The 137,149-nt window shown below is 34.9% G+C and overlaps 1 protein-coding gene across 1 annotated transcript; it reads right to left on the minus strand.

Moving 5' to 3' along the window:
• Positions 1-24,751: 24,751 nt before the first annotated feature.
• On the minus strand, positions 24,752-121,517 carry RGS9 (regulator of G protein signaling 9). Its single transcript, XM_074260586.1, is given in 18 exon segments — positions 24,752-30,935; positions 34,444-34,529; positions 40,605-40,699; positions 40,702-40,742; positions 44,776-44,863; positions 47,634-47,749; positions 50,993-51,106; positions 60,846-60,907; positions 61,823-61,852; positions 76,906-76,968; positions 79,683-79,764; positions 83,062-83,138; positions 84,019-84,077; positions 84,973-85,024; positions 85,275-85,384; positions 87,314-87,364; positions 106,233-106,329; positions 121,265-121,517. Coding segments are annotated over 18 exon segments (1,455 nt in total). The 5' UTR covers positions 121,322-121,517; the 3' UTR covers positions 24,752-30,760.
• Positions 121,518-137,149: the final 15,632 nt, after the last annotated feature.

Consider the following 137,149-nt stretch of genomic DNA (forward strand, 5'->3'; position numbering starts at 1 on the left):
ATTTCTTATAGAACAATAACATTCCATAACATTCATATACCATAACTTATTCAGCCATTCTCCAACTGATGGGCATCCACTCAGTTTCCAGTTCCTTGATACTGCAAAAAGGGCTGCACAAACATGTTTTGCATATATGGGTCCTTTTCTCATTCAGGTTTTAAAAAAAAAAAGCTATAAAAGTTGTACTTTCATATACAATCTTCTCTTTTTGCTCTTTTTTATATTTAGAAATTAATATGTTTGTCAAATTCACAATAATACAAATGAACATTTAAAAAAAATAACTATTGACCTTAAGGTCTGTGAAAAATAAAACACCTGAGCAGGTTCACACAAGCTAATACACCAAACAGGAAAATTCTGGTCAGAGCAATATTGCCCTAGAAAGAGACACAGCTGAGGAGAAAGAAAGAAAAAAAACCTGGAGGGTTGGAAGAAGAATTGGGGGCATAACAAGAACTGAAGATGGAGGTATATAGGGAGCCAAAGCTCACTGGTTTACTGTGAACAGGCTCAACTAATTCAATTCTATCTGTCCAACAAGTAACTCAGAGATAAGCATCCTGCCTGATAGTTTGTATAGTTGAAGGAGGAAAAAAAAAATGAAAAAGAAACAATCAAGTACCTGGTATCACCTTTGGGTTGATAAGCCAATATCTTTCATCTTTTTTTTTCCTTGGTGACTGAAGTCCCCACTCTGTGCCCTTGGGCTCAAGCCAGCCACACTGGTAATAGTGACAAGACTTTGATGTCCCCCTCATTCAACAGACTGTTGTTTAGTTCAAAGGGAAGAAGGGAGGCAATTCTTTGCTCTTAAATTATTAGCTGCCTAAGTCTTCTGTAATGGTATAGTTTGACTGAAGTGTGCAGTTTATTAACTACATAAAGACGATATTATTAGAGCAGGAGAAAAAGCAGTTGGAAGCTTTGCCTTTCAGCTCCCCAGCAGGGGTTTTCTGATACTTTGATCTCCATCAATACTAAATGTCTTTGTGAGATAGAGGGAGCAATAGAAATTACCTTTGGCATGGTGGCTCCATCAATTATGCAGGCTCTTTTCCTGCTAAATTAAAGTATTCTTCAACTTTTACCCCACCTGGGAGTTCTGGGTTTGGTTGTTTTTTTTTTTTCTTCCTGTCACGAGAAAGCGCTTGGAATAAATCTCTCTCCCTACTCTAATGGTAAGCCAGCTGACCTTTTGCAAATCTGTCCTCTACATCCCCTCTCTCACACATACACCCTCTACTACCCTCAAGCTCATGTCTTCTCCCAGCTGACAGAAAGGATTAACCAGAAGAAAGGGGGCATTGTTCCAATTTGTCTCCTAGCCAAAATGATCAACAGAGGCTGATGAAATGGTCCTTAAAAAGAAATTTTGCTTTTCAAATATGATAAATCAAGAGAGTATACAGATCATAGAAGAAATTGTTCATTCCATTTCTCAGGATATGGTTTGATTAGCAAGTTGACCTAACAAATGAGATATTTGTAAAGTGCTAAGTGTTTCCTTCCCTTCTTTCCTCTTTTTGCTCAAATCTTCATTCTTCTACTTATCCAAGCACCCCCCTTTTTTTTCCTCAACTCCTTATTTCTTTATTGTCTAATAAAGGGAGCAATACACGTTATCACTACCTTGACCTATTTTATAAATACTTGAAAGAAGTGTCTGTTTGAGAAATAAAGTATTGTAGGAGATAGTGCTGGACATGGAATCAAGAAGACCTGAGTTCAAATGTCTGACAATAGCTGTCTGATCTTGAGCAAGTCACTTAATTTTAACTATAAAATGAGGGGATTGACCCCTAGTAAATCACCTAATCTCAGTTTCCTCATTTATAAATTAAAGGGGTTGAACTAGATGACTGCTAATTTTTCCCCAGATCTAAATTTATGATACTATGATTCCAAAACCCTCTTCAAATCTCATTCTCATTGTTTTCTTCTGTTAAGTACTGTTTGGTAATCCCTAACTAGTAAAGTAAAAAAAAAAAAAAAATTGTCTTCATCTTCCTTGATCTCTTGGGTTTTTGACACTATTAATCATTCTCCCCCCCCCCCCCCCCAGACAATTGGAGTTAAGTGACTTGTCCAGGGTCACATAACAGGAAGTGTTAAGTGTCTGAGGTCAGATTTGAACTCAGGTTGGCCTGATTTCAGGGCTAGTGCTCTATCCACTACACCAACTAGATGCCCCATTCCTTCCTTCTACATACTGTTCCCCTTCTCTAGGTTTGCTTAACAGCACACTCCCCTGATTCTTGCAGTTCCTTCTCTCTGCTAATAATTTTCAATTTATGCCATCTATAACTTATTGTGTACATGTTATCTTTCCTATTGAACTATGAGTTCTTTAAGAGCTGGGACTGTCTTTTATTTTTCTTTGTGTCTCCATAGTTTAGCATAGTGCCTGACACATAGTAGGTATTTTGTAAATGCTTCTTTTAAAAAATTTTATTTATTTTATTCTGAACTTAAGAAATAAAACAAACATTCCCATAACATAATAGAAGAGAAAAACAGATAATTGTATACAAAACTGCAAAGCTATTATGTTCAACAGCAAAAAATTTTTAAAATATAAAATAAAATTATCATGTAAATTTTTTTTCCTTTTTTTTCTCTCTCTCCTCAATTCTGCCCTAAAGAGTATTACTATTAGACACAAATAAATGTATATGTATATATGCATATATAAGTGTTATAAGTGTGTATATATGTAAAAACCAGTCTATATATACTTCTGTTTATCAATTTTCTGGATTTAGATAGTGTCTTTCTTCATATGTCCTTTGTATTTAATTTGAATATTTATACTAATCATAATGACTTAGTTCCCCAAAGTTGTTCCTAAAACAATATTGTTACTACTGTATACAACATTCTCTTGATTCTATTCATTTCAACTTCATTATTTCATGTAAGTCTATCCATGTTTTTCTAAACTTTTTGTTTCTTAGCAACACAGTCCACTGTTTATCTGACTACTCTTGCTCACTCTCCTTTGCTGTGTAATGATCCCTTCCCCACTATCCAACCACTTTTCTACCAGCTTCTCACCAGCTCACTAGAAACTTAAATAAAAGATGAATCCATCAAGCAATATGTATTAGGTGCTTTCTCTGTGCCAGGAATTGTGCTAAATGCTAAAGGTAACAGAGGTAAAAGATGATTCCTGCCCTAAAGAGCCTACAGTCTAATGGAGATGACTACATGTAAGTAAATATATACAAACAAGCATATACAGGATAAATGGAAAATAATTCATAGAGGGGAGGCACTAGAATTAAGGAAAATTGGGGAAGGCTTCTTGTAAAAGATGGTATTTTAGTTGAGATTTAAAGGAAACCAGGGAAGTCAATATAGAGAGAAAGGCAGGAGGACAACCAGAAAATTCCTGGACCTGAGAAGAAAGAGTGATAATACTCTACAGGATTTAACTCTTTCAGCTCTACAATCCCCCTCTGTGGACTCTTGAGGTCCTGACTGTTGTCATGTGTAGAACACTATCAGCATGGCTTCTGTAGTCATGCTTTATTTTCTTTCTCTACCAACTCCTTCACCATCATTTTCTTTCTCCACTATTTTGTCACCAATTATCTTGGCATGTATCCTCCATGCCATTCTTTTCTGGTAGATTCTTAGTTTTCTCACAAAATCCTATACAGTCTTTCCCAGACTCATGGTACCTCCCTGTAATTGGAACTCCCCCAGAAGGCAAACTCACTTTGGACCTGCTAATAAATAAGTGGTTCCCTTCCCATAAGACATACATTATCTAATTCACTGACTTTGCTATCCTAGTTGTATGGGAACTTAGTGGGTAATCTTATTCTTTTTCTAACTGCACCAGGAAATCAATCTCTTTTTCTCTCTAGCAGGTTGAGAACTTCAAGAGTATGAACATGCTCCATTTAGAAAAGTGCTCTTTAAATCAGTCCTTCACAAGTTATACACATTCTATAATCTCAAACTGATTGGAGAATTCATCAAAGATTCTTCTGATCAACATTCTTTTTTTTTTAATGTCACACACACATATATATATACACACACACACACACCAAGGGCATAAAGCTTCTTGAGGGCAGGGATTATTTAATTTTGTTTTGTGAACCTAGCACCTAACTCAATATCTTGCAAAACAACACATACTTATTGTTATTTCCTGTGAACCACTGTGTGACCTTCACTCTGGTAGTAACTTTGGAAGAACCTATATACATACATATACATATATATGCACACATATATGATCTCAGTTCAGACACACTATACCACTTTTGCCATTAACTTCTAAAGGAGCTCTTTCAGTGTCTAAATGCTACCATTTCTTACATTAAGAAAGTTAGCTCTCATATCTTTCCACATTGGATACATATAAGCATATCCAAGCTACAAGTTTTAAGTCTCTGTCCTAAGGCAATCATTTCCATATCCTGGAAGGAAGGAAATTGCAAATAGACAGATTGCTCTGCAATTCCCTACCTAGAATACATGTTTTGTATTGGTCTATCTTCGGAATACTGGAAGACAAAATAAATACAAAAGAGATAGAGACCTAGTTTGTTAGCTTTTAAGTCATAGGGTAGATTCTCCCACAGAATCTATCCCTCTGAATTCTGGGCAGTCAATCATTTTGGAGGAAGCAACAATCTCTGACATTTAATCAGTAGTTCTGTATTCTCTTGTTAAAGCACCAAAAACAAGAATATGAACATGCTCCATTTAGAAAAGTGCTCTTTAAATCAGTCCTTCACAAGTTATACACATTCTATAATCTCAAAGTGATTGGAGAATTCATCAAAGATTCTTCTGATCAACATTCTTTTTTTTTAATGTCACACACACACATACACACACACACACACCAAGGGCATAAAGCTTCTTGAGGGCAGGGATTATTTAATTTTGTCTTGTGAACCTAGCACCTAACTCAATATCTTGCAAAACAACACATACTTATTGTTATTTCCTGTGAACCTACTGTGTGACCTTCACTCTGGTAGTAACTTTGGAAGAACCTATATACATACATACATATACATATGTATATACACATATATGATCTACCTCATTTATGTAGTATATATGGGTGTGTGGGTGTGTGGGTGTAATCCCAATCAAGTCTTTGAGTTTACAATCAGGTGGTTCAAGATTAACAAACATGGATCAAAACTGCAAAGCACTGATGTTATAATATATAGTTGGAATAAGATCACATTATATAGAGATAGAAGTGACTTTGTAAATAATTTGTCCAATCCTTTATTTTACAAGAGAGTTAGTTGTAAGGGATACAGTAGTCTTCTCTACAGAAGCCTCCAGGGAAGCTAAACAAGCAAGCAAATAACCAAAAACAAAAACACACAACAAAACAAAACACACAACAAAATAAAACAAACAAAAAAACTGAGTTATCTTGTCAGAATAAAACCAACTATAGTGACCCAAAGCCCCTTTTGATTTGCCTCAAAATCCCCAGGAATCTTCCTTCTGCACCAATAACATAAATCATCATCAGGACTCAGGTCTTTACTCCTTGGTCCCTTCCCCCAGTCCCTAAACTGACTAGATACAGATAAGACTCTTATAAAAACACATTAGACTCTACTGATCTAGAGTTAAAGGGTATCCCTTTCCCTTTGGGACATGTGTTGATTGATTGAGGTCCCAGCAGGATATACAGTTCCATTAAGAGGACCCAGTAGACCTGACCTGTTTCCATCATTCTTCTTTGACCACTCTTTATTTTGTATCTCCCCTCAATAAAGCTAGTTGAGTTGCTTTACTGTCTTTTTGAGTTCCATGTTTTCTCATAGGGACTTTGGTATTCCAAACTTTTAAAAGTCTATATTAAGGTAGGAGTAAGTAAGGTTAATAGGAAGGAAACAATTTGTAACCTACTCTTTCTCAAGGTATACTATATTGCACTTTTGGATAGCTCTAACTATAAGAAGTTTGTTTGTTTGTTTGTTTTTAAATAAAGGCAAAACTTACTTCTTTTCAACTTCTACCTAGTTTTGTCCTTTGAGGCCAAAGAGGACAAACAGAATCCCTCTTCCAGGGGACAACCTTTCAACTACTTGAAAGCAGTCATTATGTCCTCAGCCTCCCCCTACTCAAGTCTTCTCCAAGCTAAACATTCTCAGTTCCTTCAACTGATATTTGTCTAATAGGAGATAAAAACTGATGGGCAAAATGAAATGAAATAAAATAAAATAAAATAAAATAAATGAAAAGAATTTATCGGCATCCTGAGAATTGCAGTTCAGAAGAATAAATATTCCTTCTCAGTCCTGAGAGCAATTTGTGTATTGTCAGGATTATTGAAATCCTTGAGGCAAACAGCAGACTTCAGTCCCAGCTGGGAATTTTTAAAGGAACACATAGTCTACAAGAGACCATCTGAGAAGAAGGATTGGGGACTTGGAAAGGTGAGCATCAGCAGTGAAGACAAACACATCCCCAGCCCTGCAGTGTACTTATTGAACTGAGCCAGAAAGAAAGAGCAGCACAAAAGTAACAATTGAAAGAAACTGAAAGGAGAAAGTAAAAAGAAAAGACCTAAGCTTAAAAGAAAAAGATTTTTTAAAATTCGTTTTATTTAAAAAAAACAGAATAAGAAAAAAGAAAAACAGAAAGGGAATACAAAAACAAAATAAAACAAACAAAAAAGAACATTGTCATGTAACCAGAAGAACATCAAGAATTCAAAATATATAACAACAAACTACTAGGTCATGAAAAAAATATATACATATATATGTAGAAGAAATTGCATTCATGAATGTCCATCTTTTCTTTATTTCCTTGTAAATTGTTATTTTTTTCTCTGCTGTGTTACTTTTTTACTTTATTTTCTTCCCTTTCATCCCACCTATATTTATATATACTTATGTATATATATGTATATATGTATATATATGTACATACATATAAAGATATATTTACACACATACATATACACACACCCTTCCCATCCATCTACACATATCTTTCCTATCCCTGTTGACTCTTTGTTTTAATTCTGCTCCTTAATTTGCTTTGCTATTATTTAACCTCCCCCCACCCATGAGTCCTTCCCTTGTTTTCTTCCTTCACCTTTTGCTTCCCCATTCACCCATCCCTCCCCCTCCTTATTTCTTTATAGATTTAGGAAAGTGCTATACCCTGTTGCCTATTTAACCCATTCCCAATGTGAGTAGGTTTTCAAAACTATGAATCCTCCTCCCTCCTCTAATGCCTCAGTGTCTATTTTTCCTCTGCACCTTATTGTATAACATAATTACTATTTTTTACCTTAACTCTGCTCCAATCTTTCTTTTGAGCTGTCCTATTGTTGACGTTAATCTTAAACATGTGGTATTCTTTTCTCATATTAATAAAATTATAAACAATTTGTCCATGTTGAGTTCCTAAATATTTATCTTTGATATTGGCTCTTAAATATTAAATTTTCTATTAAGTTCAGTTTTGGTTGATAGAAAGCCCTGAAAATCTGCAAGTTCATTTAATGTCCATTTTTTCTTGTTCAATATTATATATAACTTTGCTGGATGTGTTATTTTTAGCTGCAGTCCTAATTTTTTAAGATTGTCCATAGATATGATTTCAGGACCTACAGTCTTTTATTGTGGCTGTTGATGAGTCCTTTACAATTCTAATTGTAGCTCCAGCATATTTGAATTTTTTTCTTGTTTCTTGCAAAATTTTCTCTTTGATCAGGGGATTTCAAAATTTGGCAATAATATTCCTATGGGTTTTCCACAAAAACCTCATTGAAGTCATGCTTAATGGTTTTTTTTTTCTGTTTCTACTTTCCCCTCATGTTCTATCACTCCAGTCTTAGAATCCAATTTCCTCGGATTATTTCTTGCATTATTGTGTCAAGGTTTGTTTTTGTTTGTTTATTTGTTTTGTTTTGGTTTGCTTTTTGGTCCCAACTTTAAGCTAGTGCAATTATTCTTAGATTTTTTCTTCTTGATCTGTTCTCCAGATCCATCATTTTTCTTATAAGATGTTTCACATTATGTACTTTTTTGTGTTCTTTATAATGTTTTGTTATTTCTTGGTCTCTTATAGCTTCACTGGCTTCCCCTTGCCCAGTTCTAATTTTCAAAGAATTATTTTCATCTTTAAGACTCTATATCTCTGTTTCTAGTTGGTTGACTTTTTTCACAATTTTCTTGGGTTTTTGGATGTTGTTTTTAATTTTTTCTCAATGTCTCTCATTTGATTTTTAATTTTTTGAGAGCTTCTTTAAATTCTCTCTGGGCAGGGAGCCATTTCACATTACTCTTTGGGGTAGAAGCTTTTTTTACTTCAATGTTCTCCTATGAAGATGAACTCCAGTCTTCCCTGTTCGCATAATAGGTTTCTACAGTTGGGTTCTTGTTAAGAACTATGCCTGGGTAAAAGGGCAGGTCAGTTCTCCAACAGCCTCCACAGCTGTGAATTGTGACACTTGAGGGAACTGTGGGGCAGCCTTTACTGACACAGGTATTGCTTGTGGACTGGGAATGAAATAAATTGGAGGCAGAGGGAAGAGGAGAGAGGTCAGACAATGTCACAGCCTCTCAGTGGAGAGATCAGAGAATAGCAACTGCCTCTTAGTCTCCTTGTATCACCATCATCTGCTCACAAGAAGAGATAACAATTCCAGGTACTGGTGTCTGGATTCTGGAAACTACAAATGCAAAAGGTTCTTTTTTCTTTGCTGGTTCAGTTTTTTTTTTTTTTTTTAATAAAAGGTATTAGTATAAGTACCTCTAATCATGGAGTGGGAGGATAGTGCCTCTAGCTTCACTTCAACTCTCCCCTGTGACCAGGAATCCCAAACCAAATCTCCCACCTCCAAGTTCCCACAGGCAGCAGAGCTGCTTCTGCACTCACTGGTATGCTGGTTCCTTCTTACCCATGACCAAAACCCTGCAGCAAAGCTGGGCCTGGGATTCCTAATTAGCTCCTCAATCTTCACAGTCTATATTCACCCTGAAGCCCAAATTTGTTCTATTTGTGGAGAAAATCTTGAGAGCTTGAAATATACCTAATCTTCTGCCATCTTCCCAGACTCCTTTTCTGAAGAGTAAGATTAAAGAGGGTCATCAGACCTTTAGGTAACATGAACCAGGACTTAAGACTGAAGATACTAGGTATGCCCCTCTCTTTGAGAACTCAGAAAAGTTCCTTTTAAAAAATCTGTTCTTTCCCTAATTTTCCTTTCTCATGCCTGTCCAGTAAGGATATATATATATATATATATATAATACTCTGCTTGCTCTTTTTAGCTAGTGTTTCCTATATCCTGATTTTTGATGCAAATCTACAGAGAGAATAGGAATAGGGGAAGAGATTTGAGAACGATTATACTAAGCCAGGCTTTCTTAAATTTTTTTCACTCACAACCTCTTTTCCACCAGAGAAATAATTACATGACTCTGAGTGTATAGATATATGAAATAGGCATACCAAGAAATAGGCATACCAAAAGTTTTCTGATAATAAATAATAATTATTCAATCTTACATTCAGTTATGAGATATCATATGGGGTCACAAACTACAGTTTAAAAAGCTTTGCTCTGAACTACTCCCAGGAAGGAGATGGGAAAAGCCTCTATCATGTAACAGAATGGATGATGGGATCAGAATAGATCAAGTATCTGACAATCAATTTAAAATTCTACAATAACATCCATGAACATTACAATTGTATGTCATAAACTTAGAACCTTTCACCATTTTGGCTTTCTTCCTAAAGACAACCAAATGAATGGCATTCCTGAAATATGATGCCAAAAACTGAACACAATATTCCAGATCAGAAAACACCCATAACTCTTCTAGTTGTTGAGAATATATATGGTGTCCTCATATATAAAATAAAAGGATTACATTGAATGACTTCCAAGATCCCTTCCTTCTCTAAATCCATTATTTTATAATAATCACCTTTCAGGTTATATCTTCAACCAGATATCCATTTTTCTAACGGTACAACAGTCTAGCTTACATTGCCACTTCCAGGTCCTCCTTCCTTCTTCTTTCAGTAACCTGTCTTTTTTTGAGGTTCATGTTAATCATATCTATCACCTAGTCAAAATCCTAGTAGCTATTGAATACAGATCTCCAGGACACTCCTGTTTTTTTCTTAATGAGTTCCATGCTTGGCTCAATTATTTTCTCTTTTTTTTAATTCCTGCCCTCATACGAGGGAACATCAACATTACATATCAACTCTCCAGAAAATACCTTATACATTCAGCTCCTCAACCTACTCACTTCGAATGAGCTACTCCACCCCAACTTAGCCACACACAAAGATGCTGATAGCCTTGATCTTGCCATCACCCACAAATGAACTACCTCTATGTGCCTTCCTTCACAAAGCCCTAGTCTTTTTCCACACCATGACCTTTAATTCCTTGACCATTCAATTTTCTCCTAGGCAACATCTCCTATACAGCAATCTCTCTTCTCCCCATCTAGATCCTCTGTGGAACCAACTCAACTCTGCACTGTTCTTTTCTCTTGATTCTCTAGTCACCTTATCATATTATTGATATTATTTAGCCACCTAGCATCATTCCTACCCTTTCACTCCTACAAAAATGCTTCTGAACAAAGATGGAGAAAATCACATAATCATTCTGACTGGGTCCACTACAAGCATATATTATACAACCTCAACTGGACTCTCTCTGCTCCTGGGAAATCCTACTATGCGTCCCTTATCAACTTACTAACCTACTCTCCACAGAGACTTTTCCAGACCTTTTCATTCCCCCTCAAACTTCCCACAATTTCTCCTCTCCTGACTCTCTTATTTTAAGCAGAACTTTATCCCATTTTGCAGAAAAAAAAAATACAGACCATTTGCTATGAGTTCCTTTGTTTTCTCTCTTCTTTATCTATCAAATCTTAACAGATACCTTCTGCCATTATGTCTTCCTATATCCCTGACTTACAAGATGAGGTGACCCTATTCTTTATAAAGATGAACCTCCTAAACACTTACCTCTTACTCTAGAGGGCAACCTATAACCAATTTGTTGCTGAGGTTTTTCAATTTCACATTTTGCTACTCCTTTCAAATATACCTCCTCTTTATCACTCTGGGGCTGTTTGGCTGTCTCCCATGTCTGGAATATTTTTCCTTTCTCATCTCTACTTACTTAACCTCCCTGACTTCCCTTAAGTCCCAACTAAAAGCCCATATTCTATAGGAAACTTTCTCCAACCTCTCTTAATTCTACTGCTTCCCCTCTGTTGATTATTTTCTATTTATCACATATAGTTTGTTTTGCATGCTTTTTTGTATATTGGATTGTATTATTAGATTGTAAGCTCTTTGAGGGCAAGTACTATCATTTGCTTCTTTTTGTATTCTTGATGCCTAGCACACTTCCTGGCATTTAGTAGGTATGAGCAACCTATAGAATTGTATTTCCATATGGGCACAAAGAATTAGAGAAAGTTTACATCAGCTGACTCAGTTGTACAAAACAAAATAATGAATCATTGAACTGATAAACTCATAAAAAACAACAACAAAAAGTAGGTAAAAGGTAACTGCAAACACTAAGTATGCTTAATGAGTTAGTTAATATTAATTTCTCTTCCCCAAAGGAAGAGTTTTCTGCCATTTTTTGAACATGTGTTTTATGATGAAAGATGGGGAACATGTCAAAAAGAATCATGCAGTGGGAGGACCAAGAAGTCTGTTAACTTCATCATCCCCAGCCAATGAGATGATAAAATAAAATGCTCATTCCCTTATTTATAAGCAGGGTATCTGCCAGTGGCCTTTTTTCTTGTAAGAACAATAAATAAAGCAATTTACTTCATATTCTCCAGAGTCCTTTTCATCTTTTGTATTTCTGACAGTAAAAACAATTAATAAAAGTTTTTGATTGGTTTTTATCAATAAGGATATTATAAGAGACTTTCACATCCTTCCTACAATCAAGACATTATATATATGCATATGTATGCATATGTATGTATATGTATATGCAGGCATTTTCCTGATTTACCGATCTATTAAACCTATTATACTTTGAAGTTACCACTTTGGAAGGCAAAATTAGTGAGATGGCTGATTGGAGTATTTGTTCATTTCTCTCTACTTCCAGAAGAGAGATGGCTGATTGGAGTATTTGCTCATTTCTCTCTTCTGGAAGTAGGAGTCAAAGGGCTTTTTCTTCTGGTACCTTCCTTCTTATTGTCCCTCACTATCCCTTATGGTAAAGGGGTGAAGATTTTGCCTAAGAGGCCCATGTACCATGCTCTCTTCCTCTTTCCTTTTCTTTCTCTCCTTAGAGTTCTGGAGTTTTGTGAGAATTTTTTTATGCACACTTTATTACAACCATAGACTCATTGTTGTAAAAGCAAAAGAAAAAACCCTAATTAAGTGTACAGTTCTGTTATTATTTGTCCAACTGCATGAATTAATAAAAATCATAACAGTTTATTACAGCTCCAGTTAGAGATAGTTAGCCTCTGCAACTCCCCTTAACCCTGCAATTCAGCCACATGCAAACATGCAAACACAGCTTTCATTGTCAACCATAATTTAATGTGAAAAGGAAAACAAAGTCAGAATGAAGGAATAACTTAGAACATTTCAAAGAAATACATCAAGAGTGGACATCAGGATAGCCTGAAGGGAGAGTTGGAGAGAGAGAGAGAAACCTTGTTGACCTTCTTCAGCTTCTTGGAGTAGGAACAGTCATTTCCTGGCAACGAACATTCTAAGTTCCTTTTGTTTTCTGCTTAATTCATAATCCTGGTCACCATAGCACTTACTAAACTCCATAGTTCCTTTGTTCCTTTGCATTTGCTGCTGCTTCACTCTCACTCTGTTATTCCTTTAGAATAGCTCAAAGCTTTCCACAGGCAGCACAACCCTGTTCCAATCTAGTCCAAATTGCTCAAAATTTTCATCTTCTCTTAACAGAAGAACAAGAAAGAATACTACAAGCCCCAGGGTTTTCAGCATGAATTTATACTAATACATCTGAACCCATCCAAATATCTGTTAAATTTTTTTAAAGAAACGAGATGAAGTTGGTTCATAAATTCACTCAATATTTGGGTTCTATTATGCACAAAGAACTCTATTAGATCTTGAGGTCAATATAAAACTTAACAATATAGCCCTGCCCTCAAGGAGCTTTTAGTCAGTAGGAATATAAGATAACTGTGATATGCACTATTACATAAGTACAATAGAGAGTAAAAAGTTCTATGTTAGTACTAAAGAGGATAATCATTGTCAATAGGGAGAAACTCAGAATAAGCATTCTGGAACAAAGACCAAAGGAGTTGTTGATCTTTGAAGGAGGGGTAATACTTATATAGTCAAAAAAGATAAAGGAACATCCAGGAATAGGGAAATACCCTAAGCAAATTCATGGGGCAGGAAAGCTTTAAGTTGGGTTGAAGGAATGATGTGGGAGGAGTATAGAGTGTGTAGAAGGAAGCAATGTGAACCCTATAAAGGTATGGTGATATCAGCTGGTGAAGGGTCTTGGATTCAGACAAAGGATTTTGAATTTTATTTACTAAATAATGGGTAGTCACAGCAAGTTTTTGAGCACAGTCACATGGTCAGAACTGTGCCCAAGAAAAGTAATTCTGGAAGTGGTATGGAAGTGGTATAAAGGGAACAGATATTTTAGGTAGAAAGGAAAATTTTTGAGAACGCTATCATAATAGTCCAGCTTAATTGGGCATAACTTAGTTAATTAAACTATGTCGGCCTCTTTATTTCCTTAATGTTTAAAAACCATCTAGTTAATAATTGATTTTCAAATATTACCAACCTCTAATCTTTTTCCTTACTAAAAATTCAGACCTTTTATAACACTTCTGTTTTTGATGATTTATCGAAGATCACTTGGTAATGTTTTCATCTTCACATTTGTAGGTACCTTCAGAACATCAATATGTCCTTTATCAGGAGGGAAAGGGACTCACATGTGCAAAAATCTTTGTGATAGCCGTTTTTGTAATGGCAAGAAACCGGAAACTGAATGGATGTCCTTCAATTGGAGAATGGCTGAATAAGCTATAGTATATGAATGCTATGGAATATTATTGTTCTGTAAGAAATGACCAGCAGGATAAATACAGAGAGGCCTGGAGAGACTGACATGAATTGATGCTGAGGGAAATGAGCAGATCTCCTGGCAACATCAATATTATCACAACAATCAATTCTGATGAACGTATCTCTTTCCAACAATGAGATAACTGATGTCAGTCCCAATTATCTTGTGATGAAGAGAACCATCTACACTCAGAGAGAGGACTGTAGGAACTGAGGGTGGATCAAAACATAGCATTTTCACTCTTTTTGTTGTTCCTTTGCTTGCATTTTTTCTTTCTCTGATTTTCATCTGATTTTTCTGATGCAGCATGATATTTGTGGAAATATGTATAGAAGAATTATATGTTTAACATATATTGGATTACTTAACATCTAGGGGAGAGAGGGGGGGGGAAGAGAGAAAAAATTTGTAACACAAAGTTTTACAAAGGTGAATGTTGAAAATTTCCCATGCATATATTTTTAAAATAAAAAGCTTTAATTTAAAAAATTAAAATAAATAAAAATAAAAGCTTTATAAAATAAGTAATAAAATTTTAAATGCCCTTTATCTAGATCTCTAGCCTAAAATAATTAAAATATCCAAACACTTTTTTACTTTTTCCTTTTCTATCTGGAGCTGTCTATAGGCTTCACTCAAGTGTAATGCTATGTCCTTAGGAGAGCATAAATCCCTGAGAGTGTGTATAGGGCCCCCAAAAAAGATAAATTGTCCTTAGGAAAACTTGAAAGCCAGCTTCCTACTTCTTCTATTGAGTATCATCTTTCTCAGGGACCTTTGCAGTTCTCTAGATATATAGCACCCTATATACTTGAAGTTGCTTACAAATAAAATTTATCCCAGCCCTACCCTCTGGACTTGAAAACTTGTACAATTCTTATAACTCAATATTAGAAGAGGGTAAACTCAAGGTTTGTTATTGTTGTGGAGTAGTTTGCCAACCCCACAAATATGATGTCAATATTGATGTCCATACTCTTCAAAGAGATGAAAAATGAGAACTGAAGTTTCAATCTTTAATCTTGTTAGTCTATTCCTAGTCTCACCTTCTATGCTATTTTCACTCTCAGTGATGGTAGAACTATCTTGATCATAACAATTTTGCACCTCAACTAGGTAATTTAATTGTGGATGAGGTAATTTTTAAAAATATTTTCAGAGTTTGAGATAAGTCCTGTCCTTCATCCTATTTCCATTTCCTGAAGATAATCCTCTGAAATTCATCTTTTTCACATTCTAAAAATTCATTCCAGCACACAATATCATCATATGTCTATGCTAATCACCATTATAACTATAATACTATATATATATATATATATAATATAAACTATAAGTATAATATTAAAAAATCTATTTTACTTCTCTTTATTTTGGCTTAATCTTCCATCAAAGCATCAGGCTTTTTGGTTCTTTTGTGTTTTATTATAACAAGAGGTAAGATCTGATTTGCTATTCATTTTGAATATCATATTCATTAATTCATACTGAATATTATAAACTGGCATGGAAGAAGCCCATTCACATCTGTAGTTGTTTCTAGTATTTCAAATAATTTTTTATTCCAGGAAAATTTGAATAATGTAGTTCCAAATATGCCCTCCTTAATTAACATCAATTCAACGCTATGAAATGCTCTCTCCTCTATGAGAGGTTTGGCAGTCAGACTCTAATTACTTTTTGAAACTCTTATTTTTCTAGGAATTTTTAAAGTGCCTACATCTTCATGTAATTCATAGAAATTAGGGTGTTGTTATCTTTTCCTCATCTCTCTTAATACTTCACATCTCCCTACATTTTTATATATCTTAGAAAATAGTCTCAAATAGCTTTATTTTTTAGGTCAGATAATATTCCCTTCTTTGTGACTCTATCTGCTTAAGTAAACCCCATGTTCTAGATATACAGTATCTGAAGAACTCATATTAACATTTTTATATAATAACATCAAGGGGCAAATCAATAGGTATTAATACTTAAATATTCAAATAATTAAAATCATGTCAGAGAAAATAATCTGATTTGTGATATGAAAAATATGCTGGATAAGCTTAATTTTTTTTAATTCCCTCTAATAGGATCTTATAACACTAGGATTCTTAAACAAGTACTCAAGAAATCCCAATCAGAAGACCTCCCCTTTTCTCTAAGATAGATTACTCACCTCCATTTGAATTTATACTGGCAGGTCTCAGGGTCTCACACTTAAAAGGTAATGGTAGAGAGGCACATATATAAAAAACATTTATGTCAAAGGAATATCTTTCAATATTTAGCCCTGGAAGTCCTTTTCTCTATGGAGTTCTCCTTACCTGTAGCTCACAAGGAGGGAAGAATGACCTTCCGGATTCAGCCTAAGAGTAGCTGAGATAAGGATTCATCTGATAGTCATCTGGATGTATCTGGATGTAAAAACCTGAGCTAAGTCTGCCTCTGTTCTCCCTAAGAGATCAAAGATTCTTTATGCTAGAGTGTGTCCCCCAAATACTTTTGTTATTGCTCATTCTTTATACAATTCAATTGATGTTACTTGGTTAAATTGATTAAGAGGTCTAACCACTAGTTCCTGATAGGGGGGAGAAAGTATAGATGGGGGGAGGCATTAGGGGTGGTCAATACAATCAAAGGGGGATTGAGCCAATAATATTAGAAAAGAAACACAGCGAACTCTTCAGGGGTACTCCACTTAGGGGAGAGTGAAGGTAGCATTCTGACTTTGAGATAGTGAAGCAGAACATAAATCAGAGCATATAAGACTCAGAGATATATTGTTGTTCAGTCATGTTTGCTATATGAATGTCATGCAATACTATTGTGCCATAAGAAATGAATATGAGAAATTTTTAAAAATATAAGACTTTTATGTAAAACAAAGCAGCAAAATCTGGAAAATATACACAATGTCTACAGTTACAAAATTAAAAGAACACTAAAAATTAACTGATTGTAATTACACTGATCCATCTTGACATCTCAAAGGAGATGAAGAAATGTACCTCCTTTCCTTCCCCAAAAAAGTAGGAATTATGAGTTCTCTTACAGATTAGGCCTGACTCAGACTTCTGGCACTTCACGTTTGGAATTGGAATAAAATAAAACATTAACAAATCACCTAATAGTTAACCCCAAAAAGTTTACTCAACTATAAAAGGAAATCTGATCATGGGACTCTGGTAGTTCAGTTTCAGGATGGGAATGAAATGAGACCCTCATGAAACTTCTGACTGTTAACAAAAGGAAGTTAACTTAGCCATAGAATATCTTAAAAGAACATAGCAGATAAATAGGGAACCGTTTCCCTGCTTCTGTATTTGCTGTACTAAGCCTGAGGAAAGAACTACTGACTCTTCAGTGCTAATTTTTTGTACTTGATCATCAGGGAGTTTATGAACCTTAGCCCCCTGAACCAGTAAAGACTGAAAATTTGGTTTTAAAGACTTTTAAAACTGCAAGAAAAGAAAAACTAAAGAGAAAAAAAATCTGCCCACATGGCAATTTTTGCTATCAAAAGTTCAAAACTTTGTATACACTGTTATACATAGTCACTGTGTTAATTGGTTTTTAACTATCTTTGTTATAAAGGAAGATTCATTTGGAAATGAATCTTTTATGAGTAGAAAATTTTCCTAATTTCTGAAAATAACTGGTATAATAAAAGATATCAGTATAGTATAATTTTTAAAGAGGGAAGAAAAGGGAGGGAGAAGCCTGAGTTTTGGGAGACAGCTCTTACCCTCTCTGGGAATTCTGCTTGAATTTAAGAGCTTTGGAATAAAACTCTAGAGACTTAGGTCTGGTTTTTGGTTTTTTGTTTTTAATAAATTTATTACTTATTTAAATATTCAATTTTTTAAAATTTTGAATTTCAAATTCTTTGCCTTCTTCCTTTCTTCTCCATTACCCATTGAAAAGGCAAGAAATATGATATATATATATATATATATATATATATATATATATATATATACATATATATGAGGTGTTGCAAAACATATTTCTGTATTAGCCATATTTTAAAAAGGCAAAAAAAAATTTAAGAAAGTGAAAAAAATTATCATTCAATCTGCACTCAAACTTCATCAGTTCTCTCTCTGGAGGTGGATAAAACTTTTCATCATAAGTCCTTCAGAATTGTCTTGGATCATTTTTTGATCAGAATAGTTAAATCTATTCACAAGTGATCATTGACCAGTATTGCTGTTATTGTGTCCATTGTTCTCCTAGTTCTGCTTACTTCACTTTGTATGAGTTGATATAAGTCTTCTCAGGTTTTTTTAAACCTTTCTGCTCATCACTTCTTGTAATGTTCTTGGAGGGTTTTCTGGAGCTCTTTGAGGCAGCCTTCTTTTCAGTTCAATAATCACCACAAGAAGAGCCAGGTGTCAAAGTCCAAATTCTTTATTATCTACTTCAAAGTCCTATCTCCTTCACTTGAAGCTTGGCTAGTTTTCTGAAGGGCCTTCAGATAGGGACTTGGTCTCAGTGGAGAAAATGCAGGAGGCCAGGCCAGCCACCTTGAGGCTGATGAAAGTGGAACTGAATCTCTCTGAGTCCCCCCTGGCTTATATGCTCTATTTTGAGTATAAACCAATCATTATATCACTAGGAAACCATTATTTGTTGAAAGATTAAATCAATCATATTGAACTTAGAGAACTATTAAGCATCATGCTAAATTAGATAACCATTGTGTCATCAATTCCATTGACTGAATACCTTGTAAGAATCCTTTCAGAGCTCTGGCCCATAACAATTTATTATAGCTCAACAGTATTCCATTACAATCACATAAATCAACTTTTTCAGCCACTTCCCAAATAACAGGCATCCCCTCAATTTCCAATTCTTTGTCACCTCAAAAATATTTATTATAAATATTTTATTCATATAAGTAGGACTTTTCTCTTTTTCTTTGATCACTTTCTGATAGAGACCTAGTAGTAGTATTTCTGGGTCAAAGAATATACTCAGTTTTATACTCCCTTGCAGATAATTCCAAATTGTTCTCCAGAATTGTTGGACAAGTTCACAACTCTACCAGCAATACATTAGTGTCCATATTTTTCCATATTCCCTCCAACATTTGTCATTTACCTTTTCTATCATATTAGCAGTCTGATATGTGTGAAGTGGTGCCTTAGGGTTGTTTTAATTCTTGTTTCTCTAATAAATAGCAATTTAGTATATTTTTCATATGACTATAGATAGCTTGAGTACTTCTTCTGAAAGCTGCCTATTCATACCCTATGATCATTTCTCAATTAGAAATGACTCATATTTTTATAAATTTGACTTACTTCTCTATATTTGAAAATATATATATAGTCTTTATCAGAGAATATGCTAAACAAACAAACAAACAAACAAACTTTTCCTCCTTGTTTCCTTCTTTCCTTCCATTTCTGTTTTCTAAATAGTGGTATGACCTTGGGCAGAACACTTTTCCTTCTTCCCAGTTTAATATTCTTCTCAGGAAAATGAGCAGATTTAACTAAATGATCTTCAGGATTCCTTCAAGTTCTGTCTCTGATTATCAATTTAAGAAAGCTTCAAGAGGGCAAAATGGCTTGCCAGTGTCTCAGTACTTCATTCATTCATTGTGTTGTGTAGAACTACATCAGAAGCCATAAAATAAAAGAAACATATTCCATTCCAAAGGTAAGTTGAAAACATCTAGGATTGTAATCTTGTTAAAAAGTCTCTAATAGGAGAGCTCTGTTTTTTTTTTTCCAAGAAAGGGACAATCAATAGCAAGGGAAAAAAACTTGTAAAACAAAGAGGAGACCCTTTCCCTTCTGCTGCCTCCCCAACTTAAAATCATGATCTTAATGTACTGTGGATAAAGAACAATAGCTATCCTTGACTCATTGCAGAGTCATTTTCCCAGAAGTTCATCAGGCGTTTCTTTCTTTCTTTCTTTTTTTTTTAATAGCTTTTTATTTACAAGATCTATGAATGGGTAATTTTTCAGCATTAACAACTGCAAAACCCTTTGTTCCAACTTTTCCCCTTCTTCCCCCCACCCCCTCCCCTACATGGCAGGTTGACCAATACATGTTAAATATATTAAAGTATATGTTAAATATAATATATGTATTCATGTCCATACAATTATTTCGCTTTACAAAAAAGAATCGGATTTTGAAATAGTGTACAATTAGCCTGTGAAGGAAATAGAGGGATTGGGAATTCTATGTAGTGTTTTATAGTCATCTCCCAGAGTTCTTTCGCTGGGTGTAGCTGGTTCAGTTCATTACTGCTCTATTGGAACTGATTTGGTTCATCTCATTGTTGAAGAGGGCCATGTCCATCAGAATTGATCATCATATATGGATCCACACTTAACACCATATACCAAGATAAGATCAAAATGGGTCCATGATTTAGGCATAAAGAATGAGATCATAAATAGATTAGTCTACCTCTCAGACCTGTGGAGGAGGAGGGAATTTATGACCAGAGGAGAACTAGAGATCATTATCGATCACAAAATAGAAGATTTTGATTACATCAAACTAAAAAGTTTCTGTACAAACAATACTAATGCAAACAAGATTAGAAGGGAAGTAACAAATTGGGAAAATATTTTTAAAGTTAAAGGGGATGTGGGAAAACTGGGACACTAATACATTGTTGGTGGAGCTGTGAAAGAATCCAGCCATTCTGGAGAGCAATCTGGAACTATGCCCAAAAAGTTATCAAACTGTGCATACCCTTTGACCCAGCAGTACTACTACTGGGCTTATATCCCAAAGAAATACTGAGGAGGGTAAAGGGACCTGTATGTGCCAAAATTTTTGTGGCAGCCCTTTTTGTTGTAGCTAGAAACTGGAAGTTGAATGGATGCCCATCAATTGGAGAATTGTTGGGTAAATTGTGGTATATGAAGGTTATGGAATATTATTGCTCTGTAAGAAATGACCAGCAGGAGGAATACAGAGAGGCTTGGAGAGACTTACATGAACTGATGCTGAGTGAAATGAATAGAACCAGAAGATCGCTTTACACTTCAATGCTGTATGAAGAGGTATTCTGATGGAAGTGGATATCTTCAACATAAAGAAGATCCAGCTCACTTCCAGTTGATCAATGATGGACAGAAATAACTACACCCAGAGAAGGAACACTGGGAAGTGAATGTAAATTGTTAGCACTACTGTCTATCTACCCAGGTTACTTATACCTTCGGAAGCTAATATTTAATGTGCAACAAGAAAATGGTATTTACACACATATATTGTATCTAGATTATATTGTAACACATGTAAAATGTATGGGATTGCCTGTCATCGGGGGGAGGGAATGGAGGGAGGGAGGGGATAATTTGGAAAAATGAATACAAGGGATAATGTTATTAAAAAATAAATTAATTAATTAAAAAAATTGATCATCATACAGTATTGTTGTTGAAATGTATAATGATCTCCTGGTTCTGCTCATTTCACTCAGCACCAATTCATGTAAGTCTCTCCAGGACTTTCTGAAATCATCTTGTTGGACATTTCTTACAGAACAATAATATTCCATAACATTCATATACCACAATTTATTCAGCCATTTTCCAACTGATGGGCATCCACTCAATTTCCAATTTCTGGCCACTACAAAGCGGGCTGCCACAAACACTCTTGCACATACAGGTCCCTTTCCCTTCTTTAGTATGTCTTTAGGATATAAGCCTCGTAGTAACACTGCTGGATCAAAGGATATGCACAGTTTGATAACTTTTTGAGCATAGTTCCAAATCGATCAGGCATTTCTTACTCTCTAGATGAATGTTCATTTTGATCTGAATAAAAATTTGCTTACAAAAGAAAGTGAAACACTGCAATAAGGTTGCTGTCCATTCTTTGTTTTTGATGACAATCAATAACATCACAAAACGATGTCTTGATTTGCACATGAATTGATTTAAGTGAGGCAGAGTTGCACAAAATCATCAGCCTTGCTCTTTCTTCCAAAGAAATCAAAATTCAATGGCAGAACTAAGGTCAGAATGACTGGTGATGGTTTGGTTTGCTGTGGATGACCTTGGGATCATCATCTATAACCAAACTCTAAGTGCTTCACAATTCCTGCTGCAACCTCCTTCATGGCTATGGGAACAAATTGTTCTCATTCACCCATTACATCAGGAAAGTTCACATTCTTGGGATAAACATTTCCCTAATTGACTAATGGGTTTGAGGCCCATTGCTTACCCTCCACCTGATCTGGTTTAGCCCCTCTGCTGAAATGGTTTTACCAGGGTGTGCAAGTTACCCATGCTACATCATCTTGGAGCCATAGATGAGAGTTAGGTTGCAGAAGGACCCTGGTTTTAAAATTCCCTCCATCTCTACCCTTCCCCAATCCAACCACTTTCCCCAAACTGTGTCTTTAAGTTACAGTTTTACCAATCAGGTATGCCATTTTCCTTTGACTTAAATCAATTCCTGCAATGATGATTTATTTGCATTTCTCACTAATTCTCTTTCTCTGTGTATGTATGTGTGTGTGTATGTATCTCATTCTGTCTCTGTCTCTGTGTGTGTGTCTCTTATTTAAGATACGGTTTCTTATCTTCACAGACCCAATCCCACTATTGATCAACATGACAACTTTGACATGCTCTTTTCCAATCTGAGCTAATTTGCTCTTCCTTAAGCAGATTGCAACTCCCTTTGGGGATGGCATGGAAGGAGAGAAAAAGTTTGACATATTGATGCTGGATCTTGGATGGACATCTATTTGTTTTTAATCCTGATATAACTTAGAACTATCAAGCTCAAGTTATCAATCAGCCTCTGCCTCCCAAGCAGTATGGGTTATTAGCATGTACCAACATGCCCACCTTTTTTTTCATGTATGATTATTTCTAAAGCAGTTCTTAGTATGTGTTCTAAGTGTTTGTATGTATTTTTATTTAAATCTAAAGTTGTGATTGTTGTTCAAATGTGTAAACTCTTTGTGACCCAATTTGAGATTTTCTTTGAATATACTAGAGTGGTTTGATTTTTCCTTCTCCTTTTTTAAACTAAAAACTAAATAAGATTAAGTGATTTTTCAATCACTTGCTAGTTTCTAAAGCCAGATTTAAGCTCATGAAGATGTCTTCCTGATACTAAACCAAATGCTCTATCTACCACGCCACCTAGATGCTTCTCAATCTCAAGTAGTAATCCTATTTTCCTTTTCTGTCAAGTAATTAGAAAGTGTTGTACCACAGCAGAAACAAGACTGGATTTGGAATCACAAAATGTGGATCTGAATCTTGGCTCTCTGATATTTACTAATTATACAACCTGGGCTCTATTTTCTCATCTATAAAATGAAATTAAAGTGGGTGACTTCTAAGGTCCAGGTCTAAAATCAAGGCCTCTGCCTGAAATTTAGAAAGTTCAAAAATATAATTAGCAAAAATAATTAGTCAAAGTAGAAAGATACTAGAATTCCTTTTTCCTTCCTAATGAGTCTCTGAGCCACTAGAAATGATGAGGCCCTAAGTAACTAGGTAGAGTTGGCAGAGAAAGACTGAAGTATTGTGAGGCAAGCAGGGAAGAGCACTGATGGGGATCAGTTTAACTGTATAATCCCACCCTCTGTAGAGGTCAACCAATCTGATATCCAAGTTATGTCAAACCCCTGAAGTTCAATTTCCCCTATAAATCTGTCCATAGATCACACCATCTTTGCTGAATTGCTTTTGGATCAGTCACCCATGGCATTCTACTTCTCCATGTCTCTCCTCTCAACCCCCCTTCATGCCTCATGTCTCTCTTTCTTATAGCTAACTCAAGGGCATACTCCAATCTCATGGAGGTGTTTCCTTTTGTCTGGTTAAATGTGAATTTCACTAGATAACTTGTCTTTTCCATCATTAACTGTTAAAAAAAAAACTCTTTCCTTGCTAACTATACAACTGACTCTATTTCATATTTACCACTCTTGGTATTTTATTGTACCTTTTCATTTTACTCCCTGAGGCAAACAGGGTTTGACTTATTCAGAAGTCACCAGAAGTCACATTTGAATTCAAGTTTTCCTAACTCTAAATCCAGTGCTCTATCTCCTGTGCCCACCTACATTCCTACCTATTCTACTTACCTGATCTCAATTGTTTCTTCCTCTGGGCAAATGGTTATTAACTGTGATAACTCTTTACTGAGTAAATTTCCTAATCCCCTTTTGCCAAGGTAGCTGTTAATCCTTAGCTTTGAACTCAACTCAATTTTATATTGTGAGACTGATTTTCTTCATTTTTATACCAAACCTCTCCCTGCAGCAGTATGAAAAAACAAGGTATTAAAAAATATGCATGGTAACAAAAATAATAGAATATAAAGATAGGAAATAGGAAATTATATAAACCAGAAAAGGACTTTGTTTCTTGGCTGAATTGTACAAAAATTTTATTGTATAAGAGATGCAAAGAAAAGTAGCATGATATAGAGAAGGTAAGATAACATCAGAAGACAATATGAGTACCTTGTGAATGCTTCAGTTAATTTTCCCAGACAGAATTTTGTTTAGAAATCTGAACCTATCTGATTCAGACCAGTTCCAATGGACTTGTGATGGAGAAAGCTATCTCCATCCAGAAAAAGAACTGTAGGGACTAAATGTGGATCACAACACAGTATTTGCACCTTTTTGTTGTTTTTTTTTCCTTTTTTGATCTGATTTTTCTTGTGCAGCATGATAATTTTGGAAATATATACAGAAGAATTGCATGCTTAACATATATTGGATTAGTTGCTGTCTAGGGAGGGGGTGGGGAGAAGGGATAGAGAAAAACTTAGAATACAGGGGTGAATGTTGAAATTATATTTGCATCTAATCTGAAAATTAAAGCTGTTATTAATTTTTTTAATCTGAACCTATAATTGGAGCAACCTGGGGCATAGGTTCCAATTCTATGTCTAGTTGCCAGGACCGCAGTACAAGTAGACTCTCTGTTTTAGTCCCTAACCCCATTACATTATCCCTATCCCAGAATTCTCCAAATATTAAGCAAACAGAAATGAGGTGTAGCCTCAAATTAAGCTGATCCCTATTAGTGACATTTTTTCTCCTGCCAGTGTCTCTTAATTCAGAGACCTCTCCTGTAACCTCCTTTTCCTAAGCCAGAAATGATCCCTAGCACCTAATTTTTTTCAAAGACATGAATGTAAGACCACTGGATTGACCAAGCATGGCACCAACTATCCAGTCCGCCCTTACATAAGAAGGTCCTTAATAAACGAATGAAAAAATTGGCTAAGTTCTGAGAATACAAATAGAAAAACATGAGATGAGTCCTTGCTCTCAAAAAAAAAAGCTTAAATTCAAATTGGAAAAAAATAACACATAAAAGAAAGTTTAGCTGGAGGGCAGATGGCAAGGTCCAGGAGTCTTTAGGTCAGATGATAGTATTGGTGGACTGAAATGATATTAGCATTTTTCCTTTACCTCAAATATATTTTTCTAGTAAAATTAGGAACTCTGCTAGAATTTAAGAAAAGATAGTCATTTCAGTGGACATGGGGAATTGGGAAGATGATAACTGCTTCAAACATAGCCTTTACATGAGGCTAGGTGAGGGAAAAATAAGACATGGACCCCAAATTCATTAGCAATGGGTTTGAAAATTTCATATAGATTATCTAGGGGGCTCACGATGCACCTGAAAGGAAACTTCCATATATTAAAATTGTGCAGGGGATGAATTAGATGACCTCTGAGACCATTTATAACATTGCCTAGTACCTGGCACACAGTGTGTACTTAATGATTATTCATTAAAATTCTATGATTCTTTGATTTTAGTTAGGAAATGATATAACTGGGGAGATGTAATGGAGCACTGGGTATGTTTGACAATGAAGGAAATATTATTAAAAATGTGTCTTGTACAATTCAGTATCTCTACTATAAAGTGAGCCCTCAATTATCTACAATAATATAGGAGCACAATGATTTAATTTTACCAAAAATACCAATATCTACAAAACAATTTCTCTAACTATGGCATGTGTTACAGGAATTTCTTGTTTTTCAGAAATGCAAGGTTAAAACAAATCTATTTTAAAGCAAATTTGACTATAAAATGAGATTAAGTAGATTCCTACTTACTTTCATTATAAATGGAGTGGAAAAACATCCCATAAACAAGTCAAAATGGCAGTAAGACTTATGGAAACTTGGAGATTCCATGGTATAGAGTGTGCATTTCCAGAACTTTTTTGGATTCTGAGACATCTTCTTGTTGTTGCCATTCTTACATCTTCCTTTTTCATAAGTCATTTTTTCCTGCCAGGATATAGTTGACCTCATACTTCCAAATCCTCCTTGTCTTTTAGTGAAAGACATTAACAATTCTTCAGAGTTAGGTCCCAACACATATCTCAGGGATGTCCCTTCTAGCACACATTGCATCCTGGGAGAGTCCTTAAGTCAGAGTTTTCTGAATCACATTTGTTAGTATGTAAATTTACTTAAGGTTTTAAGATTTCTTTCCCCATCCGAGCATAGAAATCACTGATGGAGAATAATAGGCTTCTAAGATATATAGAAATAAAATCATTTGCATCTGTTCTTATAGTTAGTGAATGAAGTAGCCAAGACCCCATAATTCAAGCCTTCTAGCTCCAAGTACAATGCTCTTTCTTTCCTTTATTTTTTCCCCTAATGTTCTTTCCACTGCACTATACTACCTCTCAAAATTTGATTTATTTATGGTTCCAGTTTGCCATTGAGGAGGGAAGACAAGGCAGAGAAGGGAATGCAGATTTATGATTTCACAAATTTAGGTAAATCTCTGGTGTGGAACTTTTCTCCACCAATGCAAATTAGCAATGTTCCTTAACTATTCTTTAGAGAGCTGCCTAGGAACTGAAAAATCATTTGCCATACAACTAATTTAGCTATGAAAACAGGATTTGAACCCAGGTTTTCCTTACCCTATTTACCATAATACACACACACACACATATTCTATATTTTGCCAAGGCTAAAATTAAGATCAATTTTCATTAGCTGAATAGCCACTGACTCTGCAAACTATGGTCTCAAACCTAGGTCTGTAAGCTTAGCTCCTTTAATTCTGCATCTAGATTTTAATTAAGAAGCTTCAGTGTAATGAAAATGGTAATAACTTAGTATTTAGCAAGGTAAAGAGTTGAGAGGATAATTCAAATAATTAAGCCCTAAAATGGTTAAAAAAAAAAAAGACAAGGAGTTTTTTCACAACGGAATGATCTAGGTTGATTACCTACGTGCCCATCTTCACCAAATATTTGTCAAATTATTTACCACTATCTTGGTCTCTGGTTGTGAAAATGGTTACTGATGCCTAGAGACCTATATTTAATGATTAAACCTCTTATAGAGTTCTTTCCAAGGAGAACTGTATCATGATCCCTGAAAACTAGACATCTAACAATAGGGGTGGAAGAGAACTTGGGACTTGATATGATAGCAAAGACTAGTTTGACAAAGTCCCACTCTCAGTCCTGATAATTTCAATGGAATCAAAGTGGAGACTATGTGCTCTTAGTCTAGGTGATCTCAATATCCTTGTAGAATTGTTCATGTACATACAGATCATGTATACATAATGGGTATATCTAGTGCACATATTGTTGTACTGATGTCACCCAATAGAATTTAAGTCTCTTAAGAGCAAGAACTGATTTCGCACAGTGAGCACAGTGTTTTGCACCTAAGAGGTGCTTAGTAAATGCTTATTGGATTAGAAGATAATGACAGAGAATAATATGCTGACAAGAAGTCAATAGATAGCTTATTTCTAAAAGTATGCTATCAAAAGTAGTATTCAGAGTATATTGAACTGGAGTCAAGCCTGTTCCATATCTTCATGTATACTCCATGGTCTCTCCCACTAATACAACTGGCTAGAATTTCAATGACTGCCTAAAAATAGTTGCTTGAATTTGTAGAAACAGAATTCATTTTACTGTCTTCCGTTCTTTTCCAGACATAGAATCCCACCTTATCCTTATCAAATCAAATAAAATAAAATAAGTCCTTGGGTAAGAAAAGTATGGATAGAGAAATAGGACCCTATTTCTTTTCTTTCATATGGTCCTGGATCCCCACCAAACCACTACTCTCCAGATTTCTAGTGTCCAGACAATAAGTTTGATTCTCTCCTATTTTTCTAGTTGTATAAATTCAGGACCAGGAATTATCTGGGTGTAAAGTTGTCACAAGAGACAGAATGATATAGAGAGAGCTAGCCTTAGGGTCAAGAAGCCCTGAGTTCAAATTTTACCTCTGGACTTTTGTTATCCAGGGCATTCAGGGTAGCTTTTTGGTGTCTCCAGGCCAAACATTAAGACTATAAATTGCACAATAATTATAGTGGTACAATACGATACCTTACTATACCACCAAGACCACTGGAATTGATAGAGGGAATTTCTTCTCTAGCAGTTTCCTTTGCATAAAAAAATCACAAGTCAAAAAAGTTGTCATAAATAAGTACATTTGTATGAGAACTCCTTTTACAGGAAAGGAGAATAGATAGAACTTATCTAGCTGTACTTTTAAAGAGTTGTGTGGGGGTTTTTTTGTTTGTTTGTTTTGTTTTTTAAGATTAGATAGTCCCATTTTGTACAGGCTGAAACTTCAAGGACCATTCACAGGCCCAATAACATACTGAATGGCAAAAGAGTTTTGATCTGCTCGATTTTCAAGTCTGCCTAACCCTTTCTTGAGCAACTGGTGGTCCCCAATTTCAGAGAGCTTAGGATATTGAAGGGGGAGTTATTCCCAGATACAATCAGTTTAGTCCACTGCAGCCCAGAATTCCCAATCTCAAGAAATCTACCAGAGTCAATGGCAGGAATTACTGGTGGCAAACAAGCTACTGATGAAAGGTCATTTTATCACCATAAAACCCAGGGCTACACACATATAAAAAATTGATCCCATTCTCGATTCTTTAATTTGCCTTCTTAGTGTCCTTGTAGAAATGATTATTTCATCCTTGACATTAACCTTCCAGTTATAAGAGCTGAGTTACCCTCCTTTCTCACCTGACAATTAGCATAAGCACTAAAGCTACAGCAGGAAAAAACCAGATGGATCAAATCATAGTTGATCTTGAAAAGATCAAATAGAATTACCTATATCCTGGTTTGACTAATGCTGGCCTGTTGGGATTATCACTAATTCTAATTAGAGGATCCATTCAGTCAACCTACTTTTTTCATGTCATACATCAACCTAAATCTTAAGCAGAGCCATAGCAGAATTCTGCCCAGTGTAAATTACTAAGGAAACTTTAAAGATGTTATTTCCTTAATTTTTGTGCATGTTAATTTCATTTGTCACTCTTCTGGTTGCAATATCTCTAGACCCACAGAATATTATTATTCTAGACAAAGGTCCAGTATACGAATTACTGAAACTCTTATTCTTGGGCAATACAGTAAAATATGTCTTTATTCATAGAAGAATGCACATAGAAGATGCTGCTAAATACAGAAAAGAAGGGAGGATATTTATATAAGCTTTATATAAACAGTTGTGTGTTGGAGACAACTTGCCAATAATGCATTATAGATGATTTTGAATCTAAGAATATATCCAGTAGAATATAAGTTCCTGAGGGAAACTGTCTTTGTACCCCCGGCATTTACTTTAATAATGCATTAGGCAGTTAGGGGGCATGATGTGATAAAGCACTGGACCTGGAGTCCTGAGTTCAAATTCAACCTCAGATACTTCCTAGCTGTGTGATCCTGAGCAAGTCACTTAACCTGTTTCCCTTAGTTTCTTCAACTATAAAATGAATATAATAGCAGCACCAAACTCGCAGGGTTGTTGTGAGAATCAAATGAGATAACATTTGTAAAGCATCTAGTACTGTGGCTGGCACACAACAGGAGCTATATAAATGCCTATCCCCTTCCTCCCTCCCTTCCTTCTACATGGTGGACCTTTAATGGATGTTTATTGAAATGATTTAAGAATGGCATGGAAAAGGAATGGCTCATCCAGATATGGGGGGGGTGGATAGCCTTGGTGGGAATAGAAAAGAAAGCCCTGCCCCTAAACTGCTTTAATTATCTCATTCAGGCAGTGCATTAAATAGATTGATAGCAAGAGTGAGGGACATTTCAGATATATTTTTAACTGATGTTCCTAAGCTAACTAAGCTTTAGAAAACAGATGATTGCACTTCTATGCTTTTATAGTTGAAATACTACTTAAAGTCTGGAACACAAATTAAAAATATATATATATTAAAATTGTTTTACATGTAACTAGGGAAAAATGAAATATTAATTAAAAAAAAAAAGAAATGCTACTCAAAGTATCCTAATTCTCTTATTTCCCATATTCCAGAATTTAATATAAACAGTTTTATGGTGATTGTGAGTCAGATGTCTCCCCGATCCCCAAGGTTTTCATCCTTTATTTCTGCTACTTTATGAAATAAGATGGGGAAATTAGCTTTGGTTGCCCTAGTGACTGATACTAGTGGTGGTCTTCAATCAATGAGAGAAGAACCTGGAAAGGAAGAGAGTCCATTGAGGATATGAAATGGAATAATGTGTGCTAGGGATTTCAGTTTGGTGGCTTTTTTTTAGCTTCCCCTCCCCCCTGACTATCCTTTTCCTTGGATTTTCCTCCTCCATGCCAGCACCTATTAGCTTATTTAGGAGGAATTTCCTTTTTGAGTTGGCTCCTCCGGTCCAGTTTGCTCATGACCTGGGTAATGTCCACTGTGTTGGCTGCTTCTCGAGCTTTGGCCTCTTCCTCCAGTTGCCGAACGATGACAGGGCTTAGGCTGGACCGAAGACGCCGCCGTCTGAATGGGAGACTGCTCCTGAAAATAAGGACAGCGAGAGAGGATTAATTAGAGTGGTACAAGGAGAAAGCATATTAATTGCCTAGCAAAGATGCTAAAGAGAGAGAGACAAAATCTGGATGTGTTAGCTCATCCTTCAAGGGACTTCCCTTCCAACAGCAGCTCCTTTGTTTATAACCCAAAACAGCCACTCTGCTTCTACTTCAGGTTCTCAAGCCTCACCTAAACTATTTCTGTAGCCTGCTAACTGGTCTCTATACCAGCCAATCCCTTCTATAGTATTTGTCACAAGCTTTATTAATATTAAAAGTAGTTCTTAAGTACATGTCTGACTATGACATTCCCTGCTCAAGAAGCTTCAGGGACTCCCCATCACTTGTAGGACAACACGCAAATTCTTCCATTTGACATTTAAAGCCCTTCAGTGTGACTCTGGCCTATCCTGCCAAGGCAATAGCACCTTACTATTTACCCACACTATTGATTAAACTGGCCAGCTCACTATTTCCTGTACATAACTTCCTCCTTTTTTTTTCTTCCATCCTTTCTTCCTCTTTGGCTTTGTCTCTCTCTGTCTCTCTCCCTTCCCCTCACATTTTCCTTGGCTCTGTTCAAGACTTGGTTCAAATGTCACTTCCTTCAAAAGATTTTTCTTGATCCTCCTCCACTATCAGCCTCCTTCACTACTGTGGACTACTTTATATATTACTTATTTATTTATGACATTTTGTATCCTCAGGTAGAATATAAACTCCTTGAGGGCAAGAACTATCTCACTTTTGAATGTGTTTCTACAAAACTTAGAACAGTGGCTGGCATATAATAAACAATTAGTAATTCTTGTCGATCAACCTAGTTTTTTTTGAAAATTCAAGTAGAAAAAAAGGACTAGACTGAGGGCTAGAGACTAAGGTTCTAATCTGATTTTTGACATGTCATTTATTCTGTCAAATTCTTCACCTGTAAAATCATAATTATATCTTTACTGTGCTGCCTACCTTTAAATACTTAAAACCTAAATATAAATCTTTATGTAAACCCTGAAACTATATAAATGTCACCTATTACTAAGAAAAGATAAAATGTGGGTGCTTTAAATTGGACTTTAGTAAGAAATCTTTACATTGATGGTATTTGCCCAAATTCCTTTTCTCTAGTAATCTTTTTGAAAAGCAATAGTTCCTTTTTTCTAGTCATGTTTTAAAAAAGAATAGTTATGAAGTTGGACTAAATGGAGAACTGGCAATGTCCTTATGTGATAGACTCAGTAACAGTTTGGTCAGTTAAGAGACTTGTTGAAAGATTTGGACTATGCCTTCCCTTATTACAATCGCATGTATATAGCACTCTATGCTAAAGAAGCCAGTCTCCTTTATGTACTAAACAGTGGTAAAATACTTAAAACCTAAATATAGTTCAACTGGGCTGTGAACTGGGTTTTTCATCTAGAATCTTTCTCCAGAGTAATTGCCAATATGACCAGGAACTCTGCTTTCAAGTCAAAGCCATAACTTGGAATTTTTGCTCCTGGAATAAGCAGTACACATAAGAGACATACATATTCATGCATTCACATATAGAAAAAGTTCCCTCAGCTGGGAAGTAAGGAAAACACTTCCTTGTGATAGTGGGACAGAAATCTTGGAATACTGACTTAAGGTCACTGCTACAAAAGTTGCCTCAGGAACTGAGGGTACCAGCATAGGAAATGATCTCAACTCAGTGCATTATAAATGCTATTAGTGGACTTGCAATATGGTGCTCCCTCATTTGGCACCCTAAAGACTAGCCTGGTCATCCCACCCTCTTTATAGTTTTGCATCCTGTGAAACCTTATTACTTGGCAAAAGTCAAGCATCCCCTAAGGAAATGGCAGCTAGGTTTCTGATGAGGAACTACAATTAGACACCTTAAAAACAATTGTTCTTCTCTGACTAAATATTCCTTTTATGCTAAACAGGCAAGGACAAAATTTGAGAGGGAGGAGGAAGAGGAAGAATGAATAGATGCTTTGGGAAGAGTTGGAGCTCCCTGCCAAATGCAATGGCAAGTACTGCCACCATCCTATTATATTCCTGTTCTGACATTATGATGTCCCTAGTATTCCCTTAACTGAAAAAGAGTAAGTGTGACTCCCTCTCTTTCTTTCAACTTCCTCCTTTCCTGCCTTCTTTTTCTTTCTCCCTTCCTCTTTCTTCTTCCTTTTCTCCCTCCTTTCACTTTTCAAAAGTACTTTCTCAGAACCCTTCACTCCCATAAAACCTTAAACTATATTATACCTGTCTGTGAACTTGTTGTAATTCCCAGTAGGAATGTAAATTCCTTGAGAGCAGGGACTGTTTTAGTTTTATCTTTGCATTTCCCTTACCTAGCACATTGCCTGGTACACAATAAACACATAAGTGTTCATGGAATTATATTGAAGAATGTAGCCAGCACTTACTAAATTCTGATCAGAGTATTTCCCTGATTCTTGTTACTCATTCCTTTATTTTTCCCATTAATCTAATACTGTTCTACATGCAAAAATCATCCAAGACACAAATGGTCAAAGAGCCAATTTTCTTACCCAAAGAAGATCTTAACCACTCTATCACACCGGCACCAAGTCATAAGTGATCTGAAGATACTAGTCCTTTCCTCCTACTTTATTGGCAGGATGTGTAAAACTATCAAGTTCCTTTCTTGCTGCCGAAAGAAGAGATTTTTCCTGTCCTTTGGATGCTCCTTGCCTTAGGAGTGAATGAGGTAGAAGAAACACAAAGACTTCCTTCTTCCTCTTTTTATTACAGCCCATTATCCTTAGCAATGAAATAAAGTTTGTTTTTGTTTTTGAGCCTCCTTTGATGTGTGGCTCTGATCTCTTTTCCTCCCTCTTTGGATTGCCTGAAGATGTGTTCTAGTGAAGGGGTTGTCATGAGATGAACCAACTACCTACAAATGCAAATGTATTTGCCAGTGTTCAAAAGAATTGTGTTGGCAGGGGTAGGAGAGTTGGTGGCTGTTCCAAAACCCTGCATCTACTTTATTTTAAGTGATTCATTGACTATTTCTAATATTAATAAATCTTTTGGTTTCTATAATCCCAATTCCAAAAAGTTAAAAACATTCTCCTGTTCATCATTAATTAAAGAAGAACTAAAGGACTAATTAAATAAAGACACTAAGAAGAACATTTAAAAGTAAAGGCATGTCAGTTCCTAAGCAATTTATCACTTGTTAGGAATAAAAAGGAATATCGATTTAAATCCAGTAAGATGCCATTGCTCATGCTATGAAAATTATTGGATCAAAATATAACCAAATTCTTCTAAAATTGTATCAGGGAGAAAAACTTACTGGAAGTGATTGTTCAGCAAAATTGATGATAGCACGACTTACAAAGTATTGATCTCTTAGAAACATGCAAATAGCTCAATGCCTTATCATTGGTAGAGAGAGATGCTCCCATTTCCTCTTTTGTGCCTTTGTTCAACAAAATGTTAGTTGCTTACAACCATCCATCAGTCAGGGTAATTCCACTTGCCTTCTGTTGGATGTCCCCTGAGGTTCAATGGATTTGGCCAGCATTTCCTTGTAAATTGGAGACTTTAAGTACCGAGCATAAGAATCCTGATAGGAGCAAAAGGAAAAAAGTAATTATAGGAGAGAATGAACCAAATCAAAAGGAAAATTAAAGTTATTTTCAAGCTATTATTGCAAAACAGAAATAGCAAAGCTAAAGAACTGTACTCTTCCACATATGATGCATAAATCTACATATTACAATCCATGTGGTAAAACCACAAATCCTGTGAGTTTGAAATCAAATCCTGTGACTTCAATCAATCCTATACTGTACCATAATGCCTTTTCTATATAGAATTCCAACAACAAATCCCAAAGTCCAGTTCACATGATTTATGGAACTTTAATAGGGTTATGCTAATAGCTACATGATAAATATAAAGAATATTTGAAAAGTCACCTGAAAAGTAAGTATCAGAGATTGGTTCAAAACCCACCTGTAATACCTACTATTTATGTCAAAGCTAGTTAATCTGTGAGTAGCAACCCCATATGGGGTTGAATTGAATTGAATAAGGGGTTGAAAAATTATGATTTATTATCAACAAATGTTTGGTTTATGCATCTATTTTATATACCTATATATCCAGGTTTGCATAAAAATTTCTTGGATGAAAAGGGGTAGTGAGTGGAAAAAGTTTAAGAAGTCTTGATCTATGTGACTCTCTGTCACTCAGTTTCCTTATGTGGAAATGGAGTTGAATTAGATGGTCTCTGGAGTCCATTCCAGCTTTAATCTATGTCCTATGATCAAGAAGAAAGAACTATTGTGAGAGTCTTCACTAACTTTTAGAAATAAGTGTTAGTTTGGGGTGAATGATATTGAAATAGAGTGAAAACATTATTGATGATATATTGATTCTGTTATACAGAATGCAAGCTGATTGAAGGCAGTCGCAATTTCAACTTTGTTTTTGTATTCTAAGTGTTTTATACAGTCACTTAAGAGGATCATAGAATTAGGTTTGGAAGAAAAAGAGAGACCATTTATTTCAACCTCATTATTTGTTTGGTAGATGAGAAAGCTGAGGCCCAGAGAGTGACTTGCCTATAATCATAATTAATCATAAGAAGTGAGATTTGAATCCAGGTCCTTTGGTTCTGTAGCCACTACTTATTCCACCGTACCAAGTACAATAGAATACTTCTGATTTTGGAGTCAAAAGATCTTGTCTTGAATTCTGACTCTGATACTTAAAATCTATGTGACCTTGGATCAGTTTCAGAATTCCATCTATAAAACATAAATAATAATACTCACCTTACCTATAATGGATATAAAAGTTTTTTGTAACATAAAGGGCTATAATAAATTCAACTATAATCTTAATCCCTGGTGTTGAATTTTGCTATGGCAAATTTTGATCCATAATCAGAGCCATAGCTAGCAGTTTTGCCATCTGGGACAAACTCTAACAAAACATGCTTAAAGCAAACTATACTAAATCCTACATCCAATCATTTTTTAAGATTGATTCAATGGTCAAGGAAATAAATCATGGGATACCAGGTCACTGAGGGGATACTCTATGACACTTTAGCTTCCATGAAATAATAATATTAACAATAACAAAAATAATAGTTAGCATTTTTATAGCACCTTAATATTTACAAAGTGCTCTATGTTACCTCATTTTATCCTTGCAACAACCCTGTCAAGTAGGTGTTATAATTATCCCATTTAATAGATAAGGAAACTGAGGAAGACAGCAATTAAGAGACTTGTTCACAAATTCAAGCATACCTGACCCCAAATCCACCACTCTATCTTCTTGGCCACCTAGCCGTCTATTGAGGAGGAATTCAACTGGGATATAGTCATAGGAGAAGGGGGTAAAGGTAGGTAAAGGTTAGCAGGTACTAGAGAAAAGTGGGCATCAGATAAATTCTGATTATTCTTGCTAATTAAATGCTAAACTTAGTATATTCTGTGCTACTGAAAGAGTATAGTGCTGTCAGAGCTCTAAATTTCAGTGCCCTGGAGGCAAAGCCTTGGTTGTTCATCCTCTGACCATATTGGCACTTGCTGACATGGGATTTGCCCTTAGGAAAAAAGTTGAAAGTGTCTCCATATTATAAAGATATTTCCTGGTTGTACTTTGTGAATCCTTAATTGTAAGCTGAACTGATTCTGGTCATTAATATTAAAATATTACTCACTTTAGCCGAAAACTTATGTGCAGATGGAATTTTTTATAAATCAAATAATATTTTTTCATAATCTAGGGATAGTTACTATTTAAAGAAATAAGGTGAACCTAGTTAAATGTTACTAATTCTTTTTTAATGGGGTAGGACAGAGAAAAATCAATCTTATTCAGTGAAAACCTGATCAGATCTTTTAAAGGAATTGAATTTTGTAACTGTGGCAAAAAGTTGGATTGGAGATATTGCATAGAGCATGCAGAGATGGACTTACAGGGGATGTTCCATGAAACATGAAAGGAATTGAGCCTGTACCTGGCCCATTTCTTGTGAGATACACCACTTTCTCAGTACTGAATGACTTGCCAGTTGGAAATTATTCAGGAATCTTTTTTTAGTCCCATAGTATCCAGATAGGGGAATGGGGAATAGGAAAGGCATATACACTGAAGTGGGAAGATCTATAAACAGTATATTTTGTGAGAAGTAACTCTGCCCCCTTTCTCTTTCCCTCTGTGTCTAACTCTTTATTGCCTTTGTTTCTCTTTCCCCTATCTCTCAGTTTTCTTCTCCTCCCCTCCCCTCCCTGACTTCCCTCCCCCCCCCCTCTGTCTCTCCCCAAAACTCTCTTTCCATCTGTCAAGCATGTTTCAACATATTTTCTCTCAGACGTCCAGTTGAGCTATTTTTTTTCTTTTCCCACCCCTGCAGCAATAGCAAATACTTGCATGTGTACTGATATGTTCTGATCTGGTCTAGACAAGACTGAAACTGGACTTTGAACAAAGTCCCTGGTTGCCTCTCCCCAGCCCTGATAGAAATCTCATAAATGCAAATTAATACAATTCTGAGTTACCACTTCATACCTATCCAAATGACTAAGATGACAGGAAAAGATAATTATAAATGTTGGAGGAGATATGGAAAAACTAGAACATTAATGCATTGTTGGTGGAGTTAAAAAATAATCCAGTCATTCTGGAAAGCCTTTTGGAACTATATCTAAAGGGCTATAACACTTTGATCCAGCAGTGTCACTACCAGGTCTGTATCCCAGAGAGTTCATACAAAAAGGAAAAGGACCCACATGTGCAAAAATGTTTGTAGCAGCTCTTTTTGTAGTATCAATAAATTTAAAAATTGAGTGGATGTCCATCAATTGGAGAATGGTTGGGTAAATTATGGTATATGAATGTAATGGAATATTATTGTTCTGTAAGAAATGACCAGCAGGATGAATACAGAGAGGCTTGGAAAGACTTACAAGAACTGGTGCTAAGTGAAGTGAACAGAACCAGGGGAATATTGTACATAGCAACAGCAAGATTATATGATGATCAATTATGATATATTTAGTTCTTTTCAGAAATCCAATGATCCAAGACAATTTTAACAGACTTGAGATGGAAAATGCCATTTGCATCCAGAGAGAGAACCACAAAGACTGAATGTAGATTGAAGCATATTATATTCACCTTTTTTGTTGTTTGTTTATTTGTTTGATTTTTCTTTCTTGTGGTTTTTCCTTTTTGGTCTGTTTTTTCTTGTACAACATGACAAATATAGAAATATGTTTTAAAGTATATATATATATATATATATATATATATATATATATATATATATATCAGATTACTTGCTGACTTGGGGATGCAGGAGGGAAGGGAGGGAAGATGAAAAAATTAGGACATAAAATCTTACAAAAATGAATGTTGAAAACTATCTTTACATGTATTTGGAAAAAATAAAATACTATTGATAGCAATCTTATAAGTTCAAGAAGTCAGCAGCTCCTGGGTTAGGTGTGATTATATACCAAGAAGTGCTTGCTACTAGTATAATATGCTTTGGAGTTTAAGATAGCCAAAAGAGGATAAACCTTACAATTGACCAAAACATATGGACCTTAAGTGGGTTGAATGGACACCGAATGACTTCTGTATATTCTTCTATTTGGCAATTCTTTCTCTGGATGCATCTTTCTTCATATGTTGTTTATAGGTAATTTAGGTACTTATAATAGTCAAAATAACTTGTTCACTCAAAGTTGCTCTTAAAACAATACTAATTTGCCAAGGGTGTATGAGGAAAACAGTTTGTAAACTGCTTTAGAAAACAAACAATCAGGATCAAGTAAACTATCAAAAATATCATAAACTGAGTGTGGATGGCCCAAAATTAGTGAAACTTTATTTAACTTGTTCAAATTTATGTTTTTAAGTTCCTTTTTTAATATACAGAATTTTCTCAAAGTCGTGTACATCTGTACTAGTGGGGAATTGGGTTTTGGTTTGGGGTTTTTTTGTTTGTTTGTTTGTTTGTTTTTTGGCTGACATTTTATTCATGCATTTTAATTTTACATTACAGTCATTTCTGGATAGACTGTTACCACTACTATGTTTTCCAATCCAAATTCCCTTTGTACAAATAAAAATAGTAAAACCAACTGGTTGATATAGGAATCACAAAAATTGGCTGCATATGCAAGTTACATCTGAAATCCTCCACCTCTCCATGACAAACAGGAAGAAGGCACAGGCATACTAGATTATGATATAGTAAGGCAGGCTTTTTTTTTTTTCTTTTTCTTTTTTTTTGTGTGTGTTTTTATATCCTCATTACCTGATAAGGGGCCTGTTAAATACAGAAGGCACTTAAATGATTATTGAATTAAGTTGTACCTTAGCAGCCTAAAGAGTAGTTTCCAAAAGGATATCACCTTTATCCCTAAATGGTTTTGATTCAGTGAGGTCCTAGCTCAGTGAATGAGGAATTACTTATATAATTTTTGCCTCAAACAAAATCAGACTGCTAATCAAACAAAATTTCCTTTTCTTTTCCAAATTAATGAATTCTCTAGCTTTCTCTAGGAAGCAATGGGGTCGTTTGTATACACAATAAATCCAATTTAACATTTATTAAGCACCTCATACATACAAGACATGATGGTCTCTGAAAAGATAAAGTTTTTTTAAAAGCATAAATAGTCCCTACCCTCATGAAGTTTCCATTCCACTGGGAGATACAATATAGAATCATAAGATCATAGATTTAGAGTCATAAGGGAACTTTCAGGTTGTCAAATGATTCCTTCATTTTAAAGATGAGAAGACTGAAGTTCAGGGACAATATGAGATGAAGGAAGGGAGGAAGGGAAAGGAGGGAGGAAAGAAAGGAAGGAAGGAAGGAAGAAGGAAGAGAGAGAGAAAGAGAAAGAAAGAGAGAGAAAGAGAGAGAAAGAGAGAAAGAAAGAGAGAAGAAAGAAAGAAAGAAAGAAGAAAGAAAGAAAGAAAGAAAGAAAGAAAGAAAGAAAGAAAGAAAGAAAGAAAGAAAGAAAGAAAGAAAGAAAGAAAGAAAGAAAGAAAGAAGAAAGAAAGAAAGAAAGAAAGAAAGAAAGAAAGGCAGGCAGGAAGGAAGGAAGGAAGGAAGGAAGGAAGGAAGGAAGGAAGGAAGGAAGGAAGAAAGAAAAGAAGGAAGGAAGGCAGGCAGGAAGGGAAGGAAGGAAGGAAGGAAGGAAGAAAGAAAGAAAGGAAGGAGAAGGAAGGAAGGAAGGAAGAAAGAAAGGAAGAAAGAAAGGAAGAAAGAAGAAAGAAAGAAAGAAAGAAAGAAAGAAAAGAAAGAAAGAAAGAAAGAAAGAAAGAAAAGAAAGAAGAAAGAAAGAAAGAAAGAAAGAAAGAAAGAAAGAAAGAAGAAAGAAAGAAAGAAAGAAAGAAAGAAAGAAAGAAAGAAGAAAGGGAGGAGGAAGGAAGGAAGGAAGGAAGGAAGGAAGGAAGGAAGGAAGGAAGGAAGGAAGGAAGGAAGAAGAAAAGAAGGAAGGAAGGAAGGAAGGAAGGAAGGAAGGAAGGAAGGAAGGAAGGAAGGAAGGAAGGAAGGAAGGAAGGAAGGAAGGAAGGGAAGGAAGGAAGGAAGGAAGGAAGGAAGGAAGGAAGGAAGGAAGGAAGGAAGGAAGGAAAGAAGGAAGGAAGGAAAACAAACCTTTTTCATAAGCATATAGATGTGAGTTTGAGCAGCATCAAGAACATAGCGATGAGGGTATTTCAGTCCTTTGACTGTGATGTCCATGGTCTTGCATCTATATTAATCCACCGCCTTGCTCCTGGAGCCAGAAAAAGCCTAGGGTGTCAATGAGAAATTATTAACAAGAGTCATCAAACTTTCCGAGCCAAAGGGGAATTGGAATAAAATGGAGCATGTAGCTTATCACATTCATGTACAGAAATTGTAGCCCCATATAGAAACTAGGCCAAGGAGACCATAATCGGTATCTAACTTAGTCATATTTCTTAGTCTAGATTTGGGTTTGTTGAGGGTTCTAGACAAATCTGAACTGAAATAGTCTTATAATCCTCAAAGTCTAAAAGCTCAGCCTAAAATCCCATGCAAACACAGGCCCCTCATCACACTTGGCACTAGTACATAAACTAGAGGGATCATTCTCTTCCTATTACCTGGTTTCCTTCAAAATATAGTTCAAAGACCACATTATCCAGAACTTTCATGTTCCTCCAAACTGCAAGTGCCTCCTTGCCCTTCTATAAATTTTATATATACATACATACACACACACACACACACACACACACACACATATATATATATATTTATATATATATATGTACACACATACACAAAAGCAATATCTATGTGTGTGTATCTATAAATGAATATGTATATATAGACACATCTATATATGTCTACATATATATATATACACACATCTATATCTATCAATATTTATGTGTGTATGTATGTGGTATGTATGGATTACCTAAACTCATAACAGAATCACATACTTAAAGCTAGCAAGGCTTCTATTCATGTTGTCTCTCTATTAGACTATAAGCATCTTTAGGGCAGAGACTATTGCTTTTATCTTTGTATCTTCAGAATCTAAGACTCTTTCTGAAAGTATGTGCTCAATAATTGCTTGCTAATTGGCTGGCTAGAAATTCAGATAGAAAGGGTTCCCACCAATGAAATTCAAACCACATTTTCAAGAGTCTGTTTCCCTTTTCTTCAAATGACTTCCCCATTCCCACCCTGATAACTGTCCCAGAAACACTCTTCTTTTCATGAATCTCCAAATACTTCTGCTTAGATAGACAAAAATATATCCATATTCATAACCATGACACCTTCATGGCACTTATCCTCCATTTTTATTTCTCAATAGATCTGTTGTTGGCCCTAACTTCAGAATAAAAATAAGCTGCTGAATTTAACCAGAAGAGCTCCTTTTTTTTTTTTCCATTTTCTAAATATATTCTGTTTAAATGAGAGTCTGAATGCAGGTCAATCAAAGCATACTTTTTATTTTATTTTTCTTATTTTTTTTAGTCTGTGTTTTCTTTCACAACATGACTATATGTATATATGTGTGTATGTGTATTCCTGTTTTTAAAATAAAATTCTATTGATCTCTTTTGCTTTTACATCACCTTTCAATGTCTCTCCTTCAATGTCTCCCAGAGAACCACCCTTTATAATAAAGAGTAGGAAAGATGGATGGGGAGGAGGGGGGAATAGTCCATCAAAATTAGCTAATATATCCCTCCCAAAAGTCTGACTATATACAGTATTCCATATCTGTAATCCTCCACTTTTGACAAAAACTGAGAGTGGGAGGAGATAGTTTCTCACAATTCCTCTTTGGAGGCTTGGACATTCTAATTTCACAAAACTGAGATTCAATTGTTTTGTTGTTCTTTCCATTTACTTTGCTGCAATTCTTGTATTTATTGCTTTCCTTGTTCTGCTTACTCTATTTTGCATCAGTTCATGTTTTTTATACTTCTCTGTATTTACAATATCCATTGTTTCTTTCAATTTACATGATTTCTTACAATTACATTATATCTGTTTGTTCACACTTTCATTTTATTGGCTTATCCACTCATATTTTGTTATATGTTAGTGAACAGTGGAGGGATGTTGGGTCCTAGAGTATTTTGGCAAATGGGAGTGCTCTTCATTAGGATACCTCCCCCCAACTGGAGTGAACTCAGTCTAGTTGAGTCCCAGTCCCCCAGACTCAACCTCTCTAATCTGTTGCCTTTCCCATTCTCCTGTAACAACTCCCAACTTGCCAAGATTCTTTAGGATTCACTAAACCTCCACTGTTCACTCACAGATTTGGTACGATTACAACAACCATCCCTTCTTTCTCTTGTCTTTCTCCAATTTTGTTAAACTTTCATCCCACAAAATGCACTGACACTAATTGATCGATGTAGTTCAGCTCTTGCACTTTCACGTCTATATTTTTATTCCTTTGTATCCCTTAGTGATGTCTCTTTGAATTTCTTTTAATATTTTAGATTAGTATTTCTCACACTTAAAAAAACATACTTCTAAATATGGGATAAATGATTTCACTACTAATTAGTGGATAAATAATACTTATATTTTATAGTTGTACTTACTCATTTTTAGGTTGTTTGGATTGTTTGCAAATAGAATATTCTCCTTTTTTTCAGGACTGCCTTTTTTGTTGAATGACCATCTGTTTTTCATTGATGATTAGACTCAATTTCTCAGGGAATATCATATCATTTTGAATTTTCATTCTTTTCTCCAATTCCTTGTGGCTACAAAATAATCTAATTTCTTTTCCTTCATATTTTAAGGCCTTTCTCTTGGATGCTGAAAAAGCTTATTGCCTTCCTTTAGATTGTTCAATTTAACCAATTTAGTCTTGGGTTTGAAGCAGAGTTTGGGGAGGATGTGTGTATGTGAGAACATTTAGAGACTATCCAGGAATTCTCTCAATTGATGCATAGTGGTGAATACTTAGAAATTCTAGCAGTTTTCTAGTACCTGCATTATGGCATTCAGGTTTTTTTTTTATTTGTCTCTTCTTGTTGGAGACCTATGAAGTTATCTCTGAATAACTTTATTCAAAGTCAATCACTTTTTTTTATATGGAATTCATAAAGTCTCAAAATATTGCTTTTTCTTCTACCACATTTTACTCCGTTTTAGTATTGTGTTCTAAACTTGTTCATTTATCTTCTCACTTAAGAGATACTTCATCATAAATTAATTTTTTTCTAATCTTCCAATTGAACATTTAAATTCTGCATTGAGAGCTCTAAGTTCTGACCAATGTTCCCTCATAATTTCTTCTGTGGGTTTCATTTTTTAAATTGTAGGTATTATATTGTTATCCTTGTTCCATTCTTTCCTTGAATAACTTGGAAGTTTTATTTCATGGAATATTTGTTAACTTTCCTTTGTATTCTATAGGTTAAGCTAAACATTGAGTTAGGAGGATATAGGTTTCTCCCAGACTAAGTCTCTATTCTCTACAACCTCTTGAATGACAAGACTGTCCCCGTCAGGGTTTCCCACCCCTTTCCATCATGGGGGGCAGGGTGCAGTGAGTGAGGACTGTGGAACAACAGCAAAATATCTTCACCAGCAGGTGGGCTCGGTGAAATCCCATTAGTTAATTTATGCTCCTGCCACTTGGAGATTGATTGGGGAAGGGTGCTAAGTGAATATTTCAAGGATTAGAGTTCTTTGGTGTTAATCCGTAATGATGTTGCCATATGGGGTTTGAGTCTTCTTTCTCCTATGGGATCAAGTTGTGATTGATCTAATGTGGTGCAAAGTAACTTTTTCTGGAGGGCTGTAAAGCTGAAGAAGTATGGAGAAAATAACTAATCTGTAATCTTTCCTGATCTTAAATATTTTCTTATTGAGGAAGAAGTTACAGAAACCTCTTAGACTGTCTTCAAAGAAACCCCAGAAAAAAAATATCCCAAGAAAGATTGAAACATTTGATTTACCTCGGTCAAATTTCACCTTAATTGACAAGAGAAATATGCAAAGCCCAGCACACCTGCATACACAGACACAACTGGGAGATGAATTTTTGATTTCTGGTCTTCAATTGTTCACTCCTGACTGGTTGGTTTAAATGGATAAGGAGTCCAAAGACATTACAAATTTTCCTGAATCAGAGAAAGGATGGTCTCCATGGTTTCTTGCCAATACATGTGACCATAACTAATTTATAGGCAATACAACGTCATACAACTCAGATTTGCTTAGCTATTCACAAAAGGATGATAATACACGGGGTGGTAGAAGAAGAGGCTGAGGGAAAGATTTTCACAAAAACTTCAATCTTTGCAATGCTCACTTGTAAATTTCCTCGGCCTTGTCTTTGACCTTGGACTGATCTCCATACTTCAAATCTTCACAAGCTTCCCAGAATCCCAGATTCTCCCCTGAAGAAGTTAAGAGGGACCAGACAGACAAGAACCAAAAGAGAAATGAGAAGAAAAAAGGAATAGGACAGCAGAGGTTGATCAAAATTTCATTCATTATTTACCACCTCCTTATAAATTCATTGGGCTGCTACTTGCTTTCTGAATTCTGCAAAACACTCCTATCTTCAAATGGTTCATAGTGAATAATTATCCTGGGCTTAGTGCCAAGCTTTCCATCTATTGAAGTACACAGATCAAATCCCATTACAACAATCTCTATAAGATCATTTGCTTTTCCTTTATTGTGTTAGAATTTGATTGTGGCAAATATTTTTTGTAACAAGCTGACCTATAACTGAGGCTTAGGAATCTTTTTTTAAAATTTAAACTTAACTAATCTGCCATTTTTGGCAGCTTATAATAGGATTTATCTTATTGAGTTATTCCAAGGGAAATATTTGTGTATATGCATGCACACCTCTGTGTGTGTGTGTGTGTGTGTGTGTGTGTGTGTGTGTGTGTGTGTGTGGTGTGTTTCCCATTTCCCCAGCTGAATTTGGGCAAGAACAGTACCTGTATTTGGTATATCCTTCCCTCTTCATCCCATTATGTACAAAATGCAGAATAAAATTGCCATTTAATGGTTTTGGTGAATGGCTGACAGAATAATTAACACCCAACTAAGTGACTTTTTGCATAGCAAAACCATTTTAACTTGATGGGGAGGAAAGATACAGAAAGCAGAACTCCTAACAATTCTTCAGTTCTTTCTCAACTAAGTTAGTGCCTCATCACACTTTGGTGTCCTATGAAGAAATCCATGAGCTTCCTTATCTTGACATTCTTCAGTTTAACAGTAAGGTAGAGAAAAGAGGGAAATTTTCTGGGTGGGAGACTAGGGTGAGGGGGGAGAAGGGTTATATAGATAATGTGGCAATAGAGTGCCAAAGAGATAGCTTGGGAGATGGCAGGAAAGTACCTCTTCATCCTTTTGTTCTTGAACATGTCACAGATAGAAAAAAAAAAAAAGGCAAATACTAGACTACCTGATAATTGAAGTGTGAAAGCAAACCAGGATTTCAAGGTAAAATATACTCTGCTCAGCAGAAACTACAGGAAAGCACAATTTGAGAATTGGAAAGGATCTTAGAGATAATCCAGGCCATCCCCTAATACCAACACACTGATAATTAGGATATTTATTGTCATTGTGTGGGAGTCAGTATGTGAAAACCTAGATGGTGAACAAGATGTATTAGAGTAAGTATAATAGAAATGAACTAACTACTTGCATGGGGGAAGCAATTAGATAATGTAGATAAGGTTAAGTTAAAGAGCTAACAATTTATTTTCCTGATTAGTACCTAAGGCCTACATATTGCCTAAAGGAGGGGTTAGGCAACAGATAACACAGTAATGCCAGAGGGACTGTTACAGAGAATTCTTGTTATATTTAATATACTAAGGGCTTATTGTCAGCAGCTGTATTTTGTCTCTTGGACCACCAGATGGAACTATACTCATCTGGCCACTTGGTTCTCTGTGGAACTAAATGCACTTTTTTTGATTTGGGTTTTATCACTTATAATTAGGCTATATAATACAGAGAAAAGATTTTTAACAAGCCATATCATAAAAGAATGTTCTACAAGAAGCTTGCAGACAGGTTATGGGTATGTCAATGAAAATTAAATAATGGATCCTCCTGATGAATAACAGAATCTCAGTTGGAAGGGAAATGGGGCCATCTAGTTCTCATGAATGTAACTTGATTATCAGACCTCAAATAATTCACTCTCCCTGAGGGGTGGGTTTGGGGACCGAGAATGCTGAAGAGATAGGTTTCAACTAAGCTCACACAACCAGTTTGACTTTCTGTCCAAGAAAGGAAGGGATTTTTTTGTTTTGTATTGTTTTTGCCCTCTAATATAGCTTTTTGATTTGGCCAGTTATTTTTCAGACATTATTTCATATTTATGAACGTGAATACCTTGAGGAGATTTTTATTTTTCCTGAGATTGGACATCAAAGTTGATCCTGAGTCAGGATATATATATATATATAGTATATGATATATATATATAGTATATGATAATAAAAAAAAAATTGGCTAAAGGGAATCAGGAAGTGGGACATTAAAGACATTAATACATTTAATTCCCCTTATATTCCCCTTACTGTATTTGTCACAGAATTTATGTTTGAGAGAAAAAACTTCAAGGATATGTGTCATAGTAGAGTCCTTTGATTGATCAGTGACAAAGCAGGAGAGGATATGGGCAAAGGAAAAAGGCGAAAGTAGTACTAAGACAAGTGCTAATGTTAACAGAGATTTTATGAACTGGTGAATGTTTTTCCTTACCCCAAGGATTATTTGGCATTATAGCTTGAAATTAAAGAAGGCCTAGTTTTAAATTCTATCCCTGTTATTTTCTAGTTATGTGATCATGACTAGCCTAATCTTTCTGAGCCTCAGTTTCCTCATCTGTAAATTGCAGATAATAATTACTAAGGTAAAGTAAAATCCCCACAGAGTTGTAAGGCTCAAATAAGATAAATTATATAAAACACTCTGCAAATATAAAAGTCTTATATAAATGTCAGCTATTACCAGGAATGGCAAATATTTCTGAAAGCTTTAAAAGAAAGGATGGTTATTGGATAAGCACAAAACAAATAAAACCGTTGAAGATATCCAGAAAAATGATTCTGATTTCCTGAGAACCTCCCAAAATTCATGCCTGGTATAAAAAGGAAAGTGTATAAGGGAGATTAAATTCAGACGCACCACTGAATTCTTTCCTCAGAAATAACTGGAAGCTCTGTCGCCCCTTAGGATCTCGGATCAGTTCACTGAAGTTAAAGGCCCATCGTTCCACTCTCATTTTGGTTGGGATGTCCACCCTGAAAGAGGATCACATATATATATATACAGACTCAGAAATAGAAAATGCTATAGCAGCAACTTTGGATGCTTCCTATTGCCCACCTTCATAGAAGAGCAGAAACAGGGTGAAATAGTGGGAAATATGCTGAATCACAAGTTAAAGGAGTAGGATTCAAACCCTGCCTTTGTTGCTGGCTACTCACAAGACTACAAGCAAGTTACAGTCTCTCTGGGATTCAATCTCTTGTTCTGGAAAATGGCACCATTGAATTAGATTATCTCTAAGGGCTACTTCATTCCTACATCAATGTGATCTCTAGTCCTAAAGAAAGGTTCTCCCTATCTCAAAATAAATTTGACCTGTAAGAGTAAGAAACTGAAAGCAAGTACAAACCATTGGTATACAACATCTCACAAAACTCTATAAATTTTTATTTTGCCCAAAAGAGTAGAGATCTGTGAGACAATAAATGCCACCTAGAGGTGTGTGAGATACAGTATACCGATGTTCTCTGTCCACTCATCAAATATTGCATCCAGTTTTTCCATATTTGTTCATCCAAAGTTGTATGGACCTTATCCTTAGCTTCTACATAAAGATCACTATCAATTAAGTCTCTCTACTCCTATAAGCTAGGGATTCCATGCCAAGCTAAAAAGTCATGTCTAACCATCCTCATTGTTCCCTATCCTAGAGCTTTTCAAATACTTTGCAAATGGCTTCCTTTCCCCCACCTCTATCTTTCTTTCTTTTCTTCTTTTTTAAATTTATGGACTAAAACAAGCATTTCCATAATGTAACATATATATATATATACATATATATATATATATATGTTGTGTGTATAATATTAAAAAGATGATCACAACATGAAATTACAAATCTATTCAGTACAACCTGCTATTCTTTTGGTAGCTTAAAAAGTTGGATCACCAAAGAACTAAAGTTATCCTGCTGCCCAAGAGAAATGGGAAGGAATTCCTTTCCCAAAATAGATCTGCACATTTTCTTTGGGTTGCTTCATTTCTCTATTATTTCTTGGTACTTTGTTAACAATATATTTAGGAATTACTTTAATCAATTTTTGTTCAGATATATAGAAGTATTTTTTTTTATTTTTCCAAGTAATTGCAGAGAGTGACTAACTATGAGCCAACTACTAACTTGTTACCAAAGGCAAATATTTAATTGAATCCAATTTTTAAAAATAGTTATTAAGCACCTACTATGTGCAATGTATGACTGCTAGACACTAGAAGCACAAAAATTAAAATCTCCCACAGCCCTCAGGAATTTTTTAGATTCTACAATTTCAACTTCTGCTTTTATCAACAAGTTTTTCAAAAAAATGTATTGCTTATTATGATTTTGTTGAATTAAGTAAGCAGTTTTCCATGGATTTCAGCTACTTCCAAAGCCTCACTCAACTGAAAGCAAATAATTTGGCCAGCTTGATGTCTTATAGTCATTTATTATGTAGGCAGATGAGGTCATAATATCCCAGTTACAAGCTCCATGAATGCAGCTTCTATTCCCATCAACTAACCACTACTGAAATAACATCTAGCACAGAGAGCTTTTCATAATTCAAGTTGCTTTTAATGGCTGAAGAGCTCAGGAGGTGCATAATACATTGTCCATCATGGATAGCCCTTAGAAGGTTGAAACATCTAACATCAAAGATTTTCTGAGTTCATAAGATTTAGAAGTAAAAGAGACTTTGGAGATTATCTACACCCCTTACTTTACAGAAGAGATAAATGAGTGTGCAAAGATCTCACATATCATCTTATTTAATGTTTACAAAAATCATGATTCCCATCCATAAATTCTATCATTTAAGACTCCTCAATTGGGGTTTAAAGTAGCAATAATAGGTAGGCCTTTATTTTCACATACTAATTTCCATACCAATCTCTTATTGATGTTTCATGTTGACATGTAAAATTTGTTAGTTAATTTGTTTGTTTTTCTACCCCGTATCAAATCTCTTTAAAAATGTCTTATCTTCTTATAAAGTTGCAAGTTTCTTAAGAATAAAGATTATTTCATCTTTGTAATCCCATTGCCTAACACTGTATATTGTATGTGGTACACACTTAATGGAGGCAGATAGGGCAGTGGATAGAGCATCAGGACTGAGTCAGGAAGACACTTCTTCCAGAATTCAAACCTGGCTTCAGACACTCATTAGCTTTGTGATCCTGGACAAGTCGATCCTGCTTGCCTCAGTTATTCATCTATAAAATGAGCTGGAGGAGGAAATGGAAAACCACTCCCATATCTTTTACCAAAGGGGGTCATGAGGAGTTATATATATATATATATATATATATATATATATATATATATATATATATATATATATATATATATATAAATAACTGACAACTAAATAGCAAAAACATTTAATAGATATTTATTGCTTTGGTGTTTGTTTCTACTCCATTTCCTTCAAAAAGCAATTCAATTTTCTTGAATGAGGGATAGTGCTCTATAAGGAGGAATGGAAGGGATACAAAGGAAAATTATAGTTATATAAAAACAAAATATACTAATAAAAATTTATACTTTTAAAAGATTAAACTTAAGTATCTCCTATACCTGATTCCTTCACCTTAGGGCCATCATTCTCAAACTAACTTGTAATTTAGTGACTATTTATTGTCTTTATGTTTATTCTATATATAATTATATACATCTTTATTGTTTTTCCCATTAGGATAAAAGTGCCTTGAGAGTATGGATAATTGCTATTTTTTGTAGTTATATCCCCAGAAGCTAAACACAAATCATGCTAATTTTTAAAATTACTAATAGAACCACAGTGTGAGCTTGGGCAAGTCACAACTTTTCTGGGATATAATTTCTACAAAATTAGTGCGATGATTTCTAAGGTTCATTCTAGTTCTAAATCTGTAAAATGCTAAATCCAATAAATTGCTTAGTAAATTATTGAATTAAGGCAGTCCCTATCTTTCAGGAGCTTATAGTCTAAACCTGGTTCCCAAACTATGCTCCTAGTTTCCTGAGATAGGCAGAAAACTCATAGGATCATCAAGGGATATTTTAAATTTTCAATCTAACTTTTCAATAAATAGATTAGTATTTCTTTTGGCCTAGGAATTCATGAAAAAATTACTGAGCCACTAAGTGAACTTATTACCTGAAAAAGTTTGAGAAACTCTGGTCTTAATAATATAAAAAGTACATAAAAGTATTTGGATTTTGTTTTTTAGAAACAATGTCTGATACATACAATTTGGCATTTAGTTCCCAGAACTGGATATCATCTGTTATCCAAGGATTGCTAGGGAGACATCCTGACATGATAGGATCATTGGAAGAGAACTGTTCACTGTATTTCACAATTCTGAAAAAAAAAATGAAAAGAAAATTGATCAATCCAGTGACAAAGTTTGAATCCAGGAAACAAACAATGAAAAATTTCTCCCTCCTCTAAAATAAATTGTTAGACTATAGATATGGAATGAAGCATGTATCACAGCATATTACCAACATGCTGTTCATTTTGCTTAACTATTCTTTCTTCCCAGGAAGGGTTCTATTGGCTAAGGATGGATGGAAGGAGGTAATTGATTTTTTTTACATTGATATATAGAAAACAACAATAAAACCCTTATTTTTTTAAGTGTTATGCTTTTAAAAAGAAAATAGCATATCACCCTTCAAGTGATTTCATCAATATTCTGTCAATATCAGATTACCATGAACAAAACATTCCATCTCTCAGTTCTAGGCAGTTTCTCTGGCTATTCCCTATGCCCAGAATACTCTCTCTCCTCAACCTCACCTATGGACTTCCTTAGTTGCCTTTATCAGTCATCTAAAATCCCATTTTTTTTAAAACAGGAAGCCTTCCTAAACTCCTCTTGGTTCTTATCTTTTTCATCCAGCAATTATTTCTTATTATTTGTTTTGCACATATTTCTTTGCTTATTATTGTCCCCATAGAATTGTAAGCTCCTTAAGGGCAAGATTGTGATTGGATTTCCCAATTGACTTTTGGAGTCAAAAGTATGCTAGACCCAGTTTAAATTGTTTCTCAAAAGCCAATTGTTAAATTTTCATTGAGAGCATTTACAACTTAAAAATTGGCAAATAGGGGCAGCTAGGTGGCACAGTAGATAGAGCACCAGTCCTGAAGTCAGGAGGACCTGAGTTGAAATCTGGCCTCAGACATTTAACACTTCCCAGCTGTGTGACCCTGAGCAAGTCACTTAACCCCAATTGCCTCAAGCAAAAAAAAAAAAATTGTCAAATACTACAAATCAGGTCTGGATGAATTGCTTTGATTGTTTAAACTTAAGAAATAATGTAGAAAATGTTAATGATACAGATTAAAAAAAATGTACCCATGACATACATACTTACAAGTATGTATACTTGTAAGTATGTATGTCATGGGTACATTTTTTTTTCAGAATCACTTGTTAAATACTCATTAGGACACTATATACTAAGGAAATTGAAATTATCTTTCCAAGGGTCAATAAACTTCGCACAAAGAACTTTCCTCTATGGTCATGGATGATGTTCCTGATTCAGCCAACTGCCTGGAAAAAATCTACCCTTGCTTGCAAGGAGAACCAAGTTAACACTCACTGGGTCAAATCTTTAAAAGTATCCTCTCTAAAGCAGGCTACAGTGTTGGCAACCACAGAATTTTCAGTGTGGTTATAAATTCCTTGTCTGACTTTAAACTTTAACAATTTTAGATGCACATACGATGCACATGCTAAGTTACATATAAAATCTCAGATCTCAGTTTTAAAGGAATAGAGGTTGATTGTTTTTCATTTTCAATATAACTGTAACTACTTGTGATACATTTTTCAAATCAATTTTAGTTGCTACTCAATAATTCCATGAATTGTTTTTGTGAAAATAAATGAAAACTAATTAATCCTAAATTAACAACACTAATAGGTACAAATTTTAAGAATCCACCTTTTATATAAAATTGATGGAACAGAATTGTGTTATAAGAAATGACAAGGAAGATGGTTTCAAAAACCTAGAAAAACGTATGAAGTGATACAAAGTAAAATAAAAAGAACCAGGAAAACACTATACATAGTAACCCTAATCTGTAACAATAATCAATTATGAAAGACTTAACTACTTTGGTCAATAAAATGATCTATATCATTTCTAAAGATGAAAAATCATGAGAGAGAAGTAATGAACTCTTGAGTGCAAATGGGATTATGTTGTTTTTTCATTTTTTTAAATTTTTCTTGCCTTCCCCCCGCCAACCTGGCTAATATGGATATATGTTTCACATGACTACATATCATATTTCTTACCTTCTCAATAGTTGGGAGAGGGAAAAATTTGGAGCTCAAATTTTTTTTAAATTGTTATCCCCCCCCAAATTTTTAAATTAGTGTCAACCTTTTATGATTAGCATCTATCTTTTATATCACATTTAGAGTGTACTTCTATCATTTCTATATCTAAGGTTGTTAAAATTTTAAATTACATACAAACTTTATAATCAAATCTCTATAGTTTCCTTTTATAAAAATATTTTTTTTCATTTCTCTTCCCTTCTCTTCTAATCTATATTATAAAATGAGAGTAAATAGCTGAACTCTTAAATACAGTTGGTTCAATGCTACTTAAGTAGACTTCACTTTAACTATGATCCTGGATGGTTAGATAAAAGAGAAGGCTAATTATATTAACATATCTGATAGTAATTCTTAGTATAATGTTAGGAGTTATGTGAGAAATCAATAAAATCTTTTTGAATGAGTAAACTTGCTATGCCCTGATTCTAGTTCCTGCCTATAACAAATATACCAGTGAAATATCAGCTAAAGGATAGCTTGTTTCTTGGAACTATGGTTTGAAATCCTTTAAACTTGCCAAGTATTATAAGGAATGAGCCTATTATCCGCAAAGCAGAGAAGGTGATGAGTCATTTTCATGTACCAGTCCTTTCGCAAATATTTTATATGTATTTTAAACACTTTCTTCCCTTGGAAAAAATATATCTCTCATATTTGAAATTCACAGCTGATTCCATTTTTTTCTTTCCTTATTTTCACAAACTTGTCATACATCAACAAAGAGGAACATTTCCTTATGTGTACAAAGACTAGAAGGGAAAAGAGAACTTTATATGAAAACTTTAATCTTCATTATACATAGTTTGTGATTAGGTTTGGGGATTTTTTGCTAGAGGAAAGTATATTTCAAATATGAGATGGTAGTTTTACTATTGCCCTACTTATCCCTTTCTGAACATTCTTCTACTCAACTTTATTTTCAACATGCTTTTCTTTCTTTTTATAAATCACTGACATATACATATTGTTCTCCTACATTATTGGGCATATTACTTTAGATTAATAATAACTTTGATGTGGTTTCATTTTGTGACAGCAATGATCATATATATGTACTTCTGCCAACACTAGAATGATACAGGTAAAACCAAATTAAGCTTATTTCTCCACTTTTAATTAGTTCTCTATCAGGTAAGTAATCAGGAGCCAAACTGAGCTGACTCTAGCACACTCTTACTTAAATGTCATTAAAAATCTTATTATGAATCAAAGTTGGATTTGGGGATAAGTACACTTAATGTACACATCAAAAGTATACTTAATGTTATGTGTGTGTTTTCATAATGAAGAATGAAAAAATATTGCCAAAAGCTTGTGGATACATGATAAATTATGGAAAACACATGATTAAGATTAAGAGGGATACTCTGCATATTAATTAAATTTTTTAAAAAATATGAAAAAATTTAAGTTTTTTTTTTTGTTCTTAAGTCATTTAAGTTATACCCTGCTTTTCATGACCACACTTTTTCTTGCCAAAGATCTTGGAGTGGTTTGCCATTTCCTACTCCAGCTCATTTTGCAGATGAGGAAACAAAAGCAATTAGGGTTAAGTGATCTGTCCAGGTTAGTAAAGATCTAAGGCCTCATTTGAACTCAGGAAGATGAGTTTTCCTGACTCTGGGGCCACCATTCCATCACACCACCTAGATGTCCCATTAAGGTTTGTTATATGTCACTAAATTTATTTTACTTGTCCCAGTTCATTCACAAGCCACTGTAACTCTCTCCCCCACAAATAAAAGCCCTTTCTTATAATGTAAATATTCTGAACTTAATGCCAAATTATATTTTAAAAGTGGTTACAACAAAAGGAAATATTGTGAAATTAAAACTTTTTAAGGATGTAAAATTCATCCTTATATGTCAATAAAAATATTTAAATGTTAATAAAATTATTTTACTGATTTTTGGCTAATTTATATGACACTGTAACACTCTTATTTCCTCCCCAAAAATAAAAGTCCTTCAGTATAACAGATTCCTATAAAACAAATCCATATATTGGCCAAGTCAGAAAATTGCATCTCATTCTGCATGTCTAGTATATCTTGTCTCTGCAAAAGGATAGAGATTATAATTCATCATCAGTCTTCTAGGATTATTATTAATTGGTCATTTATTTGATCACCATTATTAAGGCTTTTACAAATGATTTCCTTTATAATGTTGTATTAATCATATAAATAGTTATTCTGGTTCTGCTTATTTAACTCTTCATTACTTTATAAAAGTCCTCCCAAGTTTCTCTAAATCCATCCCTTTCATCATTTCTTATAATACAATAATACTCCATTAATATGCCATAATTCTTTCAATTATTCCCCAAGTTTCTCCAATTCTTTGAAACAACAAAAAGGTTATAAGTATTTCTATATATATATATATGGGTCTTTTTATCATTTTCTGATCACTTTGAAGAAGAGGACAGTGAGAGAATGAATGGTATATGCTTACTAGTAAGTGCTATCACTGGATCAAAGGGTAAGAGTAGTTTAGTGATTTAGGAGGTAAATTTCCAAATTACTTTTCAGAATGATTGAATCATTTCACTGTGCAGACATATTAGTCTGATCTCTCTAGAGACCCCTCTAGAAAGTGTCATTTTTTTTTGGTCAGGTTTGCCAATTTGGTTGTTCTGAAGGAAAAATGTATATTTTCTTATTATTAGTGATTTAGAGCTTTTTTATATTATTAATTATGGCTTTATTTCTTCTTTTGGGAATTCTCTGTTCATATCCTTTAACCTTTTGTCTTCTAGAAAATAGCTTTTGGTATAATATATTTATATCAATTTCCTATACAGTCACTCTTCAATATTTGTGCATTTAAGTTGCCTGAATCCAAGTGTTTGTATGGCTTTATTAGTAAACTGTTGGTAGAAGGAAAAAGTGAGAGGCAAAATACACATAAGTTTGTGGAGTAAGTAGTATTTATTTTACTTGGACACTTCACTGGTCTTGTTCACCTTATGCTTGTAAAGAACTCCCCATGTATTCAATGCATTCATTTTCATTATTTGCCTTTAAAACTCAAGTTGTGTTTTTCAATTATGCATCCAAAGTGAAGTACAAGTCCTTTTTGCTCTAGGTCAAAGAATACAAAATAAGTGATGCTACTTAGTAAAAAAATAAAAGTGATAGATAAACTTTATATCATAATGTCTAATCACTGTCATCTTGAGTTTTTTTCTGCAAAAAAAGAGAAAAGTATTTTTGATACTGTAGATTTCATGTGTTATGAAAAATAAATACTGTCTGAAATTAATTTTTTATTGAGATGTTAGCACAAGAGATCACAAGATTTTAAGGAATTATTAGCAAGAAAAAAGTTTTTGGATGTTACCAATTTTATTTTTTGTATTGCATTTCATGATTAAGAAAAATGCACATTATGAGAAGGAATGTTTTATTATGAAGAATCATTTGCACAAAAGTATATTTTCAGCAATATCTAGAGAAATACTACAATTTTTGCTGGTCATGGAACCTAACTTCCCTTCCTTCCTCCTGATTCAACTTATCAACATTATTATTTTTTTACTTTTGTACTATTTTTTAGGAATATTGCCCTGTGAAAGTTGAGGATTGACTGTGTAGATATTAGAACCCTATTGTCTCCCAATTAACTATTTCCTCTATAATTCTAAAGGTATTGATATGTTTGTACCAAAAAAAAGGGTAATTTTATATAATCAATTTTTTCATTGTATTTATTGCTTTTGTTTTGTTTCTTCAATTCTTCCCCTATCCATAGTTATAAAGATATATCCTTTACTCTTTTATTTTGTTGATGATATTATGATCTTTCATATGTAGAGTACATAATCATTTGCAGGTTATTGTTAATATATGGCATGTGATATCCATCTAATCCTAATGTTAGTCAGAGTGCTTTCCAGATTTCCCAGCAATTTTTGTCCAATAATGAGTCTTTTGTAGTTGAGGTCTGTGGGCTCATCAAACACTGTGCTATTCTCTTCACATATTTTTGAGTTTTGTATACCTAATATTTACTACTGATAATTTTTCTATTTTTAAACTAGTATCAAATAGTTTTGATGATGTCTATGCTTATTCTCTCAATTTCTTTTCTCTAGTCATAATTATAGTGACAATAGACATCCTTGCTTTATGCCTGATCTTTTTGTAAAGACCGCTAGCACTTCTTAATTATGTGTAAGGCTAATTCTTGGTTACACAGATAGTTATTATTACCATAGTAAAGAATGGTCCATGTATTTCAGTGCTTTAAAATGTTTTTTTAACATTAAGAAGCATTGTAATTCATCAATTATTTTTCTATATTTATTGATACAATGATGTGATTTTTATTGTTTCTTATTAATATGACTGATTATATTATATATAGTTTTCCTAACATTGGACCTCTTCATATATAATATAAATACAATCTCATCATGCTATCTAAATTGTTTTAAAATGCTGCTATGGTCTGTTGTTTTAGTCAATGTTTTAGCACCAATATGCATTAGATATTAGTCTACAGGGGTTTTTTCTGCTGCTTTATCTCTGCCTGTGTAAGTACCAGGACCATATCTACCAGTGTAAGAAGTGTGACAGGACCCCTTCATTTTTTAGCAATTTATATAATGTGATGATTTATTGTTCTTTGATGTTTTTAACATAAATTGCTTATAAATATATCTAGTTCAAAATTTTTTGACCATGAGTGATTTAAATTTTTCATTTTTTACTCTTAATCTTGGTATTTTATAACTATTCATCAAATTTATTTGTTATCTGCTGAGTTGGCATATAATTAGAAATGATAATTTCTAATAATTTAATTTCTATTTGTTGTGAATTCTCCTTTTTAATTTTTCCTATTTTTTATTAGCCAACTCAAAAGTAATTTTTGTTTTCAGTCTGGTTTAATCTCTTTTTTAAGCTTTTCCTTGCACAGTCTCTAATTAGTAGCTGGTTCCCCTGTTGCCACCCCAAAATTTCCCAGTTAGATATTAGACATTATATTGGTTTTAGGCCTCTAGTACAGTACCCTCTTGCACTGGCATTAGAATTGGCTTGCATCTTACTGAGACTCCCAATGCTCCAACAAGTATATGGTCTTGGCCCTGCATATCTCTATAGTGATCTATGAGAAAAGTCCCTCATTTCTATTTTAATAGGCTAAGGTTGGGATCTGGCTTGTTATCTCCAACTACTAAAACTTAAGTTGGCTTGTAACCCTTCTGCTTAAAATGTTGGCTAATGGCTTCTGGTCCCTTTGTGCTACTGCTCACTCTAGTTTTCCTCATATGAATTCTTTCTCTGCCTCTAACCAGCTTCTTATGGCCCATTTATTAGAAAGAGTTCATACTGCCTTCCTTGGCTTACCCTTTTACCATCCTCCACCAGCATTTCCCCATGTAGTTCTTAGCTGGAAGAAAGAGCTTATTTACATTTATTTTTGGTTCCCTTTCCATTAATCTTCCTGTAGCTATTTTCAGATGTGTGCTGGAATTTATTAGGAAGAACTAAATTTCTCTACAATTAACTGGAAGTCTCAGCTCAACTTTTAAATATTTTGAACTAAGATTAGTTTGTACATTAGTTTTTAAATTAACAGACACCAATGGCAATTTGCTATTAACAGGCAATTACAACTTGTGATAATTAGCTAGCCCCAATAGCAATCTTGGGAGTAAACTAGGGCTTGGACATCACATTAAGTTTTCATTTAGGCGCTCAAACTTTGTGGCTGACTTGAGATATAAGCACTGCCCCATTATTTTGTGCAAAAGTACATTTCCTTCAGATGAGGTCAGTGGTTTTGAATCAACACATATTTTTAGGCAGCTAGGGCATGTGGGAAAATGGTTAGAGAACATAGAGGGTGAGCACTTTGCCTACAGAGAAGTTAAAACCACATTGCATATTCCATGAGTCATAGAGAAGTCATCTGTACTTTGAGGTTGGTGTGGTGTAAAAAGGACACAGAAGACAGGTTTAAATCTTAGTTCCAACACTTACTAATTGTATGATCTGGGGCCACATCACTTAATTTTGTGCCACTTCCCTTTCCTCATCTAAAAAATACGGATAACATTTATACTATCTAATATAGGGGAGTATTCTGAGGAAAGTATTTATGAAGCTTCAAATAAATTTGAGTCATTGTTACTACACTGGAGATCAGTGCTAATGTGTAACCAAAATCATAGAATTTTGATAAACAGGATGTGGCTTAAAAGTAAATCACAAGGCATGTGGCCACATTAAGGAAGATATCCTAATATCTATTCCAATGATGATTACAGTTCTGGTTAAGTATTTTTCATTAAATCATCCTTTTTCCTGTTTATACTTCATTTTTTAACCTGTTCTTTATATTAGTTTTACCCTCCTCTTGTGAGATGTGTTATATATAAATATTTTCATTTTACTTTTACATATTTTACAATTTACATACAAACCAGGATTCAAAGAATTATAGTGAATTGTCTAAGGTGATCACACATCTTGAAAGTGGCTGAGCCAAGATTTAAACTCTTGCCTTTAGATTCCAAGTCAAGTATTCTTTTCACTTAAACAACAGCAAGAAAGTAAGAATTTAACTACTATCCGAGGTTTATTGTAATCAGGAAAAATCGAATGAAAATAAGCTGTAATCCTAATATTTTTTTTTCAAACTGGAAAGTGGACCTAAAAATCATTTATAAGCTTCTTTCTTGTCTATTTACTTTCTGTTTAATGCTACTGAACAGTCTGGGGAAAGGCTAGGATAAAAAATCATACCTTATCACTATGAGCCAAATAAAACGAAGGATTTTTATCCATTTTGATGTCAAATAGAAGACATCACTATTTTCCATCCTAATAATGCTATGATATTGAGAGATGAGTGAAGCTGTAAATAAGGGCTTTAGAATCAGTAAGGTAGCCCTATTATTTCTGTTCATCAAATCAATCTGAAACTCTCAGGACCTGGGTAACTCTTTAAGACTAAAAGTTATAGATGAGTTGCTGAAATTATATGTCTAGATTTCCCCCAAAATGCTATGGCTGGTTCTGCAGGAATAAATAAAATCTGTTCTTATCTTCCCAGAAAACTTCCAGAGCTAAGAAGAAATCTGTGAAGTAGAATACTTAAATTATTTTTGTAAATTACTCTTTGGGAAATCATTGTGTCCCTTAGAAGGTTGTGAGAGATATTTTGGAGGTTATAACTGGGAAAGTTGCAGCTATATCAGAAACTAACCTATGAGTACTATGATTCACCTGTGATCAATAAAATGTGAATTGGATCTGTAACAACTACACAAATATGCCATGTAAAATCTTGCTCTTCTGACATTTACTAGTTGTGTCATGAGCAAATCACTTCATCTCTCTAAATTTTTATTTCCTAATCTGTAAAATGGGGATAAAATAGTAACTATCTCAGGTCTATTCTCAGAATCAAATAAGATGTGCATCATGTGCATCAGCACATGAAATCGTTGTAGAGCTGAAAGTTCTCTGCACTACCACAGGAGGCTGTGGGTTGTTCAGATTGGAGTCTTCAATAAAAGCTTGGAGGACCATTTGCTAAGTATATTAAAGAGCTGTAAATTACAGTTTCCCTTGAGAAAGGGATGGAATAGATCCCAGATTAAATATCTATTCATACCGCACATGGGCTAGGCATAGCTTTATATATACACAGCACAACCACTTCTATTTAGCACTTGTTTAAAACTTCACTTGTATTATTATAAAGTCAGTAACATACCCTCCAAGAGAGACTGATGATTTCACTGTAGTTCTCATTAAAGCCTGTTGGTAGTACATGATCTGTAAGGGACAAAAATATTAGAAGATGTCCAACCTTTCATTCTCTAAATACTATCTGTTGCCAAATCACCTCTAAAGGACTAGTCTCCCCCCCCCCCATCAAATCATAGGTTGAAAGTGTCCTCATCAACACCAGAAGGCATGTTTCATGGCTGATGAGTTACTCTTTACCAATCTTTCATTTATTATTTAAAAGGCAAGACACTGATTGAAAAAATGCTCTAGAAATTCTTAAACAGAGAGATGGGAAAACAGACTCTGAATCATCATCTTCCTTTTTTATTATTAAAGTTTTTTTTATTTTCAAAACATAAGCACAGATAATTTTTCAACATTGATCCTTGCATAACCTTGTGTTCCAAATTTTCCCTCCTTCCCTCCACCCTGAAACATTATCTTCTTTCATGAATTGCTGATAAACTTCAGTGCTTAGAAAAAAACCAGGAAGTAATAATGCCTGAAATAGATAATACCTTCATTGCTTCCGGTATTCTCCTTACCGGAGATTAATATTAACTAATAAAGTTAATATTAAATAACCTCTTGTCTTCTTCCTTTCTCTGCTCCACCCCCAGAAGCACAATCTGCTTCCCTGGTCAATCCAAGCACAAAAATACATAGTATGCCTCTGTAAGAACTACTTTAGATCCAGGGATGGCCATTAATGATTTTCTATCCTGGAAAAAGCCTGTGGAAGGAGGTGAGGGAAGGAGAAGTAATTAATGAACAAAGGCTACAGTAGGATGGACAAAACACTTGATCCAATCCCAGATTCACAGATAGCAGGACCGCCCAGTTCAAACCCTAGAAATCAAACCCATTAGAAAGCCAATGTCTTTATAGAAATTTCAAGATTTATCATATTTGTTGCATTATACAAAATTTAATTTTACTGGAATTTATTAGAGTAATTACCTCTTTTCTGATCAAGCTAATTGTTTTTTTCTGTAAAAACAAAACACACAAAAAAATCATTAAGCAATTAACAAAGTAACTTCCAAAAAATGAGCTTATCTTTTCTTTATTTGAATAAGTAAGCCTCTCCAAACATGATCAACCAAACCACAGTAGAGCTGAGTAAAAAAAAAAAAAAAAAAAGGTAGGTCTGATCTGTCAATATCATATTCTATTGCTCTAAGAGCATTATCGATGAATCTTAGGGTTAGATATGAGTTGGTTTGATTCTAACAATATATATGGATGCACCTATAATATAAAACTGAAACAATGAATAATATTAGCTTATATTTATACAGTATTTTAAACCTTGGAAACAGTATTATTATTCCTACATTTCAGAAGACTAAAAAGTCTCAGGAAGAATACACAAAATCTATATAGCAAGTGGCTAATTCATATTTAAGTATTTTGCTTATATGAGCCTGTTTGGTCAAATTGAGCTTGGTTTTTTAGCATTTCTCTTCTGTATTATCTATTTATATAAATTATATAAACATATAAATATACATACATATATTTAGGATATTTTATATACATGCATATATATGTATACGTAATACACACATATGTGAGTATATATGCATATTACATATTTAGATTGTTTAATTCTATGCTTTATTAGATTGAGGGTCAGTGTAATATGACAGAGAATCAGCTTTGAAGTAAAAGAAATCTGGGATCAATTCCTATTTGTATGATCCTATGTGACCATGCATCACAGTGAATTTCTTCACTGAATTTCTTGATGCCTTAAAAACTAAGATTATAAATTTTCAGGTGAACTGCTAATTTGAATTGGTAGGTAGAATCTGCACAACAGAAGTTTGCACCAGTGAAAACTTAAATCTGGGCCTCTCTTTATCGAGTCACTTTAAATACTGTATACATAACTATACTGAATGAGTTTATAAATAGATTTATTCCTAATGGGTATGTAATAACTGGTTCTATATTATAAGATGAAAATGGAAATATTTTCCCCTAAAATTAACTTTATAATTTAAAGTCTCAAAAATACATAATTATTTACCATGAGCATTATCTTGATGTTTTAACAGTGTAGGTCTCATTAGATACTATCCACAAAATGGCATTATCTCCAAGAAGCAGTTTTTCCCCTAAAAATGGCTAAATTAATTACTGGGTATGAATAATCAAAACTGAGAAGTAGGCTGCTCCAATTCAGTTCAGTTGAAATTAGTGTTAACCCCTGACAACCTTCTCATCTATGCTTCCATTAAAATCAATAAAGACTTCCTCTAGTTCAAAAAGGAAAGTTCTAACCCTCTTCTTTTTTTCTACTTCAGTGCCACTCTTTCCCATTAAATACAAAGTTACTTTTAGCCTCATTTTAGTCATGGTTTTTTGACATTGATATTGTTTTGTGCTTTGACTCACAAATTCTAAGATGAGTCTTAAAATCCAGGGACTCTAACATCTATATTATTTATAACTAACAATTCTTATATCAAGGATCTACAATTTTATTAGTCTGGAAGCCATTGCAACTTAATAAATAAGTCTTAGAGAGTTGATGAAGTTCAGTTAATGGTAAGATTTTAATTCAGATTTTCCTGACACTGTCTGGTATTCTCCTTACTATTCTACTCTACCTCTTGATTAAGTGCTTAACTACACACAATTCTGAAGAGCTTTGTTCTAGATATTCTGAATCACTTCATCTGGAAGTTCTTAAATTACTTAGCTATTCTGCCAACCATGAAAATAAGTAATGGCTCCCATGCCCAGGACCAATATAAACTAACAAACAGATAATGAGTAAATAAATTAAATACATTTCTAACGAGAAATGTGAAACAGAATCACTTTTCAATTTCATTTTTGTTTTTGACAAGATGGAGGGGGCAGAAGGGAGAAGATGGGAGAAAGATGGAAAAAAATTTCTTTGCCTCATTTAAATCCAATTCATTTCTAAGACAATACATCACTATCCTGATGTCACTGGTTCTTTTTTAGAATGAAGGACAAAAAATAACAAAAGATGATGGGAAACAGAAAAAAGAAGTAAAGAAGGACATGAGTAAAATATAGAAGTCTCCCTACTCCATCTCTTTTTACCACTACATGCACCTTCAATAATTTCCTTTGACTTACTGATCAAGATAGCAAGGGTAGCATACTTCTTGCTTCCCATTGTCATTTCTAGGTTCTCTCTCTACCTCCAACAATCAGTAACCTCTTCTCCCTAGGGATTCATGGTATTCATATCTACCACCCAATCAATATTTGGGTAGGTATTGTTTACATACCTCCAGATAATTCCCCCTTTTAAATCAATGAACCCAATACCTGGCTCCCAATTTTTCTCTCCTCTTCAATTCTTGCCCTCATACTCAGGGAACTAAAACATGCATATTGACTCTCCCTTAAATACCCTAACCATTAAGTCCCTCAATTTAGTCATTTTTCATGATTAACACCTTCATTCTACCTCTTAGCTGCACACAAAGAAGATTATAACCTTGATCTTGCCATCATCCACCAACATATCATCTCCACATTGAAGAATTCTGAAACTCCCTTAACAGACCATAAATAATCTATTGGCTTCTCACCTCTCCTCTGTCTTCCCTTATAAAACCCAGAACCCTCCATTATCTCCCGGATTATCTTCCTTTCACTTAGCCACTCTCTCTTTTTTTCTTCATCTTAACCTCATGGTGAACGGATTCAACTTTACACTGTTTGCCTAACTCCTTATCATTTTGTGAATTTTGCCCTGGTAAGTCTCAGCCTTGGAACACAACTTCCATTTGCCACTTTCATTTATTCAACTATACATTTCACCTATACAGCTATACACTTGCTGCTGAATGATGGTAAAGAAAATCACACAATTACTCTGACTAGGTCATATATATATATATATATACACATATATATATATACACATATATATATGTATATATATTTATATATGTTTATATTATACAACTTTGAACTGAGCTCTCACTGCTGCTAAGCTATCCTATTCTATACCTCCCTTATCAACTACTAATCCACTCTCCATAGTGACCCTTCCAAACTTTTTCATTCTTCCTCTCTCCCTACTCTCTCAAAAATAGGAACTTTTTTCTCTTATTTTAAAGAAAAAAATTGAAGCCATTTGCCATGAGCTCCCTCATCTCCTCCCTTCCTCATCTCATATCACTCATATGCTTTCTATCATTACCTATTACTTCATACCTATCTCATATGATGAGGATTTATTCCTTACCAAAGCTAACCTAAAGAGGTTACATGTTCAAGTGATCCCATTCCTTCTTGCCCCCTCTGTCACACCCATTCCATCACTTATTTTTAATTTTTCCCTGTTTACGAAAATAAGGTTCATACTTTACTGTCTAAAAGCATGGTCATGCCCCCCACATTCTGAAAAAAAACCAAACAACCCTCTCTTGATCTTTCTATCCTCACTCTCATTCTATAATTCTTCGGCCCTTTGTGGCTGAAGTCCTCACAAAGGCCATCTATAATAAGTCCTCCACCTTTTCTCCTCTCAGTCTGTTCTTAGCCCCTAATAATCATTCTACTGAAAGTGCTCTCCCCAAAGTTACCAATAATGTCTTAGTTGTCAAATCCAATGGCTATTCTCAGTCTTCATTCTCCTTAACCTCTCTGCAGCCTTTTACACTTCTGATCACTCTCTCCTCCCTTCTCTCTAGGTTCTGGGACTTCAAATTCTCCTGGTTCTCTTTTTACATATTTTCCCACTCTTTCTCTGTCTCCTTTGCTGAATCCTCATCTATATAATTCCTTCTGACCATAAGTTCTCTAGCAGATTCTATATTGGGCCCTCTTCTCTTTCCTTTCTATACTACATTACTTAGTGATCTCATCAGTCCTCATGGAACTACACTAATGATTCTCAAATCTATATATCCTAAGCTATATTCTTTGCTGACTTCTCATTTCACATCTCCAATTCTCTTTCAGACATCTTGAACTGGATGTCTAATAGACATCTTAAGTTCAATATATCCAAAATGCAAACCTTTCCTCCTAAACCCAAGGTCTTCCTTATTATTGTAGAAGGTAACACCATCCTCCAAGTCCTCCAGAATCACACCCTAGGAGTCATTGTCAACTCCTCCCTATCTATAACTCCCCACATAGAATATGTTGCCAAGGTCTATCAATTTTACCATTGCAACAATTGTCAGTTATACTTCCTTCTCTCTTCTGATATCACTGCTACTACAGGCCCTTATCACTTCATACCTAGACTATTGCAATAGCAAGCTGATGGGTCTAGCTGCCCCAAGCCTCTTCAATCCATTCAGCCACTAATGTGATTTTCCTAAATCACAGGTCAGACAAAGTCTCCCCTCAGCTCAATAAGCTCCAGTGGCTCCCTATTGCCTACAAGATCAAATACAAAAATATCCTACTCAGCATTTAAAGCCCTTTACAACATACCCCACCCAACCTTTCCAGTCTTCTCATACTTTGCTCCTATCATACAGTGACAGTGACCTCCTGGCTATTCCACAAATAAGACACTTCCTCCGTAGGCTGCAGAAATTTTCTCTAACTATCTCTCATGCCTAAAATGTTCTCTCTCTCTCTCCATCTCTGCTTCTTGCCTTCCCTGGTTTCCTTTAAGTCCCAACTATAATCCCATCTCCAACAGGGAGCCTTTCCCAAAGCTCTCTTAATCTTAATGTTCTCTCTCTGTTAATTATTTCCTATTTAGCCTTTATACAGTCTGTCTTCCATTAGATTGTGAGGGTAAAGGACTTTAAGAAAGGGACTGGCTTTTATTTATTTATCCGCATCACTTAGCACATTGCTAGTGTGGCATGAAGTATGTGCTTGATAAATTTTTATTGAATCAGTGATCACTGAATATGGGGAGAGTCAACATAAATTGCTAAGTCAGATAATATTTTTGAAGTTAGTAATTTTTTGAAAATAATATAAAAGACTGGCCTATGCCAAAGAGTCATTTCAGTCATGTCCAATTCCCTGTGACTGGGTTTTCTTGGCAAAGATACTGCAGTGGTTTGCCATTTCTTTTTACATCTCATTCTACAGATGAAGAAACTGAGGGTTAAGTGACATGCCCAAAGTTAATAAATGTTCAAGATTGGATTTGAATTCAGCTTTCCCGACTCCAGGGTCAGTGCTCTATGCTCTGAACCAGTTACCTGGAACATAATATGTAGTTAATAAATAATATTAATAATGCAGATATTTACAACAGATTTATACACAGACTTATAAGATATTGGATCCTCCTAATAAGGTGTGATTGATCATACGTGGATAAGAATTTGGATCTTTCTACTGTTAAAAACGGTAGTCATATTTTTTTTTTTACAGATCTAGTTGTTAATCCATTAGAGAGACAAAATAGAAGTATACGATAGTTCTTCTAAATGAATTCCTCCCTACTCAACTGGGGCAAGATTATATGTTGAGAAATAGAATGATCCTATTTCTTAGAAAGCAATAAAATTAAACAAATACTGAAAAAGTAATTATTTCCCTAGAATCTCAAGAATTATGTGAATGGCAACTAGGGAAAATGCTCTCAAATTAACAGTGCTATCATAGGGAAAAGATACCATATGCTGCCCAGATATAAATTTTCATACATACCCCCACAAAAGTGCCAAAGATAGATATGTCAGCCTTATCCTTAAATGAATGAGATGTGGGGGGGAAGCATATATTTTAATCTCTTTTTAAATTTCTTTATGAATATTAAAAATTACTACTTTTCCAAACTAAAATCTCCAGACCTTTTCCTTTAGGAAAACCATAAGAACAAAATCTAGGGCCTTCCTTTGAACTTGAATAAAGATGATAACCTAATTTAACGCTTATCTAGATAGAATTACTGTCATCTCATCCACCTTCGGTGAGTTGTATCTTGACCCTAAGGTCAGTATCTTCTCTTTTGAAATTCAAGGTTAAGATATTGATCACAAGAAGGAACTATTAAGGAGAAAAAAAGGAAATGGATAGTCAGTATTCTGGAATGTTAACCCCAAACTCTATTTTAATATATTATGATCATTTCTTTGTTCAAGATTCTAGTCTATATTATCTGAGATCTTTTTGGAGCCAAGAGCCCTGCTGGCAGGCAATGGGGACTATGCCAGTTTGGACATATCTCTATTTCAAAGCTAGAAATTACTTAGAGATTGTTAAATAAAATTGTTTCTAGAAGATTTGAGTCTAAATCATAGAGAATGGTACTAATATCAGTATATCTTCCTTTAACAATAATCAAAAGAGAATTGCAAATACGTCAGTGAATCCTCAATATGCCTTAGTTTAAATACAGACATGTTCACCCTGCAGCTACACTTGTGAGTCAACAGCACGACTGTTTTAAGTGATACAAAACGAAAATAGTTTTCTATTCTAGTTCTTGTGGTTTCCTTTTGGCCTAATACTTTTGTTTCCATGACCATAATCTCCATAATCAGAGGCTTTTACAAAATGAACAGCAAAAACAGAATGTACTTCATTTGATTTTGTTACTCTGATAGGGTTTGGCATTTGGGATTATTTTTTGTTTGGTTTGTTAAGGACTTTTTGGGTCATTGTATATATGTAACTTAAAAAAAAATGTTCCATATTAACAAACATCTCCTGAGTATCTTGTTGTAAAGACAAGTCCAACATTTCCAACAATTCTCTTCCCCCCCTCAGGAAGGAAGAAATGAAGGAATAAGAAAAAAGGAAAGAAGGAAGAATCAATGATATTTGTGTTAATAAGTTTGTGTTAACTTGTATTCAGTGGACAGTTTTTTCATCCCTTTCTAAATGACTTCATCAGAGGTACATCCCACTTAGCTTAACACTAAAAAAGGTTGTCCCAAAAAAACCTCAATGTTGATCAGAGAATATTACCCAGTCTTGATTTGTATTCACAAGATGACATGCTAAAAGACATTAAGACTTCAATTCTGGGAATCAAATATTCTTCTTTAAAGCATGTGACTCCCACCCACATGCACACCTTCCATAATGAATCATTTTCTAGAGACCTTTAAAAGCTTTTATGTTTTCCTCTTCAAAGAGGTTCCAGAGGGTAGAATAAGGCTAAACCTCTAAAACTTCCTGCAAAAATGCACCAATTTAAAGGCAAGTCACAATGCTATCTACGTACACATGCTGATACCATCACTTCCTGACCCAAATTGTCAGGAAAAAACAAGATACATTCTCTACCAGCATCAGTCCCCAAATCTTAGGCTATTTAGGAATACAGCATTATCCATTTTTATTTTGGTCAGAAGCTGTGATTTTCTTTGATGCTAGGGACTCCTAGCCTGAAAAACCCCTCCATTTTGCAAATTGACCACTCGACTATCATTTATAATCTTGGAGAGTTGCTCAGAGTACTAAGAGGCTGAGTGGTTTTCCTATGTTCCCATAGCTAGTATGTAAATGAAGTTAGACTTGAACTCAGATCTTCCTTACTCCAAGATAACCTCTCTATGCACTACACTATGTACTCCTCATATGTGGGTCTTTTTATATTATCTCATGGATAGGTAGATGTGGCAGTAGATAGAGTGCTGGGCCTGTTGTCAGGAAGACCTGAGTTAAGACAAGTTTATATTCTCTGATCAACACTGAGGTTTTCTTGGGACACTTTTTAAGCTATAAACTATGTGGGATATATCTCTGATGAAGTCATTTAAGAGGGGATTTTTTAAAAACTGTCCACTGTAGACAAGTGACCTCAGACACTTACATGCTGTGAGACCCTAGGCAAGTCCCTAACTCTATCTCAGTTTCTCCATCTATAAAATGAGCCAAAGAAGGAAATGGCAAACCACTCCAGCATCTTTTCCAAGAAGACCTAAATGGGGTTACAAGGAATCAGACACAACTGAACAACAATATATACTGTCTCATATGTCTTAGATTCCATTCACTTAGCCTTCTGATGAGTCCTCCTACTGAAGTGGTGCTTACTTGTTTTTAGTTAACTATCTCCATTTTAGCAGGCTTCCTTTTAGACAGACTTTCCAGAAGGAACCTAAAGATAAGTAAAAACTATCTCATCTACTTAAAGTGTTTATTCTTTTTGGAAATATTCTTTCTCTTAAAACCAAACTATTTCCTATGTACTAGAAACAGAGGATGGATGACCTAATCAGAATTCTCTTTTTCTTTTCCCAATGCTCTTTTTTTTTTACAATAAGATAGTTTAACATAAAAAAATAACATAGGTAAGATTATAAAATAATAATGGAAAGGGCTTTATAGGTCTTCTCCTTCAATACACTTTAAAACAATTATTGAGGAACCAGAAGCCCAGTGAAAGGAAATGGATTGCCCATTATCACAGAGGTGGTTGTGATTTGAACCCAGGTCCTATCCCTCCAAATCCAGTCATCTTCTCACTGTACCACATGGCACAGATACATAGTCAAATCAAATCACAGTCTAAGACATAGCAAATAGAATGAAACATTTCATAAATTCTTATTTCCATCTCTACTTCCCCTTAGTGGATGCATCTGTGAGGCATGCTGAAGTTCAGAGTGAAAAGAAAGTGGAATACAAAGTTCCAGGACTATGGAAGGCACACAACTTGCAAGAGAATTACAATTCTTATCTTTTTATTGCACGACAGACTGAAGCCATCACAAGCACAGTTTAGAGATGGGAGGAAAAATAGCTGGTAGGAAAGAAAAAGAGAAAAAAAAATGAGTAAACAAAAAGGAAAAAACACCAAAAAGGAAAACATTTTAACATAACTAATGCATCTCTCAGCTCAGCCTCTTCACAGAAGCTGGATTTTCTGACATTCAACTGAGAATAATACTGTCATTTTGAAGAAAATGTTTTTATGTAACATACATTCAATCTTTTTCTGATAATAGATGATTATTACTAAAAGATACCTCTTCCATGAAAAAAGAGAAACAGGGAGGGGGAGAGACAGGATAATGTGTAATATCTTTCCACATTTCTCTGAGACTCCAGTGCTCATATCTCCCAAAGGAGAATATTTCGATATATCCTTGCTGCCTTCCCTATATAAAATGTCTTGTAATTCCAATAGATTTGAGATGGAAAAGGCCAGTTCTCTCTAGAGAGAACTATGGAGAATGAATGTGTATTGAAGCATTGTATTTTCACTTTTTTAGTTGTTTGTTTTCTTTCTTTTTCCCTTTTTGGCCTGATTTTTCTGGCACAACACGACAAATATGGAAATATGATTAAAAGAATTGCAATATTTAATCCATATCAGATTGCTTGCTGTCTTGGGGAAGGGGAGGTAAGGGAAGAAGGGGAACACATTTAGAACACAAAATCTTGCAAAAATGAATATTGAAAACTATTTTTAAAATGTATTTGGGAAATAGATTACTACTGGAAAAAAATGCCTCAATTTCACTCTACAACACCCTTAAATCTCTGAACAAGAGACTAGATTAGTTTGCTCCTGGAGCCTATCCAGTTCAAAGCACAGAGGTCAAAGTAATCAATCACAGTAAGAGTGTAGATAGAATCAGACTTGATATTTCATTGATACAAGAATGAGGGGAACCTAATTCCTCCCCAGTTCAATTAATGCAGTCATAAAATATAAATACACATGCTGAGATTTTAATGAATATACAAAATGTGTCCACATTCTGAACCCTTTGTAAGGTGAGAACATACTCTAATTTAGTCAAGAAAAGAACAAACAATTGACTAAGAAAACAAATTAGCTTTGTCTATGTGGGCATTACATAACTAAGGATTGAGGAGCTTGAGGCAGTCAAAGGTCAGACTAGTTGTAGAGTAATACCTGGAGTGGTTTAGAGGGAAGAAGATTTCTCTCCATCTCCCCTTCCCTATTGCATCCTGGTATCTAGAAGTATTGTGTAAGAGACTCTAACCAGTGTTTAAGAGTTGAAACAGATTATGGAGGAAATCCCTGGATCTAATCTAGAATACTGCAAGGAGAAATAACAAATTTTCTTAATTCTTACTTTCCTACTCTTCCCTATCATTCGTGACATTGGAACTATTAGAGCAGAATCATACACAGAAGATCCATATGGGTAAAGAAAAATAGTCATTCAAGAAAGGAAGAAGCTTCAAGGAACTGGTCCTTGAAATAAAGAGTAATTAAAAAAAAAAAGAGCAGCTTCTGGGAACTCTGCACTCTAAGTAGAAATTCTGAACCCAAGGAGAGCTAACTGAAGATTCCACAAAAAGAAAGAAAAAACTTCCATGACCTGGAATGACAAGAATTATCAATTGCCTTTTTATGTGTTTTTTCTGAGCCTTGGACAGCCTCATTATATTCAGAGACACGAACAAGAAAACTTTACTTTGGCCTACAGAATCTAGTCCCCAAATGCTCTCTGATGCTGACAATCTGTACAATAAGCCTTGTAAAAATTATTATCCCCATTTTCATTTGGGACACCTGAGGCTTCAGAAGGTTAAATGACTTATTTAGAATCATAGAACCTCAAAGAGTCAGAGCCAGATCTAGGATCTGAATTCATGTCCCCTCTGTCTCAACGTATAGCATCCTATCCACTAAACCACATTGCCTACCTATATAAAACACAAAATGGTTGAAGACTCGGTGACAACAAAAACTATCTTTTACCTAAACCTTGAATTTCTTCAAGTACCCTGCATTTGTCACTGTAGATCAAGAAATTTAAATTTAATTGCATCATGGACACAGATTATTATTGTTCTTGACCTTTTTTTATTTTTCTGGTCCTCAGATCTCATTCATCTTTCTGAGGCAAGTGTTATAATGGATACCTCCTGACTTCCCCCTCCTCAAAACCAGAAAGAACTTCAGAGCTGTCAGTCATCCATGAAAAGGCAAAGCTTCAACCCCAGTACAGCATTTTATTCAGTGATTCAGTTTCCATAGCAACAAAGCTTACAAGGACACAGCAATTATCTTCTATCTGACAAAGAACACTGACAAGAGCTGTTATGAAAACAGAATGTGAAACAGTGAGATCGTTTTGGGTAACAAAGAAATGATCATCTTTGGTCCCTGAGACCAAAAGCTTCCTACTACATTTGTCCTCCTCTGGTTCAATTCCCATCTTATTTAATCTGTGGAAATAATTGGTCTATCCATATGCCCTCACTCTAATTCAAGTTTCAATTCAATAGAGGTTTATTTTTAAGGTGAAAGCAGACTCTCTAATGGACACTGACTGAAGAGCAGGATGAATACAGTTGGGGTTACCAAAATCCAGTCCAGTTTAGTTTTCAAAGTATATAGGTATGGAGGGTGTGGCAGCTGAATGGCAGAGTGGACAGAGTGCTATATACCTGGAGTCAGGAACACCTGAGATCAAATCCAGCCTTAAACTAGAAGCTGTATGACTAATATTGTCATCTATGAAATGGGAGTAATAATAACATCTATCTCCCATGGCTGTTGTGAAAAATAAAATGAGATAATATTTGTAAAGTGCTTTGCAAACATTAAAGTGACATGTAAATGCTTACTATAGAAACAATAGGTAGCACAGTAGATAGTTTAACTTGACCTCAAAAAAGACCTGAATTGAAACCTTTCTTAGACATTTACTAGCTATATGATCCTAAATAAGTCATTTTCAGCTTCAGTTTCCTTATTTATAGAGATAATAATTTCCCTTAACTCACAGGGTTGTTATGAGGACAAAATTAAATAAAACATGTGAAATTCTGTACAAATCTCAAAGCACTATAGACATGCTATAAATAATATTACTATTGCTATTACCTTTATTCCTATCACCACCACCACTACTACTACTATAACTATTACTGCTACTACTACTACTACTGCTGCTGCTGCTGCTACTGCTACTGCTACTAATTACTACTACTACTAGGAATAACTCCATATAGATATATCCTGAAAATTGAACTGGGACTGGATTCTGGTAACCTCAAACTGGATTCAGCCTGCTTATGAGAGTATCCATTGGGGAGGTGGCCCTGTTTATATTCTGCAAACAATAACTAAAAGAGCTCCTGCCCAGAGATGGATGGTGCCTAATGTATTTGCTGAGTGTTTTGCAAATCTAATCAAAGGGCTTCAGGAATAAGAGTGACTATGCAAATTCTCCAAGTTAGATACCCTAAGAAGGATCTGCAAAGAGTCAATCAACAAAAATTTATTAAGCACTTGGTATATGTCAGGCACTATGCTGAGCCAAGGAAGAAGTACAGCAGTTTGAAAAAGTTAGACTTTCACAGGAGAAAAAAAGAAGACAGCAGTAAAGCTTATGATCTCAAAAAAAAAAAAAAATTTTACAAATGCCCAAAGGGTAGGCAATAAACAAGAAGAACCAGAAGTCCCACTGCAAGGAGCAAATTTGACTTTCTAGCTCTGTTCTCTAACAAGAATGACCTTAGGACTAGAAATGACAGAGCAAAAATGACTAATAGGGAATTGGTATCTAAGATAAATAGGAGAGCTCCTAGCTGTCCTTGATGAATTCAAGGTGCATGGCCCATGCTGAGCCACTATCAGTGATATCTAAAGAAAAAAAACAAAAAACAAGAAAAACAAGAAGGATACTACAAAATAGAAGGGCAAATATTTTCCCAGTTTGCAAAAACAAATAGAAAACACAGTCTACAAATTAAGTACTAGTAAACTTAATTTTGATTTCTGGGAAAATTCTAGAAGGGATCATTTTGTTTTGTCTTTATAATAATGTATTATTGAGTTTTGGGAGAGAAAAGAGGTGTGAGACAATCAAGATTAAGTTTTTTTTTGCCTAGGGTCACATAATATTAATTGTCTGAAACTAGATTTGAACTCATATTCTTCCAATTCCAGAGCTAGTGTTCTATCCACTGTATCATCTAGTTGACTATGAAGGGATCATTAAGGAAATTCAAGAGAATTATTGATTACAAAAATCTAGCTTGGTATTAAAAACAGGTCATGCTAATTTATTCTCATTTTCTTTTTTTATAGATGAAAGGAATCTTAAGGATACTATTTGCTGATATGTTAGCAAATTTTTCATAAAACATCTCATATTTTTCATGTAGAGAAAAGGAGAAATATGGATTAGATTATGTTGAATTAGATGGACCCATAATTGGTCACATGGCCAGATTCAAAAACTAGTTGTTAATGGTTCAATGTCAATGTGGCAGGATATCCCTAGTGAAATAACCACCAGGATCTGTGCCAGACCTATACTGTTTGTCATTTTGATCAGTAACATGGACAAAGGGATTTATGGCATGCTCATCAAATTATCAGATGACACAAAGATGGAAATAACTAAAAAAGAGGATCACAGAGTCAGATTCCAGAAAATGATCTCTCTTGACAGGCTAGAGCATTGAGATCAGTCTAATAAGATGAAGTAGGGGAAAATGTCAAGGCTTATACTTGGGAACAAAAAAAATCAACATTGGAAGTTTAAGATGTACTCTACTTAAGCCAGGTCTCATCTAAAGGACTATGTTCAGTTCTGTATGTCACAACTTAAGAAAGACTTAAAGTTTCTGCTGGAGAATGTCCATGGAAAAGCAACTAGGATGATGAAAAGCATTGAGTTTTTGTTTTTGTTTTTGTTTTTTTTGTTTTTTTGCCGTATCACAATTAGTTGAAGGAACTGGGCATGTTTAGCCTGGGAAAAGAGGGAGGAGAAATGGATATCTTCAAGTATTTGAAGTGCTTTCATGTGGAATGGACTTTCTCAACAGAGGCTGGAAAACCACTTGTCAAGTATGTTATACTGCATATTTCTTTGTTTCTGGATTGGGGCCTCTGGGGTCCATTCTAATACTCAAATGCTATGACATATGTCTGCTCTTATCTAAATCACAAAAGAAATTAATTTTTAAAGAATAAATTTGCTCAGATAATTTGCTAATAGTCAAGAAGGGCTTGTAAGATAAGCCTTGGACAGTTCCAGTAGATTTGAGATGGAAAATGTCATTCACATCCAGAGAGAGAACTATGAAGACTGAATGTGGATCAAAGCATAATATTTTCACTTTTTTGTTTGTTTTTTTCTTTCTCATTTTTTTTTACTTTTTGTTTGATTTTTCTTGCACAACAAGACAAATATGGAAATATGTTTAAACATGTTTAACCTATATCAGATTGATTGCTTACTATCTTGGGGTAGGGGGAGGTAAAAGAGGGAGGGAGAAAAACTTAGAACACATTTTACAGAAATGAATGTTGAAAACTATCTTTACACATATTTGGAAAAATAAAATACTATTGAGGAACAGAACAAAAAAGATAAAATTTAGAGCTGGAAGAGACATTACAGGTCATCCATTTAGCGACCAGGACTTCTTAAACTTTTTCCATTCACAACCCCTTTTTACCCAAGAAATTTTTACATGTTCTTAGATATTTAGTTATATAAAAGAGGTATACAAATTAAACACTTACTGATAATAACTTATAGTTTTGTGAGCCCTCACATACAGATATGAGACCCCATAGGGGGTCACAATCCACAGGTTAAGAAGTTAGGACTTGTTCAAGGAGAATTTTCTTCATTTTGCAGAAGAAGCTCAGCTAAATGACTTGCCCCTTAACAAAAGTATTGTGTCAAACCCAGGATTAGAATTTAGATCCTCTTATCCCAAATCCAGAATTCTTTCCATTACATTTCCATCTCCATGTTGTTTCCTAAAGAAGAATAAAGAACAAATCTTCCCATGCTCAGATTCCAAAGAAAGCATGGATATTATTTAAATTCAAATTTGGCCTAATGGTTTATTTAGATGCATCGTACTTTGTTTCCTACTCTCAGCTCCCTTTCCCCACCCCAAAAAGTGACTAAATTACACAATGACTAAAAATTAATCATTGTCCTCTTTTGATTCTAAAAATAGATCCTTTTTAGCCTTTTTCTTCCAGTCACCATTAAAGAAATCTGAGTTAACAAGAAGGTTTTTGTGCCTGGCTTTATACATTAACTTATTTGTCTACAAAAATACACTATGTACAGAAAGTGTTTTGGAAACCTTAAAGCAATGTTAATTATTATTATCATCAGAGTGCAAAGCCCAGAAACATACCTGTTTACCTGAACTTCATTTGGATTGGTCACTCGATTTAAGCCATAGTCAAGGACATTGTCTGTTCCTGGCTAAGGAAACAATTAAGAAAAATTTCCTTTAGAATCTTTTTGTTGTTGTTGTTAGTAGGATTGAATTACTTGTCCTATTCCCAATTCATACTGTACATTGAGTAGATTTATTACTGCTCCTTTTCTGAGGTACCCTAGATTTATAAATCTTAATCTCATTTGGCATGGATTATCAGGACACTGGAATTATTGAGCCAAGGAGTTTAAATGAAAGAGGGCCTCTTCTTATTGGAGGCCAGGATCTCCAAGACTAATTCTAGTCAAAAATAATGACTGGGCATAGGATGGGGAGCTCTATCCCTTGAGGGTTTTGCTGAGCAAATGTTAACTTAGTCTTTTTAGAGAATGGTATTTTTTTAGCCGTCTAGGAAACTATAAGTCTGCAAAAAATTTTAAAAAGGCAAACTTCCCAAGGCAATATCAAATTATCTTATTAATTGCTAGTAAATTTCTTTCTGAAATGTCCTCTCCTGGAAGAAATCTGTCTTCCTGCTTTTCTCCCAACCCTAAAATGAATCTAGTTTATTATAAAATGAACTTCATCAAATGTCACAATTCTATATATAAAAGAGGGAGTTCACTTCTCCCCCTCAATTACTATTAGTCATAGAAGGCCCAAAATGCAATGACAGAGTTTAAAGCAGATTTCCTACAACCCCACAAATATGTATTACTAATTCTTTAATCAAGTTGAGAGGATTACTAAGTCTTGGCCATTAGATAAAAGCTGCTGACATAATATAGGAAAGATCTTTTGATTCACTAAGACAATTGGTCACACTCCTTGAATCTATATTTAAAGAAAAGTAAATCATTCAGTCAGTAATGAGAAAGTTTGAATTTGAGTTCATATTGTTTCTTTTCCAATTCAAGTTTCAGTTTGTATTCAAGTGTTGGAGGAAATTGTGTAAAGACATTCCTATGTTTTATTATAGGATAGCAAAGGAAAGGAAAGAATTCTTTCTTTTTCCTCTTCCCATGTTGGTCATGATATCAGGACTATTGGACCAGTAGGAGATAATGCCAGGAGCACAGATAGGCTTTTTAAACAAATGCAGATCTTGCTGCCCAACCAACAGAAATACTGCACCCAGGGGAGCCTTTGTAAGGAGTCTGCAAAAAGAAAAAGCTTGCAGGTTTTATAGGAACAAGAGTTGTAAACTGCTCCACACATGTGTGCTCCTGTCATTACATTTAAAGTTTGAGCCTACTCTTCCCACAAAATGTGTGTATTTATAGGAGAGTGATGCCAAGTTTATGAAGAAAATATTTCTTACCTATTATTCTCACTACTCTTCTTAGTAAATGACTTTGTTGAGAGCAATTAAGTCTATTGCATGATTGTTAATGGAAAGCATATCAGTGAGGGCTTATAAACTAGATTATAAATAGCCACTCACAGGTTTATCCTAACACTCAAGTGGTGATTCCCTGACTAAGAATTAAACCTGAAAATTTGAGTTCAAGTTGGAAGAGTAGTCCAGAAAATGTACTGTGTATATAGACTCATATGAATGCCTTTCATTACAATTTTAGAAGTCAAAAGCACTTTACTGTCTTTCAAGTACATAAGCATTGCTCCATGTTTTTTTCATACCAGCTCTCCACTGAAACCTTCTTATATTCTCTTTGTGACAAAATTCTTATGTGTTTTCTAAGGTTCAGCCTTTATGAATTTTTATAAAACACTGGCCTAAATCTCTATTTTCATAAACAGGACATGAAAATGGATCTTACAACATCCAAAACTATTTATCATAGGAGAAGAAAAAACAGTAGCAGTACTTTTCAAATGATGGAAGGACTATTGGAAAACCATCCTAAAGGCATCAAAATGTCTGCCACCTGCCAGACACACAATAATGCTTTTTGTGTTTATTCCTTTTGTGTTCTGCCAAAAACTACTCATCTTCTCATGTGGGAGTGGTGGTTAGAGTTTATGCCAGAAGAGTAGGAAAGAATGTTGTTTTCATTTATTTTTCAATTGGCAACTACTGCCTTCTAACTCCTAGGCCTCTTAGTTTCAAGAAGTGGGAAAAAGTCCAGGTAAAACATGTCAGGAAACAAGTTTGTAATGGTTTCATGAATTATATTCAATAGAAGTCTCTGGGTTCTCCACACCATGAGTTAACCATTTATGATGTGAAAAAAAATATCTGTAGAATAAGAGCAGCTTGTTCAATCCTTTATCAGGTCTTGAAACCAAAATATTTGTATTCCAGTTAAAAAAAAATTCCCTCTTCCTCTTCCACCCAAATGAGATACTTAGACATTCAAATTATCACAAGCAAAAGTCCCACTTGGTCTAAGCCCAGCACTGGAGATAGTCTGACAATAAACTTGGAATATAGTGAACATGCAAAAATGTGAAAGAAAATAGAACTCTTGGGTGGAATTCATAGGCAGAAACATAACTAGTTCAGGGTGAGTAAAACTTTGCCTTAGGACACTAACCTAGAGCAGTTATTTATTTCTTTATTAGGTGACCACTATCCCAGCACCCCCCTAAAAGTTTCTCTATAGGTTCATATTGCCATTTAGCACAGATACCATGCCCCGGTCCCTATCCCCTTGGAATCTCTTAGGTTTGCTTTACCTCCTCAATTCCCTATGCTGATCCAAGCACACCTCTCAGATTGTCCTCCATACTATATTTGCTCCCCCCTCCCTTTTTTTCCCCAAGAAAAATAATTTCTAGTTATGGATCTACTCACAGGACATCGGTGGACCAGCCAATAAGCTTTTTCTTGACAATCCAAGGCATACCTGTCTGCTTTCTTTCTTTCTTTTTCAGTTCTGCAAAGCCAATAACATAGAGTAGGGCCAATGGTGCTTTGTTCATTTAGGATGAGTTTTTGTCCCTATTCCTGATAACTTGTCTCCTCCCTCCCTTTCCCATCCTTCCTGCCCAGCAAAAAATAGCCTATGCTAATAATTATTCAATCTTGACACCAGAAATTGAATAAATGAATGAATGAGAAGCATTTATTAAGCATGTGCTAAGTACAAAAACTATATTAAGCACTGAGGATACAAATAATAAGGTAAAAAACATCCTTACTCTCAAGCAGCTCATATTCTAATGGGAGACTGAAGGGGACAATAAATATAGGAAGTTTCAGTTGCAAATCAGATTGAAAAGGCCAGTCATCCTTTCTGGCAGCATCAAATGGTAAGGCATCTTCTTTATTGTCATTTCCATAAATAACACTATATCTGTTCCTGATATTGAGTAATTTAATGGTTCCAAGGACTCTGATGGTAAAAATTTCTTTTCTTGGTATTCAGAAATTTGGCAGCTAAGGAAGCAGGGGCTATAGCCCCTGGAGAAGCAGTTGCAAAATCCTATCTCCACAATATTTGCTCCTTTGGACAATGACTTCAGAAGCAGGGCCAGTGATTGTCCTATATTCAACTCAGTTTTCACACTACAACAAATCCTAGATGAAATCTAACTTTTTGACAACTTTATTTTCCCCCCATATGTTAGGAAAATGACAAAAATAAACAATGAAGTAAGACTGGCAATAAAAGATCAAGGTTCACAGCTTTCTGATGGATTAGAGTATCCTCTAGGAATTTACTTATCTTCTTGCCTATTGATTCTGTTCTATCATATTGCATTGTGGTCCCTAGGGCAGATGTTTTTTGAAGCCTTGTTTTATTTTTAAAGGATTTTCATTCTTGACTTTATTCTTCTTTGTGTCCAGCATATTTCAATATCAGAAAATTACCCTGCATTCTACTGCTACAAGGGAATGACATCTACTTAAATCCTTAAGAATGGCTGATCAGTGTTGCCATGTCAGAATTCAGAACCATTTACTAAGAATGGTATAGTACTATTAGCTTATTCTCCATAATATACATTTTCACAGAGAAGCCAAAAGCACAATGTGCAACAATGAATTATGCTATGAAAAACAAAGCAGTAGATTTATATTCCATATAGCACATTATGAATAATACACAGAGTCAGGCTGAGTAAATAGCTCCAACTGCTTAGTGTTCTGTTATTTTTTTTTTAACCAACATAACTGAGCTAATTATATTTACCACTAGATATGCTTATTTGTGAATGCTAAAGGATGATTGGGTAATAGATGCTTCTGAAGAACCATGGGATTTCTATTATTCAAGGTAGCCTTGCAAACATCCTCAGTTTTCAATTATCTGTAACACTGAAAAGGAAGCAGTGATATGGATGAATCCAAAATAGGAGATAATCAAAAAACTCATTTTCGTGCAACATATTCTGATTTTTTTACAAGAGATTTTCTTCTTAAATATATTTTGCTAATGGTTAATATTAATTGCTAATTAATGTTAATAAATTGTAAATAGTTGATATAATTAGAAGACTTTCTTCTTAAATATATTTTGCTAATATTTAATATTAAACAAGTTTGAATTTCCTGAATAAATTGGCAGTCATCAGGAGTGGAACTATGTATGAGCAAGCTGGGTAAGAGAAAGAAAAGAAAAGAAATAATATTTTCCCCCAGGGAAAATTCCAATAAATAAGTGGATTCATTCCAATAAAATATAACCTTCTTGAGGTCAGGGACTGTTTCATTTTTGTATTTGTATCCCCAGTATTTTAAATTTTGCCTTGTGCAAAGCAGACATTTAATAAATGTTTGTTGACTTGTAAATGGATAAAATATTTCTGGAGAATTGAGAACAGATACCGAAATGGGTGCCCACATCTAACCAGTATTCTTCTTTGTAGAGACCTAAACCTGTTGCTCTTTTCCACATACTTTATAGAAAATGTTCCTTAATCAGTCAATGAGTCATTTTACTTAGTGCCTCCTACATGCTGAGCTTTGTTCAATGCTACTTATGGCACACCAGTACATTGTGTGAAAAGCAGAACTTCCTGTCCAATATAATCCAGAAGCCATAACACTTTATGGTGTTACCTATTCACAAAGTTTCCCTTTATGCAAAATATTTGGGTTAATCTTTGACTATTGACTTTCATTGTTAGCTAGTCATCAATACTTCTCATATCCAGCCAATTTTCACAGTCTATTGATTCTACCCCTATTCTGGCACTGGTTCTTTCATTTCCATTCCTTCTGCCAATACCTAGCACAGAGAGTGATCACCATCCACCTGGACTATTACAATTGACTTCTAACAGGTCTTCTTGCCTTAATTCTATCCTCCTCCTAATCTATCCTGCATACCTAACAAGACTAATTTTCCTTCCTCATGAATCTGGTTATGTCACTCCCCTACCCCACACTCTTCAATGGGCCCCTATTGTCTACGAAGGAAATAGTGGATGTTTATACCTAGGTAGCACAGTGGGTTCAAATATGGCCCTATACATGTACTAACTGCGTGACTTCTGTCTGCCTCAGTTTCCTTAATTGCAAAATGAGAATGATAATAGCACCTACTTCCCTGGATTGTTGTGGGGATCAAATGTATTTATATTTATATATGAGGTTATATTTAAAGCACTTAGCAGTACCAGCACACAATAGTTGCTTAATAAGTATTTGTATTCTTCCTTCCTTCCTAATGGCATTCAAGACCCTCTACAATCTAAGGTCACCTTTCATTTCCAGCCTTTCTCACACTCCTCTAATACAGCTCCTTTAGGTTCTAAACAAACTGGATTACTCACTGTCCCCTGTTCAGGCCCTATAGTTTCCCATCTCTGTGCTTTTCTTTCTCTCATATTGATCCCTCTCTATGGAATGTCTTCTTGATTCTTCTCCTGCCCTTACTTTTCCCCAAAAATCTATTGAATTCCTAACCAAGCTTTGAAGCCCAACTCAAATTCTACCTCTATTTCAACAATTTACCTTTCCTGCCTTGGGCCTCACCTAGCATTTTGACTCATCATGTATTATATTATCCCCATTAGATTACAAGCTCTAAGCTGCCAGAAATTTTGTATTATCTAATCTTTCTCTTTCCCTTTGCTTAAGCAGAGGGCTCTAAATGTAATAGTCATTTAATAAACATTTGTTGAATTTTAGGACATGGAACTGTTAGGGTGAAAAACATGGGTCTCCCTCTCAACAGAGGGGGAGGAGGAAACAGGGTAAGAAAACCATTTTTTTCTTTACTTACTTGTACTGCTCTTTGGCCTGCATGATGACAAAGTCCCACTTATAGTTAATCTTTTTGTTCAAAAAGCTGTAATTTTCCTAGAACAGGAAGAACAAAATGAGAACTAATACATGTTACCATACATTGCATGAGACAAGACAGCAGGGGACTCTCCTGATTCAGCTAAATTGAAGTGTGTGTAGACAGGGATGGCTTACTCTAGGTGTGCGACACAAGATATCTCTTAAGAGATAAATCTTGCCTTAGGAATAATGCTAAATTCTTCAAAATGTACCAGAACAAACTTTCACCTACTTCTTAAAAATAAAAACCTACCAAAAAAGCATATCCAGGAAGGGAAAAAGCTCCAGAATCAAGTAAGTCATCTAAAATAGTTAACAGTCACTTTCCTAGACCATCTAAATGAAATTACCCATGTGATTTTTGAAAAATTACTCAAAACTACCCTGAATCTTTGACTTTTCTGCAAAATGAGGGGGTTGGACTAGAGAGTTTCTACAATCCCTTTCAGTTTTAAGTCTCTGATTCTATCAGAGCACTGACAACATTTTAAAATTTAGGAGCAATAACAGTATCTTCACTATCCAAAATTCCAACCTCTTAAAGGTTAGATGGTGTTCATTTGGAAATCTAGACAGAGCAGCAAGGTCCCCCAGTGGCTCTCAAATCATACCACAAAAGACCACTGAGTAACACATGGTGCAAAGCAGGCCCTGGAGCAAAGCTTTTGACTCAAAAAACAGCAGCTGATAAAAAGTTTCTGATTTTTTATATCCACTTCCTAGCAGCTGCAGACAGTACACTTGGATGAAGAGTTATAAATTGTGGCAGATTCTTAGGGGGATGTATATAGGAACCACAAAGAACTGAGATGGAGGAGTTAAGGACAAGAAAAGCACCTACTGAGAATCAGCATTCACCAAAAAAAAAAAACACAGTTCTAAAGCATCTCTGTACCTTTTCGTATTCTTCTAAAATGCCTTTCTTCTTGATATTTCTCTTGGCTAAATAGATAGCTAAAAAAAAGAAATAGATTATATTCCATCTTCCAAAAGTAGTTTTTCAGCCCCTCTCTGGGAAATGATGCACTAATGTTAGGAGTGTATACTAAGACTGCAAAGAGAATTTTTAGCAGATACAATTCTGATTCTCTGTGATCTAACCTCCTAAACTAATACTAGCTAGTTGATCAAATAGAAATAATATAAAAACAATAAAATATAACATAAAATAATTATTAATAAATGTACAGGATTTTAGGAAAGATATATATAGTATTTATTTGGGTTATGATTTTGCTAATTTCATATTTATATTAGTTATTTAAATAATTATATATAATTAATATTTAAAATAATTGAACAAATATCAAGTCAATGAAAAAATAAGGTAGCAGGGCTTAGTGAATATCAAGAAGCTCTTAAGAAGCATTCTTTCTGAGACTATTCTCAATTTATCTTGTATATCTCTAATTTGTACATATTTGCACAGTGTTCCCTATTGGACTACGAATTTTTTGGGAACAGAGACTGTTTTTTGCTTTCTTTGTACACCTAGTACTTAGCATAATGTCTAGAATATAGTAGACATAGTAGGTATTTAATAAATACTAGATAACTGACTAATTAAGATCAAAAAAGTCAGTCCTGCATTCAAAATTTGGATTCCATTCTTGCCTCTAACATACTGGCTATGTGACCATGGCCCAAAGCACCTTTCTAAGATTATAAATCAACAGCATATCTCTATCCATATTTCCACACTGGACAAATTCCCAAAGCAATGAAATCAGAGATATAGTTGTCTCTCCACCATCATTCCAGAAAAAAGAGGAAGCAATAGCATATAAAGCCTAAAGAAAGGAATATTTGCCTATTGTGGAGGGGAGAGGAAGAAAGGAAAAGTGTTTACCATAGTCGGTATCTTCAGCAGACCACTGCTGAGTGGGCCAGAAATAAGGTGTCTGTAAAAGGAATCAGAGAAATTATGTTTGGTGATTTATCAGGGTCTTCTTAGTTTCCAGATTACCTAAGAATAGCTTTTCATATAGGACTTTAAAATTGTCAGTTATCATTTTCTTCTGTCCCTGGTCTTTAAGTTCCAATGATGCTGATTTGTAAAGATGTGAAACTAATCTTTTGGTTTCTTAAGTAAGAATAGAATAGCACTACAGGTGTGAGGAAGGGTTAATATTAGTCAAAGATATAACTCACCTGAAATCGATAAAGACTGTTGTTATCAGGTTTGAGGATGAGATTCTTGGGATCCTGCAGGGGGTAAATGTAGCCATACTTGACAATGAAATTCCCCAAATTCTGTGCCTCTAGAAAGAAGCAGTTCAGACTCAGAGACAGATCGATTAAGTGCTCAGAAATCCTATTACCAAATTTCATAAGCACTTTGCTCCTCCACTATCATTCAAATAATGGAAGAAATTAATTCAACTTAAAGAACCCTCAGTTTTTGATGCACTATCAGAAGATGAAAAGGTCTAGCCAGGTTATAGGAATCTCTATGAAGAAATAGAAATCAAGAAACAAACAAGAAGCATTCTTTAAGCCTAAGCTCCTGCCAGGTGTTGTGCTAGGAGGTAAAGTAGAAGAAAAAGGTTAAACAGTCCTCAAGGTGCTTATGTTCTAATGGAGAGACAACATGCTATACACATACATATAGATACATATATATACACACATATACACCCCCCCACATCTATGGTATACTTGCATATGTACATATGGATATGTGTATATGTGTATGTATATATATACACATATATGTATATAGGTACATATGTACACATTTACTCCCAGCCCCCACATATTCCAACTTTCCTTCTTTCCCTATTCTTCCCCCTCTGTGAGATGGTAAACAATTAGATATACATGTGTAATCATATAACATTTCCATATTAGTCATTTTTTTACAAAAAGACTCAAAAGAAAAAAATGAAAATAATAAAGTATGCTTCATCTATATTTTCTTTGGAGGTGCATAGTATGTTTCATCATTAGTCCCTTGGGATTGTCTTGGATCATTTCACTGATGAGAATAGCTAAGTCATTCACAATTCTTTATCAAACAATATTGCTATTAACTTTTGTACAATATTCTCCTGATTCTATTCACTTTACTATGCATCAATTCATGTTAAGTCTTTCCAGATTTTTATGAAACCTTCCTGTTTGTCATTTCTTTTTTATAGCTTTTTATTTATAAGATATATGCATGAGTAATTTTTCATCATTGACCCTTGCAAAACCTTTTGTTCCAACTTTTCCCCTCCTTCTCCCCACTCTATCCCCCAGATGGCAGGTAGACCAATACATGTTAAATATGTTAAAGTATATGTTAACTAAAATATATGTATATATGTCCATATAGTTGCTTTGCTGCACAAGAAAAATCAGACGTAGAAATATGGTAAAATTAACCTGAGAAGGAAATCAAAAATGCAGGCAGACAAAAATAAAGGGATTGGGAATTCTATGTAGGCGTTCATAGTCAATTCTCAGAGTTCTTTCACTGGGTGTAGCTGGTTCAGTTCATTACAGCTCTATTAGAGGAACTGATTTGGTTCATCTCATTGTTGAAGAGGGCCACGTCCATCAGAATACATCCTCATACAGTATTGTTGTTGAAGTGTATAATGATCTCCTGGTTCTGCTCTTTTCACTCGGCATCAGTTCATGTAAGTCTCTCCAGGCCTTTCTGAAATCATCCTGCTGGTCATTTCTTACAGAACAATAATATTCCATAATATTCATATACCGCAATTTATTCAGTTATTCTCCAATTGATGGGCATCTATTCAATTTCCAGTTTCTAGCTACTACAACAAGGGCTGCCACATTTTTGCCCATACAGGTCCCTTTCCCTTCTTTAAGATCTCTTTGGGATATACTGCTTGTCATTTCTTATAGCACAATTAACATCCCACTATAATCAAAAACACAGCTTATTTAGTCATTCCCAATCGATAGACATTAGGGTATATACTTTTTTTTTCTCTGAGGCAATTGGGATTAAGTGACTTGCCCAGAGCTAAGAAGTGTTAAGGTCTGAGACCAGATTTGAAGTCAGGTCCTCCTGACTTCAGGGCTGTGCTCTATCCACTGCACTAACTGCCCTAGGGCATATACTTTTCAAAGAGGGACCATGCCTCCTACTTCTTTAGAATCTACTGAAGAGCCTAAAACAACATAAGTAGGTAAGAAGGAAGAAAAGTAGGGGAGGAAGGAGAAAAGGAACTCACCTAGGTAGTCAATCCAAAGATTCTGGGCAATCCATTGTAAGATATCATTTCCTACAAGACAGAAGAAATCCACAAAAACTAGTTTGAAAAGAGCCTTTAGCAAAAAAGAGTTGTTCTGAGACTTCTTTCTTAAAACCACTCAAATATACAACATTTAAAACGAAGGTGTTGGGGGCAGCTAGGTGGCACAGTGGATAGAGCACCAGCCCTGAATTCAGGAGGACCTGAGTTCAAATCTGGTCTCAGACACTTAACACTTCCTAGCTGTGTGACCCTGGGCAAGTCACTTAACCCCAGACTCAGGGGGAAAAAAAATTAAAATGAAGGTGTTAGTAGAGAGGAAAAAGCATAAGTATTGCACATATAGAAAATCAATCCATTTTCACCTATGTCAGGCTGATGTTTGTAAGGGATTTATTTCCAGTATCTTATAAATACACTTTACATGTTTATATACATATATTTGTAAATGCATGCACAATTCAATTAATTTTTAAAATAAGATATATACATGTATACATATGTATATACATAAACACACATATATAATATATACATATATGTAATTCCCCAGTACACTTTCTACACCATCAATCTCTCCCTTATTATAGAGATAAAGTAAAACAGATTAATCAAATAGCATATAAAATATTCTATACCCATAATCCACCACCTTTCCACCAAAGGGAAAACTATGTACACAGCCATGTAATTTTATATCAAAGAAAAAATATCATTAGTCATGGGGGAAAAAGACTTCTGTTTCACTTGATTGGGTATGTATAACCTATAACAAATTGCATACCTTCTCAGTGAGGGGGAAGAGGTAGAAGGGAGAGAGATTTTGAAATTCAAAAATTTAAAGAACAAATGTTAAAATTGTTTTTACACATAACTGAAAGAAATGAAAATATTTGAAAATTAGGAAAAAATGTCCTAAATTACTAATAGAAAAATGAAAATTAAAGCATTTTAGGCTCCACTCACACCAAACCAAATTGACAGAGATGACAAAAAAAGAAAAGATAAATGTTATATGAACTACATACAAATGATGCACTTACTATCATGATAGTTCCAAATGGATACATGGCTGAGATATAAAAGTTCACATCATAAATTAGAGAAACAAGAAAAAACTTGCCATCAGATTTGTGGATAGAAGAAAAGTTCATGACCAAACAAAGGATAGAAAGGATCATAGAAATTAAAATGAATAATATTGATTACATAAGAATAAAAGACTTTTGCATTAACAAATCCAGTAAAACTAAGATTAAAGGGGAAACAATGAACTGGGGGAGGAGTGATCTTCATCTCTCTGATAAAGGTCTCATTTCCAATGTATTTAAGGAACTATTTCAAATTTGTAAGAATAAGAGACAATCCCCATGATAAATGGTTTGAGGATATGAATAGTCAGATCTGAAGAGAAGAAATCTAAACAATCTAAAGGATATAAAAATGATCTAAATTATTAATAATTGGAGAAATACAATTGGAGCAATTCTGAAGTTCCAACTGGCACCCATGACATTAGCAAAGATGACAAAAAAAACCCAACACAACAAATATTGGAGGGATTGTGGGCAAATAATGCATTATTGGTGGATCCATGAATGATTCCAATCATTCTGCTATGCCTATACCCCAAAGAGATCAAAGAAAGAAGAAAAATAATGTACACAAATATTTATAGCAGTAGTTTTCTTAAACCAAAAAACTGGAAATTAATTGGATATCCATCAATTGGAAATGACTGAATAAATATATGAATGGAATGGAATGTAATGGAACTATAGTATAAGAAATTAGGAAATAAATTATTTAAAAGACACAGAAAGACTTGTATTAATCGATGCAAAAGGAATAGCAAAACCAGAAAAATAATGTATATTATAATATCAATAACATAAAAACAATTTTAAAAATTTATACAAATTGATGGATAACAAATATAAGCATAATCAAGAGAATAATTTATGCAATACCAATGTAAAAGGGAATAACTTTGAAAGCAATAAAAAAAATTGATCAAGGCAATGACCTTCTATAAGTCTAAAAGATTAATGATGAAGTATACTATTGACTTCCTCACAGAAAGATAGCAGATTCAAGTTGTAGAATGAGACATTTTTTTTGGACATAATGGATATGTTCAACAAAAGAATTTGTTTTGCTTGACTATGCATATTTATTACAAAATTTTGGTTTGTTTATTTGCTTGTTTTTCCCAATGGGGCAAGAATAAAAGGAAGAAAAAATCATTTTCTCTTAATTACAAAGTAAAATTTAATTTTAATTTCAAACAAATCAAAAGAGGAAATAATTTGGCAAATGTTGGATGGATTTCAGGAAAATATGAACATTTATTGCTCTTGACAGAGCTGTGATTGGTTTGGTCATTATCAAAAACATTTCATAACTAGAATCATACAATATATTGTTTATAAGAAACATTCTTGAAGCAGAGAGACACACACAGAGAAAAGTAGGGGGCTACAGGAGAATCAACTGTGCTTCAGCTAAAGTTAAAAAAGGAGGTATAACAATCCTGATCTTAGACAAAACAAAAGCAAAACTAGGCCTAATTAAAAGAGATAAGGAAGTAAACATAGGTGCCATAGACAATGAATATCACTACTAAACATAGTATCAAGTAGTATAGCATACAAATTCTTGAAGAAGTTAAAGGAGTCCCAGGCTGTTGGCCAATAAGAGCTAGAGAGCATTACAAAATGTAAAATAGAGAATTTTGATCATATTAAATTATATATATATAAAAGATAACCTGAGAGAAGAAAAAATGAGGGACCCAAAAATCTGAATTATCTAGGCCACATGAATTTACTAACTGTTGGCCTCTTTATTAGTGTATTCTATGTGCATGACCATTCTTCCCACTATGAGATGTGTATTTATGGGAGAATATGTCCCAGGTTTATTGGAAAAAAATTTTGTAGCTACTGTAAGTGACATTTTTTAAAAAATTGTGTCCTCTGATTTACTAAAAGGTAAAAGCATTAGCATAAACTTATGAACTATATAGTTTTAGAAGTATAGAATCATAGGTCACTTTGAACTAGGGTAGTTTCTTAGGAAATCCAAATATGAGTGTGATTTGGAATGGGTGGGGATAGTCCAATGTGAATGCTATATGTGTTTTATATTCTCTTCTCCAGAACCAAGACCATTGCAATTGATCTTAGTTTGACTACTTTTAAGTGCCGTTTTTATTTGCATTATTGTAGGCATTGTATCTATTGTCCTCCTGATTCTTTTTCTTCATTTTATATTTGGCACTGAAAGGAATGTTAGAGAATATCTTGTCCACCCCCTTCATTTTACAGATGAAGAAATTGAGGTCCTAAGTGAGCAAGTATTTTTCCCCAAATCAAACTAGTAGTAAACAATATATATAACAAAATATGTAATTTTTTTATTCCCAATTATATGTAGGAGCAATTTTCAACACTTAAAAATTTTGAGTTCCAGATTATCTTCATCCCTGAGGCACTGAGCAATTTTTTATGACACAAATACTTTTTTTAAAATTAATTTTATAATTATAACATTTTTTTGACAGTACATATGCATAGGTAATTTTTTTTTACAACATTATCCCTTGCACTCCCTTCTGTTCCGAGTTTTTCCCCTCCTTCCCTCCACCCCCTCCCCTAGATGGCAGGCATTCCCATACATATTAAATATCTTATTGTATATCCTAGGTACAATATATATGTGCAGAACCGAATTTTATTGTTGTTGTTGCAAAGGAAGAATTGTATTCAGAAGGTAAAAAATAATCTGGGAAGAAAAACCAAAAAAAAATTGCTCACAGTTTACACTCATTTCCCAGACACTGAGCAATTTGATAAGGTTATATTTGTATAATCATGTAACATATAATTCTTTTTAACACTGACTATCTTTCTAGAATGGATTCTATCGATCTCTTTATTTAAGTGATTGTCCCCTCAAGTTCTGTTTTGGTGTTGGGATACAAAGAGCTATAGTATAGATAGTGAAGGAAAAAAGTCTGATCCTTTTTTTCTATAACTAAAACCATTCAATTTAAGTCAAAACTTAGGACCCTTTAGTAAAAGTACAATCCCTCTCGGGTCAGAGGTGCAATGCCACATTCATATTCCACAATTTGTTCAGCTATTTCTCAATCAATGGGCACTTGCTTTGTTTCCAGTTCTTTGCTACCATAGAAATACCATTATGAATATTTCCTTTTAGTTTTTGACCTCCTTGAAGGTATAAACCCAGAAGTGAGATCACCTCAAAAGTCAAATGGGATGAAAATAATTTAGGAACTTTTCTTATATAATTCCAAAATGTTTGAACCCATTTTGCTTGTAGACTATTTGAAGATAAGAAATATAGGTAATAGCATAAATATATCTTTTTAATTAATTAATTAATTTTTACAAAAATTTTATGCATAGGTAATTTTCCAGCATTAACTGTTGTAAAACCTTTTGTTTCAACTTTTCCCCTCCTTCCCCCCACCCCTAACCCCAGATGGCAGGTTGACCAATACATGTTAAATATGTCAAGTATAAGTTAAATACAATATATGTATACATATCCAAACAGTTATTTTGCTGTACAAAAAGGATCGGACTTTGAAATAGTGTACAATTAGCCTGTGAAGGAAATCAAAAATGCAGGCGGACAAAAATGGAGGGATTGGGAATTCTATGTAGTAATTCATAGTCAACTCTCAGAGTTCTTTCTCTGGGTGTAGCTGATTCAGTTCATTACTGCTCTATTGGAACTGATGTAGTTAATCTTATTGTTGAAGAGAGCCATGTCCATCAGAATTGATCATCATATAGCATTGTTGTTGAAATATGTAATGATCTCCTGGTCCTGCTCATTTCACTCAGCATCAGTTCATGTAAGTGTCTCCAGGCCTTTCTGAAATCATCCTGCTGGTCATTTCTTACAGAACAATAATATTCCATAATATTCATATACCACAATTTATTCAGCCATTCTCCAATTGATGAGCATCTATTCAGTTTCCAGTTTCTGGCAAAGAGGGCTGCCACAAACATTCTTGCACATACAGGTCCCTTTCCCTTCTTCAAGATCTCTTTGGGATGGATATAAGCCCAGTAGTAACATTCCCGGTTCAAAGGTTATGCACAGTTTGATAACTCTTTGAGCATTGTTCCAAATTATTCTCCAGAATGGCTGGATGTATTCACATTTCCACCAACAATGTATCAGTCCCAATTTTCTCACATCCCCTCCAATATTCTGCATTATCTTTCCCTGTCATTCTAGCCAATCTAACAGGTGTGTAGTGGTATCTCAGAGTTGTCTTAATTTGCATTTCTCTGATTAATAATGACTTGGAGCATCTTTTCATATGGCTAGAAATAGTTTCAATTTTTTCATCTGAGAATTGTCTGTTCATACCCTTTGACTATTTATCAATTGGAGAAAGCATAGGTATATATAAACTGTTAAATGGCACAGTGGATAGAGCACCAGGCCTGAAGTCAAGATCTGAATTCAAATCTAGCCTCAGACACTCACTAACTGTATGACCATGGGCAAGTCTCTTAATCCTATTTGCTCAGTTTTCTCATCTGTAAAATGAGCTAGAGAAAGAAATGATAAATCAGTCTAGTATCTTTGCCAAGTAAACCTCAAATGAAGGCACAAAGACTTGAACACATCTGAACAACAATCTAAATTGACCATTGCATTGCAGCTATTAAAAAAAAAGAATTTCAGGAGAAGCAAGAACTAGATAGGACATCAGTCAATGGTACATTTCTTTCATTTGTATGTCTTCTCTTCCTTTCTTTTCCTTTCTCTGCCCCTTTTCCTTCTTCCCTTCTTCCCTTCCTCCTTCACCTTCTCTCTCTTATTTTTTTTCTCTCTCTCTCCCTTTTTCACACACACACACACACACACACACACACACACACACACAGAGAATTGGTTGGCCAGCTTACTGTGTTGACATTGTATTCCCAAGTCTGGAAGCAGATCACTCCATTGGGGTAGTTTGTCATTGATGACCTATGTTCTAAATTCAGTTTGCAGATACATATGACTATTACTTTGCTGTCTTGGAAATATACAGTATTGGAGACATGAGGAATTTCTTCCTTTTGTCTTCTGAAGATTATTCAGAATCCTTAACTTATGCATTGGGAAGAACTCAAAAGATGAAAAGATCAAAATATGGAAAAATGTTTAAAAGGACTTTACATGTTTGATCTATATCAGATTGCTTACTGTCTTGGGGAAGGGGAAGGTAAGAAATGGAGGGAAAAAACGTTGGACCACAAAATCTTATAAAAATGAATGTTGAAAACTATTTTACATGTATTTGGAAAAATAAAATACTATTGAGAAATTTTTAAAAAAGATGTATAGGTCAACTGGATTCTAAGACTACTTGGGAGAACAGTTGAGCATGATTTACAAGAGTCTACTTTGAGCTTCCTACTGAGTTCTCACCAGTTCTCATTGAGAACTGAGCTTCTCACTGAGTTCTCACTTAGTTTTGGTGACAAGCTTTCCAAAAAGTGAAGAAATTTATTTTCAGTTTGATGTGATAAACAACATTATTAAGTACTTATTATGTGCAAAGAATGTGGACAGGTTCTAGAAATACCAAAAAATATATCAGTCTCTACCTTCAAAGAACTTACATTCTAAAAGGAAAGGAAGCAACTCTTGGAAATATAAATTAGCCTCTCTTCCTTCTACTGTACCACTACTCTTGTGGCAGCAATAATTAAGCACAAAAAAGATGAAACAGGAGAAAGGAAAAGAATAATCATTTATAGAGTACCATGCTTTGTGGCAGGAATTGAACTAATTCTATTACAAATATTATGTTATCCTCAAAAAACCCTACAAAGTAAATGTTGTTATTATTCTCATTTTATAGCTAAGGATACAACAACAAACCTAGAGATTAGTGATAAATATCTTTTGATTAAGGTAGCTAAGCAAACCAATACCTGAATATTAGGAATTACCCCTCCCCTCAATCTGGGCTCTAAGTGATTATGGTTGTACTCTCAACTTTTTATAAAAACTCCAAAAAAAACCAGACTAAAGAATAACATTTGAAAGGCCATTATGTTGCCTCTAGGCTAAAACAAATTAATCTTTATAATAATATGGCTAATTGAATCACCAGAGACCAAGGGAGTAGAGAGGAAATTGTACATGTCCTCAATGACACCTGCAGAATCCCCTGGTATTAAATTAGCATAGCAAAGAACAATCTGTATCAACAAGCAACCCAGACCAAACTCTGTTATTACTGTGAGTCATGTGGACTGTATAGGTTTCAAGGGAAGATAGAAGAATTGTTAAATATCTTCTAGGAAGGGAACAAGAATTTTAAAATTTTGCTGACTATCAAGGAGTTTAAAAGTTTCAGAAAATACATTCTATATTTTCTTTCAGGTTAAATAAAACAGTCTCTGTTTTATGAATTTTAGTCCAAATGAAAATAGATAAAATGAGAACCCTTTTAGGAAAAGCAAAATGAGATAGATTCTGATATTCTCTAGAACCTAACACATGATGTTATATTATTTATCACAAGATAACTCTATTGAGAGGGATCAAGAAAAGCTTCATGAAAGAAATATCCTTTCTCATCATTCTGCAATCTCATGAGACTAGAATGCCATCTCCAGAGGAAAAAACTCTAATTTCTTCAATATAAACAAAATATGGACTTTTAAAAAGTCATTCACTTACAGAGAACATCCTGAAAAGCCTGGGAAGAAAGGAGAACCTAGACATCCCAATTTGACATTCCTTACAATTTAAAAAAATGGCTACATCTTTCAACAGCCATCTAAATTTCTAAAGACTGAAAATATTCCCCCTGGTCCCATGGGAAGGACCCTGCAAAACAACAGTGAAATGCCCATAGCAATATAATAGATCCAGAAGCCAAGACCTGGCAGAGATTTAGTCGCATTATATAATATTTTTTAAAGAGTAGTCTTATAGAGGTTTCTAAATAAAACATTAGCTTCCTGGATCTAATGTTTTCTTCTTCAGAGAAGATACAAGGGATACAAGAGTTTCCTTCCTTACCTTTGAGGAGCAAAGCCACTTGTTGAATAATGATTGATTTACACACCTTCTACCTTGTTAACCAATCTACAATTTTAACAAAATTTGGATTTGTTGTTGTTCAGTCATTTTTCAGTTGTATCAGTTCTTCATGACCCCATTTGGGTCTTTTTGGTAAAAATACTGGAATGGTTTTCCATATCCAGATCATTTTACAGAGGAGGAAACTGAGGCAAACAGGATTAAGTGACTTGTCACACAGATAGGAAGTGTCTAAATTCTAAATTCAGATCTTCCTGACTACAGGCCCAATGCTCCATCCACTGAGCCACCATGGACAGTCCCATGTCTTTTCCCAATCACATCTTTTGACAGTATCATGCTTATACCTGATTCAGCCACTGAGATTAGTTCACTTTATTTATTGCATATTATTACCAGTTGATGCCATTGTCCCTTCTTCTCCTTAGCCTGCTGCAGCTATAATCATTTTTACAGGAGTAAGACTCTCCATCTGAAATTCCACTTAAAATACCAGTCACTCTTTATAAATGTCACATGGCAGAGTATAGACTGTTATAGTGTCCTTTCCTGACATTAAACTAATTATATCATGTCACCCAAGGAGCCCTAGGATTTTGCTCCCAGTTGACAACTTCCTGAAGTAGATCAAATTGTAAGATTATCCTGTCACTCACAACTGGACAACTTGATCTGTAGACAAAGACCAGCAGGTTGGCTCAGGTTCCCCTGGTCTGGTCTGGTTTTCTATGTACAATATTGGCCCTCCCAAGATAGATTTGTTTCCCTGTCTCTTAGAAGGATTCTTTACCAGGATTTTATGAACCTGCTCATTTGTTTTAAGTATGCTGATAACTCTCTTTTAAGATAATTGTTTTCTTTGTAATTTTATATATTTTAAAACATTATTCTGAGAAGTCCATAGGCTTCACCTGATTGTCAAAGGGATTCATGACAAAAAAAAATGTCTCTAAGACGGTAGAGTTTATCGGGTTTGCTGAGTTAACTTTCATTCAACCTGATTTAAAGAATTCAGAGGTTTTCTTTATCTTCTGTTTTAACGACAACTAGAAAGTCTCAGGATGTTGGAGGTGGGGAAAAGTAAGAAAGTTCAAGGGTTATGATTTTAAGCCAATCTCTGAGTCTGTCTGGTTTTACACCATAAAAACTGACTACTATCATCACCTTCACCTTCACCTAGTATATCCTTATTTCTCTAACCCAGAAGAGGGAAGCTAACCAACACAGTGCACCTAATCAGAAGGACCTAACTTCAAATCCAGCCTTAGACAAATAGGAGTGGTGGGACTTGAAGCAAATCACTTAACTCTGTCTCAGTTCCTCATCTGTAAAACATATTGGAGACAGAAATACCAAATCATCCAAGTATCTTTGCCTAAATGGGATCACAAAGAGTTGTAAACCACAGCAACAACAAGGTTATGTGATGATCAACTCTGATGGAAGTGGCTCTTTTCAACAATGAGGTGATTCAGGCCAGTTCCAATAGACTTGCGATGGAGAGAGTCAGAGAGAGTCCCCTAGAGAGAGGATTATAGGGACTAAATGTGAATCACAACATAGTTTTTTCATCTTTTTGTTGTTGTTTGCTTGCTTTTTGTTTTTTTTTCTCATTTTTTTCTTTTTGACCTAATTTTTTTCTTGTGCAGCATAATAAATATGGAAATATATATAGAAGTATTGTATATGTTTAATATATATTGCATTGCTTGCTGTCTAGAAAAGACATACACTTCTTTGCATGTATTTTGAAAATAAAAAGCCATTATTTAAAAAGAAAAGAGTTGTACACTGAACAACTAACCCAGAAATCCTATAGTGTTAGGTATAAATCACATTCCCTGATACCACTGTGCATATATCGGGTATCTGTGTATGTCATTTTACCTGATTCCATTCTTATAACAGGGTCCTACATGGATCTATGACCTATTATAACCCATCTTGTATTATCTTGTCCATTAGCAAAGGTGAAGTTGCTAGTAGCAGACATTTCATTTTATTGTTCTTCCTATTTATTTTTTGCATATACATCAATATATATGGCTTTGTTGTTGTCTTGGTTCTGCATACTGTTTACTCTGTATCAGTTCATAAATCTTCCTAGGATCATTTTTTTTAAAGACTAGGTTGCCTTATCTCAATTAAGCTGTAAGTGCAACATTTTACTGACCTTACCACTTCTCAGCACAGAAGAAATAACCATTTCTGACCCAGGACTGTTCAGCCTTTCCTTAGGCAGCCTGGGACTTCCCAGGGATTTACCATATTAGTGCTAGATTTAAAACACTCCATCAACTCTAATCCACTGCAGCTCTCCACCTCACCAACCTCAACCTCCCCTCTAGCAGGATTTATAAGTTTGTAATACCATACTTATCTTCTCAGTATCACTCTTTTTGACCAAAAAATTTCCCTATAAATAGGAACAAATTCTACCACACTAAAAAAAAAATTAAAAATAAAAATAAAAAACCCAACACATTTTTAAAGTACCAACTTGCTCCCACAAAAAGACCCCCATAATGAAATTATATCTTTTGTTGTCTTCAAACCACAAAGCAGAATCAAACATGGAATTAAAATATTAAGAACTTTTGGGTCAGATAAAATATGAAAGGTCATAGTCAGCTTCATTGCTCCCACAACCACCCCAGCAAAATTTAAAAGAGCAGTAGAAGAAATAACAACAACAAATACTAGTAAGCACTTCCATTCATTATAGGACTTCAGAAGTAAAAGGCAGAAGTCTGGAGACACTCTAAAAAATGGGAATAAAGAAGAATACTGGCAGGTCACTGTACAGGGAAGCAAAATAGCTCCATACTTGAGAATCCTCCAAGAAGCCAGCAATCCTCTTGTCACCATAGAAGACAAAGCCAACTCTAAAAACTGAGTTCAGTTCCTAGGAAGAGAAATAAAAACACCACCCATTTCACTATTTCCTTTCTATGGCTTATTGCTATTGGAAATCCATCACTAAATTAACAAAAGTGAAATTAAATGAGACCACTCTAGCTGTGTATGTACAGAAACTGAAATAAAGTCTCAATGCACTTTATGACAACCCATTTGAAGAGAGAAGGAGCTCCAAACTTCATTTCAGTGGCCATATAATCAAGATCCCAGTTTAACCTTGTTATCCCAGGAAATCCAAGCTACTAGGGATAAAATTTAGGAGAAAGGTAGGAATGATATAAAGTAAAATTCCCCCATATTGGTTCCTCAAGTGCAATAAATTACAACACTGGCCTTTCCCCCCTCAAACCCATCTACTCCCCAAGACTGAGATCTTTCCTGTATACTTAACCACTATCCCCAAGGATATTCTGATTGGGATTTGTGTATTGTAAGAGATTAAGAAGTATTTAAGGAAGGAGATAAACCTCTTGTAGCCTAAATATTACCTGAGCCTTTAGAAACCTGACTCAGGGATGGGGGTGGGGGTGGAACCTGTCTTGGCTTTTGTTATGTTTTCAGCATGACCATTTAAACCTAAGAAATAGGTAATCTTGTAAATCAGGGCTTGATTTTTTATTTTGTCTATTTCTAGACTCAAGGAAATGATGGAGTAAATTAAACTTTAAAAAGTGTCCTTTTACTTTTTAAAAGAAAGCCAGTCTTTAAACATTTACCATCACTCTCTTGCTTGATTGGTTCTTTTGGATTAATTTATTGAGACTGAATTGCATAAAATGAGGGAATTAACCCAGTACCTCCTTTGTTAACTGTCAGGATAAAAGGCTGGCAACTCTGTTTCAGAGAGTTCAAGAAGGAAAAGGCAGATTTGGCCCACAAAGGACAAATTTCATACTTATCCTGTTCCCAGTTAAAGAGGGTGTTCATCATCTGAAAGATAAAGGGAATTCTAGATTGGCTACATCTAGAACATCACCAGAACAAGCCCCATACCCTTGTGTATAGCCTGCTTCAGACTGCTTGGAGAGTGCTTCTCCCATATGGAAGCAGTCTTTTGCAATGGGCCTTCCCCACTTGTTCTTATTCAGAGTTGGGCAGATATGGTTTTAAAGTTTCTAGGAAGGATATGCCCTCTAGATGCTGAGCAGGTATTGAAATGGTACTTCATCTCAGGTGGCCTGCTCTGAAAGGTTTTGTTATTGCTCTGTCATTTTCAGTCATGTCTAACTCTTTGTGACTTCACTTGGTAAAGATACTGGAGTAATTTGCCATTTCCTTATCCAGCTCATTTTACAGATGAGGAAACTGAGGTTAACTGAGGTTAAGTGACTAATGAGTGTCCGAGGCCAGATTTGAATTCATGATAAATATTCTTGAATTTGGGCCTGGCACTGTAGCTAGCTGCCTCTGTGAGAGGGTAGGTAATTTCCAAAAAAGAAATTTAAAAATTCCTTATCCAAGAAGGGATTATGGATTTGGTTATTAAAACATGAGTTTTGTAAGAGAAAAATTGAAAACCAGCTCTTTTATATCTCCGTTAGGGAACACTAGGAGGAGGAGAAAAAAGGCTTTTTTATAGACCCCCACCAACTTCCATGGGTCCCAAATTTATGGAATTTAAAAATTATAAGGGGTGGACTTGACTTGAATGGAATTCAGTTCTTGATATCAGATAAAAAGGATATCAGAGATCCTTGTACTGCATTTATTAAATGAAAGCTGTAGTTCATATCTTTAGGGATATTCTAAACATAGGGAACCAAGTGGTCATCATCCCTGGGGAACCTATTCAGATTGAAGATGAAATCCCCATAATGTTGGGAGCTTTATGGGAGATAACAACATGGAGAACAAAAACCAAAAATAACCCAAATCCAAAATTATCCCAAAGGATTCATAATTAAGAATACTATACACATCCAGAGAAAGAACTGATAGACAATGCAGATCAAAGCACACTATTTTTTACTTTTTAAAATTTTATTCACTTTTTTTTCTTCTGGTCTCATCTTTTTTCACAAAATCACTAATGTTAAAATATGTTTTACATGATTGCACAAGTATAATCTATATCAAATTGCTTACTCCTTACAGAGGTGGGGGAATTGAGGAAGAAAGGAAGAATATCTGGAACTCAAAAAAAAAAAATTTATTGAATGTTAAAAATTGTCTTTATATGTAATTGGGGGAAATGTTATTAAAAAAAAAAACCAACAACACAAAGACTAATGTCCAGATAAAAGCAAGAGGACAACAAAAAGTATATATACTCCTATTGCAGTCATATCTCAGCTTGGATATATAGTGGAAATGGATTTGTTGGGGTTATGGGCAGCCCAAATTAGGCTGTTTCATCATTATATCCAGTACAAAGGGAAGGCCCCTTGATTTACCCAAGTTTTTGATGCTATTAACATTCATCTGTGCTGTATCTCCATGGATTATTGAGCTACTATTCGAGACTTCCATTCTCAAATCTGGCCGCAGGCACTTACTAGCTGTGTGATCCTAAACAAGTCAATTAACCTCTACTTCAGCTTCCTCAACTTGATAATAAAGATAATCATAAAACCTTTCCCACTGAGTTGTTGCAAGGATTAAATGAAATAATTAATATTTGTAAAGAGCTTAATACTATGACTAACGCATAATAAATTCTTGTTTCCTCCAAAAACCTCAGAAATAAATTTTAATAGAATGTAAAGGATCAAGAACTATGCAGAGCCTGGACCCATTGGTACCTACACCATCTATGTAAAAGTCACTGACCACTCAATATTCTTTCTCTTTCTCTGCCCTTGTCAGCACTGGTCATCTGGATGCTTCCTTATAGGGATCTGAATGATCTGAACTGTTTTTGAAGTTCCTTTGCTTAGCAGACAGTTCTGCCCAGGATGGGCTTGACATTCTCTCCTGATTCTCTGCTGAGTGCAATTCTGTCTCTGGTGAAGTGGTTAAATGGTGCACTAGACTGGAACTGGACTCTGGCCTCAGACATTTATTAGCTGTGAGGCAAAACACTTTACTTCTTGCTGCCTTGGTGGCCTGTTCTGTAAAACTGGGAAGGGGATAATAAGAGCATCTACTTCCGAGAGCTGTTGTGAAGATCAAATGAAACTCTTTTAAAGCATTTTGCAAATCTCATAGTACTATATAAATGCTAGCTATTATGGTAAGTCCTTTAGGGAAACATGAAAGTGTTAGTCACTGAGTAGAGATCACAGTGATCGGACCATTGAATGGCAGACCTTTGCTGGCATATATTCAGGTGGACCACATCAGTACTTACTAGCAAATATTTCTTCAGCTGTAAAAAATAATTCTGTGAACAACCTGTTTCTTGATAGACATTACTGTCATTTTCTTTGATCAAAGGATCCATTTTCCCTCCAGAACCATATAGGAGGTCCTCTCAATCTCACATTTATCTTTCTCTCTGAATGGTTTGAGAACATCATCTACTTGGAAACCAAGGGGATTTGACAGCAGGGGGGAGGGTGGGGGCAGTGAACCCTAATCATGTAGGAAAGAATGGAGGGGATGGGGGAACAGACACTGGGGAAAGTTGTGTTGTCCAATTAATCTTTCTGCCTAGCCCATAGATAAAGGAATAGTCAATGGAACCCCCAGATAAAGTTTGTGATCATTACACTCTGGGTCCAGTGGTCTTCTTCACTTAGGAGAATTCCTTGGCAAGAAGAGATGTCAGGGAACCAAGGAATAGAGCACAGCAAAATTAGGGGAAATAACTCAATCTAAGCAAAAAGTTGCAAGCAAGGGGAATATAAACCTTTATCTTCTGCTTCCAACTAGTATTTTTTACAAATGTTTTTGGAGCAGAGAGATTTTTCAAGTGCTGCTGGTGTCTGCTTTTCTGCTCCTGGTTGCTGGTCCTACTCACAAGTTTCACTATGAATTTTGCCAATTAATGGCTTGGCCACACCATAGCTGTTCTGACTTCAAGATATGGTTATGGTTTTAACTGTGATTTCATTTTTGTTCTTTTTGTTGGCAGTATGCCTCATATACTATTCTCTTTAGATAATTTATTTGTTAGCTTAGAATTAACCTCTAGGTAATTTATTCCTAGACACAAAACATGGCTTCAGTTCTAGTGCGATCATGCTACAGAATGACTTAAGTGTGTTTATATTACTCAGGTCTTGTACTCTAAGAGGCTAATTAGGCCATGTGATTCAAATTTAAATGATCTAAATTAGATGCATAGTTTTATCACGGAGATCTAGAAGGATGATAGACTAAATACACTAAGGTCTGCTTTGGGAGAAATCTTTTATAAATTGCTATAATGAAGGAAAGATAATTCTTTGGAATTCACAAATTGTTTATACCTATCTAGAGCTTCTAGGTTAAAAAATAATAACAATACTCCAAGCAGCCAGAAAGAAAGAATTCAAATACCAAGAAGCCAGAGTCAAGATCATATCAGACCATGTTGTAACTAACAGAAAGAAGAAAAAAAATCTTAGGATGCAATATTTCATAAAGAAAAAACACAACCCAAAATAAGATATCCTGAAGTAACTTCCTATACCAGGGATATGACTCTTTAATAGAATAGAGAACTTTAAAGAATTGCTGATTAAGAGATCAGAACAGGGAAGAACCTCAGATCCCTAACTAGAAGAAATAAAAGAAATCTAGAAAGATAACTTCATTTGAATCACTGGAACATGCTAAATCAAGTGTTTAATTTCTAATAAGGGAAGAAGATACAAGTTTTCCTTTAAAATCTTACTGTTGCCAAGAGAACAAATACAAGGTAAGAGATTTTTTTCCTTTTATTTTGAAGAAAAGGAGAGGAAAGAAAAGGAAGGGGGAAAGAAATATTTTAGAGAATAAATAAGAAATGAGGAGGAAGAACTTACTACTCATGATTAGATTTCACCCAAATAAATGTATACAGAGGTGAAAAAGAGGTGGGGGAAAAAAGTGGGAAGTATATATCAGATGAAACTCACTACCATCTGACCTAGACAAAGAAGTATCAAATATATTAAAACACAAAGAATTTGATTTGGATACACATTAAATATAACAAAGAAACAGGGGCAGGGAAAAATGTTTAAGAGGGTGTATAGAGTTTGGGAGTGAATAGTTACTGATTTTAGAGGACTGATCATTAGGGAAAGATTCATTGGGGAGAAAAACGAAGGAAGGAAGGAAGGAAGGAAGGAAGGAAGGAAGGAAGGAAGGAAGGAAGGAAGGAAGGAAGGAAGGAAGGAAGGAAGGAAGGAAGGAAGGAAGGAAGGAAGGAAGGAAGGAAGGAAGGAAGGAAGGAAGGAAGGAAGGAAGGAAGGAATATGATAGAGGAAAAAACAAAATAACAATCAAAACTGTGACTATGAATTCATATGGGAATAGGATGAACTCACACATAAAAGAGAACTGAGTTAACAGAATTGATTAGAAAGCAAAATCCAAAAATACATTAACATGAAACACACTTGAAACATAAAGATTCACAAAGAATTAAAATGAAGGCTTAGAGAAGAAATTTATTGTCTCAAGTAATTTTTTTAACTGAGGTAACAATCAAGAAACCAGACAAATCAATAGTTTAAAATAAACAGAGCTTAAAAAAACAGCAAAATATTGCATCATTCTTAAGGAACATAATGAAACAATATCAATATTTAGTGCATATGCACTAAACAATGCAGCATCTAAGAATTTAAAGGAATTTTAATTATAGAGAGAACTACTAGATAGCAAAGTAATAATAGGTAGCTCCTCAACTGGCCCTTTTTAGAAATAAACAAAACTAACAAAAAAGATAAAAAGGAATGTTATTTAATAGAATTTTAGCAAAGTTATATGTGATAGGAGCAACTATCTGGCATAGTGGATAGAGAACCAGCCCTGAAGTCAGGAAGACTTGAACTCAAACCTGGCCTCAGACAGACATTTAACACTTCCTAATTGTGAGATCCTGGGCAAGTCACTTAACCCCAATTGCCTCAGGGGGAAAAAAAGTTATATGTGATAGATCTCTAGTGATTACTGAATAAATATCAAAAGAAATATACATATTTTTCTAAAGACCCTTTTGCACCATTTCAAAAAATAGACAATGTGCTACATATTATAAACAAAAACAGAAAAGAAGAAATATTTAACATCTTTTACTGATCACAAGACAATACAAATTATAATCAATAAAAGGTATTTGAAACATTAAGTAGAAAGACTAATTAGTCTTGAAGAATATGTGGGTCAAAGAACAAACTATAAGAATGAAATATTGTCAACAAAGGAAAGTACAAAAATAAGACATTTTAAAACTTTTGGAAAGTAGTCAATGCAGTCTCTGGGGGATAACTTATATTTCTAAACACATTCATCAATTTTTTAAAAAAAGGGACAGCTAGATGGCAGAGGCAGCTAGGCGAAGTGGATAGAGTACCAGCCTTGAAGTCAGGAGGACCTGAGTTCAAATCTAGACTCAGATACTTCACACTTCCTAGCTGTGTGACCCTGGGCAAGTCACTTAACCCCAATTGCCTCAGCAAAAACAAGAAAAAACATAAAATGTACAAACAACTAAAAAAGCTAAAAAAATCAAAAATTTCAAATTAAACATAAAAATTGCTTGAAAACCAAACAAAATACAAAACTGAAAATAAAGAATCATTAAATTATTTTTTAATTAATTGGGTTGATGTTTTTTGGGGGGAGTGGGGAAACTAACAAAATGAAGAACAAAATAAATTTTAAAAAATAAAAACTAACAAAAATCATTAGGGTATTTTTTAAAGAGAAAAAATCAAATTGCCAATATCAAAAATAAAAAATAAAATTTATAACAAATTAAGAGGGAAAACATAAACAATTTTCCCAATGGACTTATTAGCATAGAATATTTTGCCCACAAATGGTGATACCAAAATTAATCCTCTACCAAGAGGCTCTATCTTGGCACTTGTCTCTCAAAAAACATAGAGTTAAATCCAAATGACACACAAAGAGACAATAGGTGATCACAGTTCACAGATGTATGTTTCTGTTAAGGCTTATATCCTTTACAGAAGAAATTAGCAATTTGACAGTGACAAGTTAATTATCATGGCTACAGTGAAACAAATATAAAGTTCTATATAAAATAAAATATGCATAGTAGGACTTTTATGTTAGCAAAAATAGTTAAAAATAAAGTAGGTTTTCAAATTGGAGATAATGGAACAAATTGCATTACATTAATGTAATGAAAGAGTCTTGTGGTATAATGAGCAATGAATATGAAGAATTGAGAGAAAGGTAAGAAGATTAGAGAAAAATAAGAAGACATCCTGAATGAATGAAAAGTAAAGGATACAAAAGCAAGAAAACAACATACTCATTGTCATGATAATATTAAAAGTGGCTATATAAATGGAAAACAGAACTCAATGATCAAAATTAGTTTCAGATGTTTGATATTTGAATACAATATAATTTCGGTAAAAAAAAAAAAAAAGTGGGAGACAATGAATGCCGAATGTTACATACTCAGTGGTGATCATTGCTTTATTTAATTTTACTCAACTGGTTTTTTTTTTCTATTACAAAAAAGAGCAAAGAGGAAAGAATTAGCAGATTTTTGAGAAGTGGTTTTGTCATAAAAACAAACTGTATTAAATAAAATATTATTTCTTTCAAATGGTGACCTTCTAGCAAAAATGACAAGAAAGTTTCAAGAAATTACACATTCAAGTCATCTCTTTATACTTCCACCAATTACAATATCAAAACCCTATTTTAGAATTGACTTTTATCACTTTCTGTTTATGGCTTAATCCAATTGCTGTGACAAGAATGCATTCTGTTCCAGATATTAATCTCAGTTCCAGGATACCTTCAAATCTTTGCCAATCCCTACCTGTCATTGCATGAGGGATATTAGTGATCATGACCCTCTGGCTTTGCATTTTGATTCCTGATTCTGGGTGCTGCATCTCCTTCACCAACGCTTCAATCTGAAACACAGAAAGGAGGGAAGTCAAAAGATGAGTCCTAACAAAGTATTTCTTGTCTATTTCCTCAGATTTATTTTTTTTCAAAATTACATATGTTTTATTACAGCCAGAAGAAAAAGAAACCTGATTCTATATATTTGGAATATTTACACAGATATTCTATTTTTGTGATGCCAGATATCCAGAATCAAGTTTCTTATTTCTGGCTATAATAAAACATAAATAAAATTATTTGTAATTTTTTTCCATCCAGCTTATGTGGTCCTCAGATGATAAATATCATCTGTCACTTGAACCACACTTGAAGACTTCCCAACTTGGATATAATCTCTGAAAGCATACACTCACCTAACATAGGCTTAGAGAAATCAGGGTTAACTCTAGTATGCTAAGGCATTGAAGTAGGACTTTAGTGAGTTTCTGTACAATCAACTAGTATTTTATTAAAAACCAATGTGGCAAGCACTGTGCTAGGCACTGAGAATATAAATACTATGAAGAAATATCTCAACTCCAAAAATATTACATTATAAGAGGGGACACAATAAGGGCATATTTGTAAATATATATGTGTACATGCATACATAAATACAAAATATATATAAAAAAATTAAATAATAGTATTTATGTAAGTTTACAAAGCACCTTTCATATGTTAATTCATCTGATCCTCAAAAGAACCCTGAGGGATGGATGCTATTATTATCCCCATTTTACAGATGAAGAAACTAAAGCTGAGAGAAATTAAGAAACTTGTCCTCCATCGCATATCTTGTGTCAGAAGTAGGATTTGAGCTCAAGTTTGAAATGACCTAATTGTCAATTATACAATATAAAGTATTTTGTGTGGAGGATCCCAAATAACCATTAAGGAGATCAGGAAAAACTACATGTGTTTGAGAAGCATCTTGAAAGAAGAGACATTCTGGAGAGCAGTTTGGAACTATGCTCAAAAAGTTATCAAACTGTGCATACCCTTTGACCCAGCAGTGTTGCTACTGGGCTTATGTCCCAATGAGATCTTGAACAAGGGAAAGAAACCTGTATGTGCAAGAATTTTGTGGCAGCCCTCTTTGTAGTGGCCAGAAACTGGAAAATGAATGGATGCCCATCAATTGGAGAATGGCTGAATAAATTGTGGCATATGAATATGATGGAATATTATTGTTCTCTAAGAAATGACCAACAGGATGATTTCAGAAAGCCTGGAGAGATTTACATGAACTGATGCTGAGTGAAATGTGCAGGACCAGGAGATCGTTGTATACTTCAACAACGAGGACCTCTTCAACAATGAGATGAAACAAATAGAGCAGTAATGAATTGAACCAGCTGCACCCAGCAAAAGAACTCTGGGAGATGACTATGAGCCACTTCATAGAATTCCCAATCCCTCTATTTTTGTCCGCCTGCATTTTGGATTTCCTTCACAGGCTAATTGTTCACTGTTTCAAAGTCCGATTCTTTTTGTACAGCAAAACAACTGTTTGGACATGTACATATATTGTATTTAATTTATACTTTTACATATTTACCATGTATTGGTCAACCTGCCATCTTGCGGGGGGTGGGGGGGAAGGAGGGGAAAAATTAGAACAAAAGGTTTGGCAATTGTCAATATTGTAAAATTACTCATGCATATATCTGGTAGATAAAAACTATTAAAATAATTTTAAAAAGAAAGAAAGAAAGAAGAGGCATTCTAGTGATGATGCGTCATGAAAGATTTGGTTCTTCTTAGCGGTTCAGTGATCCAAGGCAATCCCAATAAATTTTGCTTAGAAAACACCATGTGTATCCAGAGAGAGAACTATGGAGACTGAATATAGATCAACACATGTTGTGTTCACTTTTTTTTTCCTTTTTCTTCTTTTTTTTTTCGTGGTTTTTCCCTTTTGTTTTGAGTTTTCTCTCCCAACATGATTCATAAAAAAAGTATATGTTAAAAAATTAATGTAGATGTATAACCAGAAAAAAAAAACAATTAAAAGAAAAAGAAGAGGCATTCTATAAGGTAGAGGTTAGGAGAGAGAGTGCATTCCTTAGGGTTTTGGCTTTTAAAAGTTTTAGTTAAAGTTTCACGAGTGCTTCCTATATCCTTCTTTAAATCTTGGTGCCTTTCCTCTGAGATTATCTCCAATTTATCTTTTGCATATCTTGTTAGCACATAACTGTTTGCCTTGTTTCCTCCATTAAACTTGAAGTAAGCTTCCTGAGAACAAATACTGGTGTGTGTGTGTGGGGGGTTCATTGTTGGTTTTTGTTTGCCTTTCTTTACACCCACAACACTTAGAATAATGCCTAGCACATGGCAGGTATTAAATAAATGCTTCTTGTCTTGATGTAACTTTACCAATATCAAAGCATGTTTATAGTGAGCCCCTAAATATGGGAGCATTTCGATAAAAAAAGAAAGTAGCTTTTGTACAACTGAATCAGTTAGCTTAGAGAATAACAAAATAGACTCAAAGTTCTGAATAGTTTTATAGAAGACCTGAGTGCATCAGAGGGCACCTGAGCCTTGTTTTAGCAAGAGATACTTTTTGATGGAGTCAGCTAAAAATGAATATGGAAAAAGTCTGTTCAAGTAGGGGAACGAGTGTAGGAGATATGTAAAGGTTCAAAGCTCTTATAACTACAGCAAGATGTTGAACCAGAAAAGCTCTGATCAGCTGAGTCCCCAACATCCTCCGGATGAAGTTTCAGTAGTTAAGGGACAGGTAACAGAGACAATCAGATGTCAAAGTGTGCCCCTTTCAGACTTTAAGAAGCTATATTTCCAAGCTTTCAAAAACTCTAGATTCTGAGGGGGCACATTTGCATATAAAAGGACCAGGAATCTTGGCTGGGGGGTGAGACTTGAAAGTTTTGAAGGGGAGGCTAAGCTGACCTTTCTAACTTTGGATCTTTGAAAGGAATCTACAAGAGAAACAATTATGAAGAAGGACATGGTTAACAGTTCGCTTTGTCACCTTTCCCCTTGTACAGCTTAGATTTTTCAGAGTGATGTTGGGGGAAGTCAAGATTTCTCTTCTTGAATTTTGAAGCAGAAGCACACGGAGAAATGCAGTTTTGGAGATGAGTTTTTGTCAGTTGCAGGAGATCCTGGGCCAATACCATGCTCCTCAGAATCAAGACTAAGAAAGCAGAATCAAAGAGGCTACTATTTATTGCAGGGTAATCATTCCAGCTCTTTCTAGAAGAAAGTCGATAGTACTGCTTTAAGCCAAGACTTCAGAAAAGTCATAAGCAAAAGCCTACAGTGACTACAGTGTAATGACACCCAGTGGAATCCATAAAATAATCCACAATAAGAGCAGTGCAGAGATCTGCAACATCAGTGATGCAAATTGTTGTTCTTAGCTTGTAATTTGGCTACAGATGTACCTCTCTACTTGTGAACCCTGTGTGTTCACTCCTCCCATTGATGTTATATGTATTTGTGGGAAAGTACAACCCAGATTTATCAATTAATAAATCAGTGTGCATTTATTAAGCCAGGCATTGAGGAATAGAGATTAATAAAATGATACATTCTCTAATCTCAAGAGCTTGCATTCCACTGGAAGAGTCAACACAAGTTTATAGGTCTATATATGTACTGGGCAAAAACACAAAACAAATAGGAAGCAGCTAGTAGGGCTGCTAAGTAGAGCAGTGAATGGAGTGCTGGTCTTGGAATCAGGAAGACTCATCTTTGTGAAATCAAATTTAAGCTCAGACACTTACTAGATATGTGACACCTCAGTTTTCTCACCTGTAAAATGGGCTGGGGAAGGAAATGGCAAACCACTCCAATGATATTTGCCAAAAAAAAACCAAATGGGGTCATAAAGAGTAGGACACAACTGAAATGACTGAAAAACAAAATTCAAAATAGATGAGAACGGGGTCAGGGAATCCTTCATGGGTATTTTATGAGACAAAAGTTAAGGAAAGAGTGGTTCTAGTGATGGAGAACACCGCTGCAAAAGCTTGGAAATAGTAAGTGGCTGAGGAACACATGACAGTTTGAAGGCTAACTTGGCTAGATCAGAAGGTTTGGGAAGATATTTTCTTTGTGTGGCACAAAGGTCTTTAGATATATTGTCTCATTAGATCATCACAACCGATAAGTAGCAGGTGCTGCCACTAGCCCCATTTTTGTTGTCATTCAGTTGTATTTGGCACTTCGGGACCCCATTTGGGGTTTTCTTGACAAAGATAATGGAATAATTTGCATTTTCTTCTCAAGCTCATTCTATAATATGAGGAAACTGAAATAAACAGAGTTCAGCAACTTGCCCAGGATGAGACAGGTAGTGTCTAAGGCCAGATTTAAGTTCAGGAGGATGAGTGCTCCTGACTCCAGGAATGGCACTGTATGCACAAGGGTGCCACCTAATAGCTGAATATTACAGAGAGGGAAATTAAAGCTCAGAGCTGTTACTTGCTATTTTGACTGGCAATCCTGGGAAAGTGGAGAGTTTATAAACTGTTAGATTATCTCCCTAGGATTTTTATCTATCAAATGAAGGAGAAGCTGAACAACCTCTGAAGGGACAATCTCTAATGTCCCTTTCAGCTCTAAATTTATGATCCTAAGAGGCTGGGGATAGGATTTATTATCTGGGTCTCTGGAGCCAAATCAAGTGACACACTAATGATGATACAATTTTAGGAATTCTGCCACTGTAATTGAATGTGTAAACAAACGCTAGCAAAGACATCCCTTCTGTCTCAGTCTCATCACTCCCTGGATAACAGCTACAGACAGTTAGCTAATATGTAAACAGACACTCTTGGCTTACAGACAACTCCCATTGGCTCCTGATTTAGAAATGTTTTGTTTTCATCAAAGCCTTGGGATGGGGGTGGGCGAAGGAGAAGGAGGGGGCTTGGAACAGAAAACTATTCATTTAGTTCCATTTAAAGCTGTTGTTCCTTGGTTTTCCTCAATGACAGTGTCTGGCAGACTTTCAGGCCACTAGGTCAATAACTCAACCGCAGGGAAAAGAGGCAAATTGATAATACCCATAGGGGAGAGTAGACTAGGAGGTAGCACCAGCTGCTACTCTGTTATGTCATTCCTCTGCTTCAGAAGCTTCAAGAATTCCTTATTCAGGAACCCTCTATTTGGCATTTAAAGTCCTTCACAAATGGCTCCAACCAATCATTCCAGGATGATAATATATCATTCCCCCTTACAAGCTCTATATCCTATCCAGACAAACTGTCCTTCTTTCTATTGCTCACACTTATCATCTTCTTCCTCTCTGTACAGTTTGTCCCATATGCCTAGAATGTTTTCTTACTTCACCTTTGCCTCTTGGACCCCTACCTCCCTTCAAGGATAAGTATGACATTATACAAGAGGCACTTCCCCATTACTAGTGCCCCCAACAGTGAAATTGCTTTCTATTTCAGAAAAGCCTAGAAAGACCTACATACTGAGTAAAGTGAACAGAACCAAGAGAACACTGTAGACAGTAACAAGATCATGTGATAACTATAATGGGCTCAGCTCGTTTCAACAATGAGGTGATTCAAAGCAGTTCCAATAGAATTGGGATAGAAAATGGCAATGGCATCCAGAGAGAGAACTATAGAGAATGAAGCATAGTATTTCAATTTTTTGTCTGTTTGCTTGTTTTTTCTCATGGCTTTCCCCCCCCCACTTTGATCATTTTTCTTGCACAAAATGACAGATATGGAAATATGTTTAAAAGGATTGCACATATGTAACCTATATCAGATTGCTTGTTATCTTTGGGGAGGAGGGAGGTAAGGGATAGAGGAAAAAAATTTAGAACACCAAGTCTTACAAAAATAAATGTTGAAAACTATCTTTACACATATTTGGAAAAATAAAATACTTTTTAAAAAAAGAAAGGAAAGTATAGCATCCTATGGGGAGAGGAAGAAATTACTTTTTATTTAGTTGTTGTTTTAACTCTAATAACCTTTTTTCATAAGTGTTTGGAGAAGTTTTCAGGGGGAACTGTGACTAAGAATTTGGTCACCACAGGAAAAAAGGATTCAACTATTTGACTCTCCTCTCATTTCTCTTTTTTTTTTTTGCTTTTTGCTGAGGCTAATTGAGGTTCAGTGACTTGCCCAGGGTCACACAGCTAGGAAGTGTTAAGTGTCTGAGACCAGATTCGAACTCGGATCCTCCTGAATTCAGGGCTGGTGCTCTATCCACTGCGCCACCTAGCTGCCCCTTTTTCCTTTTTTTTTTTCTCCTCTCATTTTTCTGAATGTTAAGCAGGTATAGTATTGAAAGAGAAAATGACCAAGACCATCTCAGTTTGACATAAGGGTAGTTTATATTGTATTGTTATAAATATAGGTACATATGTTTATTTCTCTATGTATATGCTGCTTCTAATTAGTAACCTTCAGAGACTATTTGATTTTTGCCTTTGTATCCCAAGCATCTGGTAAAAATTAGATGCTTGCAAAAGCCTTTTGAACTGATTTGAAGGTGCAAGATGCATTCCTACTAGTAGAGGGCAACTGTTCAGCCTCCTCTTTGGGAAGAGATGTCTTTTTAAAAATACTAAGAGAACTTGTCACCTGTAATCTGGACAATCTAATTAATATATGTTCTGTAGGAAGTAAATAGGTCATAAGCCTAGAGTGGAAGGGACTTAAAATCCATCTAGTCCAATACCCTGATGTTACAAATGAAGAAACTGAGACCCAGAAGGTAAAGTGTCTGACCAAGTTCACACAAGTACTAAGTATTAGAACCAGGATTTGGATCAAGGCTTTCTGATTCCAAATCCACCTCTTTTTCCACACCATGAAATCCACTGCACTATGCACCTTCTACATCTTGCTTTCTCACTATATACTTCAATTGTCCTGGGATAAAGTCACAATTAAAAAAAATTAATTAGATGAGCCCACAATTTTCTTTTCATATGGGAGGAAAATGGTTAACAGTGATACAAGGAGATACACCTGATTGCTGAGGTAAGTTCTTAAGTTCACTTTTTTCTCTCCAAAAGGGAAAATAATCATAATTAAGATTCCTATGAACTTAAAATTAATCTTTCCTGAGGATCACATGGAAAGAAATAAAGAACCATTTTGAAACACAATGAGATTAGCTTTCCTTTTCAACATTTGTGCCACATTCTGACAGAGAAGAGTGAGGGAGAAAAATGGATAGAACTAAACTATTTAAGAGATCCTGCCCACAAGAGCACTGATAGATTTTTTTCTATTATTGTGTTCCTTGGAAAATCTCTTTAGGATTACAAAAATCAAGGTATATCATGGTCATAGAGTCCCAAAGGCTGGGAAGCATCTTTTCAATAGAAACACACTTGGAATATCACAGGCAAATTAGGATCTATCTTAATTATTAAGAACTCCAGAATAGGAAATTTTATAGCCTCCTACACATCACCCTTTCAGAGACTAACACTCATTATCAAGAAAATTTTCACTGTGTCTCATATACATCTTTTCTGTACTGGATCCTATCCATGAAGATGGAAGATTTGATGGTCTAATCTAGGTAGTAATTCCAACACACATAATGTTGGAGACAGAGGATATTTTATTTCAATCTTTGTTGAAATATTAAGTTGCCTATATACATTTTTTTCTGAAAACATAAATAAATAATACCTAGATTAGCCCTTAGAAGGGTCCCACCTGAACTAGGGATTTAGGATGTGTTATTTAAGCTTAAAAAATAACCCAGTTTTTTTTTCCCAGTACATCTGTTCCTAATATACTAAACTTCTGAGGCTTGAAATGTCGAGGAGTGAGTGTAAAGTTAAGCAAAAGTACAATCAAAAGATATCTTATTACTTTCAATGAGTTTAAGTCACCAGACCTGAATAAATTAAATTGCAGAGTAATTAAAAAACTGGCAGGTGTGATTAATGAGCTATTGTTGATCATCTGTGAGAGATGCTGAGAAAGTGAAAGGATTATAATGGGCAAATGATATTTCAGCTTTTAAAAAAAGAATAAAAGATTGATTTAGCAAATAATACAATAGTGAACTTGCCTTCTATTTTTGGCAAAATTAGTAAACACAACTTCATGAATAAAAGGTCACACAAGACTATTCTCATGTCCTTTTCTGATAGAGTTATCAATATAGTAAATCATGGGAATACTAAAAATGGAGTATGCTTAGGTTTTAGCAAAGTATTTGATCAAGTCAACAATTCTGTGTTATGAATTAGATAGAAAGATTATGGGCTAGATGATAGTAGAGATAGATGCATTTAGAAGTGGTCAAATGACTAGTCTCAAAGAATATTTATTCAGGTGTCAATGTCAATGTAGAGTATACTCTGTAGTGGAATTTCCCATAAGTCTGTCCAACAATTTTATTAATGACATATATGAAAGCCTGGATAGCATGCTTGTCAAATTTGCAAATAAATTAAGCTTAGAGAAATGACTATATTGCATAATATAATGGATATTCATGAAAGATTGTCACAAGCTAGAACACTGATGAATTGAATAACCTGAAATATAATAATAATTTTAAGTCCTATACTTGAGTTCTACAAAACAAATTCACAAATAAAGATCAGGGCAAACATGACTAGATAAATGCTCTTATGAAAAAAAAAATCTGAGGGATTTAGTGGATTGCAGGCTCAAAATGAATCAATTTGGCAGTTCCCAAAAGCTAATATTATACTAAGATACATTAAGAGGACTGTGTACCATGTAAAAGAATTGATCTTTGACTATTCTCAGTTCATAAAGTCTAAAATGGAATCATAAGGAATTAACAAACCAATAAATTAGCATATCAATAGCATCAATACAGATTCCAGCAGTCCTTCACCTATCATCACAGTGCCAAAAAAGAATGAGTAGCTATAATTGTGTATAGAGTACCACAATATGAACAAAAGAATTCAAGTAGACCAGTACATCATCACATTGGTTCAATACCATATCTTGGAAATGTAGGCAATGTTTAACAGTATTGAATTTAAATAAGATGTTCAATCAGATTGTTATGGCAGAGGAAGAAAAAGAGAAGACTGCTTTCTGCTGCCCACTTGGCTTTTATCAGTCTGAGTGTATGTTCCAAGTGCACATTAATGTACTGCTGGTGAATGTGTGAATTGGTTCAAGCACTCTAGAAAACACTTTGGAATTTAAATCATCAGACTGAGTCTATGTCTTTTTTTAATTGATTCTACTTACAATTAATTGATTTTGTGTTATAACTGCCTAAGTCATGAACTTGAACTTACTTCAGAAATTTAGCTGTGTTGTAATGAGTTAAGTTTAGAAATCTAGCTCTCCTGTTAATTACTGTTCTATTCTTGTGTCTAGAAATTATGTTATCTTTGAAGGAGGCAGGTGGAGAGCAGAGAATCTGGTCTAGTATCTTTATACCACGAAGCTATTCTTCAAGGATAGCTAAGTCTGATTTGTTATCCAGCAGTCTGTTTTGCTATCTCTCTCTATCTTTGTAGATGCAGTTGTACTCTAACAATTAACAAGTTTTAGTCATAGGAGAGAAGGAGTGAGTGGCTGGCCCTCATTTCCAGTTTCTACCCAATCATATTTTCTTCCATCTATGATGCTAGACTTCCTGTTTTCTATATTCTCCAAAACTGTAAAAGAGCTATCCCTCCTCATTTGGGGTTTTATCTTTACTGGGGAAGTTGAGAAGCTGTTTATTGGCAAATTCATATTTACTAATAAAATGATTATGCTCAGAACTTTGGGCCTCAGTCTACCTTGATTTTAACTATTACTGAACTATGATCCAAAAGTTACTTAACTAGACAAACTCTTTCACCTAGTTATATCATTTGGGATATAAGCCTATATTCCAAAGAGCTATAAGAAAGAAAAAATGTCCATATGTACTAAAATATTTATATATAGAAATGTCTTGTGTAGTAGCAAAGAACTAGAAACCAAGGTGGTACCTATCAGTTAGGATAAATAAAGTATACCATATAAATGAATAGAAATTCTATTACGCCATATGCTATGATAATGAGAGGAAGAAAAAAGTAGATTTTGTTTTAAATGAACTTTTTTAAACCTTAATCATGACCAAAACAATATCAAACTTACCTGGTAAATTTGCACTTGTATGATTGGCAGCAGCTATGCAATAGGGCAAGAAGAGATCCCAGATCTCCTCTGATCTTATGCTAACTGGCAACGCTGTTACTTAATAAGCATTGCTAGGTCATTTTCAGTGTTGCATCTAAGACTGGTGGATAAAGGACTCAAGGTAAGAAATGACTGTAGGTCCTAGGATTTATATTGATCAAGAAGCAAGTAAAGAAGAAAGTCTGGCTCTGAATTCAGGAATGGTTCAGATGCTTGAATCAAGCCCCAAGTGAGTCTAATAAGATGAGAGACACATGTGTTCCCTTACAACTCTATTATCATCAAAAGTCATAGAGTAAGTTTAATAAGTTTAATATTTTTAATATTTAATATTTTTGTTAGTCTTTTTCTCTCCTAGATTGTATAATTCAAGAAGCAAGAATGGTGAAAGGAATATGCTTGGATGAGTGAGGTTTATCTCACATAATTGGAATACATAAATAGACTATACAAATAAGGAGGAAAGAGCAGAAAAGAACAAGTAACATTTGAATTTCACTGTCATCCTAACTAGTCAAAGAATAGAAGAATAAACACAGAGTAGGGTAAAAGAAGTATATTTTTTCAACAAGAAAATAGGAGAGAATGGGGGAAAAGGAGAAAAATAAGGAGAGTACATTAAGAAAGAAATTGGTCTTAAGCAAAACAAACTCTAAGCAGAGGATTAGGAAGAGATATTCAAAAAGAAAGAAAGAATAAGGAACTATTATTGGGCTGTAGGCAAAGAGAGAAAGAAGAAGGGCAAGAAAACAGAAGAAGACTACTCCCAACCTAGAACACTGATGCTGAGCACACTACATCTCTCTTACCATACTCTAAAGAGTGGATAGGAAACAAAGAAAAGAAAAAGTATAAAGGAATGGAATGGGGAGATTATGCAATAACGATGGTAAATAAATGTGAATGGGATGAGCTCACCCATATAGGGGAAGAGGACAGCAGAATGTATTAGAAAACAGAATCCAACAATTGCTGTTTACAAGCACTTGATACAAATACATACTGGAAACATAAAAATTCACAAAGTAAAATATAAAGATAAAGCAAATCTCTTATAGTTTCACTGAAGTTAAAAAGGGGTAGTCATTATAATCTCAAACAAAGCAACAGCAAACATGGACTTAATTAAATGAGATAGGCTACATTTTGCTAAAAAGGTATCATAATTAATTATTATTATTGTCAATACTAAAGCATATGCCCTAAACAGCACAGCATCTAAGTACTTTCAAAAAAGTTAAATGAGTTCTAAGGAAAACCAGACAATAAAACTACAATAGAAAAATAAAATAGAATCATACAAACAATAGATACTTTTTATTAAAGATAATCATAACAATGAGACAACAAACAAAAATTTGGGAATGTAGTCAAAGCAGTCTTAGAAAAAAAATATACCTTTAGATACTTTTAGCTATAAAAGAAAGAGCAACTCAACGAATTGGGCATACAACTAAAAAAATTCTAGAAGACCCACTATTCAAAAAAACCTAATTAAATATCAAAATGTCTTAAAAAGTAGAGAAAATATTAACAAAATTAAAAGCAAAAAAGTAATAAATAAAACTAAGAGTTGAGTTATTTTAAATAAACAGGACATTAATTTGTTGGGTTTTATGAAAGAATAAATCTAGTGCTGATAAACTCAGTAATCTCAGCTATTACTATAAGAACTCACTATTTGACAAAAACTTCTAGAAACATTGAGGAAAAGTAGTTACAGAACAATATCTCATACCATCTACCAAGTAAAGCTACAAACTGTTACATAGCTTAGGCATGTAGAGTGCCGTTATAAACAAATCATAGGAGAAATGAGGAAATTACTTGTCCAATTTATGAACAAGGGAATTTCTCATGACCAAAGAAAAGATGGAGATTAGAAATTAGAGAAGGTAAAATGTATAGTTTTGATTATATGAAATTTAAAATGTTTTGCACAAACAACCAATTGGGTTAAAGTTAGAAGAAAAAGAAAATGGGGAAAATATTTACAGCAAATTTCCTTTATAAAAATCTCATTTCTGAGCTATATAAGGAACTTATTCAAATATATAAGAATAAAAGCCATTTCTAACTCAATAAATACTCAAAGGATATGAACAAGTAGTTTTCAGGAAATTAAATCCATTCTATCAAATAACCACATGAAAAAATGTTCCAAATCAGTAACAATTAAAGAAAGGCAAATTAAAACAACTTTAAAGTTTAAAAGCCATTCACCTTGGTTAAGTTGACAACAATGAAAATGACAAATGTTGGAAGGACTTTAGGAAAATAGGTATTTTAATGCACTATTGGTGAAGCTATTAACTGGTCTAGCTATTCTAGAAAGCAATTTGTTAAGTATCCCCCCAAAAAAGTTACTAGCATGTACATATCCTATGACCCAGCAATAGTTATATCATTAATAGTGATACAATTATTTCTATACAGCAAAGAAAAGGCAGTAAAGAAAAAGAAAAGGCACCTATATGTTCAAAAAAAGTTTTTGTTACAAGGGTTTCTTTCTTGTTGTTCTATTAGAAGTGGACTGGAAGAAAATAAATGCTTATTAATTGAAAAAATAGTAAGAATTAAATCTAAAATAGTTTCTTTCTATAAGAATTATTTGGCATTGAAAACTTGACTAAACTCTGTTTTAAAAAAAAACTCCAGAGTTTAAGAAACAAGGACAGGAACCAGAGACTAGGAGAACAAATAAGATTATATTATGCTCAGAATCACAACCTATCAAAGGACTTCAGACGAAGCAATCTATAAAACAAGAATGAAAGGATTTCAAATTTTAAAATAACCTCAAGAGGTAACTAGATCAATTTGTTCTCATATAGGAATCATATAGGAATCACCTCTATTGCATTCCCAACAAGTGGTCCCAACAAGCCTTCCAGTGAAGGGGGGATTACAACTTCCTAAAGCAGCTCTTCCATTTTTACACTGCTCTAATTGCTAGGAAGATTTTCTTTACATATAGCCTTTCTACAACTCCCAACTATATAGCCCCTTGTTCTACCTTCTGTGGCCAAACATACTAAGTCGAATCCATCTTCCACATGATGATCTTGAATATCACCTGATAGGTGAGGTTGGGGAAGAAAATTTTCATTTAGGAGGAAATAGAACAAAGGTAATAGATATATATGTAAAATCTTTAAAAGATGACTGAGGATTGTATATGTATAACCTATATCAGATTGTTTGCTATCTTGGGTGAGAAGGGGGGAGTAAAAAAAAAATTTCAAAATCAAAATCTTCCCGAATGTAAATTGTTAGCACTACTGTCTATGTACCCAGGTTACTTATACCTTCGGAAGCTAATAATTAATGTGCAACAAGAAAATGGTATTTACATACATATATTGTATCTAGGTTATATTGTAACACATGTAAAATGTATGGGATTACCTGCCATGGGGGAGGGAGTGGAGGGAGGGAGGGGATAATTTGGAAAAATGAATAAAAAAAATTAAAAAAAAAAAATCAAAATCTTCCAAAACTGAATCTTGAAAACTTTTTTACTTGCAATTGGAAAAAATACTATTAGATTATATATATATATATATATATATATATATATATATATATATATATATATATATATATATATAATATATATGGCTAGTTTCCCTCTGCATTGAAGATACTAAAATATATATGTAAGGATCTCTGAGATATAACTAGATAGACTAATGCTCTGGTCTTCTCCATGCTTTGTTAATGAATCTCCTACATTCACTAGCTGAGATAGGTTCCTGAGTTTTTAGAGTAGCAGGATATATTTTTTAATTGTTTGGGGAACTGGGACTCCATCACCAATCTGAAGGGGCTATGTCTATCACAGAGGATTCAACTCATATTGTTCCCAATGATAAGCCTAAAAAGATGGGCAGCACTCAAAAGATAAAACCACAGGAAGTAGGGAATTGGAGAAAGGGTGGATTAATGCTTAATCCCCTTCAAGTCTTTCCACTCCAGTTTTCTTAAACCCCTTTCTAACAAATGCTGAACAAAATGAGGACAAGTATACTTCCTCCTTCAAGGAGGCTCAACAAACCCCACATATAAAAGTGGACAGTGCTTAGTTTTCTGGGTTGTTTAGTCTTACAAACCTTTATTATTCGAAAGAAACATATTGAGAGCCACTTGCTGGCACACACACACACACACACACACACACACACACACACACACACACACACAATATATCTATCTCTCTCTCTCTCTCTCTCTCTCTTTATATATATATATATATATATATATATATATATATATATATATATACAGATTCAAATATGACCAATGCTCCTATGAAATGCCTTATTATAATGCTCTGTATAGGGTATTGCAAACAAAAAACTTTCAAATATTGTATTTCAGATCAGGGAACAACCAATTTCAGTAGAGAATACCTTTGGAAGCCAAGCATCTATTATACAGAAGGGGAAAACCCATACCAGATACAGATCTGCCGATATTCCCTAATACTCTGTTTTCTCATCTAACAGGTTGTTTTCATCCACACAGTGCTCTAAATAAGAGCTCTTTATGTTTTGATTCTTCTATAAACACAGTCAGTTTGGAAACCTAAGTAGCTTTTTCTTTAAATACACACATACACATATACATCATTTCACAATACATTTATCAAAAATCAATAGTGGTAAAAATTAAAAACAATTTTTTTTTTACTAGGACTGTGCCCGTTCCTCACTTCACCCCCCCTCCCACAACTTCTGAACATATAAGCTTCTGTCCAGGTTTTGGTTCCTAGGGAAGAGTGGCTCCTATTTCCCACCAAGTTAAGAGAGGCAGAGATAGTTACCTTTTTGAGGAATGCCATTCTTGGCCTGTACTGCTGGCCTTGATGTTTGATTGTCATCTTGGAAACTGAACAGTCTTTAAACCAGTAAATAAGTGATGGTGTGAAAATTAAAAATAAATTTAAAAGACAAAAAATATATATATTTTTAGAAGACAAGAATTCTTGTCATCTAGAGATAAGGAGAAATAATGCTAAGGAATAAGGTGGTAAATGGTGATTGCTGCTGCTGCTGCTGCTGCTGCTCTGCTGCTGCTGCTGCTCTGCTGCTGCTGCTGCTGTTGCTATGATTTAGTCTCGTTCTGCAAGCTGCTTGAAAAGCAGCTGTGGAATAAAGCACCCACCCAATCAGCAAGTGGTTCTGTGTTCATTAGCATGAGCCGTACTTATGCCATCTGGCCACGAGGGGGAAGACATGAATTCAACCAAGACTACATCAGCGTTCCAATGATGGGGGAGCTGAGGATACAAGAGGATTTATAGAAAGCAATCACCCCTGTCCACGTCTTGAGTAGATAGAGACAAGGCTTACACACTACTTCCATGTCTCCCTCGCTGGCAGATGCTGTGAAATACACAATAGCACAGTTAGTAAGAATGATGATAAAGGTGTAGCATAGCATACAGAACAGTTGGAACAGTTGGATTCGATCTACAAGTAATAATAGTGGTAGCTAGGATTTCTATATTGATTTAAGCTTTGCAAAGCACTTTACAAATATCTTCTCATTTGATTCTTGCAACAACCCTGGAAAATAAGTGCATTGTTTGAAGATGAGGAAATCGAGACAAAGTTGAATGATTTACCTGGGAGCACACTAGTAAGGATTGTTAACTACTAAATGTCTGAAGTGGGATTTGAATTCAGATATTCTTGACATCAACTTCTGATTCTACCCACTGTGTCATCTATCTGCCTCTTAACTACCTGAGTGATCTTAATCAACTCACTTCCTTTTCTGGCTCTTTTCCTTATCTATAAAAAGAAAGGATTAGATTAGAATATCTCCAACTCTGGGATTTTGTGATTCAAAAATGTCATAAGAAGACTTTTTAACTTTCTTCTTTCTGTAAGCATTGAGGAGCTGGGGCTGGAGGGCTAAGGATGGAGTTGTGTAAGAGAAGGATGGAAATATTTTCCTCGAGAAGGCATAGTATATTTCCCTGAGCAGGGAATAACATAAGGTGCTATGTACTTTTGTACTTTTGGTGTGTTTTTAAACTGTGCTCACTGCAATAAACTATTTTGATCTAAAAAAAAAAAAAAGAAAAAAAAGAAAAAAGAGGGCATAGTCATCTATATCATATCCTACTAGGACTGCAAAGGACCTCAGAGATTATTTAATATAACCCCTTCATCCTAGAGAAAATTAAGGCTCACAGAGATGAGAAACTAATGACTGAATGAGACTAGAAACCAAAGTCTCCAGAATCCCAATCCAGCATGTTTTCAGTCTCACAAGGTTGCAATCCAGATTGGTTCTGAGAATTTCCACCTTTGTGAGCAGATTCCCCATCAAGATAGTCTAATAACCAAGATAGTCTGATAACCAATATAATGTTCCTGGGGTTATTTTAGCTCCAGGGATGAGAGAATACACCACTTTCCTTTCAACAAGAGAGTGGGAACTGTGGATGTAGATTTGTAGATTTGTCTAACTTAATTAGGTTTACTCCAATATTTTTCTTCACTACAATAAAAGGTTCTTTTGGGAGAAAGAAGATATATTTGGAAATGTTATCTACACAATGTATACTGTATTCAATAAAAGGATCATGTAGAGGTAGGGCCATACTCATATTCATATCCTCAAATAAATGCACTGAGAAAGCAAAAGCTCCATTTCTTTGGTTGAAATAAAAACTTCAAGGAACACCAAAGCAATAGTGCATAACCTCTGGTCTGACTTGTAGTGATCCTATTTATTCTTTTACTTACCTTACTTTTTGTCAAAGAAAATTTGGTTTCAAATATTTTTATTCACAATACCATAGTAGGCCACAAGATGGCAACATCACTCAAAAAAATAAATTTTTCTATGTAAAATTAAACAGAATTTAATTTTATAAACAATTTAAGAGGCAGTAGGCTAAGTTGAGGATACAAAAATGCAAGAAAGAGTGTCTGATATCTAAAGGTTTACATTTTATCAGGAGTTAATATGCATACAAATAAATACAAGTGCATTTTAAAAATGATCAATAGAAAAAGTATTATTGCTTGTTCCTTGTATTAGAATATAATCTCTTTGGGATGTAGGAAAACTGGGACACTAATGCATTATTGGTGGAATTGTGAAATGATCCAACTATTCTGGAGAACAATCTGGAAATATGTTGAAAGGGCTATAAAACTGTGCAAACCCTTTTAACCTAGCAGTACCATTACTGGGTCTGTATCCCAAGGAAATAATAAAAGAGGGAAAAGGACTCGCATGTACACAAATGTTTGTAGCAGCTGGTTTTGTGGTAGCAAATAATTAGAAAATGAGTAGATTCCTATCAATTGAGGAATGGCTGAATAAGTTGTGGTATATGAAGATAAAGAATATTATTTTTCTATAAAAAGTGACAAACAAGCTGATTTCAGAAAGACCTAGAAAGATTTACATGAACTGATGCTGAACAAAACAAACAGAACCAGGAATACATTATACACAATAACAGCAAGAATGTGCAATGATCATCTATGAAAGACTTGGTTCTTCTTAGTGGTTCATGGAGCCAAAGCAAACCCAACAGACTTTGGACAGAAAATACCAACTGCATCTAGAAAAAGAACTAAGGAGACTAAATATAAATCAACATTTAAAAAATTTTTTCCCATGGTTTTTCCCTTTTGCTCTGATTTTTCTCTCCCAATATGATTCATAAAGCAATGTGTGTTTAAAATAAATTTTAAGAAATTATATAAATAAATGGAATTTTACAAATAGAATATAATTCTTGGAAAACAGAGATTGTGTTTTTATTCTATCCCAGCCCATCCCTTTGCAAAATTAGCTCTCACTAATCGGTATAAAACACCCCAACTAAATTCAGCAGCTAGGATATTATATATATATATATATATTTTTTTTTTCCCCCTAATTGAGCTTTTCAATTTACAACAGCAGTACAACAGCAACAGCAGGGACTCAAGGAGATTATATTCTAATAGGGGAAGACTATGTATATTAAGTACTGATTGATTGTTAGGGAAGGGTGTTTTAATCTGGGAAGTTACAGTGACAGAGAATAGAGCCCTAGAAGTATTCTAGAAGTAAAGATTGTTTGGATTTAATTAGTCATCTTAAAATATGAAGTAAATGGGATGGGGTGAGGAAACAAGAAATAAGACTGGGGTTGAGTATGGTTTGGGATCTGGGACCTAGTAAATAAGATGGACCATTATCAATCAGAATAGCACAATCCTGAAGCAGGAGGGTATAGAAGCAGTGGCAGAGCCTGAAGATAACATAGCAAGAAAATTTCCCTAGTGAAACAAGGTTGGTCATCTGAGAGGTCCAGCTAATGAGATTGATGTAAGTATCAAATGATGAGATTTTGGAAAGCAATTTGCACCAAATATTGTGGTTCGGTCATGTAACAAATTTACAATAGCTTTTATCCTTGCCAAAAAGGTATATTTATTTATGATAAAAAGTTACAGACAATAAGATAAGAGGATAACATAGAACACTAGGAATGGTAAATATGAAATAGATTTGGGAGAACATATAGTTAGCAAGGAAAGGAGTTTTAACTATGGTAAAGACAAGTTCTCTAGTGGAATTCACAATTAGCCAGGAGAAAGGAGGTAGTGATGGGGGTTGAGATTCCTTTCTAATGCCCAATCCATGGCTGACCTTGATTCACAAATCCTGGCCAAAGGCAGCTTGAGGGAGAGTCTATTCTTATTCTATATCCCTGCCTTCCTGGATTGAAGCCAGAGAAGTTCAGTCAAGAAAGAGACAGTTTAAGGAAACTGAGGCAGCAAAAAAAAGAACTGTTGCACAGCAGAACAGAGAAAGATTCTAGTGAGGCACCAAATTAAAAGTAGTTAAGGAGTGGTTTTTTTTTTTTTTTTTTAAATAGTTTCAATCTCTTAATTCTCCTCCTGCTGCAGTCAGGATGAGAGAAAGATAAAAGAAACTATTTTCACTCTCTTAACAATTAATTTGCCTGGATTCAGAATTTGTTCCCCAGCCAAAATTACAAAGATGTCCTTTCTGAAATGACAGAAAAGAAGCCTTTAATTATTGGCCATATATGGGGCATAGGATGCCATTCCAGAAGAATAGGAGAGAGCTGAGACAGAGAAAAAGGCTTGAGCAGCTAGTTTCTAGGCTTTAGAGAGCAGGTCAGTACGCCCTGAGGCTTAGAAAGAAAATGGGCAGTTTTAAAATCCAGCCTAGAGAGCATGTTCTAATGCAGGAAACTGAGTCCCATTTTAAAAGGTATGGTACAAGCTAGTTCTCTGAGAGCGCTGGAAGTCTTGGCTCCTTTAAGAGCCAAGTAGAAGCTATGGGAGGATGTTTCTAGAGGTCTTGAAAAGAGTCCCCAAATCTCCCCACTGTACCCCAAGAAGGGGACAGGATGGGAGCATTTAAATGGCAGGTTAAGCCACATGGGAGAGGTTGGAAAAGAGAGAGGATGGGGGAAGGGAGAGATGTTATCTTACCCAGTGCTTCTCAGGTGGCAAAGGTGAAGGCTCATGCAGTTGGGTAGAGACACATCTCCAAATTCGCCCGATCCATTGACCGTCTCCTCGTGGCTACAGCCTGGCCACTACAGTGGAGTGCGAGAGGGGCTCAAACACAGATATCTCCCCCAGAAGAGATCAAGGAGACTGCTGGCCTGAGACCCCCGAGAGGGATGAGGTCCTCAGAATCAATGGCCATGTGGTGGGGGGAGGGGTGAAGAGACACTCTCCCGTGTGTTGGAGTTGCAGCCTCAGGGCAGGCCTTTCTGGTGAGATAAAGGGATTAGAAATGCCTTGGCTCTAGAAGCGGCCTCTAGAGACAGAGTGAGACGAAAAGAGAAGTAGTCTCCACAGGAGACACCATGAGGCATGGGAACAGTTAAACCAAGAGAGACTTAGCAAAGATGGCATAGGCAATTGATTTATTGGGGAAATTCAACCTGGGAGATTTGATAGAATTTGGCTTTCTGATCAGATACAGTAAAGTAGAGTTACCCAAGATCTCCACAAGGGGTGGAACTATAAGACTGAGCTGATGCCCATCTTTCCCTGTTTGCCTTAGGGAGTATTCTTATTAGTATTTCAGGCTTTCTCTGCCAACCCCACCTAGCAGGCAATCAGAATTGCAAGCTCCTCTAAAGGAGAGATGAGTGGTTTAGATTCTCCAGCCAGGGCACAGCCTCTGAAAGTCTAATTTAGATAATACCAGAGCCGAATGCTGGCATGCATAAAGATCATCCAAGTAAAGTGTGATTTTGGGATCTGGAGTCACTTAGAAATAGTGAGCTCTCACCAATCAGTATGAAACACTCTAACTAAAGTCACCAGCAATTTCCTGGGGGTTTTTCTAACTGACTGTCTGGGGAGTTGGGATTCCATGACCAGCTAGAAAGAGCGGTGATAGAAATGAAGGAAATTAGAGTACAATGTTATAAAAACTCCTTTTAGTTGTTCAGTAGTTTCAAGCATGTCGGTCTCTTTGGGATCCTATTTGGAGGTTTTGGGGTTTTTGTTTTGTTTTGTTTTGTTTTTTGCAGTTATTGAAGTAATATACCATTTCTTTCTTTAGCTCATTTTGCAGATAAAACAGAGACAGAGTTCTTTCACAATTCATAAAGGAGAGCTCTTGTGACTTGCCTACAGTCATTCACTAAGAAGTATCTGAGACCAAATTTGAACTCAGATCTTCCTGATTCTAGATCCAGCTTTGTATCCATTGTGTAACCTGGCTACTCTACAGTATACTAAAAAGAACTGAATAAAGCAGTTATGTCCATTGATGTGGCTATTCTTGATCTTGTTAACATGATAGCTCAAATAGCCAAGACATCAGATGAGTGGCATAAGGTTATTGATCTTACCAATGCCTTTTTCTTTATACTCATAGCTGTAGAAAGGTCATTTCACCAAGGAAGGAATTCAGTTTATGTTTACTATTTTTCCTTGGGGTTACTTCATATTCCCACAGTTTTGCTGGTCAGAGACTTAAAAGTCTTGAGAACATTGGCATCTACCACTGAGTTGATGACATAAGGTTGACTTATATTAGTCTTGGTGGCAGAGGTTCTAGATAGGATGATGGAATAGCTACTCAAATTTAAGGTAAGAAAATTCATAGTCTGATCTTTTCAGCCAAGCTCTAGGAAATATACTAGATGGGAAGAATTCAGATGATTCTGGGTTTCCCTACCAATCCCATAGTCTAAAAAGGAAACTTAGAAGTTTATTGGCTTCTACAAGTTCTGAAGAATCCATATTACCCACCTGAGGGTATTGTATTCAGCAATTGTCAGGCACTTTTAATAAGGACAAATATGATATCAAGGTCAACTATCTCACTGATATTGAACTTGAAAGTGCTACAAGCCAAGACTAAAGTGGAGGAAAAGTTGTAGCTGATTTTTTATTCATATATGTCAATGCAACCTTTGAAGCTGAGATGCAACAAAATATGAATACATTTTCTGCTCCCATGCTAATTTAGGCCGTACTAATTAACACCAATAAAACACAAGTGCTCTATCAGCCAGCACCATTATCCATCCATGGGACCATGAGTTACAACAAATAGAGAAGTTGTAAATACTGTGGATATTTTCTAGTATCCAATGATAATAAGGTTGAGGCACGCATTGCTAAAACTAGCTCAATGTTTGGGAGCCTCTGAAGGAAAGTGTGGGAGAGAAAAGGCATTAGACTATTTATAAAACTGAAGGTTTTCTACAAGAGCCATTGTGGTGACTTTGTTGTTGTATACCTGTGAAACATGGACAGTATACCTATACAGCTAAGAAACCGAATTGCTTCTTTTTGGTTGTCTTAGGAAGATCATCTGGCAGGATATGGTATTGAGCAATGAGGTCCTTTCTTGAGCTACACTGCCAAGCATTCAAATCCTACTGCATAGAGTGCAACTCTGATGGGCTGACTCTGTTGTTCGAATGCCAAATGTATACTTGCCTAAAAGACATTTTATAGAGAACTCACACAAGGAAGGTACTCACAGGATGGTCAGAAAATCAGTACAAAGACACTGCCAAAGTCTCTCTGAAGAACTTTGGAACTGTTTTGTGATATGGGAGACACTGGCACAGGATTACCCATCATGGAGTGCCAGAGTCAAAGAAGATACTGTTTCTATGAGTAAAGCAGAATTGCAATAGCTCAAAAGCTCAAAAAAAAAAAAAAGCGCACACACACACACACACACACACACACACACACACACAAGATGTGCAAATTTAGAAAATCCACCCCTAATTTAGATTACTTGTGCCCAAATTGTGGTTAGAGCATTCAGAGCTTGTATTGATCTGATCAGTCACAGTCAGACACATTGTAACTTGAGTAAGTGATGGCATTTTGGTCCAACCATTGTAATAATTCCATTTACTATAACTTCCACAAGTATCTATCTCTTATATTTTATATTTCCTTCTTGGGAACTGGGGACTGAGAAAAATTCTAAGAAGAACAATTACAGCGTTGGAAGCAGTCATGAGTTCAAAATGTTGGGAGCTCCTGACTCCTCTGTCTAAGATGGCTGCACTTTTTTTTGCTTTTTTTTTTTTTTTCACTCTTTTCTTTTTTTTTAATTAACTATTAGTTTTTTTATGCATGAGTAATTTTATGACATTATCCCTTGTATTCATTTTTCCAAATTTTCCCCTCCCTCCCTCTACTCCCTTCCCTAGATGACAGGTAATCCCATACATTTTACATGTGTTACAGTATAACCTAGATACAATATATGTGTGTAAAACCAAATTTCTTGTTGCACGTTAAGTATTGGATTCCGAAAGTATAAGTAACCTGGGTAGATAGACAGTAGTGCTAACAATTTACATTCACTTCCCAGTGTTCCTTCTCTGGGTGTAGCTGTTTCTGTCCATCATTGATCAACTGGAAGTGAGTTGGATCTTCTTTATGTTGAAGATATCCACTTCCACCAGAATACAACCTCATACAGTATTGTTGTTGAAGTGTATAGTGATCTTCTGGTTCTACTCATTTCACTCAGCATCAGTTGATGTAAGTCTCTCCAAACCTCTCTGTATTCCTCCTGCTGGTCATTTCTTACAGAGCAATAATACTCCATAACCTTCATATACCATAATTTACCCAACCATTCTCCAATGGATGGACATCCATTCATCTTCCAGTTTCTAGTCACTACAAAAAGGGCTGCCACAAACATTTTGGCACATGCAGGTCCCTTTCCCCTCCTCAGTATTTCTTTGGGATATAAGCCCAGTAGTAGCACTGCTGGATCAAAGGGTATGCACAGTTTGATAACTTTTTGGGCACAGTTCCAGATTGCTCTCCAGAATGGCTGGATGAATATATTCACAATTCCACCAACAATGCATCAGTGTCCCAGTTTTCCCACATCCCCTCCAACATTCATCATTATTTTTTCCTGTCATCTTGACCAATCTGACAGGTGTGTAGTGGTATCTCAGAGTTGTCTTAATTTGCATTTCTCTGATCGGTAGTGATTTGGAACACTCTTTCATATAAGTGGAAATAGTTTCAATTTCATCATCTGAAAATTGTCTGTTCATATCCTTTGACCATTTATCAATTGGAGAATGGTTTGATTTCTTATAAATTAGGGTCAGTTCTCTATATATTTTGGAAAGGAGGCCTTTATCAGAGCCTTTAACTGTAAAAATATTTTCCCAATTTGTTACTTCCCTTCTAATCTTGTTTGCATTAGTTTTGTTTGTACAAAAGCTTTTAAATTTGATGTAATCAAAATCTTCTATTCTGTGATCAATAATGATCTCTAGTGCTCCTTTGGTCATAAATTCTTTCCTCTTCCACAGGTCTGAGAGGTAGACTATCCTCTGTTTCTCTAATCTATTTATGATCTCATTCTTTATGCCTAAATCATGGACCCATTTTGATCTTATCTTGGTATATGGTGTTAAGTGTGGATCCATATCTAATTTCTGGATGGCTGCACTTTTGATAGGCAATCACTTTCCCTTTTGATTAGTGACAAATGCCTGAAAATGACACAGGCAAGAGTCTGCATCTAAGGCTTGCATTAACTTCTCAGAAAACAAAAACCTGGAAGAAACTGGACAGTGAAGTGACAAAGTGAAGGTGAAATGCCAATTTAGTAGTCCCATAAAATGATTCAAGAGAATCAACCTTCTAATATGTTGTGCATGACTTCAAATATATAATAACATATTGCTTGCCTTCTCAATGGATGGACAGAGGAAAAGAATTAGAAATTCAATATTTTTTTAAAAAATCTTAAATAAAGCATATTTTTAAAGAGAATTCAATCTTTCAGAAAAAAATATAACACTCATTATGAGTAACAAAGTTGAAAAATACTATTGCATATTTAAGTCTTTATTGGTACAAACCTGTAAATCTTATATAAACATTTCTTTTTATATCTTCCTTATGCTGCATACTAAAAAAAACCTTTCTATTTCTCTTTTTTGGAGGAGATCCTAGATATGAGCATTATCTAAATTTTAACTGATTCCCCCAGGGATCTAGAGTAGATGCTTAAAGCTCAAGACGTCAGGAAATGCATTTGATCTCCAGAGAAGCCATGTTCTTCCAGTACTGACTCTAGTCTTCCTGTGCGTATCCAAAGCTAAGAATCTCTCCTCACCCCTCAAATCCCCAGATATGACTGTATGATGTTATAAAGGTAACTAAAGTTTTTAAGAAATGACGACTAAAAGAGAATATATTTCAGGTATGGGGGAGGGGTATAATTTATACAAAAGCACAGAGAAGGGAAATGAGGAAATGAATGCCAATTTCTGGGAATAGTAGTAGACTAGTTGGTAGAAATTCAGAGTGCCTAAAGAAAAGTCCTATTTTTTGTGACCTTATTTGGAGTTTTCTTGGTAGAGATATTGGAGTGGCTTTATCAGTTCTTCTCCTCATTTTACAGATGAGGAAATGAGAACAAACAGGGTTAAGTGACTTGCCAGGGATCACAAAGCTAGTAAATATCTGAGGCCAGATTTGAATTCTGGAAGATGAGTCTTCCTGAATGCAGGCCTGGACTCTATTCATGCTCCACCTAGCTGCCTTATAAAGAAGAATAACATGAAAAAAAATTGAACAGTGGGCTAGCGGCAGATTTTTCAGGATAGGTCTATTACCTCAAGAAGCTCATGTATTAAAGAGTTAAAAGCACTGAATTTAGAGTTAGTAAAAAAAAAAAAACCCACACACAAGTTTTGAGGTGTAATTCTGATAATTCTATGACCTTAGGCAACCATTTAGCATGCAGGTGCACATGCACTGAATACACACACACACACACACACACACACACACACACACACACATACACACACACATACATTACACAGGACCTTAGTTTCCTCATAAATAAAATGAGAGAATTAGGCCTAATTATTCCAAAGAACTCTTTCCAAATCTAACATTCTGTAAAAATAGATCAATGGATAGAAGATACCAGATTTTAGGTAAAGATAAGAAAAAATTTGAATTCTTCTTCTCCTCCTCCTCCTCCTTCTTCTTTTTCTTCTTTTTTCTCCTTTCTTCTTCCTTTTTCTTCTTTTCTCTTCTTTTTGGCTAGACAATTATGGTTAAGTGACTTGCTCAGGATCACACAGCTTGAATGTCTGAAACCACCTTTGAACTCAGATCCTTCTGAATCCAGGGCTGATGCTCTATCCACCAAAAAAGAGTCTCTTAATGTCTTTTAATATTAGTGTCTTCCCTCTGCTATTTCCAATTTATCCTGTATTGCACACAGTTGTTTGCTTATTGTCCCTTCCAGCAGAATATGTTCTATTTGACCATCAGGACCATTTTGTTTTCTTTTGTTTTTTTTCTTTCTTTTCTGCCCTACTCTTTGTGACCTCAATGGGATTTTCTTGGCAAAAATACTGGAGTGGTTTGACATTTCCTTCTCCAGCTCATTTTACAGATGAGGAAACTGAGGCAGACAGGTATAAATGACTTCCTTAGTGCCACACAGTTAGTATCTGAGTTTGAATTTGAACTCATGTCTTCCTAACTTTAGGCTCAGCACTCCATCTACTTTACCACCTTCCCTTTATGGCATTTGGTGGGAGCTTAATAAATACTTGTTGATGTTCTGACTGACTTGACAGTAGATAGTAAATTTCTCTCCTCTGAAGACCTCTGAAGGTCTTCAAGCTGAGACTGCATATATTGATGATGCTTCTAATATTGTATTTACAATTTAGATATGAGGTGGAATAGATGATCTCTGAGGTCCCTTCCATTTCTGAAATTTTTTGTTCTTTGATTTCAGGCTAACCCCCAACATTGACATTTCATTTGTTTTTCTTTTCTTTTTGAAGGTGGTAAACATTTTTTCCAAATTTTCTTTTCTTATAATAGCTTTTTACTTTTCCAAATATGAACAAAGGTAGTTTTCAGCATTTACCTTTATAAAACCTTGTGTTCCAAATTTTTATCCCTCCCTTCCTCTTTGCCCCTTCCACTAGATAGCAATCAATCCAACATAGATTAAATATGCATAGTTCTTCTAAACATATTTCCATACACAACTGACAATTTATTTGAAACTTTGTGGTTGGTTAATAAGAGATATTCCTATAGCAAAATTCTGCTTACTCACATTCCATCTCCTATCCCCAATATATGTCTCCAATCTACCTTCCAGATTCCTTATTCATTCCTGCTTTTCAGACTCATGGCCCAACCCATTGCTTTCTTCTCCTTATCCCTATCTCACTCTACCATTACCTCCATACCCCTTGCCAATCCACTTTCTGTTAACTCCTTCTTGAGTCCATGAAGATCACAATTTAATTTGAACAAATCTTTCATATATTCCTTATCTTTCACTTCTTCTCTTTAATTAAAAAAACACCTCCTTTCAGTTCAATTCAACAGACATTTATTGAGACTTAATATATAAACTATTCCCTTTTCCACTCCACCCTCCTCCACTTCTATAGGACTAAGTAATATCCTTGCTCCCTGGATCTATTTCTAGACCATCATTCTATAACCCTTAATCAACAAAAATCATAGAATCCTAGAGCTGGAAGAAATACCAGAGATCATCTATTTCAACTCACAGTCAAATCACAAATCCAATAGACATCTCCAAATGGTCAACTAGCTTTCACTTAACACTCTGGTGACAAAAAATAACAACAACAACAAAAAACTTAATCTTAGTCACCTCCATCCCCACCCCCTCAGTCATACCATTTTGATGCACCTCTAAGTGTTAGGAAAAGTGTTCTTATGTCAGACTGAAATCTTACTCCTCTCAACTTTCGATTATTGCATTTAAGAAGTAAATGTCTAATCTTTCAAATGGCAATGTTTTAAATATTTTTAAACTGCCACATACTACCTAAGACAATTATTCTCTAGCTAAATAATTTTCTTTAGTATCTCATTTTTTTCAACCAATCATGTATCACAGGATTTCAAGTCCCCCATCGTCCTGGTCATTCTGCATAAATTAATTCCACATTCCTCCTAAAAGTAACTGAAATACTCAGAACTTTATACTATACTGCAGAGATGAAAGGTTGAATATAATAGGACCATGATTTCATCAATTCTGATCTATTTCTATTAAAGCAGTTTATGATCACATTACATCTTTTGATTGCTGTTATCAACCTCACACATTTATATTGAATTTTCAAAGCAATGAGCATTTATTAAAGGTTTGCTATGTGCCACACACTTTTCAAAGAAAAACAAATAAATAAATAAACAAGCAAACAGTCTTTGCTGTCAAGGAGCACACATTCTAATAGGGGAACACCACACATAAAAGGGAAACTGAAAGGGCAGGAAAGAGCAGGAAGGTACCTACCTGGGGTCACCGTGGATGAAGTCCAGTAAATGAAGGATGACTAGTCTGGGCCCTTCCCTAAAAATGAAAGGTCCCAGATTCACCAATAAGAGAAAAAAATGGATTTGGCATCCAAAATATATAGATACCTAACAGTAATATATAAAGCCAAAAATAATTGCTCAATAATTGAGTAGTCAAGGGATATGAACAATCAATTCTCAAAAGAATAATTCTACACTGTTAACAACCACATGGGGGGGAAAATGACCCAAGTTGTTAGTAATAAGAAAAATGCAAATTAAGGCTACCCAGAGGTTTTACTTCATACCTAGCGAAGTGACAAAGATGACAAAAAAATGAAGTTGTCAATGTTGGAGAAGTTGTGAAAAGACAATCACAATAATGCAATTATTGGTAAAACAAGAGATTATACAAATATTCTGTTTTGTTTTGGAGCAATCAGAGTTAAGTAGTAACTCGCCCAGGGTCACACAGTGTAATAAGTCTGAGGATGGATTTGAACTCAGGTTCTCCTGACTCCAGAACCAGTATTCTATTGATTATACTATTAACTGCCCTGATATAATCATTCTGGAAAGAAATTTGAAATTATGCAAATAAAAGTGACTAAAATGTCCAACTCCTTTGATCCAGATTTTCTAGTGCTAGATATATATGCAAGGTCATTGACAAAAAGACCATATATGCCAAAATATTTACAGCATCATTTTTTGTAATAGCAAAGGGCATGAAAGTAATAAAATTGTGCTGTAAGAAACAGTTAGCATGATGACTACAAAGAAGCATAAAGAGGCATATGAACAGATATAAAGTGAACTAAGCAAAATCAGGAAAGCACTACAACAATGTGATTGTAAAGAACAACCACCTCAACCATTGAATAATTAAAACTAATACTGTAGAAAAAAAAATTTTTTTGAAAAAACAGTTTGCTCTTAAAGAAGAGATATTAAAAGACACCACCCCCTGCTCCTTTGCAGAGCTTGGGATCCATGATATATTACATATAACATCAGATTTTTTTTTCAATGTATTGATCATTAATGCTATTTTCAAATTTTATTTTTCTCTTTAAAAATATTCTTTGCTTTAAAGAGTCGTTTTCTAGGAAGGGGGAGAGATACAGAGAAAAATGTAGGCAATGTGAAAACAAAATCAATAAAATTATTTTTTAATGACTTAATTGACTCAGAGGACTAAGACTCAAGCTATTGACATGGCTTCCTGGTAGTCTATATACAAAAAGCCACCAGGAACTTTAGCTGGACCCTGATGGTTGACAGGACAGAAGAGAGGCAGGGAAGTTGCTTTCATCTAAATCAATGCATTGCACTGTCCTAACAATATCTTTTTCTAATATTCTTCCCCTACTTTGGCTAAGTAAATCTCCTTTTGCTAACTGGCAGAGGTACAAATATTTCATTTCATTGCGATATTGAGCCAAAGGGTAGGTTTGAGTCAGGCTTTTCCCACAACATTTGGAATAGTTGGCAGGACTGGCTCAGAATGATCCCAACAAAGTAAGGGATGGGTAATGAGAAGGAAGATGAGAATCAGCTGGCCTCAATACTTTTGGTGGTAATCTTGATGATACTTCTATCAATAGTAAATACATATTGCAAGGTACTCCTCATCAGAGATGAGAGAGTAAATTGTCTGTAAACATTCAGTAACTAAAGACAGACATAAATAAGTTCCTTGTCTTTAAAAACTGTACTCTGAAGATAAATTCAATAAATTATCATTTTTGAATGATTTTTTTAAATTTCAGGGTGATAGCTGTCTTTCAGAACCCCTAACTCTCTAAACACTGTAGTTTTAAGATTGTCTGAAACATCGTGCTGAAGGAACTTTTGGGGATTTTTTTTTTATTGGGAGGACATTGGGAACTGTGCCACATAGATTTTGTTGGGACTTTTTGGTACAATTGAAATGCTTTGCTTGATTTTCAAGAGTCCAAAGACTTTTACAATTGACCAATATTATCAGCTGTAGGGGGTTGCATCAGCTTAAAAATATTAAAAATGGAGACATTCTCTCTCTTCCCTCTTTCTTTCTATATCTATCTATCTGTTTCTCTGTCTCTCTTTTCTATAGAAGGATGGATGATGAAGGCTTCAGGCCCTAAGTATTCTCTCTACTCCAGCAGAAATAACAACTGCCTGCACATATCAGATAAAGTATATGTCCTGGCTGAGAGGAGGAGTCTCTGGCTTTTATGTCTTTCTGCTTTTTTATATTTTTTTCTATAAAAGCTAGACATTTCTAGCGTTGGTGGCAGCCTTGTGAGTTTGAGATGTCAGGAATTTCTGGATCCCTCAGTGGAAGAAAACGCAGCAGAGCATATTTCATTCACAGCATAATTGTCAGTAGAAAGAACCTCTTTAAGTTGCCTGAGCTTTCCCTTGGGGATGTTATCCATTAGACTATAATCTATTGATACAAGAAGTGGAGACTATCTTTTGCTCCTTTTTTGTAAACCTATTACTTAGCACAATGCCTGACACACAGTAGATGATATGGCAGAAATATCAAATGATATGGTTTGATGTAGATACCAGATGATGTGATTTAGGAGAGCACCAAATATTGCAGTTCAGTCTCTTTGGCAAAAGATAGGCTTATTTAGGGAAAGACGTTACAGACAAAATGAAGAATTATAAGAGACCAGGAATGGTAAATATGAAATAGTTAGGAGAACATATAGTAAGGAAAAAGGTTTTAATAATTACTGATGGAAAAAAACAAATTCTTTAGTGGAATTCACAATTAGGAGAAACGTAATACCCCATGAAGTTGGGACATGCCCTTAGTCGGCAGACTAAATCCTAAAAGGGATTTAGCACCCTAAAAGTGT

Source organism: Sminthopsis crassicaudata, chromosome 4, assembly GCF_048593235.1.
Source record: "Sminthopsis crassicaudata isolate SCR6 chromosome 4, ASM4859323v1, whole genome shotgun sequence".
In the NCBI taxonomy this organism is placed as follows: domain Eukaryota; kingdom Metazoa; phylum Chordata; class Mammalia; order Dasyuromorphia; family Dasyuridae; genus Sminthopsis; species Sminthopsis crassicaudata.